This window comes from Pseudophryne corroboree, chromosome 6, assembly GCF_028390025.1.
Source record: "Pseudophryne corroboree isolate aPseCor3 chromosome 6, aPseCor3.hap2, whole genome shotgun sequence".
Taxonomy (NCBI): Eukaryota; Metazoa; Chordata; class Amphibia; order Anura; family Myobatrachidae; genus Pseudophryne; species Pseudophryne corroboree.
Genome location: NC_086449.1, coordinates 759,637,277 through 759,781,455, shown reverse-complemented (window position 1 = coordinate 759,781,455; position 144,179 = coordinate 759,637,277).

Below are 144,179 nucleotides of genomic sequence, written 5' to 3'. Positions count from 1 at the left end.
GGACTCCAAAACCTAAAATAAAATTGTCGGAGGAGAAGCGTAAACTTGCCAATATGCCATTTACCACACGGAGTGGCAAGGAACGGCTGAGGCCCTGGCCTATGTTCATGGCTAGTGGTTCAGCTTCACATGAGGATGGAAGCACTCAGCCTCTCGCTAGAAAACTGAAAAGACTCAAGCTGGCAAAAGCACCGCAAAGAACTGTGCGTTCTTTGAAATCCCAAATCCACAAGGAGAGTCCAATTGTGTCGTTTGCGATGCCTGACCTTCCCAACACTGGACGTGAAGAGCATGCGCCTTCCACTATTTGCATGCCCCCTGCAAGTGCTGGAAGGAGCACCCGCAGTCCAGTTCCTGATAGTCAGATTGAAGATGTCAGTGTTGAAGTACACCAGGATGAGGAGGATATGGGTGTTGCTGGCGCTGGGGAGGAAATTGACCAGGAGGATTCTGATGGTGAGGTGGTTTGTTTAAGTCAGGCACCCGGGGAGACACCTGTTGTCCGTGGGAGGAATATGGCCGTTGACATGCCAGGTGAAAATACCAAAAAAATCAGCTCTTCGGTGTGGAGGTATTTCACCAGAAATGCGGACAACAGGTGTCAAGCCGTGTGTTCCCTTTGTCAAGCTGTAATAAGTAGGGGTAAGGACGTTAACCACCTCGGAACATCCTCCCTTATACGTCACCTGCAGCGCATTCATAATAAGTCAGTGACAAGTTCAAAAACTTTGGGTGACAGCGGAAGCAGTCCACTGACCAGTAAATCCCTTCCTCTTGTAACCAAGCTCACGCAAACCACCCCACCAACTCCCTCAGTGTCAATTTCCTCCTTCCCCAGGAATGCCAATAGTCCTGCAGGCCATGTCACTGGCAAGTCTGACGAGTCCTTTCCTGCCTGGGATTCCTCCGATGCATCCTTGCGTGTAACGCCTACTGCTGCTGGCGCTGCTGTTGTTGCCGCTGGGAGTCGATGGTCATCCCAGAGGGGAAGTCGTAAGCCCACTTGTACTACTTCCAGTAAGCAATTGACTGTTCAACAGTCCTTTGCGAGGAAGATGAAATATCACAGCAGTCATCCTACTGCAAAGCGGATAACTGAGTCCTTGACAACTATGTTGGTGTTAGACGTGCGTCCGGTATCCGCCGTTAGTTCACAGGGAACTAGACAATTTATTGAGGCAGTGTGCCCCCGTTACCAAATACCATCTAGGTTCCACTTCTCTAGGCAGGCGATACCGAGAATGTACACGGACGTCAGAAAAAGACTCACCAGTGTCCTAAAAAATGCAGTTGTACCCAATGTCCACTTAACCACGGACATGTGGACAAGTGGAGCAGGGCAGGGTCAGGACTATATGACTGTGACAGCCCACTGGGTAGATGTATGGACTCCCGCCGCAAGAACAGCAGCGGCGGCACCAGTAGCAGCATCTCGCAAACGCCAACTCTTTCCTAGGCAGGCTACGCTTTGTATCACCGCTTTCCAGAATACGCACACAGCTGAAAACCTCTTACGGCAACTGAGGAAGATCATCGCGGAATGGCTTACCCCAATTGGACTCTCCTGTGGATTTGTGGCATCGGACAACGCCAGCAATATTGTGTGTGCATTAAATATGGGCAAATTCCAGCACGTCCCATGTTTTGCACATACCTTGAATTTGGTGGTGCAGAATTTTTTAAAAAACGACAGGGGCGTGCAAGAGATGCTGTCGGTGGCCAGAAAAATTGCGGGACACTTTCGGCGTACAGGCACCACGTACAGAAGACTGGAGCACCACCAAAAACTACTGAACCTGCCCTGCCATCATCTGAAGCAAGAAGTGGTAACGAGGTGGAATTCAACCCTCTATATGCTTCAGAGGTTGGAGGAGCAGCAAAAGGCCATTCAAGCCTATACAATTGAGCACGATATAGGAGATGGAATGCACCTGTCTCAAGTGCAGTGGAGAATGATTTCAACGTTGTGCAAGGTTCTGATGCCCTTTGAACTTGCCACACGTGAAGTCAGTTCAGACACTGCCAGCCTGAGTCAGGTCATTCCCCTCATCAGGCTTTTGCAGAAGAAGCTGGAGGCATTGAAGAAGGAGCTAACACGGAGCGATTCCGCTAGGCATGTGGGACTTGTGGATGCAGCCCTTAATTCGCTTAACAAGGATTCACGGGTGGTCAATCTGTTGAAATCAGAGCACTACATTTTGGCCACCGTGCTCGATCCTAGATTTAAAGCCTACCTTGGATCTCTCTTTCCGGCAGACACAGGTCTGCTGGGGTTGAAAGACCTGCTGGTGACAAAATTGTCAAGTCAAGCGGAACGCGACCTGTCAACATCTCCTCCTTCACATTCTCCCGCAACTGGGGGTGCGAGGAAAAGGCTCAGAATTCCGAGCCCACCCGCTGGCGGTGATGCAGGGCAGTCTGGAGCGACTGCTGATGCTGACATCTGGTCCGGACTGAAGGACCTGACAACGATTACGGACATGTCGTCTACTGTCACTGCATATGATTCTCTCAACATTGATAGAATGGTGGAGGATTATATGAGTGACCGCATCCAAGTAGGCACGTCACACAGTCCGTACTTATACTGGCAGGAAAAAGAGGCAATTTGGAGGCCCTTGCACAAACTGGCTTTATTCTACCTAAGTTGCCCTCCCACAAGTGTGTACTCCGAAAGAGTGTTTAGTGCCGCCGCTCACCTTGTCAGCAATCGGCGTACGAGGTTACATCCAGAAAATGTGGAGAAGATGATGTTCATTAAAATGAATTATAATCAATTCCTCCGCGGAGACATTGACCAGCAGCAATTGCCTCCACAAAGTACACAGGGAGCTGAGATGGTGGATTCCAGTGGGGACGAATTGATAATCTGTGAGGAGGGGGATGTACACGGTGATATATCGGAGGGTGAAGATGAGGTGGACATCTTGCCTCTGTAGAGCCAGTTTGTGCAAGGAGAGATTAATTGCTTCTTTTTTGGGGGGGGTCCAAACCAACCCGTCATATCAGTCACAGTCGTGTGGCAGACCCTGTCACTGAAATGATGGGTTGGTTAAAGTGTGCATGTCCTGTTTTGTTTATACAACATAAGGGTGGGTGGGAGGGCCCAAGGATAATTCCATCTTGCACCTCTTTTTTCTTTTCTTTTTCTTTGCATCATGTGCTGATTGGGGAGGGTTTTTTGGAAGGGACATCCTGCGTGACACTGCAGTGCCACTCCTAGATGGGCCCGGTGTTTGTGTCGGCCACTAGGGTCGCTAATCTTACTCACACAGCTACCTCATTGCGCCTCTTTTTTTCTTTGCGTCATGTGCTGTTTGGGGAGGGTTTTTTGGAAGGGACATCCTGCGTGACACTGCAGTGCCACTCCTAGATGTGCCCGGTGTTTGTGTCGGCCACTAGGGTCGCTAATCTTACTCACACAGTCAGCTACCTCATTGCGCCTCTTTTTTTCTTTGCGTCATGTGCTGTTTGGGGAGGGTTTTTTGGAAGGGCCATCCTGCGTGACACTGCAGTGCCACTCCTAGATGGGCCCGGTGTTTGTGTCGGCCACTAGGGTCGCTAATCTTACTCACACAGCTACCTCATTGCGCCTCTTTTTTTCTTTGCGTCATGTGCTGTTTGGGGAGGGTTTTTTGGAAGGGCCATCCTGCGTGACACTGCAGTGCCACTCCTAGATGGGCCCGGTGTTTGTGTCGGCCACTAGGGTCGCTAATCTTACTCACACAGCTACCTCATTGCGCCTCTTTTTTTCTTTGCGTCATGTGCTGTTTGGGGAGGGTTTTTTGGAAGGGACATCCTGCGTGACACTGCAGTGCCACTCCTAGATGGGCCCGGTGTTTGTGTCGGCCACTAGGGTCGCTTATCTTACTCACACAGCGACCTCGGTGCAAATTTTAGGACTAAAAATAATATTGTGAGGTGTGATGTGTTCAGAATAGGCTGAAAATGAGTGTAAATTATGTTTTTTGAGGTTAATAATACTTTGGGATCAAAATTACCCCCAAATTCTATGATTTAAGCTGTTTTTTAGGGTTTTTTGAAAAAAACACCCGAATCCAAAACACACCCGAATCCGACAAAAATAATTCGGTGAGGTTTTGCCAAAACGCGTTCGAACCCAAAACACGGCCGCGGAACCGAACCCAAAACCAAAACACAAAACCCGAAAAATTTCAGGCGCTCATCTCTAGTCGGAACTCGGCAGGCAGTCCGTCCATCCATAATTGTATTATAATATATACCACCTAACCGTGGTTTTTTTTTCGTTCTTTATACCGTCGTCATACTAGTTGTTACGAGTATACTACTATCTCTTTATCAACCAGTGTACAGTGCGGTAGTTCACGGCTGTGGCTACCTCTGTGTCGGAACTCGGCAGGCAGTCCGTCCATCCATAATTGTATTATAATATATACCACCTAACCGTGGTTTTTTTTTCGTTCTTTATACCGTCGTCATACTAGTTGTTACGAGTATACTACTATCTCTTTATCAACCAGTGTACAGTGCGGTAGTTCACGGCTGTGGCTACCTCTGTGTCGGCACTCGGCAGGCAGTCCGTCCAACCATAATTGTATTATATACCACCTAACCGTGGTTTTTTTTTCATTCTTTATACCGTCGTCATACTAGTTGTTACGAGTATACTACTATCTCTTTATCAACCAGTGTACAGTGCGGTAGTTCACGGCTGTGGCTACCTCTGTGTCGGCACTCGGCAGGCAGTCCGTCCAACCATAATTGTATTATATACCACCTAACCGTGGTTTTTTTTTCATTCTTTATACCGTCGTCATACTAGTTGTTACGAGTATACTACTATCTCTTTATCAACCAGTGTACAGTGCGGTAGTTCACGGCTGTGGCTACCTCTGTGTCGGCACTCGGCAGCCCGTCCATAATTGTATATACCAGTGACCTAACCGTGGTTTTTTTTTCTTTCTTTATACATACATACTAGTTACGAGTATACTATCTCTTTATCAACCAGTCTATATATTAGCAGCAGACACAGTACAGTGCGGTAGTTCACGGCTGTGGCTACCTCTGTGTCGGCACTCGGCAGCCCGTCCATAATTGTATATACCACCTAACCGTGGTTTTTTTTTCTTTCTTTATACATACATACTAGTTACGAGTATACTATCTCTTTATCAACCAGTCTATATATTAGCAGCAGACACAGTACAGTGCGGTAGTTCACGGCTGTGGCTACCTCTGTGTCGGCACTCCGCAGCCCGTCCATAATTGTATATACCAGTGACCTAACCGTGGTTTTTTTTTCTTTCTTTATACATACATACTAGTTACGAGTATACTATCTCTTTATCAACCAGTCTATATATTAGCAGCAGACACAGTACAGTGCGGTAGTTCACGGCTGTGGCTACCTCTGTGTCGGCACTCGGCAGCCCGTCCATAATTGTATATACCAGTGTCCTAACCGTGGTTTTTTTTTCTTTCTTTATACATACATACTAGTTACGAGTATACTATCTCTTTATCAACCAGTCTATATATTAGCAGCAGACACAGTACAGTGCGGTAGTTCACGGCTGTGGCTACCTCTGTGTCGGCACTCGGCAGCCCGTCCATAATTGTATATACCAGTGACCTAACCGTGTTTTTTTTTTCTTTCTTTATACATACATACTAGTTACGAGTATACTATCTCTTTATCAACCAGTCTATATATTAGCAGCAGACACAGTACAGTGCGGTAGTTCACGGCTGTGGCTACCTCTGTGTCGGCACTCGGCAGCCCGTCCATAATTGTATATACCACCTAACCGTGTTTTTTTTTTCTTTCTTTATACATACATACTAGTTACGAGTATACTATCTCTTTATCAACCAGTCTATATATTAGCAGCAGACACAGTACAGTGCGGTAGTTCACGGCTGTGGCTACCTCTGTGTCGGCACTCGGCAGCCCGTCCATAATTGTATACTAGTATCCAATCCATCCATCTCCATTGTTTACCTGAGGTGCCTTTTAGTTGTGCCTATTAAAATATGGAGAACAAAAATGTTGAGGTTCCAAAATTAGGGAAAGATCAAGATCCACTTCCACCTCGTTCTGAAGCTGCTGCCACTAGTCATGGCCGAGACGATGAAATGCCAGCAACGTCGTCTGCCAAGGCCGATGCCCAATGTCATAGTACAGAGCATGTCAAATCCAAAACACCAAATATCAGTAAAAAGCCTCTTTTTTTCTTTGCGTCATGTGCTGTTTGGGGAGGGTTTTTTGGAAGGGACATCCTGCGTGACACTGCAGTGCCACTCCTAGATGGGCCCGGTGTTTGTGTCGGCCACTAGGGTCGCTAATCTTACTCACACAGCTACCTCATTGCGCCTCTTTTTTTCTTTGCGTCATGTGCTGTTTGGGGAGGGTTTTTTGGAAGGGCCATCCTGCGTGACACTGCAGTGCCACTCCTAGATGGGCCCGGTGTTTGTGTCGGCCACTAGGGTCGCTAATCTTACTCACACAGCTACCTCATTGCGCCTCTTTTTTTCTTTGCGTCATGTGCTGTTTGGGGAGGGTTTTTTGGAAGGGACATCCTGCGTGACACTGCAGTGCCACTCCTAGATGGGCCCGGTGTTTGTGTCGGCCACTAGGGTCGCTAATCTTACTCACACAGCTACCTCATTGCGCCTCTTTTTTTCTTTGCGTCATGTGCTGTTTGGGGAGGGTTTTTTGGAAGGGCCATCCTGCGTGACACTGCAGTGCCACTCCTAGATGGGCCCGGTGTTTGTGTCGGCCACTAGGGTCGCTAATCTTACTCACACAGCTACCTCATTGCGCCTCTTTTTTTCTTTGCGTCATGTGCTGTTTGGGGAGGGTTTTTTGGAAGGGACATCCTGCGTGACACTGCAGTGCCACTCCTAGATGGGCCCGGTGTTTGTGTCGGCCACTAGGGTCGCTTATCTTACTCACACAGCGACCTCGGTGCAAATTTTAGGACTAAAAATAATATTGTGAGGTGTGAGGTATTCAGAATAGACTGAAAATGAGTGTAAATTATGGTTTTTGAGGTTAATAATACTTTGGGATCAAAATGACCCCCAAATTCTATGATTTAAGCTGTTTTTTTAGTGTTTTTTGAAAAAAACACCCGAATCCAAAACACACCCGAATCCGACAAAAAAAATTCGGTGAGGTTTTGCCAAAACGCGTTCGAACCCAAAACACGGCCGCGGAACCGAACCCAAAACCAAAACACAAAACCCGAAAAATTTCAGGCGCTCATCTCTACTGTCAACATCTCCTCCTTCACATTCTCCCGCAACTGGGGGTGCGAGGAAAAGGCTCAGAATTCCGAGCCCACCCGCTGGCGGTGATGCAGGGCAGTCTGGAGCGACTGCTGATGCTGACATCTGGTCCAGACTGAAGGACCTGACAACGATTACGGACATGTCGTCTACTGTCACTGCATATGATTCTCTCACCATTGAAAGAATGGTGGAGGATTATATGAGTGACCGCATCCAAGTAGGCACGTCAGACAGTCCGTACTTATACTGGCAGGAAAAAGAGGCAATTTGGAGGCCCTTGCACAAACTGGCTTTATTCTACCTAAGTTGCCCTCCCACAAGTGTGTACTCCGAAAGAGTGTTTAGTGCCGCCGCTCACCTTGTCAGCAATCTGCGTACGAGGTTACTTCCAGAAAATGTGGAGAAGATGATGTTCATTAAAATGAATTATAATCAATTCCTCCGTGGAGACATTGACCAGCAGCAATTGCCTCCACAAAGTACACAGGGAGCTGAGATGGTGGATTCCAGTGGGGACGAATTGATAATCTGTGAGGAGCGGGATGTACACGGTGATATATCGGAGGATGATGATGAGGTGGACATCTTGCCTCTGTAGAGCCAGTTTGTGCAAGGAGAGATTAATTGCTTCTTTTTCGGTGGGGGTCCAAACCAACCCGTCATTTCAGTCACAGTCGTGTGGCAGACCCTGTCACTGAAATGATGGGTTGGTTAAAGTGTGCATGTCCTGTTTATACAACATAAGGGTGGGTGGGAGGGCCCAAGGACAATTCCATCTTGCACCTCTTTTTTCTTTCATTTTTATTTGCGTCATGTGCTGTTTGGGGAGTGTTTTTTGGAAGGGCCATCCTGCGTGACACTGCAGTGCCACTCCTAGATGGGCCAGGTGTTTGTGTCGGCCACTAGGGTCGCTTAGCTTACTCACACAGCTACCTCATTGCGCCTCTTTTTTTCTTCTTTGCGTCATGTGCTGTTTGGGGAGTGTTTTTTGGAAGGGACATCCTGCGTGACACTGCAGTGCCACTCCTAGATGGGCCAGGTGTTTGTGTCGGCCACTAGGGTCGCTTATCTTACTCACACAGCTACCTCATTGCGCCTCTTTTTTTCTTCTTTGCGTCATGTGCTGTTTGGGGAGTGTTTTTTGGAAGGGCCATCCTGCGTGACACTGCAGTGCCACTCCTAGATGGGCCAGGTGTTTGTGTCGGCCACTAGGGTCGCTTAGCTTACTCACACAGCTACCTCATTGCGCCTCTTTTTTTCTTCTTTGCGTCATGTGCTGTTTGGGGAGTGTTTTTTGGAAGGGCCATCCTGCGTGACACTGCAGTGCCACTCCTAGATGGGCCAGGTGTTTGTGTCGGCCACTAGGGTCGCTTAGCTTACTCACACAGCTACCTCATTGCGCCTCTTTTTTTCTTCTTTGCATCATGTGCTGTTTGGGGAGTGTTTTTTGGAAGGGCCATCCTGCGTGACACTGCAGTGCCACTCCTAGATGGGCCAGGTGTTTGTGTCGGCCACTAGGGTAGCTTAGCTTAGTCATTCAGCGACCTCGGTGCAAATTTAAGGACTAAAAATAATATTGTGAGGTGTGAGGTATTCAGAATAGACTGAAAATGAGTGGAAATTATGGTTTTTGAGGTTAATAATACTTTGGGATCAAAATGACCCCCACATTCTATGATTTAAGCTGTTTTTTAGGGTTTTTTGAAAAAAACACCCGAATCCAAAACACACCCGAATCCGACAAAAAAAATTCGGTGAGGTTTTGCCAAAACGCGGTCGAACCCAAAACACGGCCGCGGAACCGAACACAAAACCAAAACACAAAACCCGAAAAATTTCAAGTGCACATCCCTAGTTTTGTGTTTTGGTTTTGGGTTCGGTTCCGTGGCCGTGTTTTGGGTTCGAACGCGTTTTGGCAAAATCTCACCGAATTTTTTTTGTCGGATTCGGGTGTGTTTTGGATTCGGGTGTTTTTTTTCAAAAAACCCTAAAAAACAGCTTAAATCATAGAATTTGGGGGTCATTTTGATCCCATAGTATTATTAACCTCAATAACCATAATTTCCACTCATTTTCAGTCTATTCTGAACACCTCACACCTCACAATATTATTTTTAGTCCTAAAATTTGCACCGAGGTCGCTGGATGGCTAAGCTAAGCAACACAAGTGGCCGACACAAACACCTGGCCCATCTAGGAGTGGCACTGCAGTGTCACGCAGGATGGCCCTTCCAAAAAATACTCCCCAAACAGCACATGACGCAAAGAAAAAAAGAGGCGCAATGAGGTAGCTGTGTGATGACTAAGCTAAGCGACCCAAGTGGCCGACACAAACAACTGGCCCATCTAGGAGTGGCACTGCAGTGTCACGCAGGATGGCCCTTCCAAAAAATACTCCCCAAACAGCACATGACGCAAAGAAAAAAAGAGGCGCAATGAGGTAGCTGTGTGACGACTAAGCTAAGCGACCCTAGTGGCCGACACAAACACCTGGCCCATCTAGGAGTGTCACTGCAGTGTCACGCAGGATGGCCTTTCCAAAAAATACTCCCCAAACAGCACATGACGCAAAGAAAAAAAGAGGCGCAATGAGGTAGCTGTGTGACGACTAAGCTAAGCGACCCTAGTGGCCGACACAAACACCTGGCCCATCTAGGAGTGGCACTGCAGTGTCAGACAGGATGGCACTTAAAAAAATAGTCCCCAAACAGCACATGATGCAAAGAAAAAAAGAACTGCACCAAAGTCGTTGTGTGACTAAGCTAAGCGACCCAAGTGGCCGACACAAACACCTGGCCCATCTAGGAGTGGCACTGCAGTGTCACTCATGATGGCCCTTCCAAAAAATACTCCCCAAACAGCACATGACGCAAAGAAAAAAAGAGGCGCAATGAGGTAGCTGTGTGACGACTAAGCTAAGCGACCCTAGTGGCCGACACAAACACCTGGCCCATCTAGGAGTGGCACTGCAGTGTCAGACAGGATGGCACTTAAAAAAATACTCCCCAAACAGCACATGACGCAAAGAAAAATGAAAGAAAAAAGAGGTGCAAGATGGAATTGTCCTTGGGCCCTCCCACCCACCCTTATGTTGTAAAAACAGGACATGCACACTTTAACGAATCCATCATTTCAGCGACAGGGTCTGCCACACGACTGTGACTGAAATGACTGGTTGGTTTGGGCCCCCACCAAAAAAGAAGCAATCAATCTCTCCTTGCACAAACTGGCTCTACAGAGGCAAGATGTCCACCTCATCATCATCGTCCGATTCATCACCCCTTGTACTGTGTACATCCCCCTCCTCACAGATTATTAATTCGTCCCCACTGGAATCCACCATCTCAGGTCCCCATGTACTTTCTGGAGGCAATTGCTGCTGGTGAATGTCTCCATGGAGGAATTGATTATAATTCATTTTAATGAACATCATCTTCTCCACATTTTCTGGAAGTAACGTCGTACGCCGATTGCTGACAAGGTGAGCGGCGGCACTAAACACTCTTTCGGAGTACACACTGGAGGGAGGGCAACTTAGGTAGAATAAAGCCAGTTTGTGCAAGGGCCTCCATATTGCCTCTTTTTCCTGCCAGTATACGTACGGACTGTCTGACGTGCCTACTTGGATGCGGTCACTCATATAATCCTCCACCATTCTTTCAATGGTGAGAGAATCATATGCAGTGACAGTAGACGACATGTCAGTAATCGTTGGCAGGTCCTTCAGTCCGGACCAGATGTCAGCATCAGCAGTCGCTCCAGACTGCCCTGCATCACCGCCAGCGGGTGGGCTCGGAATTCGTAGCCTTTTCCTCGCACCCCCAGTTGCGGGAGAATGTGAAGGAGGAGATGTTGACGGGTCGCGTTCCGCTTGACTTGACAATTTTCTCACCAGCAGTTCTTTGAACCTTTGCAGACTTGTGTCTGCCGGAAAGAGAGATCCAACGTAGGTTTTAAATCTAGGATCGAGCACGGTGGCCAAAATGTAGTGCTCTGATTTCAACAGATTGACCACCCGTGAATCCTGGTTAAGCGAATGAAGGGCTCCATCCACAAGTCCCACATGCCTAGCGGAATCGCTCTGTTTTAGCTCCTCCTTCAATGCCTCCAGCTTCTTCTGCAAAAGCCTGATGAGGGGAATGACCTGACTCAGGCTGGCAGTGTCTGAACTGACTTCACGTGTGGCAAGTTCAAAAGGTTGCAGAACCTTGCACAACGTTGAAATCATTCTCCACTGCGCTTGAGACAGGTGCATTCCACGTCCTTTGCCTATATCGTGGCCAGATGTATAGGCTTTAATGGCCTTTTGCTGCTCCTCCATCCTCTGAAGCATATAGAGGGTTGAATTCCACCTTGTTACCACCTCTTGCTTCAGATGATGGCAGGGCAGGTTCAGGTGTTTTTGGTGGTGCTCCAGTCTTCTGTACGCGGTGCCTGTACGCCGAAAGTGGCCCGCAATTCTTCTGGCCACCGACAGCATCTCTTGCACGCCCCTGTCGTTTTTTAAATAATTCTGCACCACCAAATTCAAGGTATGTGCAAAACATGGGACGTGCTGGAATTTGCCCAGATGTAATGCACGCACAATATTGCTGGCGTTGTCCAATGCCACAAATCCACAGGAGAGTCCAATTGGGTAAGCCATTCTGCGATGATCTTCCTCAGTTGCCGTAAGAGGTTTTCAGCTGTGTGCGTATTCTGGAAAGCGGTGATACAAAGCGTAGCCTGCCTAGGAACGAGTTGGCGTTTGCGAGATGCTGCTACTGGTGCCGCCGCTGCTGTTCTTGCAACAGGAGGCAATACATCTACCCAGTGGGCTGTCACAGTCATGTAGTCCTGAGTCTGCCCTGCTCCACTTGTCCACATGTCCGTGGTTAAGTGGACATTGGGTACAACTGCATTTTTTAGGACACTGGTGAGTCTTTTTCTGACGTCCGTGTACATTCTCGGTATCGCCTGCCTAGAGAAGTGGAACCTAGATGGTATTTGGTAACGGGGGCACACTACCTCAAGCAATTGTCTAGTTCCCTGTGAACTAACGGCGGATACTGGACGCACGTCTAATACCAACATAGTTGTCAAGGCCTCAGTTATCCGCTTTGCAACAGGATGACTGCTGTGATATTTCATCTTCCTCGCAAAGGACTGCTGGACAGTCAATTGCTTACTGGAAGTAGTACAAGTGGTCTTCCGACTTCCCCTCTGGGATGACGATCGACTCCCAGCAGCAACAACAGCAGCGCCAGCAGCAGTAGGCGTTACACTCAAGGATGCATCGGAGGAATCCCAGGCAGGAGAGGACTCGTCAGACTTGCCAGTGACATGGCCTGCAGGACTATTGGCTTTCCTGGGTAAGGAGGAAATTGACACTGAGGGAGTTGGTGGTGTGGTTTGCAGGAGCTTGGTTACAAGAGGAAGGGATTTAGTGGTCAGTGGACTGCTTCCGCTGTCGCCCAAAGTTTTTGAACTTGTCACTGACTTTTGATGAATGCGCTGCAGGTGACGTATAAGGGAGGATGTTCCGAGGTGGTTAACGTCCTTACCCCTACTTATTACAGCTTGACAAAGGCAACACACGGCTTGACACCTGTTGTCCGCATTTCTGTTGAAATAATTCCACACCGAAGAGCTGTTTTTTTTTGTATTCTGACCAGGCATGTCAATGGCCATATTCGTCCCACGGACAACAGGTGTCTCCCCGGGTGCCTGACTTAAACAAACCACCTCACCATCAGAATCCTCCTTGTCAATTTCCTCCCCAGCGCCAGCAACACCCATATCCTCATCCTGGTGTACTTCAACAGTGACATCTTCAATTTGACTATCAGGAACTGGACTGCAGGTGCTCCTTCCAGCACTTGCAGGGGGCGTGCAAATGGTGGAAGGCGCAAGCTCTTCCCGTCCAGTGTTGGGAAGGTCAGGCATCGCAACCGACACAATTGGACTCTCCTTTGGGATGTGGGATTTCGAATAACGCACAGTTCTTTGCTGTGCTTTTGCCGCAAGTCTTTTCTTTTTTCTAGCGAGAGGATGAGTGCTTCCATCCTCATGTGAAGCTGAACCACTAGCCACGAACATAGGCCAGGGCCTCAGCCGTTTCTTGCCACTCCGTGTCGTAAATGACATATTGGCAAGTTTACGCTTCTCCTCAGACGCTTTTAATTTTGATTTTTGGGTAATTTTTTTACTGATCTTTTGTGTTTTGGATTTGACATGCTCTGTACTATGACATTGGGCATCGGCCTTGGCAGACGACGTTGATGGCATTTCATCATCTTGGCCATGACTAGTGGCAGCAGCTTCAGCACGAGGTGGAAGTGGATCTTGATCTTTCCCTATTTTTTTAACCTCCACATTTTTGTTCTCCATATTTTAATGCGCACAACTAAAAGCCACCACAGGTATACAATGTAGATGGATGGATAGTATAGTATTATATTACTTATGGACGACGAGTGCACTGACGACACAGAGCTAGGTACAGCCGTGGCCTACCGTACTGCTTATATATATATAATATACTGTATATAACGGACCTGGTGGACACTGTCAGCAGACTGCTAAACTAGTATGAAGAAAAAAAAAACCCACCACAGGTAGGTAGGTATACAATACAATGTAGATGGATGGATAGTAAGTATAGTATTATATTACTTATGGACGACGAGTGCACTGACGACACAGAGGTAGGTACAGCCGTGGCCTACCATACTGCTTATATATATAATATACTGTATATAACGGACCTGGTGGACACTGTCAGCAGACTGCTAAACTAGTATGAAGAAAAAAAAAACCACCACGGTTAGGTATACAATACAATGTAGATGGATGGATAGTAAGTATAGTATTATATTACTTATGGACAACGAGTGCACTGACGACACAGAGGTAGGTACAGCCGTGGCCTACCATACTGCTTATATATATTATATACTGTATATAACGGACCTGGTGGACACTGTCAGCAGACTGCTAAACTAGTATGAAGGAAAAAAAACCCACCACAGGTAGGTATACAATACAATGTAGATGGATGGATAGTAAGTATAGTATTATATTACTTATGGACGACGAGTGCACTGACGACACAGAGGTAGGTACAGCCGTGGCCTACCGTACTGCTTATATATATAATATACTGTATATAACGGACCTAGTGGACACTGTCAGCAGACTGCTAAACTAGTATGAAGAAAAAAAAAACCACCACAGGTAGGTATACAATACAATGTAGATGGATGAATAGTAAGTATAGTATTATATTACTTATGGACGACGAGTGCACTGACGACGCAGAGGTAGGTACAGCCGTGGCCTACCGTACTGCTTATATATATAATATACTGTATATAACGGACCTGGTGGACACTGTCAGCAGACTGCTAAACTAGTATGAAGGGAAAAAAAAACCACCACAGGTAGGTATACAATAATGTAGATGGATGGATAGTAAGTATAGTATTATATTACTTATGGACGACGAGTGCACTGACGACACAGAGGTAGGTACAGCCGTGGCCTACCGTACTGCTTATATATATTATATACTGTATATAACGGACCTGGTGGACACTGTCAGCAGACTGCTAAACTGGTATGAAGAAAAAAAAACCCACCACAGGTAGGTAGGTATACAATACAATGTAGATGGATGGATAGTAAGTATAGTATTATATTACTTATGGACGACGAGTGCACTGACGAAACAGAGGTAGGTACAGCCGTGGCCTACCGTACTGCTTATATATATAATATACTGTATATAACGGACCTGGTGGATACTGTCAGCAGACTGCTAAACTAGTATGAAGAAAAAAAAAAAAACACCACAGGTAGGTATACAATACAATGTAGATGGATGGATAGTAAGTATAGTATTATATTACTTATGGACGACGAGTGCACTGACGACACAGAGGTAGGTACAGCCGTGGCCTACAGTACTGCTTATATATATAATATACTGTATATAACGGACCTGGTGGACACTGTCAGCAGACTGCTAAACTAGTATGAAGAAGAAAAAAAAACACCACAGGAGTGTTTTTCAGGCAGACAAACGTATACTGGACTGGTGGTCACTGTCAGCAAAACTGTGCACTGTACTCCTGCTATAACTGCTCCCCAGTCCCCACAATTAGGCAGTGTGAGCAGTGCACTCAGCACAGATATATCATGCAGCAGTGCAGCACACTAAGCACAGATATGGTGGAGCGTTTTTTTTTAAGGCAGAGAAACAAAGGATTAAACTAACTCACTGGTGGTAAACCCTGCACTGTACTCCCTAACAGCTGCTCCCCGTCCCCAATCCTCCCCACATAACTAAGTCACTCAGTTTACTCTGTTCTTTTCTAATATAACGGAGAGGACGCCAGCCACGTCCTCTCCCTATCAATCTCAATGCACGTGTGAAAATGGCGGCGACGCGCGGCTCCTTATATAGAATCCGAATCTCGCGAGAATCCGACAGCGGGATGATGACGTTCGGGCGCGCTCGGGTTAACCGAGCAAGGCGGGAGGATCCGAGTCGCTCGGACCCGTGTAAAAAAAAGGTGAAGTTCGGGCGGGTCGGATCCCGAGGATCCGAACCCGCTCATCACTAGCTTGCTATTGTGATGTTTTTTATTAGTACAATTCATACTCAATACTAATCCATAAAGAATGTGGGAATTACTCTTTGAGTTAATAATACCCAACATTTAAGTATATGATGCTTTGGTGTCAGGTTTTATTAAATGATAAGCTTATAAAGGATATATTTTCTATGTTAATTAGCCTATATAATAGGATGTAGAATGTCCCTCTTCATTGTGTCTTTTCCATAACTCTTTTTTCATTGTATCCCTAAAACACATCAGCTAATATGTTTTTGAAAGCGTTACACACAAGGCCGGATTTAAGGGGGGAGCAGCAGGGGTGGTCTCCCCAGGTAACCCACACAGTACCCACAAATAGTATATTTATGAAGGATAGAACAGCATTTCAGTGCCTGCACTCCAGTTCTCCTCCACAGTCCCTGCCCCTTCCCAGCAGCAGCTGAAATGCCAAGGCACAGAATCATATATAAGCAGCACTGCACACGGAAGAAGTCAGCATGTTCACTTCCTTCAAAAACTTGTTATGGAGCTCAACAGAGGTCACTGGAGAATCATGATCTTCTATGACTACAAGAGTGGTCTGCAACAGCAGGAGATTTCTGACTGACTGCAAGATGCTTTTGGGGAAGAAGCACCATCCCAAACTATTGTGTTGGAGTGGTTTGCAGAATTTTGGCACAGGACATGGTCCCTGGAAGACAAGGAGCGCTGTGGTTGACCTGTGTCCGATATCGCAGAGTACAACATTGCTACCATGTGGGCCACAGCCGAGTTAGACAACAGGGTGATCATGGCCCAGTTAGAGAAGGAGAAAGGCATCTCAGTGGGATACATCCACTTTATTCTCCATGAAAAGCTTGGCCGGAGCAAGTTTCTGCATGCTAGGTTCCCCATCAGCTGACTCAAGAGCAGAAGTAGGAACAGTTGCCCAGAAACCCCCCTCCTCTTGGCCAGCGGCTCATATTTTGACAACAATAGCAATAGCATATAATATTAGTACTAGATCTGCTGCCACAACATGCTGCACATGCCCAATGGTAGCAGCTTCTTCTACCAAGTTTGCTGTGTGTGGATCAGAGCATTCAATCAATGCTCTGGAACAGAGAGTAGCTGCCATGAAGAGACAGGAGCCTTACCATGAGGTGGGAGAATGTGTGCTTACAAAGTGCAGTTCCATCACCTACTAATTCTATCATTTGTATATTTATTAAGTAACTGAATACCCGTGCTTTGCTACGGAATTTCAAGTATTTCCGTGCAAATAAATTTAATTTTGAAGGACTTCCTGATAAACTAATTAGACTTACAACAGGACATGCTCCGCCCACTGCTGCCAATCTTTGTCAGGCCGCACCTACGGGCGGGCCTTCCTCGAATTGATACTGTCAAAAGGCTGGCTCTGAGGGGAATAATTTGCCTCCTTCACTGCCCCGTCCCGCCTCTGATGCTGCCCTGCTCAGTGCTGGAAATGCTGGGATGACAGGACAAGCTCTGTCCGCTGTATGTTAAATATGCAAGGTTTGCAGGGATAGGCTGACTCTATTCCAAAGGGCCCTAGGTCTCCTTGCTTAGCTTCTCACTCTCCTGAGGGCTCCTCCTTTGAGGTAAAAAGGTAATATATTTTGCACATCACTTAAGATCACTGGGAGAGCTGTCTGTACCCTTTACACAGAAGATAAGCAGTTGCTGGCTATCAAGCTTTCCTTTAATGCATTTAAGAGTCAAAATATTTATCCTTTTCTCCTATTGCTCTCTGAGAGGTTTGGCAATGTTTAGTTCAAGTGACAGGTTAATACTATTCTCTCTTGACTGGAAATAGGGTGGTTACAGTAAGTACTGAAACGACATCGGGAGTGTCACTATTCATCTCCGTGACCCAGAAAACTAAAGATTTTTATGTCACCTACTTCCCACCCCCACCCCTTGGTGGTGCTAGGGGTGTCTTACCCCCACAGTATTATTTTCCAGTCTGTAAGCCATATGTTTACCAAGTTTGGTGTAAATTGCTCCAGGCATTCCAGAGTTCTGCTGGAACACACACACACACACACACACACACACACGCACGCACACGCACGCACGCACACACACACATTACATACATACATTTTTATATATAGAGATTTATTTTTGGATGTTTAACCTTTTCCTGACAACTTATTTGATTTATATTTGTTACATTTGTTTGTTACAGCCTATAATATAGACAACATCTATAGTGTTAAATAATAATACTATAGAATGCAGTATTATTAAAGTATAGTATTACAGACCAGGGGCGGATCCAGAAGAAAATGATATAGGGGGCACCATGGAAGGGGCAAGTACATTTGCGTGCGGCTTCGGTGCATGTGAGGTGGCGCTTCTTATACAATGCCCACAGTTGTAGCGCTCATTATGCAATGTACACTGTACTGGTAGTGCCCTTATATAGACCCCATAGTAGTGGTGCCCCTTTTGCAATGCCCGTATATCCCCCAGTAGCAATGTTGCCTGTAGTAATGCCCACAGTCATTATGCCCCCAGTGGTAATTCCCCTGCAGTTATGACCCAGTAGTTTACCCCCCCCCCTTTAGTTTAGCCTCCCAGTGGTAATGCCCCCAGTAGTTTAGCCACCAGTAGTAATGCCCCCCTGTAGTTATGCCCCATTGTAGTTTAGCCCCTGTAGTTATGCCCCCTTGTAGCTTAGCATTCAGTAGTAATGCCCCCAGTAGTTTGGCCCCTGTAGTTATCCCCCAGTAGTTTGGCCCCTGTAGTTAAGCCCCCAGAAGTGTGGCCCTCAAGTAGTAATGCCCCTGTAGTTCAGCCGCCAGTAGTAATGCCCCTGTAGTTACGCCGTCAGTAGTTAGCACCTTTGTAGTTGGCCCCCAGTAATAGTCCCCCAGTAGTTTGCCCCCAGTAGATGCCACCCAGTAATAATGTCCCCCAGCAGTTTGCCCTCAGTAGATGCCCCCCAGTAATAATGTCCTCCAGTAGTTTGCCCCCAGTAGTAACGCCCCCTAGGAGTTTGCCCCCAATAGATGACCCCCCAGTAGTAATGCCCCCAGTAGATGCCCCCTAGTAATAATGCCCCCAGTAGATGGCCCCCAGTCAAAATGTCCCCCAGTAGCTGCCCCCAATAGATGACCCCCCAGTAGTAATGCCCCCAGTAGATGCCTCCCAGTAATAATGCCCCCAGTAGCTGCCCCAATAGATGACCCCCCAGTAATAATGCCCCCTACGAGTTTGCCCCAATAGATGACCCCCCCAGTAGTAATGCCGCCAGTAGATGGCCCCCAGTAAAAATGTCCACCAGTAGCTGCCCCCAATAGATGACCCCTCAGTAGTGATGCCCCCAGTAGATGCCCCCCAGTTATAATGCCCCCAGTAGTTTGCCCCCCCAGTAGTAATGCCCCTTGTTGATGCCCCCCCAGCAGTAATGTCCCCCGTAGTTTGCCCCCAGTAGATGCCCCCGCTGCATTAAGGAAGAAAAAAAACATACTTACCGAGCCCCGTTCCCGCTTCCAGGCCGCTGCAGTCCTCCTCCTCCCTGGGCGTCCGCTCCTCAGTCAGCACTATGAGAGAGACGTCATGACTGACGTCTCTCCCATAGCGCACGGCGCACAGTGACAGCGCCGGAAGCTGGAGCTCAGTACTGAGCTCCTGCCTCCGGCTGCCGCTGTGCAGGGAGACGGGCGCCCGCTGGTAACACAATCTCAGCGGGCGCCCGTCATCTCCCTGTGCGGCGCCGGCGCCGGGGGGGGGGGGGAAGAAGGCCACAAATGACAGGGGGGACACGGGCCCGAGTGCCCCCCCCCCCCAGGATCCGCCACTGTTACAGACTATATATAGAATACAGTATGATTAAATAATAATGCTGTATTCTATATAGTATCCAGTGTATAAAAACACCAAAGTGTACCTAAATGCCCAGGATCAGTACTAGGTTCTTTTACCGCTCCCCCAGACTCGCGCTTGCTCCAATGTTCCGCAGAGGATTGGGAGATTGTGGGTTGTATACCCCCATCAAGAAATCCTACGTTTGCCCCTGGAGAACTAGTGATGTCAGTGTGCTCTGGCTGGGGGGACCCCTGACAGTAGGGGGGCCCAAGGTACAGTATCCCCTGCATCCCCCCTTTAATCTGGCTATGCCAGGGGCCCCTACAAACCTTAATCCGGCCCTGATATGAAACATTTTATTAAACATCTTTTAAATTCTTCAGGGCTTTGAAGAAGCTCAATCTTACATGTTTCTGAACGCATTGCCCAATATATCTCACCTTCCATCTTGTATAAAGGGATTAGAAAGTTTTTTTCCCCCAAAGTTCTACCAAAAGCTCTGCCAAACATGCTTACTTTTTCATCATGATCAAGGACTTGGGGAAACCCCACACAACATTTTTGGTGGTGAGTTGGTGAACCTTGGGTGAAACACTTGATACTATCTTGCTATAGGGGACCCTCATATATGAAAGAGTTTCACCATGTGTCTGTTTAAAGGTTGTGCATGTTTAAATAACAGAATGAGAGTAACTACTGTATTGTTTGCAAAGTACTGTAGCTACAGTAGTAGCAACGTGTGAGTTTTGGTCCTCACACATTATGTCTATAACTTATGCTTATCACTGTCAAATTATCTTGCAGACTTTTCTTTTCGGAGCAGACTTCTGATTCAGTTATATTTATCATCAATATATTTTGGTGTCTGCCTGCACTGTGCAGAATTTTTAAAAACAAGAGAGAAGACAGTGACAAGCGTGAATGTTTGGTGAGTCAAATTCATATTTAAATCATAAGGATTTTTTTTAACCTTACGGAATATAGTAACTTCGGCTCTGCTTATTAAAAGTGTAAATGATGCCTCATAGAATTCTCGAACTTTCTTATAAAAATTATATGGACGTATAGAATGATATAATATGAAGGGATATTATAATAATGTACAGTTCCAAAAATTGTAAAGTAAAGAAAAAAAAGAAAACTTTCTCTGTGCTGAATTGTGATGTCATATTCATACATGTTATCATCATCAAGTGATATAGGGGTCTATTTACTAAGTCTTGGACGGAGATAAAGTACCAACCAATCAGCTGCTAACTGCCATGTTACAGGCTGTCGGACAGATGTATTATTAAGCCTAGAGAAGTGATAAAGCAGTGCAGTGGCATAACTAGAAAATTTTCTCCCCCAAGCCAAAAAATTATCTGGCGCCCCCCCCCTCAATAATTGGCACTAGTAAAGCGACGTATATGCGTGCGCCGCAAAAATGGGTGTGGTTTTGTTGGAATGGGCGTGGTTTTGCATAAAGGGGTGTGGCATTGCAGGAAAAGACTACCTTATACCCCAGTTTTTCAACCTGCACGCCCAGACGTTGGCCACCACAGGAAAGAAAAAGAATCCTGATTCATGCCCCTTACTTTATTTGTCATTTTTCCTCCTTATAGTAATGCCCAGTATACATTATGCCACATACTGCAATGGCCCTTTGACATTATGCCACATACAATAATGCCCATGACACAATATGCACACACCATATTGCCCCCGACACATTATGCCACACACCGTAATGCCTGTGACACATTATGACAGGAATCGCAATGCCCATTATACATTATGCTACACACTGCAATGCCCCTATACATTATAGCACATACAATGCCTGTGACACATTATGACACACCCCGCAATGACCCTGAGACATTATACCACACACTGCAATGACCCTGAGACATTATACCACATACCACAATGCCCATGATATAGTATACCACACACCGTAATGCCTGACACATTATGACACACACCGCAATGTCCGTGATACATTGTGCCACACACTGCAATGACCCTGAGACATTATACCACATACCACAATGCCAGTGATATAGTATACCACACACCGTAATGCCTGTGACACATACCGCAATGCCCGTTGTACCCTATGACACACACCACAATGCCCGCTATACATTATGCCACACTGCAATGCCCCTGAGACATTATACCACATACCACAATGCCCGTGATATAGTATGCCACACACCGTAATGCCTGTGACACATTATGACACACACCGCAATGTCCGTGATACATTATGCCACACACCGCAATGCCCATTATACATTAAGTCCTACAGTAAGGCTTCTAATTACTTTTAAATGACCTGCTCATTGCCAGGGGTCTCATGCTCTTGGTTCCATGCACGGTGCCAGCGGTTTTCATGCTCAGGGTGTCATGCTCGTTGCCAGGGGTTTCATGCACTGGGTGTCATGCTCGTTGCCAGGGGTTTCATGCACTGGGTGTCATGCTCGTTGCCAGGGGTTTCATGCTCTTGGTTCCATGCACGGTGCCAGGATTTTCATACTCAGGGTGTCATGCTCGTTGCCAGGGGTTTCATGCACTGGGTGTCATGCTCGTTGCCAGGAGTTTCATGCACTGGGTGTCATGCTCGTTGCTAGGGGGTAGTGCTTGTTGCTAGGGCTGTGCTCCCAGTGCCACATATGCCCCCAGTGCCAGATATTCCCCCACAGTGCCAGGTACTCACATGCCCCCAGTGCCAAATATAGCCCCCCCATGTGCCAGGTACACATATACCCCCCCCCCAGTGCCACATATGCCCCCAGTGCCAGATATTCCCCCACAGTGCCAGGTACTCACATGCTCCCAGTGCCAAATATAGTCGCCCCCCCATGTGCCAGGTACACATATACTCCCCCAGTGCCACATATGCCCCCAGTGCCAGATATTCCCCCACAGTGCCAGGTACTCATATGCCCCCAGTGCCAAATATAGCCCCCCATGTGCCAGTGCCACATATGCCCCCTCAGTGCCACATATGCCCCCTGAGGTGCAAAATATGCTCCCCCTCCCCCTGTGCCGAATATGCTCCCCCAGTGCCAGTTAAACTCCCCCCTCCCCCCCGCTGTTTTGTGATGGAGGGCACAGCGCGCACCTCTCCTGTGTCCCTCCTGCGTCTCCGGCGGGTCTGTTAAATGAAGTGCCGGTTCGTGAGCCAATCAGAGCTCACGAACGGCACTTAATTTAATAGACCCGCCGGAAACGCAGGAGGGACACAGGAGAGGCGCGCTGTGCCCTCCCTGCGCCTCCAAGCCACCACGAGGGCTGCGGGGGTAGTAGTTACGCCACTGAAGCAGTGATAGGGGAAGGTGATAACACAGCAGTTTGAAAAATGACAGTTAGGAGCTGATAGGCGAAGGTGATAATGCATCAGCTAATCAGCTCCTAACTGTCATTTTTCAAACTGCTGCGTTATCACCTTCCCCTATCACTGCTTTATCACTTCTCCAGGCTTAGTACATCTGCCTCAACGTTTGAAATATGACATTTAGGAGCTGGTTGGCTGGGACTTGGATCCACTCTGGAGAAATAAAAGTTGATTGTGAGTTGCATATAAAATGAAATATTCTGTTTAATTGTATTTTTCTATAATTATTATATGAAATGCATCAATCAACTCAATTCCACAGAAACAATTGTCTATTTTCCCTTTTACGAGCCTCTCACTACCTGGTGGCAGTGAATCATTCCTGCACAAATCATTCGGTTTGTGTGATTAAAGAGTTAATGGCATAATTCATGTTTGTACGTCAATGCATTAGCAGGTGCGATGGTCTAAGCTACGGGACTGCTAATGTTAGCAAGCGAAGCTGCCGCCCACCGGAGCCATCAGAAACTCATTCGCAGTTGCATACACATGCACAAATTAAACACAAAAATGAGGAACATTGGAGCTAAGGGTAGGTCTATGGCTACGCAGATTGGACACAGCAGTAGCAACTCAGACGCCATGTTTTTGCACGTACGAGTTTGCAGATGTCAGCAGGTACACGCACCGTAAACAGCCATGACACGCCGCCATTTTCCCAACCACTACCCATAAACTTCCCATTAGCACCTCCAAATATTCACTTCCTGTCAATCACTATGTGACTAAGGGTGTATTTACTAAGCCTCGGATGGAGATAAAGTGGCCGGAGATAAAATACCAGCCAATCAGCTCCCAACTGTCATTTTTCAAACCCAGCCTGTGACATGGCAGTTAGACGCTGATTGGCTAATACTTTATCTCCATCCAGTTTATTTCCATCCAAAGCTCAGCAAACAGACCCCTTAATCCTTATTGCGAGTGACATTGCAGCAGTACCTTTGCGCACTGCAACCGCAGCACATGCGCGCCCTACCAATATTCGCTCCTTTGCGTGATAATCGGTCATAGCATACAAACATAAATTAGGCCCTAAATACAGGGGAGGTGCAGAGAAGGACCCAAATACGGGGAAATACAGAATTTCTATTACTAACTAAAATAATTCAATATCTCTATGCACAATGGGCATGTTGGGTTAACATACAGTAGCTGATGACTCACTTTGGCCAACATGTAAAGTTACCTACCCAAACTTCTATCCAAAACCTGGGGGTCGTTCAGATTTGTTAGCAAACCAAAAAAGCAAGCAACTGGGTAAAACCATGTGCACTGCAGGTGGGGCAGATGTAACATGTGCAGAGAGAGTTAGATTTGGGTGGGTCATATTGTTTCTGTGCAGGGTAAATACTGCCTGCTTAATTATTACACTGCAATTTAGATTTCAGTTGGAACACACCCCACCCAAATCTAACTTTCTGCACCTGTTACATCTGCCCCACCTGCAGCGCAGCATGGTTTTGCCAAGTTGTTTGCTTTTTTGGTTTGCTAACAAACCTGAATAAGGCCCCCAGTTTATAACTGGATGTGACAATGTAGAAATATAAATCAGTAAATTCTGTATGAAGTCAAAGTGTTCAACCACTGAAACACTGTACTGCCAGGTGAACAAAATAAGCGACAGTATGAGCTGTATTCAGTGGACGTACAAAGCCGTCTACCAGGACTGATAAGTATACTTGAAATGCTCTCACGGACAGACTGAAGAACTCTTAATGATGCCCTCCGTCACCCAAAAAAGGAGATCACAGCTTGTAACTAAAATAGAACAGGAAGTGATAGTTATAGTGCACTATTGCACATACAAAAGGAGATCTTGGCTCTTTAATCACGATGGGCATGGCTATTATCACGAAAGGATGAAGACTTTAATACATGGCATCGTTTGAAGAATTCTATTGTACAGCTGGATGAACATTTAAAGATTTTAAAGAGTTAAGTGCACCAAGTGCGTACAAAGGTACGGGAGGGAGAGGATGGTGAAAGCAACGGAGAGATGGACGAGAGCTAAACACAAGAGGAAATGTAATTTATTTAAGAACAATAACTGAGTAGCAGACACAGCTCTGAACACGATAAGGAGGTAAAGCTAGAAAACCCATTGTGCATCCAAAGATAACAAACTATTTACTCTGTCCAGCAGGGGAATGTTCGGCGTAAAAGAAGACTTATTCTGTAACATTCTGAAGCTGATAAAGCCTGGAGAGCCCCCAAACTTGTATTATTATTATTATTATTATTACTATTATTATTATTATTATTATTATTATTATTATTCTGATTACTATTACAATAGCTATTTATATTATTATTGCCATTCATACCATTGAAATTCACAGTCTGTACTGCAATATGCAGACGCACAGCTGTAATCACTGTCTTTTCAGAGGAAGCACAGTACATCTCAACCTGCTGATTCATTTGTGAGGGATCCAGCCAGTAGTCATTTTAATATCTTGTATCCTGCTTTAAGTATAGAGAATATTCTTCAGCCCCCTCCAATGCGTAATAGGTCAGAGACAATTTTGCACGTGCACACACACAAATGCACCTTTGTTGGTACGCTGCTGTAAGAGGACTAACGTGAAGTTAGTTTCAGCAGCAAACACAGTGGAGTGTATATATCAAGCAGGTTTTAATAATGAGATACCACATGTGAATCAAAACAAAAATGTAAGAAGGAGCTCATAGTGTGCATCTGAAATGGGAAACAAATTGTGATGCGATACAAAAACAGAATTTGATGTTGCAGACGCTCATTATTTATAATATATATTTTACCTGTAAGAAGTTGCACTTTCTGGGAATCACGCAGAGTTGGACAGAGTTTGCATCTAAATCACAAATGTAAAATGTGTTCTTGAAAAAAAGGAAAGAGTATCACATGTGCCTGCTTCGGTCCTGGAGAGAACAGTAGTACATATGTGCCTGGTTTGTTCCAGACTTAGGACGGGATGTACTAAAGGGAAAATGCGGTAAAACCCCCATTTCCAGGGGGTTTTACTGCATTTTCATATGTACTAAGACCCGCCTGCTGGGTTTTCACCTCCATGGTTATCGCCATCTTTTGATGGCGATACCCTATAGAAGCCTATGGGCTTCTTTCGCACCCGCCGCAACCGAGCGCTGCACCCACCGACCCCCCGTCACCTGTGTCCAGGCAGCAGGCACCAATCCCCCAGCTCCTTCTCCCCCGCAGCACAGCCATTTCTCCTTCCGGCTGCAGGGAGGAGGAGGAGGATCCCGGGGACTCCCAACACATGTCACCTCCCGGGGCTGGGAGGTGACGGACCCCACAGAGACCCCCCTGCAATCCTTCTCACAGGTATCCAAGGGGGCCTCTGTCACTGAATTGCGATGCTAATCGTATATGTTAGTACATATGCGATTAGCATCGCTGCGGCGTGCGGCGAGGGGTGGCGATGTATTTTAATACATCCCGCCCTTTGTGTTAGTACTGAAGTATACATGTATGGATACAGTGTCGGACTGGGGTATGTAGGGCCCACCGGGGGAATGCAGTGGTAGGGGCACAATTTTAGGGATGTGGCCAGTCTGCAGAGGGGGTGTGGCCTGCCACCTCATTGGTTTGATTAGCCATTACAGAATGCAATGTCTGGGCCCCTTCATAAATATATACAGTAAATTCGGCTGCTGCATGCATGATAATGTACCAGATTAATAACAGATTAATAACAGCAATGCACTGTAGAAAATACACCATAGTCCAGTATAAGGTAACATATGTATGATGTATAATTCAAGTGCACAGTCTAGAGCCTGATCCTTAGAGCAGGAGGTGGGCCCCCAGGCAGTGGGGCCCACCGGTGGTTTCCCCTGTACCCCTGAGGGCCAGTCCAAGCCTGTATGGATAACATTATTTATATCTAATAAAGTTGCATTTACTATGTAAAAGGCAATCAGAATAGGGTGTATAAAACAAAAGTATTTATTAAGTTTATATTAATACAAACACACTCATTGCCTAAACCTTGAACAGATCAAACGGGAATTTGCTTTATTGTGGCGGTCTGATAGCAAATATCACTTTAATAATGCAAATATATTATAGTATTCACATTAAAATCACAGTAGTAAAAGGGCTAGGGATTCAGACAGATTCAGCCAATCAGAATTAAGCATCACAAGTTTGCATTATATACCAGGGGACTTGTGGTCAGCTTTGGATGCATTTTAAGTGAACATACTGTAATACCCCTTTTACACCACTGCAATAACCAGGGATTTTATGTGTTAACCCGGATCGTGGCTTGGTGTAAAAGGGTTCTCATAAATAACCCACGTCCAACCTGGGTAGCGAGCAGGATTGGACCCATGAAGGACCCGTGTCCCGTTACAAGCCTATGGAGAGCTGGGTAACCAGTGCTTAGAGATGATGTAATCTCCAAGCGCCAACAGAGGTACGCACAGGACAGGGTCAAACGGGTCCACTGGTACACCATGGGGGGTATATAGGAAATTCCCGGTGGGCTCCACTGCCTGAAGGCCCCACCCCCTACTCTGTGGGTCAATATCATGCATGAACTTGAGTTATTGATTTTTCTCTATGGAAACTACACCAAGATTAACTCTTCTGCCAATAAAAATGGGTGGTCCTGCACACTCTGTTCCCTCCTTTATAAAGGGCCCCTGTTCGTTGTATGTCCTCTCTAATGGTTGGCCAAGACCCACTGCGATGGCTGTACCATACTCTCGGGTGGCTGGCCACACCCCACTGCATTCCCTGGTGGGCCCTTCATGCCCTAGTCAGACACTTGCTCCAGCAATAACCACTCTGCCTTCCTAAGTGGCGTAGGTTCGTCCCAGTTGCCCAGAGGCAAGATAAATATTGGTGCCCCCCTATATATAGATAAATATACTGTATGTATGTATGTATGTATGTATGTATGTATATACATACATATACACGACCTGTTACACTGGAAACAGGCCCCTGTTTGAGCTATTTGCTCCTGCATAGGAAGCATGCGAATTCTACATGAACTATATGAAGTTACTGCTAATTGTCAGAGAAGTAACTTTATCAGTAAGGTGTCTGCTTGTAATAGGTCATGGGTTGTAATTAGAGATGGGTGGGTTCGGTTCCCTGAGAACTGAACCCTACCGGACTTCACTACCCGAGCCCAGATCCGAGTCTGGCTCGGGTTTTCCCGCCTGACTCGGAAACCAGAACGAGGCAAAACGTCATCATGTATATATCCAGTGGTACTGGTGTATAAATCCAGTCCAGTGATACTGCCGTATATGTTCAGCGATTCTGCCGTATAAATCCAGTGACACTGCCGTATATACGTTCAGTGATACTGCCTTATATGTCCAGCGGTACTGGAGTATAAATCCAGTGATACTGCCGTATATGTCCAGTGGTACTGCCGTATAAATCCAGTGATACTGCCGAATATGTCCAGTGATACTGCCATATATGTCCAGCGGTACTGCCATATAAATCCAGTGATACTGCCGTATATGTCGAGTGGTACTGCCGTATAAGTCCAGTCCAGTGGTGCTGCCATATAAGTTCAGCGGTGCTTTCCTGTGCTGTATATTATTTACTCCAAATAAAGGGGTTATTAATATTTAATCCAAATATTTTTTACAGGGTTTGCCCTGTGTGGTGTAGAGGTACGCTGTCCTGTGCTGCATTTTGTTATATAACTCCAGAAAAATGATGGAGAACAAAAATTTTGAGGTTAAAATAGTGAAAGATCAAGAACCACTTCCTCCTACTGCTGCTGATGCTGCTACTGTTGTTGCTGCTGGGAGTCAATCGTCATCCCAGAGGGGAAGTCGGAAGACCACTTGTACTACTTCAACTAAGCAATTGACTGTTCAAAAGTCCTTTGCGAGGAAGATGAAATATGACAGCAGTCACCCTGTTGCAAAGTGGATAACTGAGGCCGTAACAACTATGCTGGTGTTAGACGTGCATCCGGTATCCGCCATGTTTGTGCCGCACACTTGTGTCGCTTAGCTTAGTCATACAGCTACCTCATTGCACCTCTTTTACTTCTTTGCATCATGTGCTGTTTGGGGCCTAGTTTTTAAATCTACCATCCTGTCTGACACTGCAGTGCCACTCCTAGATGGGCCAGGTGTTTGTGCCGCACACTTGTGTCGCTTAGCTTAGTGATCCAGCCACCTCGGTGCAACCTTTTGGCCTATAAACAATATTGTGAGGTGTGAGGTGTTCAGAATACACTGGAAATTAGTGGAAATTAATGTTATTGAGGTTAATAATACCATAAAATCAAATTACTCCCAAATTCTGTGATTTTAGCTGTTTTTATGTTTTTTTCAAAAATCATCCAGATCCAAAACCAAAACCAAAACACGAAAGGGTGGTTTTGGCATAACCAATCCAGATCCAAAACACGAGCATGGAACCAGAGCCAAAACCAAAACACAAAACACGAAAAGTGCCCACCGCACATCTCTAGTTGTAATCCTGGGTATTGTAAGATGTAGGGAGGAAGAGATAGCGGTGGTTATCAATTAACTTAATTGAATGGTGACGCTGAACACATGGAACTACAGGAGAGGTGCCCCATATAGAGCATGAGCCCGGTGGCAGCCAACTCCATTGCCTCCCACAAATACGCCTCTGCTAAGCGCAAGGGGTCATAAATGCAAAATGCCAGACTAAGTCACGCAAGCACTCAACTTTAGCACTGCTAGGACTTGCCTGTAGGTTTGTAGCTGTGACTCCAGAGCATGTGCAGTGTGAAAGCAAGTCTGCATGAGCACCTTTATGGGGATACTGTAACTCAGAAGTGGACGCAGCAGTATTGCACAATTATTCTAATGATGTAGCCGATGGGCTGTCTATTGAGATGCCCACCAATTGCAGCTTTCATCCACCGTGGTGCGCACAAAGGTGCACCATTAAGTGGACTTTGGTTGCTAAGACTGTCCAAAGGCGTTTGGCTGCCAGGGTCAGTGGAGCTGCTTCTTCTAATGCTGTCCCTGACACTGACACACCCGCCGTCACCTGCCACAACCGCCCCAAAACCCATCACCGCCAAGGAATTCTTAGCATTTGCCGAGAAAAAACATTGCGCTCGCATACACTTTAAGAATTTTTGGTGCAGAAGCCCAAAGAGGGACCTAAAGGTAGGAGCTATGGGGGACATTTACTAAGCAGTGATAAGAGCGGAGAAGTGAGCCAGTGGAGAAGTGCCCATGGCAACCAATCAGCACTGAAGTAACATTTATAACTTGCATTCTATAAAATGATACAGAGCTGATTATTGGTTGATGGGGCAACTTCTCCACTGGCTCACTTCTCCGCTTTTATCACTGCCTAGTAAATGTCCCCCTTTATCTTATAAGACTGAGCTTAGGTTCTACAATAGAATAAAGCAATGTCTAATATTGATAGGGCCTCCAAGAGTGGTTTTGGTGGTGGGGGATGCTAAATACCCAGGTTCGGGTTTGATGGAAGGGCATGGGTCCGGTACTCCCCCCCCCCTTCCTGCTTACCGGGCCCCCTGCAGTGCTGGGCTCTACAGACTTTCGTTTTCCTAAGGGGCCATGACTACACATTCCGCGATTAGACCACCGCCCCAAAATGTTACCCGGGCCCGGCAGACCTCTCAGCGGCACTGCATATTGAACATATTTTAATTTGCTGGCAAAGATATTTCTTAATGTTCTCATGTGAGCAAGATATCATCCTGTGGAATTTGCAACAGCAACTGACAATATTTTCATCATCAATCGTCTTCCTATTTTTACTTAAACAGGTACAAATGAAGCGCTGCGTGCATTCAAAGCTTTATACATTTCAAGACTGAAGAGAAAATTATACATTGCTTCCTGCTTGTAGCATGCTCAATATATGTTGCCAAGAGGCACTTTGCTCCTGTTTTCAAAATTGCTAGAATTCCCAGAAACCAACACTTGTTTCATATATTTAATCTGTTGGCTGAGTTTTCTGTAGTACATAAAGAGGAATTTGGCCTTGTGGCAAGGGAATATGAGCTGTATTCACAAGGTCCTCTTGATTCTTGCCTAAAGCAATAAAAAAAAGAAAAAAATCTAGACCTGTATGTGAAAGAGAGAGTTCCTGCCCTTAATTATTTTTGCTGAAAGCAAGAATCAAACACTGTGACTTTGTGTTCTCCATAGCTATAAAATAATGCACTATACACACTAAAAATCCCAAACTATTTTAACCTACTCTGCAGATATATTTAGAACCCACAAGCAGCTGAAGGATCTTCTGCTTTGTATTTATTGGACAGTTGCAATTAGAGGCTAAATCTCGCTGCCTCTTATTATGTTTAGAATTAGGGTGTGCAGTCCAATTCCCTCCATATATTCTATATTGGGGATGTGCTTATGTTACCGGCAATCGGGATCCCGGCGGTAGGGACCCTGATGCCAGAATTCCGACTGCTTAAAATGCAGACACGCATGAGCCCGACAAACAGGGTCTATTCCCACTCGTGGGTGTCCAGCACAGCGAGCCACTGTGTCACCGTGCCCACAGCATGCGAGTGTAGCGAGCCCACAAGGTGCCCCGTTGTGCTCGCCACCTTGTCGGCATTCCAGCGGCAGGGATACCGGCATTGGTATGCTGACCGCCTGGATCCCTACCGCCGGTCACGCATACCCAAACCCTATATTGTGTATGTACTCCTTCAGCTTGGACTAGCACCCCTCCCACCTCCCTTTGGATGTTTTTAATTAGTATAGGTTCCTTGCATTTGAAGACTGCATATTGGAATAGGCACTATGAATGATAAGTCCTGGATAAATGTATAGAATATGTCAGTATTAGGACTGGAATCAGGGCATAGTGGCCCACTGGGTTGGTGTGGCCAAGCTGATTCAGGCATCACTATTGGGCCACTTAATCTAACAATTGTTAGAACCTAAACTTTTCACTAATGTAACACTTTTTTACACCCTAATTACTACTTCTCACCCATGTAACACTTTTAGCACTGAGCTGCTACTTCTTATTAATGTAACAACTTTTAACACTTAGGGGTATATGCAATTGCGGTCGAATTCCCGAAAATGTCGAAAAACGGGACATTTTCGCCAAAAATTTTTTTGACAATGCAATACAGTACTTTTCGCCAAATAAACGGCCATTCCAAATTCGACTTTTTGAAATTCGACATTTGTCAAATTCGACATTTCTGCAATGGTACAAATGCGGCAATTCGACAAAAGTATATTCAATTGAAGATTGTAAATTCGACAACAGTGCTTTTAGACCGTAAATTCGTCATTTTCAATCCGCCACACTTTGCTGGCGGAATCTAATAAAAAAAAATTAAAACATGTTTCTCTTACGTCCTAGAGGATGCTGGGGACTCCGTAAGGACCATGGGGTATAGACGGGCTCCGCAGGAGATAGGGCACCTAAAAAATAAGAATTTACTCACCGGTAATTCTATTTCTCGTAGTCCGTAGTGGATGCTGGGTACTCCGTAAGGACCATGGGGAATAGACGGGCTCCGCAGGAGACTGGGCACCAGTGGCGTAAGTTCGTCCTAGATGCCCAGAGGCAAGATAAACATAGGTGCCCCCCTATATAGAGGCAAATATATATATATATATATATACACACACACACACACACATAGGGGCACCATTATTGATCCTGCAGGCTATATATATTTATATATATCCTGCCATTCTTTGCAAGCATAATGGCATATGCATGAAGACATTTCCAAAGGACAGCTCTTGCGGTGAGAGCTATTCTTTGCCATGATACAGTAGGACTTCGCGGTGTATGACCCGGAGCCCTATCTGTGCATGCGTGGGCTGACGTTCCCCGCTGGGGGCTCCTGGGAGGGGTCCAATGGGAAATGTGATAGAAGCCCATCTAAAGATGGTGTTGCCCACAGCATCCAAGCCCTAGGGTCTAGGCTTGGTGGGTAAGTAGTAAGCCGCCAAACCTATGAAAACTGCATTTTTGGAGGTTTGGCTGCATTTTTAACCTTGTGCTAATGATACATCCCAGCAGGTGCAGCAAACCAGTGCCAGTTTAGGGTCCACATGGGCCTGGAGCTGACAGTGATGTAGGGTCTATTATGTAACCGATACTGCGGCATCCCGTCTGTCGGTAAAACATATGTATTCCCTGCGGGAGGACAAGTTATTATGGGAGGGAGCTGGGGAGGGATGGTCGCAGGCGGGCAGAAGGACTTAGCAAATGGGGGGGGGGGGGCGGATGGAGCAACAGAGGTCTGGAGGATGGGATGAGGTAGAATGGGGGTCATTGTGACTGGTTTTATATATATATATATATATATATATTATATATATATACAAACATACATACAGTATACTGGCAGTGCACTCACAGAGGGAGAAAGGGTGCATAGATGGATACCTTGTGTAGTGAAAGAAGGCTCTTCTCTCATCCCAAATTACCGGAGGCAGAGCGCAATTAGGGAGTGGAATCCAAGGCAAGCGTGGTACCAGCTCTTGAACACCGCCTCGCACGTGTGTCCATCCGTCCCGTCCCCCCCTTCCCTACAGCAGCGGAGCAGCAGCTCCTCTCCTAACTTCCACAGCAGGCACGCACCAGCCTACTCTTCCGGGGTTAGCACTGGAGTGGCCTCTTTACAGCCCGCGGCTTACAGGAATGAGTCAGTTTGACTCATTGCGGGCTGCACAGAAGAACTCACATGGAGGCGAGGCGCCCTCTTCAGGGCAGGAGCCCGGCGGCAGCCGACTCCGCTGCCTCCCGGAGTTCCGCCTCTGCTGGGCACTCTTTAAAGAAAGATTAGGTACTATATCTGGTGTGCACTGGCTCCTCCCTCTATGCCCCTCCTCCAGACCTCAGTTAGGGAAACTGTGCCCGGAAGAGCTGACATTACTAGGAAAGGATTTGGAATCCAGGGTAAGACTCATACCAGCCACACCAATCACACCTTACAACTTGTGATAACTATACCCAGTGAACAGTATGAACAACAGCTGAGCCTCATTCAACAGATGGCTCAGAACAATAACCCTATAGTTAAGCAATAACTATATACAAGTATTGCAGAAGTCCGCACTTGGGACGGGCTCCCAGCATCCACTACGAACTACGAGAAATAGAATTGCCGGTGAGTAAATTCTTATTTTCTCTGACGTCCTAGTGGATGCTGGGTACTCCGTAAGGACCATGGGGATTATACCAAAGCTCCCAAATGGGCGGGATAGTGCGGATGACTCTGCAGCACCGAATGAGCAAACTCAAGGTCCTCTTCAGCCAGGGTATCAAACTTGTAGAATTTTGCAAACGTGTTTGATCCCAACCAGGTAGCAGCTCGGCAAAGTTGTAAAGCCGAGACCCCTCGGGCAGCCGCCCAAGAAGAGCCCACCTTCCTCGTGGAATGGGCTTTTACTGATTTAGGATGCGGCAGTCCAGCCGCAGAATGTGCAAGTTGAATCGTGCTACAGATCCAGCGAGCAATAGTCTGCTTAGAAGCAGGAGCACACAGCTTGTTGGGTGCATGCAGGATAAACAGCGAGTCAGTTTTTCTGACTCTAGCCGTCCTGGAAACATAGATTTTCAGGGCCCGGACTACGTCCAGCAACTTGGAATCCTCCAAGTCCCGAGTAGCCGCAGGCACCACAATAGGTTGGTTCAAATGAAACGCTGATACCACCTTAGGGAGAAATTGGGGACGAGTCCTCAATTCTGCCCTGTCCATATGGAAGATCAGATAAGGGCTTTTACATGACAAAGCCGCCAATTCTGACACACGCCTAGCCGAAGCCAAGGCCAAAAGCATGACCACTTTCCACGTGAGATACTTTACTCCACGGTCTGAAGTGGCTCAAACCAATGTGATTTTAGGAAATCCAACACTACGTTGAGATCCCAAGGTGCCACTGGAGGCACAAAAGGGGGCTGAATATGCAGCACTCCCTTAACAAACGTCTGAACTTCAGGCAGTGAAGCCAGTTCTTTTTGAAAGAAAATAGACAGGGCCGAAATCTGGACTTTTATGGATCCCAATTTTAGGCCCATAGTCACTCCTGACTGTAGGAAGTGCAGAAATCGACCCAGCTGAAATTCCTCTGTTGGGGCCTTCATAGCCTCACACCAAGCAACATATTTTCGCCATATGCGGTGATAATGTTTTGCTGTCACATCCTTCCTAGCTTTTATCAGCGTAGGAATGACTTCAACCGGAATGCCCTTTTCCATCAGGATCCGGCGTTCAACCGCCATGCCGTCAAACGCAGCCGTGGTAAGTCTTGGAACAGACAGGGCCCCTGCTGTAGCAGGTCCTGTCGGAGCGGCAGAGGCCAAGGGTCCTCTGAGATCATTTCTTGTAGTTCCGGGTACCAAGTTCTTCTTGGCCAATCCGGAACGATGAGTATAGTTCTTATTCCTCTCTTTCTTATTATCCTCAGTACCTTTGGTATGAGAGGAAGAGGAGGGAACACATAAACCAACTGGTACACCCACGGTGTAACTAGAGCGTCCACAGCTATCGCCTGAGGGTCCCTTGACCTGGCGCAATATCTTTTTAGCTTTTTGTTGAGGTGGGACGCCATCATGTCCACCTGTGGCCTTTCCCAACGATTTACAATCAGCTGGAAGACTTCAGGATGAAGTCCCCACTCTCCCGGGTGGAGGTCGTGCCTGCTGAGGAAGTCTGCTTCCCAGTTGTCCACTCCCGGAATGAACACTGCTGACAGTGCTATCACGTGATTCTCCGCCCATCGGAGAATCCTTGTGGCTTCTGCCATGGCCATCCTGCTTCTTGTGCCGCCCTGTCGGTTTACATGGGCGACTGCCGTGATGTTGTCTGACTGAATCAGCACCGGCTGGTTTTGAAGCAGGGGTTTTGCTTGACTTAGGGCATTGTAAATTAGAGATGAGCGCCTGAAATTTTTCGGGTTTTGTGTTTTGGTTTTGGGTTCGGTTCCGCGGCCATGTTTTGGGTTCGAACGCGTTTTGGCAAAACCTCACCGAATTATTTTTGTCGGATTCGGGTGTGTTTTGGATTCGGGTGTTTTTTTCAAAAAACCCTAAAAAACAGCTTAAATCATAGAATTTGGGGGTAATTTTGATCCCAAAGTATTATTAACCTCAAAAAACATAATTTACACTCATTTTCAGCCTATTCTGAACACATCACACCTCACAATATTATTTTTAGTCCTAAAATTTGCACCGAGGTCGCTGTGTGAGTAAGATAAGCGACCCTAGTGGCCGACACAAACACCGGGCCCATCTAGGAGTGGCACTGCAGTGTCACGCAGGATGTCCCTTCCAAAAAACCCTCCCCAAACAGCACATGACGCAAAGAAAAAAAGAGGCGCAATGAGGTAGCTGTGTGAGTAAGATTAGCGACCCTAGTGGCCGACACAAACACCGGGCCCATCTAGGAGTGGCACTGCAGTGTCACGCAGGATGGCCCTTCCAAAAAACCCTCCCCAAACAGCACATGACGCAAAGAAAAAAAGAGGCGCAATGAGGTAGCTGTGTGAGTAAGATTAGCGACCCTAGTGGCCGACACAAACACCGGGCCCATCTAGGAGTGGCACTGCAGTGTCACGCAGGATGGCCCTTCCAAAAAACCCTCCCCAAACAGCACATGACGCAAAGAAAAAAAGAGGCGCAATGAGGTAGCTGACTGTGTGAGTAAGATTAGCGACCCTAGTGGCCGACACAAACACCGGGCACATCTAGGAGTGGCACTGCAGTGTCACGCAGGATGTCCCTTCCAAAAAACCCTCCCCAAACAGCACATGACGCAAAGAAAAAAAGAGGCGCAATGAGGTAGCTGTGTGAGTAAGATTAGCGACCCTAGTGGCCGACACAAACACCGGGCCCATCTAGGAGTGGCACTGCAGTGTCACGCAGGATGTCCCTTCCAAAAAACCCTCCCCAATCAGCACATGATGCAAAGAAAAAGAAAAGAAAAAAGAGGTGCAAGATGGAATTATCCTTGGGCCCTCCCACCCACCCTTATGTTGTATAAACAAAACAGGACATGCACACTTTAACCAACCCATCATTTCAGTGACAGGGTCTGCCACACGACTGTGACTGATATGACGGGTTGGTTTGGACCCCCCCCAAAAAAGAAGCAATTAATCTCTCCTTGCACAAACTGGCTCTACAGAGGCAAGATGTCCACCTCATCTTCACCCTCCGATATATCACCGTGTACATCCCCCTCCTCACAGATTATCAATTCGTCCCCACTGGAATCCACCATCTCAGCTCCCTGTGTACTTTGTGGAGGCAATTGCTGCTGGTCAATGTCTCCGCGGAGGAATTGATTATAATTCATTTTAATGAACATCATCTTCTCCACATTTTCTGGATGTAACCTCGTACGCCGATTGCTGACAAGGTGAGCGGCGGCACTAAACACTCTTTCGGAGTACACACTTGTGGGAGGGCAACTTAGGTAGAATAAAGCCAGTTTGTGCAAGGGCCTCCAAATTGCCTCTTTTTCCTGCCAGTATAAGTACGGACTGTGTGACGTGCCTACTTGGATGCGGTCACTCATATAATCCTCCACCATTCTATCAATGTTGAGAGAATCATATGCAGTGACAGTAGACGACATGTCCGTAATCGTTGTCAGGTCCTTCAGTCCGGACCAGATGTCAGCATCAGCAGTCGCTCCAGACTGCCCTGCATCACCGCCAGCGGGTGGGCTCGGAATTCTGAGCCTTTTCCTCGCACCCCCAGTTGCGGGAGAATGTGAAGGAGGAGATGTTGACAGGTCGCGTTCCGCTTGACTTGACAATTTTGTCACCAGCAGGTCTTTCAACCCCAGCAGACCTGTGTCTGCCGGAAAGAGAGATCCAAGGTAGGCTTTAAATCTAGGATCGAGCACGGTGGCCAAAATGTAGTGCTCTGATTTCAACAGATTGACCACCCGTGAATCCTTGTTAAGCGAATTAAGGGCTGCATCCACAAGTCCCACATGCCTAGCGGAATCGCTCCGTGTTAGCTCCTTCTTCAATGCCTCCAGCTTCTTCTGCAAAAGCCTGATGAGGGGAATGACCTGACTCAGGCTGGCAGTGTCTGAACTGACTTCACGTGTGGCAAGTTCAAAGGGCATCAGAACCTTGCACAACGTTGAAATCATTCTCCACTGCACTTGAGACAGGTGCATTCCATCTCCTATATCGTGCTCAATTGTATAGGCTTGAATGGCCTTTTGCTGCTCCTCCAACCTCTGAAGCATATAGAGGGTTGAATTCCACCTCGTTACCACTTCTTGCTTCAGATGATGGCAGGGCAGGTTCAGTAGTTTTTGGTGGTGCTCCAGTCTTCTGTACGTGGTGCCTGTACGCCGAAAGTGTCCCGCAATTTTTCTGGCCACCGACAGCATCTCTTGCACGCCCCTGTCGTTTTTTAAAAAATTCTGCACCACCAAATTCAAGGTATGTGCAAAACATGGGACGTGCTGGAATTTGCCCATATTTAATGCACACACAATATTGCTGGCGTTGTCCGATGCCACAAATCCACAGGAGAGTCCAATTGGGGTAAGCCATTCCGCGATGATCTTCCTCAGTTGCCGTAAGAGGTTTTCAGCTGTGTGCGTATTCTGGAAAGCGGTGATACAAAGCGTAGCCTGCCTAGGAAAGAGTTGGCGTTTGCGAGATGCTGCTACTGGTGCCGCCGCTGCTGTTCTTGCGGCGGGAGTCCATACATCTACCCAGTGGGCTGTCACAGTCATATAGTCCTGACCCTGCCCTGCTCCACTTGTCCACATGTCCGTGGTTAAGTGGACATTGGGTACAACTGCATTTTTTAGGACACTGGTGAGTCTTTTTCTGACGTCCGTGTACATTCTCGGTATCGCCTGCCTAGAGAAGTGGAACCTAGATGGTATTTGGTAACGGGGGCACACTGCCTCAATAAATTGTCTAGTTCCCTGTGAACTAACGGCGGATACCGGACGCACGTCTAACACCAACATAGTTGTCAAGGACTCAGTTATCCGCTTTGCAGTAGGATGACTGCTGTGATATTTCATCTTCCTCGCAAAGGACTGTTGAACAGTCAATTGCTTACTGGAAGTAGTACAAGTGGGCTTACGACTTCCCCTCTGGGATGACCATCGACTCCCAGCGGCAACAACAGCAGCGCCAGCAGCAGTAGGCGTTACACGCAAGGATGCATCGGAGGAATCCCAGGCAGGAAAGGACTCGTCAGACTTGCCAGTGACATGGCCTGCAGGACTATTGGCATTCCTGGGGAAGGAGGAAATTGACACTGAGGGAGTTGGTGGGGTGGTTTGCGTGAGCTTGGTTACAAGAGGAAGGGATTTACTGGTCAGTGGACTGCTTCCGCTGTCACCCAAAGTTTTTGAACTTGTCACTGACTTATTATGAATGCGCTGCAGGTGACGTATAAGGGAGGATGTTCCGAGGTGGTTAACGTCCTTACCCCTACTTATTACAGCTTGACAAAGGGAACACACGGCTTGACACCTGTTGTCCGCATTTCTGGTGAAATACCTCCACACCGAAGAGCTGATTTTTTTGGTATTTTCACCTGGCATGTCAACGGCCATATTCCTCCCACGGACAACAGGTGTCTCCCCGGGTGCCTGACTTAAACAAACCACCTCACCATCAGAATCCTCCTGGTCAATTTCCTCCCCAGCGCCAGCAACACCCATATCCTCCTCATCCTGGTGTACTTCAACACTGACATCTTCAATCTGACCATCAGGAACTGGACTGCGGGTGCTCCTTCCAGAACTTGCAGGGGGCATGCAAATAGTGGAAGGCGCATGCTCTTCACGTCCAGTGTTGGGAAGGTCAGGCATCGCAAACGACACAATTGGACTCTCCTTGTGGATTTGGGATTTCAAAGAACGCACAGTTCTTTGCGGTGCTTTTGCCAGCTTGAGTCTTTTCAGTTTTCTAGCGAGAGGCTGAGTGCTTCCATCCTCATGTGAAGCTGAACCACTAGACATGAACATAGGCCAGGGCCTCAGCCGTTCCTTGCCACTCCGTGTGGTAAATGGCATATTGGCAAGTTTACGCTTCTCCTCCGACAATTTTATTTTAGGTTTTGGAGTCCTTTTTTTTCTGATATTTGGTGTTTTGGATTTGACATGCTCTGTACTATGACATTGGGCATCGGCCTTGGCAGACGACGTTGCTGGCATTTCATCGTCTCGGCCATGACTAGTGGCAGCAGCTTCAGCACGAGGTGGAAGTGGATCTTGATCTTTCCCTAATTTTGGAACCTCAACTTTTTTGTTCTCCATATTTTATAGGCAGAACTAAAAGGCACCTCAGGTAAACAATGGAGATGGATGGATTGGATAGTTTACTAGTATACAATTATGGACGGACTGCCACGGTTAGGTGGTATAAAAAAACCACGGTTAGGTGGTATATATTATAATAATAATACAATTATGGATGGACGGACTGCCTGCCGACTGCCGACACAGAGGTAGCCACAGCCGTGAACTACCGCACTGTACACTGGTTGATAAAGAGATAGTAGTATACTCGTAACAACTAGTATGACACTATGACGACGGTATAAAGAATGGAAAAAAAACCACGGTTAGGTGGTATATATTATAATAATAATACAATTATGGATGGACGGACTGCCTGCCGACTGCCGACACAGAGGTAGCCACAGCCGTGAACTACCGCACTGTACACTGGTTGATAAAGAGATAGTAGTATACTCGTAACAACTAGTATGACACTATGACGACGGTATAAAGAATGGAAAAAAAACCACGGTTAGGTGGTATATATTATAATAATAATACAATTATGGATGGACGGACTGCCTGCCGACTGCCGACACAGAGGTAGCCACAGCCGTGAACTACCGCACTGTACACTGGTTGATAAAGAGATAGTAGTATACTCGTAACAACTAGTATGACACTATGACGACGGTATAAAGAATGGAAAAAAAACCACGGTTAGGTGGTATATATTATAATAATAATACAATTATGGATGGACGGACTGCCTGCCGACTGCCGACACAGAGGTAGCCACAGCCGTGAACTACCGCACTGTACACTGGTTGATAAAGAGATAGTAGTATACTCGTAACAACTAGTATGACACTATGACGACGGTATAAAGAATGGAAAAAAAACCACGGTTAGGTGGTATATATTATAATAATAATACAATTATGGATGGACGGACTGCCTGCCGACTGCCGACACAGAGGTAGCCACAGCCGTGAACTACCGCACTGTACACTGGTTGATAAAGAGATAGTAGTATACTCGTAACAACTAGTATGACACTATGACGACGGTATAAAGAATGGAAAAAAAACCACGGTTAGGTGGTATATATTATAATAATAATACAATTATGGATGGACGGACTGCCTGCCGACTGCCGACACAGAGGTAGCCACAGCCGTGAACTACCGCACTGTACACTGGTTGATAAAGAGATAGTAGTATACTCGTAACAACTAGTATGACACTATGACGACGGTATAAAGAATGGAAAAAAAACCACGGTTAGGTGGTATATATTATAATAATAATACAATTATGGATGGACGGACTGCCTGCCGACTGCCGACACAGAGGTAGCCACAGCCGTGAACTACCGCACTGTACACTGGTTGATAAAGAGATAGTAGTATACTCGTAACAACTAGTATGACACTATGACGACGGTATAAAGAATGGAAAAAAAACCACGGTTAGGTGGTATATATTATAATAATAATACAATTATGGATGGACGGACTGCCTGCCGACTGCCGACACAGAGGTAGCCACAGCCGTGAACTACCGCACTGTACACTGGTTGATAAAGAGATAGTAGTATACTCGTAACAACTAGTATGACACTATGACGACGGTATAAAGAATGGAAAAAAAACCACGGTTAGGTGGTATATATTATAATAATAATACAATTATGGATGGACGGACTGCCTGCCGACTGCCGACACAGAGGTAGCCACAGCCGTGAACTACCGCACTGTACACTGGTTGATAAAGAGATAGTAGTATACTCGTAACAACTAGTATGACACTATGACGACGGTATAAAGAATGGAAAAAAAACCACGGTTAGGTGGTATATATTATAATAATAATACAATTATGGATGGACGGACTGCCTGCCGACTGCCGACACAGAGGTAGCCACAGCCGTGAACTACCGCACTGTACACTGGTTGATAATGAGATAGTAGTATACTCGTAACAACTAGTATGACACTATGACGACGGTATAAAGAATGGAAAAAAAACCACGGTTAGGTGGTATATATTATAATAATAATACAATTATGGATGGACGGACTGCCTGCCGACTGCCGACACAGAGGTAGCCACAGCCGTGAACTACCGCACTGTACACTGGTTGATAAAGAGATAGTAGTATACTCGTAACAACTAGTATGACACTATGACGACGGTATAAAGAATGGAAAAAAAACCACGGTTAGGTGGTATATATTATAATAATAATACAATTATGGATGGACGGACTGCCTGCCGACTGCCGACACAGAGGTAGCCACAGCCGTGAACTACCGCACTGTACACTGGTTGATAAAGAGATAGTAGTATACTCGTAACAACTAGTATGACACTATGACGACGGTATAAAGAATGGAAAAAAAACCACGGTTAGGTGGTATATATTATAATAATAATACAATTATGGATGGACGGACTGCCTGCCGACTGCCGACACAGAGGTAGCCACAGCCGTGAACTACCGCACTGTACACTGGTTGATAAAGAGATAGTAGTATACTCGTAACAACTAGTATGACACTATGACGACGGTATAAAGAATGGAAAAAAAACCACGGTTAGGTGGTATATATTATAATAATAATACAATTATGGATGGACGGACTGCCTGCCGACTGCCGACACAGAGGTAGCCACAGCCGTGAACTACCGCACTGTACACTGGTTGATAAAGAGATAGTAGTATACTCGTAACAACTAGTATGACACTATGACGACGGTATAAAGAATGGAAAAAAAACCACGGTTAGGTGGTATATATTATAATAATAATACAATTATGGATGGACGGACTGCCTGCCGACTGCCGACACAGAGGTAGCCACAGCCGTGAACTACCGCACTGTACACTGGTTGATAAAGAGATAGTAGTATACTCGTAACAACTAGTATGACACTATGACGACGGTATAAAGAATGGAAAAAAAACCACGGTTAGGTGGTATATATTATAATAATAATACAATTATGGATGGACGGACTGCCTGCCGACTGCCGACACAGAGGTAGCCACAGCCGTGAACTACCGCACTGTACACTGGTTGATAAAGAGATAGTAGTATACTCGTAACAACTAGTATGACACTATGACGACGGTATAAAGAATGGAAAAAAAACCACGGTTAGGTGGTATATATTATAATAATAATACAATTATGGATGGACGGACTGCCTGCCGACTGCCGACACAGAGGTAGCCACAGCCGTGAACTACCGCACTGTACACTGGTTGATAAAGAGATAGTAGTATACTCGTAACAACTAGTATGACACTATGACGACGGTATAAAGAATGGAAAAAAAACCACGGTTAGGTGGTATATATTATAATAATAATACAATTATGGATGGACGGACTGCCTGCCGACTGCCGACACAGAGGTAGCCACAGCCGTGAACTACCGCACTGTACACTGGTTGATAAAGAGATAGTAGTATACTCGTAACAACTAGTATGACACTATGACGACGGTATAAAGAATGGAAAAAAAACCACGGTTAGGTGGTATATATTATAATAATAATACAATTATGGATGGACGGACTGCCTGCCGACTGCCGACACAGAGGTAGCCACAGCCGTGAACTACCGCACTGTACACTGGTTGATAAAGAGATAGTAGTATACTCGTAACAACTAGTATGACACTATGACGACGGTATAAAGAATGGAAAAAAAACCACGGTTAGGTGGTATATATTATAATAATAATACAATTATGGATGGACGGACTGCCTGCCGACTGCCGACACAGAGGTAGCCACAGCCGTGAACTACCGCACTGTACACTGGTTGATAATGAGATAGTAGTATACTCGTAACAACTAGTATGACACTATGACGACGGTATAAAGAATGGAAAAAAAACCACGGTTAGGTGGTATATATTATAATAATAATACAATTATGGATGGACGGACTGCCTGCCGACTGCCGACACAGAGGTAGCCACAGCCGTGAACTACCGCACTGTACACTGGTTGATAAAGAGATAGTAGTATACTCGTAACAACTAGTATGACACTATGACGACGGTATAAAGAATGGAAAAAAAACCACGGTTAGGTGGTATATATTATAATAATAATACAATTATGGATGGACGGACTGCCTGCCGACTGCCGACACAGAGGTAGCCACAGCCGTGAACTACCGCACTGTACACTGGTTGATAAAGAGATAGTAGTATACTCGTAACAACTAGTATGACACTATGACGACGGTATAAAGAATGGAAAAAAAACCACGGTTAGGTGGTATATATTATAATAATAATACAATTATGGATGGACGGACTGCCTGCCGACTGCCGACACAGAGGTAGCCACAGCCGTGAACTACCGCACTGTACACTGGTTGATAAAGAGATAGTAGTATACTCGTAACAACTAGTATGACACTATGACGACGGTATAAAGAATGGAAAAAAAACCACGGTTAGGTGGTATATATTATAATAATAATACAATTATGGATGGACGGACTGCCTGCCGACTGCCGACACAGAGGTAGCCACAGCCGTGAACTACCGCACTGTACACTGGTTGATAAAGAGATAGTAGTATACTCGTAACAACTAGTATGACACTATGACGACGGTATAAAGAATGGAAAAAAAACCACGGTTAGGTGGTATATATTATAATAATAATACAATTATGGATGGACGGACTGCCTGCCGACTGCCGACACAGAGGTAGCCACAGCCGTGAACTACCGCACTGTACACTGGTTGATAAAGAGATAGTAGTATACTCGTAACAACTAGTATGACACTATGACGACGGTATAAAGAATGGAAAAAAAACCACGGTTAGGTGGTATATATTATAATAATAATACAATTATGGATGGACGGACTGCCTGCCGACTGCCGACACAGAGGTAGCCACAGCCGTGAACTACCGCACTGTACACTGGTTGATAATGAGATAGTAGTATACTCGTAACAACTAGTATGACACTATGACGACGGTATAAAGAATGGAAAAAAAACCACGGTTAGGTGGTATATATTATAATAATAATACAATTATGGATGGACGGACTGCCTGCCGACTGCCGACACAGAGGTAGCCACAGCCGTGAACTACCGCACTGTACACTGGTTGATAAAGAGATAGTAGTATACTCGTAACAACTAGTATGACACTATGACGACGGTATAAAGAATGGAAAAAAAACCACGGTTAGGTGGTATATATTATAATAATAATACAATTATGGATGGACGGACTGCCTGCCGACTGCCGACACAGAGGTAGCCACAGCCGTGAACTACCGCACTGTACACTGGTTGATAAAGAGATAGTAGTATACTCGTAACAACTAGTATGACACTATGACGACGGTATAAAGAATGGAAAAAAAACCACGGTTAGGTGGTATATATTATAATAATAATACAATTATGGATGGACGGACTGCCTGCCGACTGCCGACACAGAGGTAGCCACAGCCGTGAACTACCGCACTGTACACTGGTTGATAAAGAGATAGTAGTATACTCGTAACAACTAGTATGACACTATGACGACGGTATAAAGAATGGAAAAAAAACCACGGTTAGGTGGTATATATTATAATAATAATACAATTATGGATGGACGGACTGCCTGCCGACTGCCGACACAGAGGTAGCCACAGCCGTGAACTACCGCACTGTACACTGGTTGATAAAGAGATAGTAGTATACTCGTAACAACTAGTATGACACTATGACGACGGTATAAAGAATGGAAAAAAAACCACGGTTAGGTGGTATATATTATAATAATAATACAATTATGGATGGACGGACTGCCTGCCGACTGCCGACACAGAGGTAGCCACAGCCGTGAACTACCGCACTGTACACTGGTTGATAAAGAGATAGTAGTATACTCGTAACAACTAGTATGACACTATGACGACGGTATAAAGAATGGAAAAAAAACCACGGTTAGGTGGTATATATTATAATAATAATACAATTATGGATGGACGGACTGCCTGCCGACTGCCGACACAGAGGTAGCCACAGCCGTGAACTACCGCACTGTACACTGGTTGATAAAGAGATAGTAGTATACTCGTAACAACTAGTATGACACTATGACGACGGTATAAAGAATGGAAAAAAAACCACGGTTAGGTGGTATATATTATAATAATAATACAATTATGGATGGACGGACTGCCTGCCGACTGCCGACACAGAGGTAGCCACAGCCGTGAACTACCGCACTGTACACTGGTTGATAAAGAGATAGTAGTATACTCGTAACAACTAGTATGACACTATGACGACGGTATAAAGAATGGAAAAAAAACCACGGTTAGGTGGTATATATTATAATAATAATACAATTATGGATGGACGGACTGCCTGCCGACTGCCGACACAGAGGTAGCCACAGCCGTGAACTACCGCACTGTACACTGGTTGATAATGAGATAGTAGTATACTCGTAACAACTAGTATGACACTATGACGACGGTATAAAGAATGGAAAAAAAACCACGGTTAGGTGGTATATATTATAATAATAATACAATTATGGATGGACGGACTGCCTGCCGACTGCCGACACAGAGGTAGCCACAGCCGTGAACTACCGCACTGTACACTGGTTGATAAAGAGATAGTAGTATACTCGTAACAACTAGTATGACACTATGACGACGGTATAAAGAATGGAAAAAAAACCACGGTTAGGTGGTATATATTATAATAATAATACAATTATGGATGGACGGACTGCCTGCCGACTGCCGACACAGAGGTAGCCACAGCCGTGAACTACCGCACTGTACACTGGTTGATAAAGAGATAGTAGTATACTCGTAACAACTAGTATGACACTATGACGACGGTATAAAGAATGGAAAAAAAACCACGGTTAGGTGGTATATATTATAATAATAATACAATTATGGATGGACGGACTGCCTGCCGACTGCCGACACAGAGGTAGCCACAGCCGTGAACTACCGCACTGTACACTGGTTGATAAAGAGATAGTAGTATACTCGTAACAACTAGTATGACACTATGACGACGGTATAAAGAATGGAAAAAAAACCACGGTTAGGTGGTATATATTATAATAATAATACAATTATGGATGGACGGACTGCCTGCCGACTGCCGACACAGAGGTAGCCACAGCCGTGAACTACCGCACTGTACACTGGTTGATAAAGAGATAGTAGTATACTCGTAACAACTAGTATGACACTATGACGGTATAAAGAAAGAAAAAAAAATACCACGGTTAGGTGGTATATATTGTAATACAATTATGGATGGACGGACTGCCTGCCGAGTTCCGACTGCCGACACAGAGGTAGCCACAGCCGTGAACTACCGCACTGTACTGTGTCTGCTGCTAATATAGACTGGTTGATAAAGAGATAGTATACAATACATACAACAATGAATATACTACTATACTGGTGGTCAGGCACTGGTCACCACTAGTCACACTGGCAGTGGCACTCCTGCAGCAAAAGTGTGCACTGTTTAATTTTAAATTAATATAATATTATGTACTCCTGGGGGCTCCTGCTATAACAACCTGCAGTGCTCCCCAGTCTCCCCCACAATTATTATAAGCTTTGCCTTTTATACATTGATGTGCAGCACACTGGGCTGAGCTGAGTGCACACAGACTGAGTCACACTGTGTGACTGGCTGCTGCTGTGTATCGTTTTTTTTCAGGCAGAGAACGGATATAGCAGAGAACGGATATATATTAAAATAAATAAAAGTTAACTAACAACAACTGCACTGGTCACTGTGGTAAACTCTGTCTGACTCTGCACAATCTCTCTCTCTCTTCTAATCTAATTTCTAATGGAGAGGACGCCAGCCACGTCCTCTCCCTATCAATCTCAATGCACGTGTGAAAATGGCGGCGACGCGCGGCTCCTTATATAGAATCCGAGTCTCGCGAGAATCCGACAGCGTCATGATGACGTTCGGGCGCGCTCGGGTTAACCGAGCAAGGCGGGAGGATCCGAGTCTGCTCGGACCCGTGAAAAAAACATGAAGTTCGTGCGGGTTCGGTTTCAGAGAAACCGAACCCGCTCATCTCTATTGTAAATGGCCCTTAGTTCCAGAATATTTATGTGTAGGGAAGTCTCCTGACTCGACCATTGTCCTTGGAAGTTTCTTCCCTGAGTGACTGCCCCCCAACCTAGGAGGCTTGCATCCGTGGTCACCAGGACCCAGTCCTGAATGCCGAATCTGCGGCCCTCGAGAAGATGAGCACTCTGCAGCCACCACAGCAGAGACACCCTGGCCCTCGAGGACAGGGTGATCAACCGATGCATCTGAAGATGCGATCCGGACCACTTGTCTAACAGATCCCACTGAAAGATCCTTGCATGGAACCTGCCGAAGGGAATTGCTTCGTAAGAAGCTACCATCTTTCCCAGGACTCGCGTGCAGTGATGCACCGACACCTGTTTTGGTTTCAGGAGGTCTCTGACCAGAGATGACAACTCCTTGGCCTTCTCCGGGAGAAACACCTTCTTCTGTTCTGTGTCCAGAATCATACCCAAGAACAGCAGACGCGTCGTAGGAACCAGCTGCGACTTTGGGATATTCAGAATCCAGCCGTGCTGTTGTAGCACTTCCTGAGATAGTGCTACTCCGACCAACAACTGCTCCATGGACCTCGCCTTTATAAGGAGATCGTCCAAGTACGGGATAATTATAACTCCCTTCTTTCGAAGGAGTATCATCATTTCGGCCATTACCTTGGTAAATACCCTCGGTGCTGTGGACAGAACAAACGGCAACGTCTGGAATTGGTAATGGCAGTCCTGTACCACAAATCGGAGGTACTCCTGGTGAGGTGGGTAAATGGAGACATGTAGGTAAGCATCCTTGATGTCCAGTGATACCATAAAATCCCCCTCTTCCAGGCTTGCAATAACCGCCCTGAGCGATTCCATTTTGAACTTGAACTTCCTTATATAAGTGTTCAAGGATTTAAAATTTAGAATGGGTCTCACCGAACCGTCTGGTTTCGGTACCACAAACATTGTGGAATAGTAACCCCGTCCCTGTTGAAGGAGGGGAACTTTGATTATCACCTGCTGGAGGTACAGCTTGTGAATTGCCGCCAGTACTACCTCCCTTTCCTTGGGAGTAGCTGGCAAGGCTGATTTGAGGTAACGGCGAGGGGGAGACGTCTCGAACTCCAGCTTGTATCCCTGAGATACCACTTGTAGAACCCAGAGATCCACCTGTGAGCGAACCCACTGGTCGCTGAAGTTCCGGAGACGGGCCCCCACCGCACCTGGCTCCACCTGTGGAGCCCCAGCGTCATGCGGTGGACTTAGTGGAAGCAGGGGAGGATTTTTGTTCCTGGGAACTGGCTGTCTGGTGCAGCTTTTTCCCTCTACCCCTGCCTCTGGGCAGAAAGGACGCGCCTCTGACCCGCTTGCCTTTCTGGGGCCGAAAGGACTGTACTTGATAATACGGTGCTTTCTTCGGCTGTGAGGGAACCTGAGGTAAAAAAGTCGACTTCCCAGCTGTTGCTGTGGACACGAGGTCCGAGAGACCGTCCCCAAACAATTCCTCACCCTTATAAGGCAAAACTTCCATGTGCCTTTTAGAATCAGCATCACCTGTCCACTGCCGAGTCCATAATACTCTTCTGGCAGAAATGGACATTGCATTAATTCTAGATGCCAGCCGGCAAATGTCCCTCTGTGCATCCCTCATATATAAGACTACGTCTTTAATATGCTCTATGGTTAGCAAAATAGTATCCCTGTCAAGGGAATCAATGTTATCTGACAGGGAATCAGACCATGCTGCTGCAGCACTACACATCCATGCTGAAGCAATAGCAGGTCTCAGTATAGTACCTGAGTGTGTATACACAGACTTCAGGATAGCCTCCTGCTTTCTATCTGCAGGCTCCTTTAAGGCGGCCGTATCCTGAGACGGCAGTGCCACCTTTTTTGATAAGCGTGTGAGCGCCTTGTCCACCCTAGGGGATGTCTCCCAGCGTAACCTATCCGTTGGCGGGAAAGGGTACGCCATTAGTAACCGCTTAGAAATCACTAGTTTCTTATCTGGGGAACCCCACGCTTCTTCACACAATTCATTTAACTCATCAGATGGGGGAAAAGTCACTGGCTGCTTTTTCTCCCCAAACATAATACCCTTTTTTGTGGTAACCGGGTTAATGTCAGAAATGTGCAACACATTTTTCATTGCCGTAATCATGCATCGGATGGCCCTTGTGGATTGTACATTTGTCTCATACACGTCGACACTGGAGTCAGACTCCGTGTCGACATCTGTGTCTGCCATCTGAGGTAGCGGGCGTTTTTGAGCCCCTGATGGCCTCTGAGACGCTTGGGCAGGCGCGGGCTGAGATGCCAGCTGTCCCAACGCTGTTACGTCATCGAACCTTTTATGCAAGGAGTTAACACTGTCGGTTAATACCTTCCACATATCCATCCACTCTGGTGTCGGCCCCGCAGGGGGCGACATCACACTTACCGGCTCCTGCTCCGCCTCCACGTAAGCGTCCTCATCAAACATGTCGACACAGCCGTACCGACACACCGCACACACACACAGGGAATGCTCTGACTGAGGACAGGACCCCACAAAGTCCTTTGGGGAGACAGAGAGAGAGTATGCCAGCACACACCAGAGCGCTATATAACAGAGGGATTTACACTAATACAAAGTGAATTTTCCCCTCAATAGCTGCTTATTATCACAATTTGCGCCTAAATTTATGTGCCCCCTCTCTTTTTTACCCTTTCCGTAGTGTATACTGCAGGGGAGAGCCTGGGGAGCGTCCTTCCAGCGGAGCTGTGAAGAGAAAATGGCGCAGGCTGTGCTGAGGAAGATAGCCCCGCCCCTTCAGCGGCGGGCTTCTCACGCTTTTTTAATAATATTTATGGCGGGGGATTAGGCACATATACAGTTTAGAACTGTATTATGTGCATTTTGCCAAGTAAGGTATACAAATTGCAGCCCAGGGCGCCCCCCCCCCCCTCCCCCAGCGCCCTGCACCCACCAGTGACCGGAGCGTGTGGTGTGCTGTGGGAGCAATGGCGCACAGCTGCAGTGCTGTGCGCTACCTTATTGAAGACCGGAGTCTTCAGCCGCCGATTTTCTCTGGAATCTTCCGTCTTCTGGCTCTGCAAGGGGGACGGCGGCGCGGCTCCGGGAACGGACGGTCGAGGTCGGGTCCTGTGTTCGATCCCTCTGGAGCTAATGGTGTCCAGTAGCCTTAGAAGCACAAGCTAGCTGCAAGCAGGTAGGTTTGCTTCTCTCCCCTAAGTCCCTCGTAGCAGTGAGTCTGTTGCCAGCAGATCTCACTGAAAATAAAAAACCTAACAAATACTTTCTTTTCTAGTAAGCTCAGGAGAGCCCACTAGGTGCATCCAGCTCTGGCCGGGCACAGATACTAACTGAGGTCTGGAGGAGGGGCAAAGAGGGAGGAGCCAGTGCACACCAGATATAGTACCTAATCTTTCTTTTAAGAGTGCCCAGTCTCCTGCGGAGCCCGTCTATTCCCCATGGTCCTTACGGAGTACCCAGCATCCACTAGGACGTCAGAGAAAGAACTTTGACTATGGGTGTGCACTGGCTCCTCCCTCTATGCCCCTCCTCCAGACCTCAGTTAGATCTTGTGCCCAGAGGAGAAAGGGTACAAATTATGCAGAGAGCTTTCCAGAGTTTTCTGTTTTAAAGAATTTTGTTAGGTTTTTTATTTTCAGGGAGTCCTGTTGGCAACAGGACTTGCCAACAGGACTCCCAGTACACACACACAAGCAGGCACTGAAAGGTGCAGGGCGCAGGGGGGGGCGCCCTGGGCAGCAATATTCCTCATTTTGTGGCAATATAAGCAGGATTAGGCTGTGGCACAGTAAATCCACAAATCCCCCGCCATTTTTTTCTATAAGTTTACTGGGACCGAAGCCCGCCATCGGGTGGGCGGGGCTTGATCCTCAGCACTAACCAGCGTCATTTTCTCCACAGAAACTGCACGAGGAAAAGCTGGCTCCCTGATCTCTCCCCTGCTGAACTTCACAGGCTGAAAAAAAGAGGAGGGGGCACTTTGGAGACTCAGTGAGTGGGAATTTAAGGCTATATATATAAAAAGCGCTATCTGGTATATATATTCCAGTGTTTTTTAACGCTGGTGTGTGCTGGCATACTCTCTCTCTGTCTCTCCTAAGGGCCTGGTTGGGGTTTTGTCCCCTTATAGGTTAATCCCTGTGTGTGTGGGGTGTCGGTACGTGTGTGTCGACATGTCTGAGGCGGAAGGCTTCTCCAAGGAGGCGGTGGAGCAAATGAGTGGTGTGTCCCCGTCGGTTGTGCCGACTCCGGATTGGATGGACATGTGGCATATGTTGAATGCAAGTGTGGCATCTCTACATAAAAGGCTTGATAAGGCTGAATTAGGGGGGACATCAGGGGGTCAATCCTCGGGTTGGACCGACTCACAGGGCCCGTCGGGGTCTCAAAAGCATCCCTTAACACAAGACACTACTACCGACACAGATTCTGACTCCAGTGTCGACTACGACGAAGTAAAATTGCACCCTAGGGTGACTAAAACCATTCAGTGTATGATTGTGGCAATAAGGGATGTGTTACATATTGAGGATGAACCCTTGGTCCCCGACACAAGGGTACACATGTTTAAGGAAAAGAAACAGATTATTAATTTTCCCACATCTCATGAAATAAATGATTTCTTTGGAAAAGCTTGGGAGACTCCGGAAAAGAGACCGCAGATCCCCAAAAGAATTTATATGACATACCCCTTCCCTAAGCAGGACAGGGAGATTTGGGAATCATCCCCCACTGTGGACAAGGCCCTGACGCGCTTGTCCAAGAAAGTGGCGCTACCGTCTCCTGACACAGTGGCCCTTAAGGACCCTGCAGATCGCAGGCAAGAAACTACCTTAAAGTGTATTTATTCTCATACGGGGGCTGTGCTAAGACCGACAATTGCGTCGGCATGGGTGTGTAGCGCAATTGCAGCTTGGACAGATGAGCTGACAGATCAATTTGATAATATGGATAAGGATACTATATTCTTAACTCTAGCCCATATAAAAGACGCAGTCTTATTTATGAGGGATGCTCAAAGGGACATTGGATTGCTAGCTTCTAGGGCCAATGCCATGTCTATCTCAGCGAGAAGATCCATATGGACTCGCCAATGGACGGGTGATGCAGATTCCAAAAAACATATGGGAGTACTACCCTATAAGGGTGATGTATTGTTTGGGGATGGGCTGACGGACCTGGTTTCCACAGCTACAGCAGGTAAATCAAATTTTTTACCACATATTCACCAACAGCAAAAGAAAGTAACACCCTATCAGATGCAGTCCTTTCGGTTGCACAAGTCCAAAAGAGGTCGGGGATCCTCTTTCCTTGCCAGAGGTAAGGGCAGAGGCAAGAGAGCACCTGCTTTGGCAGGTGCCCAGGAACAAAAGTCCTCCCCGGCTGCTCCAAAACCCACAGCATGACGCTGGGGCTCCCCTGAGGGAGTCCGCACCGGTGGGGGCACGTCTTCGACTTTTCAGTCAGGCCTGGGTCAGTTTGGACCTGAATCCCTGGGTGTTGGAAATAGTTTCCCAGGGGTACAAATTGGAATTCGAGGAGGTGCCCCCGCGCCGGTTTTTCAAATCGGCCCTACCAGCTTCCACATCGGAAAGGGATATAGTGTTAGCTGCAATTCAAACGCTGTGTATACAGCAATGATAATCAAGGTTCCCCTGCACCAGCAGGGAAGAGGTTACTACTCAACCCTATTTGTGGTCCCGAAACCGGACGGTTCGGTCAGACCTATTTTGAATCTGAAATCCCTAAACCTGTACATAAAAAGATTCAAATTCAAAATGGAATCTCTCAGAGCGATAATACCCAACATGGAGGAGGGGGAGTTTATGGTGTCTCTGGACATAAAGGATGCGTACCTTCATGTCCCCATATATGCCCCCCATCAGGAATACCTGAGATTCGCTGTACAGGATTGTCATTACCAATTTCAGACGTTGCCGTTTGGACTCTCCACGGCCCCGAGGATTTTCACCAAGATAATGGCGGAAATGATGGTGGTCCTGCGCAAGCAAGGAGTCACAATTATCCCATACTCGGACGATCTCCTGATAAAAGCGAGATCAAGGGAGAAATTGCTGAGCAGTGTGGCGCTCTCGCTGAGAGTGCTCCAGCAACACAGTTGGATTCTAAATCTACCAAAGTCACAGTTGATTCCGACAACTCGACTACCGTTCCTAGGTATGATACTGGATACGGAACAAATGAAGGTCTTCCTCCCAATAGAGAAAGCCCAAGACATACAGAACATGGTCAGAGACCTGCTAAAACCGAAAAGGGTGTCAGTTCACCAATGCACTCGAGTTCTGGGGGAAATGGTGGCGGCCTACGAGGCCATTCCCTTCGGAAGGTTCCATGCAAGGACTTTTCAATGGGACCTTCTGGACAAGTGGTCCGGGTCCCATCTGCACTTACATCGGAAAATAACTCTGTCCCCAGGGACCAGAGTGTCCCTCCTGTGGTGGTTGCAAAGTGCTCACCTCCTGGAGGGTCGCAGGTTCGGAATTCAGGATTGGATCCTGGTTACCACGGACGCGAGCCTCCGAGGATGTGGAGCGGTCACACAGGGAAAAAAATTTCAGGGTCTTTGGTCAGACCAGGAGTCCAGTCTACACATCAATGTGTTGGAACTAAGGGCCATTTACAACGGCCTTCGACAAGCGGAGAGTTTTCTTCGAAACCTACCGGTTCTGATTCAGTCAGACAATGTCACAGCAGTGGCTCATGTGAACTGCCAAGGCGGGACAAAAAGCAGAGTCGCGATGGCGGAAGCCACAAGGATCCTTCGCTGGGCGGAAAATCATGTAAGCGCTCTGTCAGCTGTCTTCATTCCGGGAGTGGAGGGGAACTCCTCAAATAGACATGATGGCGTCACGCCTCACAAAAAGCTTCGGAGGTACTGCGCCAGGTCTCGGGACCCTCAGGCAATAGCAGTAGACGCTCTGGTAACACCGTGGGTGTTCAAATCGGTCTACGTGTTTCCTCCTCTTCCTCTCATCACAAAAGTGTTGAGGATCATAAGACGAAGAAGAGTACGAACGATACTCATTGTCCCAGACTGGCCTCGAAGGGCCTGGTACTCGGATCTACAAGAGATGCTCACAGGAGATCCCTGGCCTCTTCCTCTGAGGGAAGACCTGTTGCAGCAGGGGCCCTGTGTATTTCAAGACTTACCGCGGTTACGTTTGACGGCATGGCGGTTGAACGCCGAATCCTAGCTAAAAAGGGGATTCCGGATGAGGTCATCCCTACATAGAAACATAGAATTTGTCGGCAGATAAGAACCACTTGGCCCATCTAGTCTGCCCCCTTTTTTTTTTTTACATTATTTTTTATCTCTAACCTTATTTGATCCTTATTTCTTTGTAAGGATATCCTTATGTCTATCCCATGCATGTTTAAATTGCTCTACTGTCTTAGCCTCTACCACCTCTGATGGGAGGCTATTCCACTTGTCCACTACCCTTTCTGTAAAATAATTTTTCCGCAAATTTCCCCTGAACCTCCTCCCCTCCAGCCTCAGTACATGTCCTCGTGTCCTATTGCTTATCTTCATTTGGAGAATGTTTCCCTCCTGGACTTTGTTAAAACCCTTGATATATTTGAAAGTTTCTATCATGTCCCCCCTTTCCCTTCTCTGCTCCAAACTATACATATTGAGATTTCTTAGTCTTTCTGGGTATGTTTTGTGATGTAGGCCATGCACCATTTTAGTTGCCCTCCTTTGTACAGTTGATAATGTATTAATATCCTTTTGAAGATATGGCCTCCAGAACTGAATACAGTATTCTAGATGAGGCCGTACCAATGACCTATACAGTGGCATTATTACTTATTTCTTTATGCTGCTGATTCCTCTCCCAATGCAGCCCCCGCCTTCCTCATTGCCTTGTTACATTGCTTACCTGCCTTTAAGTCATCTGAAATAGTGACTCCTAGATCCCTTTCCTCCTCAGTAGTTTCCAGTATAGTGCCATTAATACTATATTTAGCTTTAGGATTTTTGAGACCCAAGTGCATGATTTTGCATTTTTTGGCATTAAACTGTAATTGCCAAACTCTTGACCATTCCTCTAGTCTACCTAGATCCTCAATCATTTGTTTTACCCCACCTGGTGTGTCTACTCTGTTGCATACCTTTGTGTCATCTGCAAAAAGGCATGCTTTCCCTTTAATGCCATTTGCAATGTCACCAATAAAGATATTAAAAAGCACTGGTCCAAGTACAGATCCCTGGGGTACTCCACTGGTAACATTTCCCTCCTGTGAATGCACTCCATTTACCACAACTCTCTGTTTTCTATCCTTCAACCAAGATCTTATCCATTCAATAATCCTAATATCCAATCCCAAACTTTCAAGTTTATTTAGCAGTCTGCGATGTTGAACAGTGTCAAAAGCCTTACTAAAGTCTAGATAAGCTATATCCATGGCTCCACCTTTATCCATCACTTTAGTCACACAATCAAAAAAGTCAATAAGATTTGTTTGACATGATCTCCCCCCAGTGAATCCATGCTGTTTGGGATCCAGTAAATTGCCGGATTTGAGATAATCTACAACTCTTTCTTTTAAGAGAGTTTCCATCAATTTCCCTACTACTGATGTAAGACTCACTGGTCTGTAGTTGTTTGCCTCTTCCTTGCTTCCACTTTTGTGCAGTGGGACTACGTTTGCTCTTTTCCAGTCCTCTGGAATTACTCCTGTAGCTAATGACTGGTTGAATAATTCTGTGAATGGTGCTACCAGCACCTCTTTAAGTTCTTTTATGTCCTTGGATGTATCTTATCTGGCCCCATAGATTTGTCCACTTTCAGCTTTGAGAGTTCTGTTAGGACCTTCTCCTCTGTAAATGTACTTGTTTCATTTTCCTGAATATCCCTGCAACTTAACTGTGGCCCCTTCCCCTCTCTTTCAGTAGTAAATACTGAGCAAAAATAATCATTAAGATGATCTGCTATTAAATTGTCTCCTTCAACAAAACTCCCAGTGTCCGTCTTTAGTTTTATAATTCCGCCTTTTGTTTTTCTCCTTTCGCTTATATACCTAAAAAAAGTTTTGCCTCCTTTACCCACTGACTGGGCCATTTTCTCCTCAGCTTGTGCCTTTGCACATCTGATTACCTTCTTAGTCTCCTTCTGTCTAACAAGATATATCTCTTTGTCTTCATTTTTTTGTGTCTGCTTATATTTCCTAAAAGCCATCTTTTTTGCTCTCACAATATTTGCTACTTCTTTTGCAAACCACACTGGCTTCCTTTTCCTTGTGTTTTTCCTAACAGTTTTGATACAAAGGTCTGTTGCCTTCAATATTGCACATTTTAATGTTTCCCACCTCTCCTGCACTGCTTCCAAGTTCCTCCACTCTGCCAAAGAATCGCTTACACATTTTCCCATCCCTGCAAAATCAGCCTTCCTAAAATCCAACACCTTTGTTTTTGTATGGGACGAGTCAGTCTCTGTCTTAATGCTGAACCATACTGCTTGATGATCACTGGATCCCAGGTTTTCACCCACTTTTACGTCCGATAATCTGTCTCCATTTGTAAGTATTAAGTCTAATATTGCGTCTTTCCGAGTGGGCTCCCTTACCAATTGGTGGAGGGATGCTCCCTGAAGGGAATTTAAAATGTTCCTACTTCTAGTGGAACTAGCAACAGACTCCTCCCAGTTTACATCAGGAAGATTAAAGTCTCCCATGATTATTACCTCTCCTTTTAATGCCATTTTAGTTATGTCCTGCAATGGGTTCTTGTCGAGTTCCTCTTCCTGACCTGGTGGCCTGTATATCACGCCAATACGAATAATCAACTTTTCCCCTGTTTCTATGGTCACCCAAAGGGCCTCAGTTTTTTCTTCAATACTTTGTATTAATGTAGTATTTATGGTATTTTTTACATACATTGCTACCCCTCCTCCGATTTTTCCAATTCTGTCCTTCCTAAATAAAGTATATCCCGGTATAGCTATGTCCCAGTCATGATTTTCATTGTACCATGATTTTCATTGTAACATGACTCTGTAATAAAGGCTAGGAAGGAGGTGACGGTTAAGCATTATCACCGTATCTGGCGAAAGTATGTGTCTTGGTGTGAAACCAAGAATGCACCTACGGAAGATTTTCATCTGGGTCGTTTTCTTCACTTCCTACAGACAGGAGTGGATATGGGCTTGAAATTAGGCTCTGTTAAGGTACATATTTCGTCCCTCTCGATTTTCTTTCAGAAGGAATTGGCTTCTCTTCCAGAAGTCCAGACGTTTGTAAAGGGAGTGCTGCACATCCAGCCCCCTTTTGTGTCTCCAGTTGCACCATGGGACCTGAACGTGGTGTTGCAGTTCCTAAAATCACACTGGTTTGAACCGCTTAACAAGGTTGAGTTGAAATTTCTTACCTGGAAAGTGGTCATGTTGTTGGCCTTAGCATAAGCAAGGCGAGTGTCACAATTGGCGGCTTTATCACACAAGAACCCCTACTTGATTTTTCATGTGGATCGAGCTGAATTGAGGACATGTCCGCAATTTTTGCCTAAAGTGGTTTCTTCATTCCATATGAATCAACCTATTGTGGTGCCTGTGGCTTCAAGTGACCTGGAGGATTCCAGATCCCTGGACGTAGTCAGGGTCTTAAAAATTTATGTAGCCAGGACGGCTAGAATTAGGAAAACAGAGGCTCTGTTTGTCCTGTATGCGGCCAATAAGATTGGCGCTCCTGCTTCGAAGCAGACTATTGCTCGCTGGATCTGTAATACGATTCAGCAGGCTCACTCTACGGCTGGATTGCCGGTACCAAATTCGGTTAAGGCCCATTCCACTAGGAAGGTGGGCTCTTCTTGGGCGGCTGCCTGAGGCGTCTCGGCATTGCAACTTTGCCGAGCGGCGACTTGGTCGGGGTCAAACACTTTTGCTAAATTCTACAAGTTTGATACCCTGGCTGATGAGGACCTAGCGTTTGCTCAGTCGGTGTTGCAGAGTCATACGCACTCTCCCGCCCGATTGAATGCTTTGGTATAAACCCAATGGTCCTTATGGAGTCCCCAGCATCCTCTAGGATGTAAGAGAAAATAAGATTTTAAACCTACCGGTAAATCTATTTCTCCTAGTCCGTAGAGGATGCTGGGCGCCCGTCCCAGTGCGGAAACTCTGCAAGAATTGTATATAGTTGTTGCTTACTTAAGGGTTATGTTACAGTTGACATCGGTCTTGGACCGTTACTGTCGTTTATTCATACTGTTAACTGGTTATGTACAGTACGTTCCAGGTTACATGGTATGATTGGTGTGGGCTGGTATGAATCTTGCCCTTGGATTGCTAAATCCTGCATTGTATTGTCCATCTCCTCTGGGCACAGTTCTCTAACTGAGGTCTGGAGGAGGGGCATAGAGGGAGGAGCCAGTGCACACCCATAGTCAAAGTTCTTTTTAGGTGCCCTATCTCCTGCGGAGCCCGTCTATACCCCATGGTCCTTACGGAGTCCCCAGCATCCTCTACGGACTAGGAGAAATAGATTTACCATTAGGTTTAAAATCTTATTTTTTGACCATATATTCCCCAACAGCAAAAGAAAGTAACACCCTATCAGATGCAGTCCTTTCGGTCACACAAGTCCAAAAGAGGTCGGGGATCCTCTTTCCTCGTCAGAGGTAAGGACAGAGGCAAAAGAGCACCTGCTTCGGCAGGTGCCCAGGAACAAAAGTCCTCCCCGGCTGCTCCAAAACCCACAGCATGACGCTGGGGCTCCCCTGAGGGAGTCCGCACCGGTGGGGGCACGTCTTCGACTTTTCAGTCAGGCCTGGGTCAGATCAGACCTGAATCCCTGGGTGTTGGAAATAGTTTCACAGGGGTACAAACTGGAATTCGAGGAGGTGCCCCCGCGCCGATTTTTCAAATCGGCCCTACCAGCTTCCACATCGGAAAGGGATGTAGTGTTAGCAGGGACGTGCAGTCAGGGGAGGCAGTAGAGGCAGTGCCTACCCTGATATTAATGATTAAAATAATACAAAGAAGATACTTTTGACACATATTCTGTGTCATAAGTAAATGCTTTGGCCTTTATATTATTTTAATCATTGTTAAATTTGCAAAAACGCACTTTAAAAGTGTTTCGGAGGCACCGCTCTCGGTGCCTCCAGCTGTCAGTGTGAAGGGGCCGGAAGCGGGGGGCGGGGCCAGGCATTGGGCAGCAAAAACCCATTGATAAAATCCCTATAAGCGGCACCTAGCTGAAGTGCCGCTTTGACAGGGGCGTGCTTTCAGCTCATATGGAAATCACGCCCCTGTCACTGAGGAAGCTATAATTGGGCAGTGGTCGATTTGGGGAGGGGGCACCAGAGAACGTACCCGCCTGTCATCTAGTAAGTTTTTTATACTAAATTTACATTACTATCTGCGGCCGTCCACGTCCGCCTGTTCCCCAGCCCATCTCGTAGCCTGTCTCCCTGCACAGTGTCAGCCCCAGCAGAGGGGGCCAGGGGCATATCTATTTGGTGGTGGTGCTACTCGTGTATCTACGTCCCGGACTCGCAGGGGCGGATTGGTACGCAGGGACTTCAGGTCGGTCCCCGTTTGGCCCGTCCCGACTCCCCTCCATGGCCACTCACTTCTTTGCCTGGCTGGTTGCCGCGATCGGGGCTCAGCTCCGATCGGGCAACGTGGGGAAATAGCATCTGCGCATGCGCAGAAGCTGAATTGTTTCAGTTGCACTGCTTTTCCTCCCTCTCTCCTCACGGGACAGGGGTCCCCACCGCTGCCGTCTGCCGCTACCTCTGTGTCCTAAGACTGGGCTGCGTCGCACACTACACAAGGGAGAGTAGTGCAGCCAGTGCCTGTCTGAGCGCACCCACCACGCTGAACATGCTCATGGCCTCAGCTGTTCCTGACTCCTTCCATCTTCTTCTCCCTGTCGGCTCTGCCTCCTGCACTTTTGTTGGCCCTGGAGAAATAACTTTCAGAAGGATGTGGAACCTGCCAACCTGGAAGAACTGCCCCCAGCCACAGCCAACCAAAGGTAAATAAAAGCAGTGTGTGGCAGCATATAAAATGTATAAGTGGCAGAGCCAGATTAAGACCCCACAGGAAATATACCGCCCCGGGTCCCCATATTACTGTATGATATAAATACTTACACACACCTCTGTCCTGTCACACAGACCGACCCCCCCCCCCCATAGATCCACGAGTAGCACCACCACCAGTAAGATACGCCCCTGTCCCCCTCTGCCGGGCTGACACGGTGCAGGGAAACAGGCTGCGGGATGGGCTGGGGAACAGGCGGACGGGGACGGCGCAAATAGTATAATGTAAATTTAGTATAAAAAACTTACTAGATGACAAGCGGGCAAGTTCTGTGGTGCCCGCTCCCCAAATCGACCACTGCCCAATTATAGCTTCCTCAGTGACAGGGGTGTGCTTTCCATATGAGCTGAAAGCACGCCCCTGTAAAAGCGGCACTTCAGCTAGGTGCCGCTTATAGGGATTTTATCAATGGGTTTTTGCTGCCCAATGCCTGGCCCCGCCCCCCGCTTCCGGCCCCTTCACACTGACAGCTGAAGGCACCGAGAGCGGTGCCTCCGAAACACTTGTAAAGTGCGTATATATATATATATATATATATATATATAATCTGCTTCGGCCTACGGTGCGAGTGCGGGACTCTGGAGGACTATCTCTCTCTCTCTCTATATATATATATAGATACTTACAGATGTAGCCACACTCATGGCTATATCTGCGGTGGATGGGCACACACACATACTGTATGTTACACACATCTGTTATCTGGCACTCACTGATATTTTATGTATATATGCATTTTGATTGTTTATCATTCTCTTTTTTCCCATCTGCCTGATTTTCCCCATTTTCCTCTGGTCTCCGCCTTTTGTTCCCCCTATGTTCATCTCATCCCCCTGTGGTCTCCTCATGTTTTTCCCCGTTCCAGACGGATATTATATATATTTTTTTATGTGACACTTACACCCTTTTCAGATAGAAATCCCGGTAATTACCCGGCATTTTAGTGCCGGGTTGTTTTGCCGGGCTCTGTCTGACCTCCCCCCCTTTCACACAGAAGAGCAAATGACCGGGTCAAGAATTTCGACCCGGTAATTGCAGACCAAAACTGGTATTTTGTCTGTGTGAAATGGTCAATCTGGGTCGAAATTCCAGTGTCTCCGACCCTGGTGAACTCCTGGGTCGAAGTCCCGGTAATTTCAACCTGGGTTGGGGTCGTCGGCAGGACTTGGCGGACATTATGGCTGCAGTGCCTCACCAGCCACTGACCTCACCGCATGCCACTGAGTGTTAGCTGCAATTCAAACGCTGTGTATACAGCAAGTGATAATCAAGGTTCCCCTGCACCAGCAGGGAAGAGGTTACTACTCAACCCTATTTGTGGTCCCGAAATCGGACGGTTTGGTCAGACCTATTTTGAATCTGAAATCCCTAAACCTGTACATAAAAAAATTCAAATTCAAAATGGAATCACTCAGAGCGATAATAGCCAACATGGAGGAGGGGGAGTTTATGGTGTCTCTGGACATAAAGGATGCGTATCTTCATGTCACCATTTATGCCCCCCATCAGGAATACCTGAGATTCGCTGTACAGGATTGTCATTACCAATTTCAGACGTTGCCGTTTGGACTCTCCACGGCCCCGAGGATTTTCACCAAGATAATGGCGGAAATTATGGTGGTCCTGCGCAAGCATGGAGTCACAATTATCCCATACTTGGACGATCTCCTGATAAAAGCGAGATCAAGGGAGAAATTGCTGAGCAGTGTGGCGCTCTCTCTGAGAGTGCTCCAGCAACACGGTTGGATTCTAAATCTACCGAAGTCACAGTTGATTCCGACAACTCGACTACCGTTCCTAGGTATGATACTGGATACGAAACAAATTAAGGTCTTCCTCCCAATAGAGAAAGCCCAGGACATCCAGAATATGGTCAGAGACCTGCTAAAACCGAAAAGGGTGTCAGTTCACCAATGCACGCGAGTTCTGGGAAAAATGGTGGCGGCCTATGAGGCCATTCCCTTCAGAAGGTTCCATGCAAGGACTTTTCAATGGGACCATTTGGACAAGTGGTCTGAGTCCCATCTGCACTTACATCGGAAAATAACTCTGTCCCCAGGGGCCAGAGTGTCTCTCCTGTGGTGGTTACTAAGTGCTCACCTGCTGGAGGGTCGCAGGTTCGGAATTCAGGATTGGATCCTGGTTACCACGGACGCGAGCCTCCGAGGATGGGGAGCAGTCACACAGGGAAAAAAAATTCAGGGTCTTTGGTCAGACCAGGAGTCCTGTCTACACATCAATGTGTTGGAACTCAGGGCCATTTACAACGGTCTTCGACAAGCGGAGAGTCTTCTTCGAAACTTACCGGTTCTGATTCAATCAGACAATGTCACAGCAGTGGCTCATGTGAACCGCCAAGGCGGGACAAGAAGCAGAGTCGCGATGGCGGAAGCCACAAGGATTCTTCGCTGGGCGGAAAATCATGTAAGCTCTCTGTCGACTGTCTTCATTCCGGGAGTGGACAACTGGGAAGTAGACTTCCTCAGCAGACACGATCTCCATCCAGGAGAGTGGGGTCTTCATCAAGAAGTCTTTGCAGACATAACACGTCTTTGGGGAACTCCTCAAATAGACATGATGGCGTCACGCCTCAACAAAAAGCTTCGGAGGTACTGTGCCAGGTCTCGGGACCCTCAGGCAGTGGCAGTAGATGCTCTGATAACACCGTGGCTGTTCAAATCGGTCTACGTGTTTCCTCCTCTTCCTCTCATCACATGGGGATCATAAGGCAAAGAAACGTACAGACAATACTCGTTGTCCCAGACTGGCCTTGAAGGGCCTGGTACTCAGATCTACAAGAGATGCTCACAGGAGATCCCTGGCCTCTTCCTCTGAGGGAAGACCTGTTGCAACAGGGGCCCTGTGTATTTCAAGACTTACCGCGGCTACGTCTGACGGCATGGCGGTTGAACGCCGAATCCTAGCGAAAAAGGGGATTCCGGAAGAGGTCATCCCTACTTTAATAAAGGCTAGGAAGGAGGTGATGGTTAAGCATTATCACCGTATCTGGCGAAAGTATGTATCTTGGTGTGAGACCAAGAATGCACCTATGGAAGATTTTCATCTGGGTCGTTTTCTCCACTTCCTACAGACAGGAGTGGATATGGGCCTGAAATTAGGCTCTGTTAAGGTACAGATTTCGGCCCTCTCGATTTTCTTTCAGAAGGAATTGGCTTCTCTTCCAGAAGTCCAGACGTTTGTAAAGGGAGTGCTGCATATCCAGCCTCCTTTTGTGCCTCCAGTGGCACCATGGGACCTGAACGAGGTGTTGCAGTTCCTAAAATTACACTGGTTTGAACCGCTTAACAAGGTTGAGTTGAAATTTCTTACCTGGAAGGTGGTCATGCTGTTGGCCTTGGCATCAGCAAGGCGAGTGTCTGAATTGGCGGCTTTGTCACACAAGAGCCCCTACTTGATTTTTCATGTTGATCGAGCTGAATTGAGGACACAGCCGCAATTTTTGCCTAAAGTGGTTTCTTCGTTCCATATGAATCAACCCATTGTGGTGCCTGTGGCTACAAGTGACCTGGAGGATTCCAGATCCCTGGATGTAGTCAGGGCCTTAAAGATTTATGTAGCCAGAACGGCTAAAATTAGGAAAACAGAGGCTCTGTTTGTCCTGTATGCTGCTAATAAGATTGGCGCACCTGCTTCGAAGCAGACTATTGCTCGCTGGATCTGTAATACGATTCAGCAGGCTCATTCTACGGCTGGATTGCCGGTACCAAATTCGGTTAAAGTCCATTCCACTAGGAAGGTGGGCTCTTCTTGGGCGGCTGCCCGAGGCGTCTCGGCATTACAGCTTTGCCGAGCGGCGACTTGGTCGGGGTCAAACACTTTTGCTAAATTCTACAAGTTTGATACCCTGGCTGATGAGGACCTAGCGTTTGCTCAGTCGGTGCTGCAGAGTCATACGCACTCTCCCGCCCGATTGGATGCTTTGGTATAAACCCCATGGTCTTTACGGAGTCCCCAGCATCCTCTAGGACATAAGAGAAAATAAGATTTTAAACCTACCGGTAAATCTATTTCTCCTAGTCCGTAGAGGATGCTGGGCGCCCGTCCCAGTGCGGAAACTCTGCAAGACTTGTATATAGTTGTTGCTTACATAAGGGTTATGTTACAGTTGGAATAGGTCTTGGACCGTTACTGTCGTTTGTTCATACTGTTAACTGGTTATGTATGTTCCAGGTTACATGGTATGATTGGTGTGGGCTGGTATGAATCTTGCCCTTGGATTGCTAAATCCTGCCTTGTATTGTCCATCTTGTCTGGGCACAGTTCTCTAACTGAGGTCTGGAGGAGGGGCATAGAGGGAGGAGCCAGTGCACACCCATAGTCAAAGTTATTTTTAGGTGCCCTATCTCCTGCGGAGACCTTCTATACCCCATGGTCCTTACGGAGTCCCCAGCATCCTCTACGGACTAGGAGAAATAGATTTACCGTTAGTAAGTTTATTTTTGTGTTTTTTTTATTGGTAATAGCATATCTATTTATATTAGAAGGGATTAGGTCCTTGGTTTGTCTATTTTGGAGGCACGAGTATTATTTATATATTTGTAAAAATATTATTATTATTATTTTTTTATTTTTTTTATGGAATGGTAAAAATCTGAAAAAAAAATGCGTGGGGTCCCCCCTCCTAAGCATAACCAGCCTCGGGCTCTTTGAGCCGGTCCTGGTTGCCAAAATAAAAGTCACCCCAAACAAGCCAAAAAGCATCCCTGCACATGCTGGAGGTACACCAGTGCTAAAATAGGATCCAAAAAACATGTTTGGCAAACAAACGACATCACATGTCAACCACATTGATACCGAAACTTGCTCCAAGTCACCCCAAACAAGCCAAAAAGCATCCCTGCACATGCTGGAGGTACACCAGTGCTAAAATAGGAGCAAAAAAACATGTTTGGCAAACAAATGACATGACATGTCGACCGCATGGCCGACACAAACTTGCTCCAAGTCACCCCAAACAAGCCAAAAAGCATCCCTGCACATGCTGGAGGTACAACAGTGCTAAAATAGGATCCCAAAAACATGTTTTAGCAAACAAACGACATCACATGTCAACCACATTGATACCGACACGCACTAAAATAACCCCAAACAAGACAAAAAGCATCCCTGGACATGCTGGAGGTACACCAATGCAAAAGCATGACCCAAAAAGTCATTTAAGAAGAAAAAAAAAACGTGAAAAACTACCCCAAAACACAAAACTCCCCCAAAAAATGCAGCAATACAAGCAGGAGCTGTACACATACCTGCACACATATATATACTAGGGCTGGGCAAGTTAACGCATTAATATCGCGTTAACGCATTAACTAATTAACGCCGATAATTATTTTAATGCCGACAATCAACCTCTGAAGAAACGACGGGGCTTTGTGGTCGAGAACCGCGTCAGGATACGGGGACGCCATTCCCCTTTCAGTCACCACACTGTTTGGATCTACCAGCTACCACCGAGTGGTTTGAATAATCCATCCCAGAGCCGCCTGCACCGACCGGTAAGACGGAGATTGCGGTACTGCAGAATACTCATCACCGCAAAGCAGTCACAGCACGTCCACCCGAGCCGCTTGCCTTGGCTCTCCTGTTTCACAGAGCCGCTTGCACCGGCTTCATAAAACGGCTTACGGAAATTAGGATCCTTACTCATCGGGAGGCTGTTACAGCACCTCCATCTGAGCCACCTGCACTGGTTCTCCTGCTATAGGGGACGTTTGTGCTAATCATTGTTCTACCACTCGGAGGACGTACGCAGCTGCACTATAGGTATCTATGTGGCACCATTTAAAGCACTGTGAGCCTATGTGTCATCTCCCCATTAAGGGAGTCTATATTGCTGGCCAGCATTTGTGAACATTATATTTATTTTTTACCTGGAACAGTATATATCAAATATATTTGTTTAGATCAATTATATTGGCATCATTGGGTATATATCAATTCACAGTATATATCACTACACAAACACATACATGCAACACCTGACCCACATGTGGTACTTACCTAAAAATGTAGAAATCGCTCCAAGAACGACTCTCCTCCGGGGTAACAGGTATCCTCCTGTCTGTCCTGGATTAAAGCCTGCTGTGTGTCCAAACGATACCACAGCAAACAACCAATTTGCTAGCTCTGCACCTCCACACACCTCTCTGCAGGTTCACAAAATGGCTGCTGAGCACGCAGCAAACAAGCCCTAATAAAGGGCTGCAAACGGCGGGAAGTCGAATTCAGGACGCCCACTACTCGACGATTGGTCCGTTATTCGACAAGGGGAATGTCGAATGAGTTTTGTATTGCATATGGTGAATTCATGGTCCCGGCGGGAGGGCTGCGGCTGTCGAGTACAGTCGAATTTTAAAACGGACGAAAAAAAGGCGCAATTCGTCCGGAATTGCATATACCCCATAAACCGCTACTTTTCACTACTGTGATGCCTTGAGGCGGTTAGGTTATGCTGGCTCGGGGTGGATCCCATGCTCTGGACTTGAACCTTAGGAATAGGGACCCACCTGATGAGGTCACCTGGCCATGGTAGGTGTTTTTTTTTTTTTGGTACAAAAAATATGCGAAGAACCTAAATTTTCCCCCATGTTAAATTGCAAAGTTTAATATAATTATTCTGATTGGCAGTGACCTTAGTGTTTAGGGTGTGCACCTGCATTTTCTCTTTTTTTCTGTGTGGCACTACATGGTAGCACCTCTAATTATGCTTAGAATTAGGTGTGCTGACCAGCCCTACACCCCTCCCATATAGGGGCTACAGATGGGTCCTCTTGTGTGGTTGCATTATACTTCGGGAAGCTGCTATCATTTGCACCCCATGAAAATCCCATTATGCACATGCACCCGTAAATCTCGGGTCAGCAATGCGACTGTCAACATTCAGTGAATGCCGACTAATTGTCCATGAATGCTGTGAATTGTCAACAATGTGAATGGTAACATATCATACCGAACCGCACATGGGCCCTCATTCCGAGTCGTTCGCTCGGTAATTTTCATCGCATCGCAGTGAAATTCCGCTTAGTACGCATGCGCAATAATCGCACTGCGACTGCGCCAAGTAATTTTACAATGAAGATAGTATTTTTACTCACGGCTTTTTCTTCGCTCCGGCGATCGTAGTGTGATTGACAGGAAATGGGTGTTACTGGGCGGAAACACGGCGTTTTCGGGGCGTGTGGATAAAAACGCTACCGTTTCCGGAAAAAACGCAGCAGTGGCCGGAGAAACGGGGGAGTGTCTGGGCGAACGCAGGGTGTGTTTATGACGTCAAACCAGGAACGACAAGCACTGAACTGATCGCAGATGCCGAGTAAGTCTGAAGCTACTCTGAAACTGCTAAGTAGTTTGTAATCGCAATATTGCGAATACATCGGTCGCAATTTTAAGAAGCTAAGATACACTCCCAGTAGGCGTAGGCTTAGCCTGAGCAACTCTGCTAAATTCGCCTTGCGAGCGATCAACTCGGAATGAGGGCCCTGGATTGTAACCATTGTAACAACATTACTATACATGAAGTGTTTGTATATTGTTACACTAAATACCTGACATTGTCTCAGGAACTTAGAATATATGATATGCAGTGCTGGAGTTACCACTAGGCACATGAGGCATGTGCTCAGGGGCACTACTGGCTGGGGGAGGGTGCTACCTACCACTTGTCCCCCTCCAAATGCTGCATCATGCTGCGGCTGACAGGAGACTGCAAGCCAAATCGTGAGACCCATTCTGCACATGGGCAGAGCAAGACTTGCGCCTGCGCAAACCCCACACCATCAAAGTTGTAAGTAAACCATTGGATTTATGTAAAAGTCTGAATTAGGCCCCTTCTGTATTGGAAATAATGTGTGTACCAGTGCAGTGGTATGGCAGAAAGTACACACCAGTGGAATGTCCTGACTCTTCACCAGTAGGATGGTCTATTGAAGGTAATAGGTACAGCCGCACTCACTGTGATACACTGGTTGGATCCATAACTATACTTTTTGGTGCCCTGTGCCAGAGAGAGCATTGACGCCCCCCCTCGTTTTCTTCAATAGGGACATAAGGCGCATGCCCCGTGGGTACAGTGTCGGACTGGGGCATGTCGGGGCCCACCGGGGGGAATGCTGTTGTAGAGGCCCATGCTTAAGGGTGTGGCCAGGCTCAAGTAGGGGCATGGCCAGCCACAACAGACGTTTGGCTAACCATTAAAGAGTACATTTGCTGTGCCCAATGGTAAATATATAATAAATCATATTCTTGTGAAGTATAATGTAACATATGTATAATGCTTAAGTGCACCTGGATAAAGTCTGGAACCATAATCGCTAGAGGAGGAGGGCCCACGAGAAGTGGGGCCCACCGGTGGTTTCCCCTGTTCCCCTGTGGGCCAGTCCGAACCTGCATGGGTAAGAGGCATGACAAGGTTGATCCCAGAGAAACCTATAATAATATGTATTAATAATAATAATAATAATATGCAATATGAGGTGCATTTAGGATCCTGAATGCACCTCACCTCAAAAAGATAAGCATTTTCCATGGTTACTCTCCAAAATACTTTTTAACTACTCAGTTTTAAATATGGTATTTGACTTTTTAAATTTAGGCAGTTTTTTTCAACTGTTTCAATTTTTTTAATTTTTTGGGTCTGTTTTATATGATCCTGTGTGACATATTTTAAATCTTTTAATTTTTTTTATATACTAAATAATTACCTTTTTACTACACATACTGGTTTAGATTGTGTGTATATATAATCACTGACACTAGTAGTCACCCTAACCTCCCCATCCTTACTGCATATATATATATATATATATATATATATATATATATATAAATATCTTGAATTCTGAGCAGGGAAGCACTCACCAGACTTGCTTGCAGAAAAAGAAACTTTTAATAGTCACTTACATATCCAAAGATAATGGTCGATGTTTCGGTCCTGGCATGGACCTTTTCCAAGACCAGGTCAGACAGCTACTGGGATGCAACCAAGGTGATCTTCAAATGGAATTCTCTAGCTAGAATTATCTAGCTTTCAATGCAAGAGCAGATAGCTCAGTGAATAGATTGTCTGACTGCAATGCCAAAGGCAATGGGTTCGAATCCTGGGTATGTCAGCATGTTGAAAAGGAATAATGGACAGTGTGACTGAATAACAAAGAATTATCAAGTTGAGTTCATGAATATTATACAGGTATTAGGGACAGAAGGGGTCAGGGTAGGAGACAGCAGTGGTCAGGAGATGCTGGGCTTCAAAGAGGAGAAAAGCTGCAAGTGAAAGTAAGTAAAACAGAAAATTGAGAAGTGCCACCAACAGCGCCCCCTAGCCTGCAGTACTGTGTGCGGTGCCCCCTCCGCACACACCTAGTTACGGCCCTGACAAGCACTAGTGTAGCGGTTCAGGGATACTGGAACATCAGTAATGCCAGGTACTCACAGGATCTCACTGAAGCTGATGGCCATCTCCCACCATGACACCCTTACACAATGGCAAGATGGTTCCACGCATGTACAGTCAGGGCCATAGAGAGTGGGGTCGGTCCATGCACAAGGAATGTGGCCTAATGTAAGAATAAAATAGCCGTGTGCTCCATACAGGGGCGCATTTGTGCCCCTCAGCCACAAGTAAATGAAGGAGGGGGGCACAAACAGTACGAACAGCAGTCTCTGCTCTGCCTAGCAGAGCAGCGGTGAATAGACGGGAGACAGGGGGCATGCCAGCAGCTCAATGAGTGCTGGTTATGCCCCAGCAGTGACGAAAAATCGGGTGCTCCCGCAAAGCCAAGCCCCCTTTTATATAGGCCGTGCCAAAGTGTCCCTCCTCCATATCTCCCAATGTTGGGAGGTATGCATAAAGACACCCTTCATGTCCCCTTCATTATTTTTAAATTAGATTATTTTTTAATGAAAGATGTGGCACTAGTGGATTAGTAGATTGGACTTTGATATGAAGTCTGCATATTTTCAAAGTGCAACTCAAGAGACTTTTCCATTGCTTCAAACATAGCAGAGACTGAGAATGCTGCGCACTGAGCAGAGCACAAAGGCATACTGTTACTGTATATAAAATTTAGAGATGTGCAGCGGGCATTTTTCGTGTTTTGTGTTTTGGTTTTGGTTCTAATTCCACTTTCGTGTTTTGGTTTTGGCTTGGTTTTGCCAAAACCACCCTTTCGTGTTTTGGTTTTGGATCTGGATGATTTTTGAAAACAAACAAACAAACATAAAAACAGCTAAAATCACAGAATTTGGGGGTAATTTTGCTCCTACGGTATTATTAACCTCATTAACAATCATTTCCACTCATTTCCAGTCTATTCTGAACACCTCACAATATTGCTTTTAGGCCAAAAGGTTGCACCGAGGTTTCTGGATGACTAAGCTAAGCGACACAAGTGGACAACACAAACACCTGGCACATCTAGGGGTGGCACTTCAGTGTCAGTCAGGAGGGTAGATATAAAAAAAAAGGCCCCAAACAGCACATCATGCAAAGAAGAAAAAGAATTGCAATGAGGTAGTTGTATGATTAAGCCAAGCGACACAAACAATTGGCCCATCTAGGCGTGGCACTGCAATGGCAGACAGGAGGAATTCTGATTCCACACAAGAACACTGCATTTTCAAGGAGATATAATAATCAAACCAAACATAAAGAAATCAACAAGGATTATTTCCTTTATAATTCTTAATATTGGTGGTGCGCCCTGAGCCAGTAAATAACATGTGAACACAAGAAGGACAAGAGAAAAAGAAGGCTCTTGTTTGGGCACACTCTTTAACAACTACATAAGTAGCATAGAATTATAAGCAGATAAAACTCAAATTTATTAGTATTCTTAAAATCAAATTTGCAACAAGCCGACAGAGAATAATGAGAAAATGTTCTGGTCATCGCACAAGACATTAAAAATTAAAAACGGATATGGATATGGACACTGAGAGTACCACATCCAATCACCCTTGACCAGTACAGATAATTCTGTATTAATCAGACCTTATTAGGTCAAAAATAAGACTTAAATAAGTCAAAAGTAACACCTAGGATACCTGATAGCAATTTTTGTAAGAGGATCCCGTGTGTGAGTACCTTAAAGTATGTGGTTATTTGGTAATTGGTCTTCCTGTTACCAAGTGTAGATACCGATATATAGTAGGTTATTGTTAAAGGGTTCAGGAGTAATAAGAAATGAAAGAAGAAAAGGTGGTGATACTGCTGTCAGTGTCGCAACACGTCTCTGCTTACAGATTCCTTCACATATTTCTACAGCACTGAGTCTTCCTATGAGGTTTCCCTTCAACAGAGCCGGCCCTAACCAATATGATGCCCTAGGCAAGATTTGGCTGGTGCCCCCTAGCACCGCCGCTAGTTCTGCAGGACATGCCTGGCATGAGTCAGCTGGCAGCTCTGCTAACGTTGGGGCACCTTTTGTTTATGAAAATGCGTCTTATTTGCATTACTATGTGGCTAGGATGCACAAGCAGCTTTTGCTGATTAAAATGATATGCCTATATTCTGTGTGTGACTGTGGCTGTATCTGCATACAAAATGCTACATTACAGTGATTTCCAGGAATACACTGCAACGTAGCATTTCGTATGCACATACAGCCTCAGTTACACACAGAATATAGGCATGCCGCATATCATTTTAATCAGCAGAAGCTGCTGGTGCCCCATAGCATACCAAATGCCCTAGGCATTTGCCTAGTTTGCCTATGCCCAGGGCCGGCTTTGCCCTTCAAAGTACTGACCCAGCTCACCACAGTTTAGCTTCCAAGATCAGATGAGATCGGGCGTGTTCCGTGGGGTATGAGCGTAGATATAATGTATGTTGCTGCAACACTGATGAGAGTGCACCTGAAAAAGGAAGCTAAAGAATTCCAGTATGTGTAAATACAAATTGCTGGGATGAACGAGGTATTTATAAGTACCCAAGGAAAGAATAAAGTGTGGATCTGCTTTGCAACATTAGACAGGGAGCTGACACTGTGGGTGTCAGGTACTCCGAATCGTGGATGAGAGTCCACTAAATAATCACAGTAAGTGATTTAAGTGGGAGTGTCTTGGTACATTTATAGGTTCTGAGTGATCTCACAACTTTTAGGATGCTAGTACATAATAATTCATACCATAATCACCAAATTAATAAATGTGTCAATGTGACATATAGCCAAAAAGCGTCACTTGTAAAGAAAATGAATCAGTTATAGCAAATATAAGGGGTTAATCCTGAACCTATTGATTGCTAAAGGCACAGAATCTTTGTTAAAGTAGGAAGCTGCAACAGTATGAATCCTATCCGTCTCAATATAGCAGCTGCTGACGATGAACTGTGGTTAGATGTTATTCTAGGAGACTGTATTGAAACAATGTTGCTAATGACGTCTCAATTCAAGCAGGAAAAGAATGCTGATACTGTTGCAGATGACACCGATACAAAAACCCTTATGTTGCGTGGCACTGCAGTGGCAGACAAGAGGGCAGATATAAAAAAAAAAAGGCCCCAAACAGCACATCATGCAAAGATGTAGAAGAGGTGCAATGAGGTAGCTGTATGACTAAGCCAACCAACACAAACAATTGGCCCATCTAGGAGTGGCACTGCAGTGGCAGACAGGAGGGCAGATATAAAAAAAAGGCCCCTAACAGCACATGATGCAAAGAAGAAATAAAGGTGCACCGAGGTTTCTGTATGACTAAGCTAAGCGACACAACCACCTGGCTCATCTAGTAGTGTCACGCAGTGGCTGAATGTCGAGAGTGGGCCGCAATTGTTTGGTCCACTGACAGCATCTCCAGCACGCTCCAGTCATTTTAAAAAAAATCTGCAATTGGTGGACTTATATGGCTGTATCCCAGGACTAATACAGCAGTACCCCTGGACTCATATGGCAGTGTCAGACAGAATGGCACTTTTCAAAAACTAGGCCCTAAACAGCACCTTATGCAAAGATGTCAAAAAGGTGCAATGAGGTAGCTGTATGACTAAGCCAAGCGACACAAACAATTCCCACTGGAATTATATGTCCAAATCACTGGAATTATACATCCAACTCACTGGAAAAAATTGGCAAAATCACTGGAATCATACGTCCAAATCACTGGAATTAATTGGCAAAATAACTGGAATCATACGTCCAAATCACTGGAATTAATTGGCAAAATCACTGGAATCATATGTCCAAATCACTGGAATTAATAGGCAAAATCACTGGAATTATACATCCAAATCACTGGAATTAATTGGCAAAATCACTGTAATTAATAATTATACGTCCAAATCACTGGAATTAAATGGCAACATTTCGGTATCGCCTGCCTAGTGAAGTGGAATCTAGATGGGATTTGGTACCGGGGACACAATACCTCCATCAATTGTCTAAATCCCACTGCACTAATGGCGGATACCGGACGCACGTCTAGCACCAACATAAGTGTCAAGGCTTCAGTTATGAGGGCTTCCATCGTCATGTGAAGCTGAACCACTAGTCATGAACATAGGCCAGAGCCTCAGCCTTTCCTTGCCACTCCGTGTCGTAAATAGCATATTGGCAAGTTTAAATGTCTTTTTTGTGTCTTTTTACTGAACTTTGGCTTTTTGGATTTTACATGCCCTCTACTATCACATTGGGCATCCGCCTTGGCAGACGACGATGGCATTTCATGGTCTATGTCAGGGCTAGTGGCAGCAGCTTCAGCACTAGGAGGAAGTGGTTCTTGATCTTTCCCTATTTTATCCTCAAATTTTTGTTCTCCACTATGTTTCTGGAGTTATATAACACAATATGCGGCACAGGAATGACTGATGGCTGATGGCCAGGACACTACCACTGGTCTGATGCAACACAACACAGCTACACTGTGAGGGACTTGCTGTTGTTATTATTATTATTATTATAATACTGTAGCAGTGGACATATAGCAGCAGCGTATACCACTGTGACTGCCTGGTCACTGGAATGACTGATGGCCAGGACACTACCACTGGTCTGATGCAGGACAACACAGCAACATTGTAAGGGACTTATTATACAGCAGCACTGGACATATGGCAGCAGAGGACACCACCACTGTGAATGGTCACTGGACTGACTGATGCACAGGACACTAGCACTGGTCTGATGCAGGACAACACAGATAATTATACAGCAGCACTGGGCATATGGCAGCAGATGACACCACCACTGTGAATGGTCACTGGACTGACTGATGCCCAGGACACTACCACTGTATGATGCAGGATAACACAGCAACACTGTAAGGGACTTATTATGCAGCAGTACTGGACATGGGTTCAGTATGGTATGCCGGCGGTCGGGCTCCCGGCGACTAGCATACCGGCGCTGGGAGCCTGACTGCCGGCTTACCGACAGTGTGGCGAGCGCAAATGAGCCCCTTGCGGGCTCGCTGCGCTCGCCATGCTGCGAGCACGGTGGCGTGCTACGCGTGCCACTCTATTTTATTCTCCCTCCAGGGGGGTCGTGGACCCCCACGAGGGAGAATAAGTGTCGGTATGCCGGCTGTCGGGATTCCGGCACCGGTATACTGTGCGCCGGGATCCCGTCAGTCGGCATACTGGAGACCACCCCTGGACATATGGCAGCAAAGGACACCACCACTGTGACTGATGCAGCACAACACACCACCACTGGACAGCACCGGACATGTGGCAGCAGAGGACACCACCACTGTGTCTGATGCAGCACAACACACCACCACTGAACTGATGCAGCACAACACAGCACCACTGGACAGCACTGGACATATGGCAGCAGAGGACACAAGCACTGTGACTGGACACATTCAGCACAAGCCATGGACACTGAGGACACTGAGAGAACGAAAATACGTCCTCTCTACACTCTCCAATGCCGGAGTGAAAATGGCGGGGACGCGCGGCTCCTTATATGGAATCCAAATCCCGCGAGAATCCGACAGCGGGATGATGACGTTTTGCCTCGTTCTGGTTTCCGAGTCAGGTGGGAAAACCTGAGCCTGGCTCGGAACCGGACTCGAATGGTGAAGTTCGGTACCGTTCGGTTCTCTGAGAACCGAACCCGCTCATCTCTAATAAAATTACTGTCTTTGCTGTGCAGATTCCATCAGGGGCAGATTGGGAGGGAAAACCAGCCTTATTGAAGCACCCCAATAGGGGTGCAGTCTGATAAGGGAGTGGGGTCTATTGCAGTGGCGCACCCAGGGGGGGGTTTCCGAGCACCCAGAAACCCCCCTCCACTAAAAAAAAAAAAAAAAAAAAATTTTTTTTTTTTTTTTAGCTACATGAGTATTATTAATGGCTGTCTAGCGTCCTCTGCAGCCTGCTGTCTTCCTGGTGGCACTTGTAAGTGCAATAAAAGTTTACTTTATTTTAATTATAGTACATATATATCCATGTGCATACATATATACACATGTACATACATACATACATACATATAAACACACACACATATGATAGATAGATAGATAGATAGATATATATATGTGTGTATATATATATATATATATGTGTACTGTATGTGTGTGTACATATATATATATATATATATATATATGCATGTTTAATATGCTATGTGTATATGTGTGTGTGTGTGTGTGTGTGTGTGTGTGTGTGTATATGTATATATATATATATATGTGTGTGTGTGTGTGTGTGTGTGTAGATATATGTATATGTATATATATATATATATATATATATATATACACACACACAGACACACTAGTTTTACGGACCCAGCATATACTGGGTCACCTCAGTCCCCACCCCCGTGATTGGCTCCGCCCAGTTCTGGAAACCCCCCCATGCAAATCCTGCGTTTGCCACTGTATTGAGGGGGCGGAAACCCTTCTCATAGAGACTGACTGTATGCAATTATGGCCTTCCTTGCATGTTTTGCTGCAGTTGTGTCTGAGACCATGGGGGGATTAGGAACTCAAAGAGGCCCTGTAAAATTTTATAGAAGTGGCCCGACATGGGCATCACAAGAGGTATAACATACCATGTAGCCATGGCAGCGTCACTGGATGGCAGAGTTGCTGTACTGCAGAGATGGAATAACAGAATGAATGGGGACAATGCAGTGTACTGAGTGCGGTGGACTGCCTGTCATGTGGGGTGTGTGGCCACATGACAAAACACAAAACAGGCCCCACAGACACGTCGGCATACTAGGAATCTCCCTGGTGAACCCTATGGCCAATCCGCCCCTACATACCATGTACTATATTTTGTAAATGACACCATGCGGACAGAGAATACTTTACAGTACAAATCTTGCACATTCTCAGGATAATAATAATAATAATAATAATAATAATTTTATTTATATAGCGCTCTTTCTCCAACAGGACTCAAGGCGCTTTACAGACATCAAAAACAATGCACATGATACAGAGGATTTGAGTAATACAACAATTGACAAGCAACAGACATAAAAGAAAACCTTAAGCCCACAGAAAGCATAACGCAGGATTGGTGCAGGCATTTTGGGTAATAACTTCCAAGGGTTGTGTATTCCACCCTCACAAGGTACCAGGTGCAGCAGCCATCTTAGGCGCTCGGCGTAGGATTGAAAGAGACAATGGTACCACCTGCGATCCTTGCTAGTAAACTGGCTGCTGGAACTTTTAAGTGACTGCACCAATCACAAAAGAACAATACAAAAAAAGGGGAAAAAGTTCCTGCGCACTGGAAAGGGTATATGGCACACCTTATTTGGTGTGATTAGAACCGTAACATCCGTCTTATTTATCGCAGAAAATGCACAACAAAAGAAAAAGTCTCGTGACAATATCATGAAAAATGTGTAAAGTCCAATCAAAGTCCAATAATCCGGATCAAAGAAAAAGCAATAAGTCTCTTATCTGGTATCCTTCTTAATATTTGTAGTAAGTCGTCCCCACCGTATATGATTCTTTGTTTAGCTCCTCAGTTTAGGTACATGCAAAACAAATAATGGAGAATCATGGTGCAGACTTCTACAAATTTATTCAAAAAACAATATTTTACACTTAAAATGCGTACCACAAATGACCTTCCAGGAAGGCACAGTAAATAGCGTACAAGGGTTTTTGTAAAGCTCCCCCTACAGAGCTGTACCTTCACCAGGTCCTGGGCAGCTCGGCGTTGGATTACCCAGGGTGGGATAGTCCACCCCTAGAAGTGATGACACAAAATGGGGGTGATTTCAGAGTCCTACAGTTCAGAGTAGGGTTCCATCAAAACCATCAGGCCTATGTATTTTTCATCCCATCCACAAGTGTACCATATGGGGCAGCCATGTTGGGCGCACTTTGGAAATTACACTGTGGGAGGTGAGCCATACAAGGGCCAAGGTCATATATGGGAAAACTGATGCTTATGTAGTAGTATGATGTACCCTGCATGTAGGGCACAATGGAAAGGTGTGCAATCAGTGGAGGTAAACATTACAGGAAAAACACATGGTGGGGTGGAAGCGAGCAATGGAGGAAAAAAAAAAAAATAGCAGGTAACTAGTGGCAGAGTAGGATTGGGCTAACATTTTGATCAGATCTTAGTACGGGTGGGTAGAAGAATGTGGGGGACATACTCAATACTCAGAAGCAATGGGGATGTCCCTGCTGAACCTGGTCCTGTGCCCCACAGTTCCCTGTTCATCTTGGGGGTTAGGCCCGGGGGCAGGCTTGATGTTCTCAGCCAGAGAGGTGGTAAGCCTGGTCTTGGTGTTCTCATGTTTGATGCGAGGAGAGGCCACATAAAGTTCCAGCATTTTGTGGTTGTGATGCAGTCCTTCTGTTATCTTGTTAGTTTGTTTGCCTTCTGTTTTCCTTCGGTTTAACACAGGTATAACACTGCTGTTTTGAGCTGCCACTTTATAACTAGCCACTTCATAAAATAGCCACTGCAGCGTCCTATGCTTTACTGACTAAATAGGTCTACAAACATATGTCCTGATTACAACCCCCTCCCCCACACAGCAACCCTCCCACCAAAAGGTGTTAATCAGCTAACAAATGTGAGGTTTGAAAACCCCAGTCAATCACTATAAGTTTTTGCACACTACAGATATTAAACCACTTAAAACAATTTTATAAACATACAATGTAATGTGCAATGTTCTGCAAATAATATGCTTGCTACATACTGGAACTACTGTATACACCATCTGAGACTATATATTACACACCATGATCCATCCTGGTCTCACCCGCTCTTGCCAACAACAAGTCGCATTGCCAGGAATACTTACATAAATTATTAGACCACAATTATCACAGGGCTCGATGCAGTATTTAAAAAAATTTTTTTTGAAATTTGGTCAGATCGCATTTCCCAAAATTATAATGGTATATGCGATCTGGGTTACTAAAAAATAAAAAAGTGAATTAAAGGGTTTGGAGCAGTTTTTCACGAAAACTACCAAAAAAAAAACTGGTGGGAATCCCGCACTGATCTATGCTCTTTTCATATTTTCAATCATATATCAGACAATAGGTGAACCAACATAACCATAATATAACTGCTGATAGTTTCAGACGGAATACTATTGTTGGTGGTGCTCCCTGAGAGTTAGAATATGTAGTTAAACAGTAGACTCTCAAAGAGTGCCCCAACAAAAAGAGTTTACTTTTTTGTCTACTGTTTCGCCAAAACTATTCCAAAATCCCTGTAATACATTCAGGTGATACTAAAATAATGCGAAATGGGTATAAAACACCCTTTTTCACATTATTTTAGTAAAAAAAAAGGTGATAAATCTGCCCCTAAAGCTTAGGTACACACTATACAATTATCTGGCAGATTATCTGCCAGAACTAGCTGGTTGGAATGAAAATCTGGTAATGGATGAGAGCAAATGACAATCGACCATTTGCTCCAAACACTGTAAACCGGACAAAACCTCTCGTTCATACAAATTGGTTAAACACAAATTTAACCAACTTGTGTCAACCACTGTTTTTGTCCATTTGCAGTTTTTGGGAGCAAAAGGTCGACTGCCATTTGCTCTCATCCATTACCAAATTTTCATTCCCACCAGCTAAATCTGTCAGATTAATTGTATAGTATGTACCTAGGCTAAGACCTCACACCATGCACAAATAACATACAGTACTTTTCTATCCTATCCCTTGCTTCTCATGTCTTGCAGTGCATGGGGTACGCTAAATATAAAGGTTCTGTACATTGTCATTAATCACTTAACTGACGATTTTTCCCTTAAAAACTGTTCATATCATTTTGTTTAATTTTTTTTAATTTCATATAGCTTAAAAAGTATGTTTCAAAATATTGAAATATTTTATTATGCACATCTGCAGAATGGATAGCTTCATCAAACACTGAGGAACACAGTGGGGTGGCGCGGTCGCATGTGACCTGACCATGCCAATTAAGTGGTTGAGGGCACAGGGTGAGACAAGAGGCAACTTTATTTTCCAAAGTGCCAGAATCAGTGACATAAACCCACAGTTTATATAACTAGCCCCCCACTGGCTCCTGATTAAACGGCTACAGCCCTTGAAGTATCAGAGCCAGTGTTATGCTGCAGTGTTTAATCACAGGCACAGGGATTAACACTTACCCTTCTCTACGTGGCATTTAAAATAAAATAGCATTTCATAGCCTTTCCTCCTATGTGCCAAGGCTGTTACCCATACTCTCCACCTCCAGAACACTGGTACGGCCCTGGTACTTGGCAATCAGTCCTTAATACCCATGAAACCAGGGAGCACCCCAGGCTACCGCACCAGCAGTTTGCACAACACAAAAAAAAAAATAACCCATCTCCGCCAATCGATGTGTATGACACATCCAAACCACTGCGCCTTCCAGCTTGTGCCGCAGCTCAACAAGCAGACCAGCTGCACAATGAAGTACTGGGAATACTATGAGTTGCTATGTTTTTATCTTTAATAGTTTTCTTTTATAGCATTCTTTGGTTCTTTCAGCACAGTTCCTAATGTCGAAAATCAAATGAAAGCACTCAGCCATATAATGCTTTCATAAATGGTTGTACTCTCTTCTCGTTTCCCAATTTGCTTTCAAGCTGGTGATTTGGACTCCCATTGACAGCTCTTTGTCACCTTTGGTTAAATACATTCTTCCCAGTGTTTCAGTCAGAGAAAAATAGATTGTATTCTCTGCAGGGTGTGGATGTATGTCTGTGGAAGTGTTTGCTGCCTGCTCTGTTCTGCTGTCCTGGGAAAACATACTGAGTGACGTGCTCAATAGGACGGTACAATAACTTAACTTTAGAACTAATAGATGTACAGCAAGCTTGTGTCATGGGGAATATTAAGTATGTGCCAATTGTACTTTTAATATGTGTTTCAGGATTTCCCTAGCCAATTAGAAGGTATATTATACTTTTCCTGAGAGGGACAACCCCTGTGTAGGAAATGGGGATCACACATCCTCACTCTCCTTTCATGTATTGTGCAGTTGGGATATAGTCATGTGACCGGGGGTCAGGAGACTACCGGTCACAACACCTCCCCCTACATCCTGCCCCCTGACAATCCCGACAGTCGGCATGACGACCAACAGGGACTATTCCCACTCGTCCACGACACCCATGGAGTGATAATAGAACTTGTAATAGAAGAAGGGGCTTGTTTGCTCCCCCCTCTGCCAGCATTCCACTGCCGGGATACCGGTGGAGGTATGCTAACCGGTGGTCTCCTGACTGGTGGTCACGCATACCCAACCCTACATAGGACAAAATATACCTACGTATCACAAGCTTTATCCCATTGCAGAGCCGTAAATAGACATTGTAGGGAACTGGGAGTAGCAGAACACTGGTGCCATCCCATATCTTGGTGGGAGTGACATTAGATGCCACCAGGGCTGGCCCAAGGCCAAATTATTTGGTAAGCGAATAAATACTTTGGCGCCCACTTAAGCACTTTTGCTTAAAAAATTAGCCTGAAAAAATTAAGGAGGTGTGGTCTCATTATAAAAGCCCAGTTGTAGTGCCCCTTACACATTTGCCCACTGTATAAGTGCTCATTACACATTTGCCCACTGTATAAGTGCCCCTGACACATTTGCCCACTGTTGAAGTTCCCCTTACATATTTTGCCAACTTTAATACTTCCACTTGCATATTAACTAATCAATGTACTGTATTACCTGATATGCCCCCTGTGCCCGGAGACTCGCAAAGCAGTCAGTGGTGTTGGCGCCTCCGCCATGCCCAGCACCGCACTATAGTACTAGAAGAAGAAGAATCTCAAAATAAACTACCGCTCCTAGTAGCCGGACAGCAAGGGCTTCTGGGCGCGGTAGTTTATTTTGCATGTAAAGTAATGAGAAAAATCTTAAAATAAACTACCGCTCCCAGCAGCCCTTGTCTTACACATATCACTGGCGCAGCTGAGTAGGGCGCCCTCCTCTATGCAGCGCCTTAGCTGTGTAACCAGCGTATGCGTAAAACCGGCCCTGGATGCCACATTAAACTGGCATGGTCAACCTACTCATCCTCGTCACTCACTGAAATCTATTCCACTCCCATTTCTTCCCAGATACTTATACTTTTCCTCAAAGTTGTTTCTTATTCAGCTTTGTGTCAGCATGAAGAAATGACAGTCTCCCTCTGTCTGTGTTAGACCAACTCCCACACTACAATAATCTTCCACTTTTCTTTGAAACACACATAAAAAAATGAGTGTACACTTCTGTTAGGTGCAAAACTTTCCCTCCTATTGAGCAGAGCAGAATGAACTGTGATGACATTATGACAGCCATGTATTTGCCACCGGAAACAGGACAGTTAGCAGACAGTGATGCTCCCTCCTAGTGTATTTGTGACACCCCTAGTTGTGGGGGTTCATGTTGCAGTGTGGATAATACCTGCTGTCCCTTGAGGCTTTTCTTTCTATCACAGCAAGGCAGAGAGACAGAGAACCCCCAAATCCCCAACACAATGGTTACACAGTAGTAAAGTGACGGTTGTTTTATTAAATGGGATCACATTGTCACTTTGAATCTGTTCAAGCAAAAAGCAGTAATACATGCCGGGTAATACAAACTTTCAATGACTGGACCCAATAAAATGTCACTCTAAACAGTTAACCTTGGCCGTTGCTACTGGCAACACTATAAGGTCTTAACGTCGGTAAAAACTGTGCAAAAGTTATTACTCTAAGTATGTTAGATAAATGTCACATGACCAAAGTTCCAACAGTGATCTGCACTGTGACTTGTACACTATGATTGGAGTATATACTTAATAAAATGCAAGTACCTGAGGATACTGTATCAATAGATATTCACAATATGTACATATGTAACATTCAATTTTAGCCATGCAATTTAAAGTAAACAAAACAACAATGAATATAAAGGTGAATGAGTCCCTTATCATAAAAATAACTTTGGAGGAAAAAGTACTGTTTCAGAACTGGTTCATCTTCCCTGGCCAGGCTTGTGTCGGTGCACATAATTGGCTGGGAGTGGGGATTAGGATGCACTTGTACCCTATGAAGCTCAGTGCTTCCGTACAGTATAAGAACCAAGGAAGAGCAGTGCACTGTCCCAGATACAATAGTAATACTATACTATTAACTGTCAGTGATGCAGACACTTTGCATTGACACAATCTCTGTAGACTAAAGCTATAATGGTACTGTTCCTTTAATTAAATGCATTTTGTTTCCCCCAGCACCCTGAATGATAACAGTAACCAGATTTAATTCCCACACAATATTAGAATTCAGAGATCTTGGTTACATATATTTGCGCAAATGTATGAATAAGCCCCAAAGTTGCATTAAGGCGTCTCTGTATATTTGGGGTCCCTAGCGCTATATCTAGGTGCAGGGTGTGGCACCCCAAAGCACCAGCATAAGCCAGAAAGCCCAGGGCAGCCTACCAGTGAAAAAACTATAGTGTTAATAAATTAGTGTTAGGAGGCCGAAGCTATAAAGGTGATACAAAAATGAGATGCAATTAAAATGGAGAAATAGTGTTAAAGATATTAGTATGTGAAAAGTGTTAATAGAATGTAAAGGTATGCCACAGTAAATCCATCCAGCTCAGCCAGTCCAGAGGCACCACACACCTCACCTCCATTACCCCAATCTGGGTCTATGATTAACCAGCAAGTAGCCACATGATAATGGCTCCTTACTTGAATATATCTAAGCTAAGAGCTACCTACCTTGGAGCAACCCCATAATGCTCCATGTGGCATGTCAGGGCCTGCACCTCCTCCTAATGCAGGAACCTCTCTGCCTCTCACAACAGACATATATAATATAGTGGCAGATACTCAATTAGCTTAGTGATATCATTCAGGTGCTTGAAAGGGAGGGGTATTTCTAAGGTAAGAAAAAAAAAGGCATTTTGGTTACCCCCAGCAACTGAATGATAACAGTAAGTAAGTAGCCGTTATCATGTTGCTCCTTGCTGCTTAATCATAGACCCAGATTGGGGTAATGGAGGTGTGGGGTGTGGTGCCTCTGGACTGGCATACCTTTACATTCTATTAACACTTTTCACATACTAATTTCTTTAACACTATTTCTCCATTTTAATTACATCTCATTTTTGTATCACCCTCTTCATAGCTTCAGCTTCCTAACACTAATTTATTAACACTATATTTTTTTCACTGGCATGCGGCCCTGGGCTTTCTGGCTTATGCAGGTGCTTTGGGGTGCCACACCCTGCACCTAGATATAGCGCTAGGGACCCCAAATATACAGAGACGCCTTGATGCAGCTTTGGGGCTTATTCATACATTTGCGCAAATATATGTAACCGAGATCTCTGAATTCTAATATTGTGTGGGATTTAAATCAGTTTACTGTAATCATTCAGTTGCTGGTAGAAACAAAATGCCTTTTTCTTCTTGCTTAGAAATACCCATCCCTTTCAATCACCTGAATGATATCACTAAGCTAACTGAGCATCTGCCACTATATATATGTCTGTTGTGAGAGGCAGAGAGGTTCCTGCATTAGGAGGAGGTGTAGGTCCTGACATGCCATATGGAGCATTATGGGGTTGCTCTGAGGTAGGTAGCTCTTAGCTTATATATATTCAAGTAAGGAGCCATTATCATGTGGATCCTTGCTGGTTAATCATAGAACCAGATTGGGGTAATGGTGGTGTGAGGTGTGGTGCCTCTGGACTGGCTGATCTGGATAGCTTTAGTGTGGCATACCTTTACATTCTTTTAACACTTTTCACATACTAATTTCTTTAACACTATTTCTCCATTTTAATTACATCTCATTTTTGTATCACCTTTATAGCTTCATCTTCCTAACACTAATTTATTAACACTATAGTTTTTTCACTGGCATGCTGCCCTGGGCTTTCTGGCTTATGCAGGTGCTTTGGGGTGCCACACCCAGCACCTAGATATAGCACTAGGGACCCCAAATATACAGAGACGCCTTGATGCGGCTTTGGGACTTATTCATACATTTGCGCAAATATAAGTAACCGAGATCTCTGAATTCCAGTATTGTGTGGGATTTAAATCTGGTTACTGTTATCATTCAGGGTTCTGGGGGAAACAAAATTCCTTTTTTTTCTTGCTTAGAAATACCCCTCCCTTTCAAGAACCTGAATGATATCACTAAGGTAATTGAGCATCTGCCACTATATATGCCTCAATTGAATGTCCAGTATGATGTGGACTGGAGTGTGCTTTGCACAATAAGCAGGTTAAGACAGCCTCTGCCTGTCAATCAGGAGGAGGGGGGCGGCAACGCTCTGTTTCCTAGGTGGAGACAGAGCAATGCAGGGACGGCGTCAGGGAATCGGGGGCTCCGGCAGTCAAATGGGGGGTGTGGTGTGGGCGTGATCAGGGCAGCCACTCTGTTCAAAAAGATGGAGTAGCCCTCCTGCTGTCACAGCCAGGCTGTGCTGGCAGGAGGCTTCCCTACTTTCTGCGATCACGCGGAAATTGCAGTACGACCGCAATTTCAGCATGGTCACAGAGGGGGTGCGACGGCCAGCATGCTCGGCGGTCTTGCCCTGTGATGGGCGGCCCCCAGCATGTGAGCAAAAGGATTGCATTCTGCTAAAAAGCAATCCTTACTGAATAGGGTCCTAAGTCTGCTCCCTTCAGTTGACTCACTGCACTGTCAACGTCTCTCCTGCAGACCCGCTCTAAGTGTGTTTCTCTTTGCAGCCCATTCTCAGCGTGTCTCTCTCTGCATCCTACTCTCAGTGTGTCATCCTGCAGACCACTCTCAATGTGTCTCTCTCTATGTTGCCCACTCTGAGTGTGTTTCAGTTGCCTGGCTCCCCTCATCTCAGCCGACCACCCAAACTCCTTCAGCATCCCCTGCAGCAGTGCCCGCACTCCACAAGCTCTTCCCCCAGCAGCATCTCCAGTTTCCTGCATCGGGTCGGCAAGACCATCTGCAGAGTGTCTGAAGGGTCCTAGAGACTGGCCATTAACTCAGCAAATGCTGGATTATCACGTATCAGCTCTAGCTGGACTTACTATTAAGTGCTGTTGTTGGTGACTTTGACTTCTGGAATCAGTATTAAATAGTGTTTAGGTCTAAAAAGTAGGCCTCCAGCCTACTAGCCCAGACATTAAATTGCAGGCACTTCCATTGAATATATTTTCAACATGAGATTTTTCCCCACTCCATTTGAGTGACCCTTATCTCTCTAAAAAGCAAAGGTGACATGACTGTCACCATGGTTAAAGGTTCCTGGTATCTTATATTATGCTCAGGTTTCCTGGCTTCACATTTTTTACTCACCTAACAAGATAACTCAACAGTTTGGACTTGACGTCCTATTAGCTCTTGATGTAACTGACGACTTTACAATTCCTCATGTCTCTTACTAGTCTTCCACTTGGTACTCTGCGATTGAATCTACTGACGGCAGTTATCTATCTGTCTCTACTTGTGCTCAGCTCAGCATATTATGCAGCCAATGGACTTGAACCTGAACTCAACTTATACTCTAGCAATGCTCAGAGAGACTCTGCAGAGGTCACTTATGGTGGGACCTCTCACTGCTCAAGTCCCCATGGGGTTTGATAGGGTATCATCAAGTCTTCCGGTCCCGTCTTACTCCTAACTCCCCCCCTCCCGCTTCCATCAGGGCAGATGTACTAAGCCTTAGAAAGTGATAAAGTGGAGAGAGATAAACTAAGAACCAATCATCTCCTAACTGCCATTTTTTAAATACAGCCTGTAATATGGCAGTTAGGTGCTGATTGCCCGTTAGCTGTATGTCCTATTTATAGTATGGCTATTAACCCAGAGCACATGTAAGCCTCACTTAAGTGGATCATCTGTAACACGAACATCACTATATTCTACCTCTGAGTTATTACATGGACTCTTCCTCATGGTTCAGTCATGTAGATACGTAAGGCTGAAACTGTGTGGATTTGCACGCTTTTATTGAGGTTAAATGCACTTGGCAGGAGTCCGCCTGTAAAATAATAGTATAAAAACTGTTGCTGGCATGTACAGTTCAAAGCCCACCAGCCCACCTCTTTAACAGATGTTAAATGCACTAAACATTTAACATAAACAATGATCAACCAGCAAAATGTACCATTAGGCAAGAAACACAAAAATAGAACTAAAACGTACAGTAACTGTAAAACAATAGAGCAATTAACACTGCCGCTGGCCTGTAGAGTTCAGAGGTCACCAGCCGCCTGCCTACATTATAACAGACATTTATTCCAAACACATCCCTAATAATGTTCTACAGGTACCAACAGATTCAATAATACAGTGTGTAAATATAACATGCTGAACAGTAACATTATAATATTTTAATACCATTTAAGAGTGTGGTGATCAAAACAGTCAGATTGTTGCTAAGGGCACTTTTTTGTTCTTTGGGGGGTTTTTTCTGCCGAGTCATCTTTGCGTTGTTTATATTTATTTTCATATGTTGTTCTTCTTTACTAGATGTTTGTCATGTATTTTCTGTATGTATGTTATACTCTGTCACCCAAAAAAATATGCACTTCTCTCTTTCAAGCCATTTCAATAGATGGGCAACAAAGATTGCCATCATTTTATGATTATTTAACTACATCTTTCATTGACCTTTTGTGCACAGATTGGCCAATCTAGAAAAATATACTGGGGGGTGGGGTGGGGGTGGGAGGGGGTATTTAATGCAGTCTTGCTGTCTGTCTATAATATTGGTATGTTTTGTTCTATGGAATTTAACCATTTTGGGGCAGATGTATAAAGATTGGAGAAGTGATGAAGTGGAAGGTGGTAATGCCCCATTATGCCCCAGTCAATCTTTTCAAACCCAGCCTGCAAAGCTGGGCATACACTATACAATCATCTGTCAGATCTAGCTGGTTGGAATGAAAATCTGGCAATGGATGAGAGCAAATGACAATCGACCATTAGCTCCCAAACACTAGAAACGTACAAAACCTGTCGTTCAGACAAATTGGTTAAATCACATTTTCCAGTGTTTGGGAACAAATGGTCAATTGTCATTTGCTTTCATCCACTGCCAGATTTTCATTCCAACCAGCCAGATCTGCCAGATAATTGTATAATGTATTCCCTTCTTAACTTGACAGTTAGGAGCTGATTGGCTGGTGCATTATCATATCACCTTCCACTTTATCACTTTTACAGGCATAATACATCTGCCCCCTTGTTCCACAATTACTATAAACTGATTTAGACTAGAGATGAGCGGGTTCGGGTTTACTCGGATTTACCCGAATCTCCCTATTGGCTATCAGACGTCACGTGTTTTGGTTAACCAATAAGGAAAATCCAGAAAATAAGAAATGTCAATAATTCTGGCGTAAAGAACCGAGTAAATCCGAACCCGCTCATCTCTAATTTAGACATAGTAAATGCTATTGAAATAGGACGTTTCTGGACTCTTCACCACTGCTGAAAATTTCGGTGAGGTCCAGAATTCTATAATGAGGATGTCACCATCTTGAAAATATTTGGTGGAAATGTAATCCTCAGAAATGCACTGTGCTACAACAAATAAGCGTTACGGCAAAATAATGCATCAAATCCCAGTGACCATATAGTCAGTCCTTTGTATGTAGGGGCTCATTCCGAGTTGATCGCTCGCTAGCTAGTTTTAGCAGTCGTGCAAACGCTATGCCGCCGCCCACTGGGGAGGGTATTTTAGCTTAGCAGAAGTGCGAATGTTTGTGCAGCCGAGCTCTGCAAAAACAGTTTGTGCAGTTTCAGAGTAGCTCTGAACCTACTCAGCGCTTGCGATCACTTCAGCCTATTCGTGTCCAGATTTGACATCATACACCCACCCAGCGAACGCCCAGCCACGCCTGTGTTTTTTCAGACACGCCTGCGTTTTTGCAAACACTCCCTGAAAACAGTCAGTTGACACACTGAAACGCCCCCTTCCTGTCAATCTTCTTGCGGCCGTCAGTGCGACTGAAAACTCTGCTACAACCTGTGCACAACCACAACGGGCTTTGTACCCGTACGACGTGCGTGCGCATTGCAGCCCATACGCATGCGCTGAAGTGCCGATTTTTAGTCTGATCGCTGCACTGCGAACAATGGCAACTAGCGATTAACTCGGAATGACCCCCGTAATCTGTCTATAATCCCAAATATCTGTAGATGAACATGTAAAATGGTACATTTCGTTAATATTGGAGATGTACGTGGAGTCTCGTGTTTAGGATTTGGTTCTAATTTCATCACCATGTTTTAGCTTTGGTTATGCAAAACCACCCTCATTTGTTTGGTTCAAGATTCCGATTTAAAATCCGAATCTTGGTATTTGGATTTCTTGAACATGAATTAAAACAGATAAATCCACTACATTTTTGCAGTCCGAAAACCGGTTCGGTTTAGATCCGCAAAATTTGGGTGGGTTTGGATTTTTAAGGAAACGAACCGCACATCTCTATTTAATAATACGTCTAAAAACTAGTGATGTGCACTGGAAATTTTTCGGGTTTTGTGTTTTGGTTTTGGGTTCGGTTCCGCAGCCGTGTTTTGGATTCGGACGCATTTTGGCAAAACCTTACCGAAAATTTTTTGTCGGATTCGGGTGTGTTTTGGATTCGGGTGTTTTTTTCAAAAAACCCTCAAAAACAGCTTAAATCATAGAATTTGGGGGTCATTTTGATCCCATAGTATTATTAACCTCAATAACCATAATTTCCACTCATTTTCAGTCTATTCTGAACACCTCACACCTCACAATATTATTTTTAGTCCTAAAATTTGCACCGAGGTCGCTGGATGGCTAAGCTAAGCGACCCAAGTGGCCGACACAAACACCTGGCCCATCTAGGAGTGGCACTGCAGTGTCAGGCAGGATGGCACTTCCAAAAATTTTTCCCCAAACAGCACATGATGCAAAGAAAAAAAGAGGCGCACCAAGGTCGCTGTGTGACTAAGCTAAGCGACCCAAGTGGCCGACACAAACACCTGGCCCATCTAGGAGTGGCACTGCAGTGTCAGACAGGATGGCACTTCAAAAAAATAGTCCCCAAACAGCACATAATGCAAAGAAAAAAAAGAGGCGTACCAAGGTCGCTGTGTGACTAAGCTAAGCGACCCAAGTGGCCGACACAAACACCTGGCCCATCTAGGAGTGGCACTGCAGTGTCAGACAGGATGGCACTTCAAAAAAATAGTCCCCAAACAGCACATGATGCAAAGAAAAAAAGAGGTGCAATGAGGTAGCTGTGTGACTAAGCTAAGCGACCCAAGTGGCCGACACAAACACCTGGCCCATCTAGGAGTGGCACTGCAGTGTCAGACAGGATGGCACTTCAAAAAAATAGTCCTCAAACAGCACATGATGCAAAGAAAAAAAGAGGCGCACCAAGGTGGCTGTGTGACTAAGCTAAGCGACACAAGTGGCCGACACAAACACCTGGCCCATCTAGGAGTGGCACTGCAATGTCAGGCAGGATGGCCCTTCAAAAAAATACTCCCCAAACAGCACATGATGCAAAGAAAAAAAGAGGCGCTCCAAGGTCGCTGTGTGACTAAGCTAAGCGACCCAAGTGGCCGACACAAACACCTGGCCCATCTAGGAGTGGCACTGCAGTGTCAGACAGGATGGCACTTCAAAAAAATTGTCCCCAAACAGCACATAATGCAAAGAAAAAAAAGAGGCGCACCAAGGTCGCTGTGTGACTAAGCTAAGCGACCCAAGTGGCCGACACAAACACCTGGCCCATCTAGGAGTGGCACTGCAGTGTCAGACAGGATGGCACTTCAAAAAAATAGTCCCCAAACAGCACATGATGCAAAGAAAAAAAGAGGCGCAATGAGGTAGCTGTGTGACTAAGCTAAGCGACCCAAGTGGCCGACACAAACACCTGGCCCATCTAGGAGTGGCACTGCAGTGTCAGACAGGATGGCACTTCAAAAAAATAGTCCCCAAACAGCACATGATGCAAAGAAAAAAAGAGGCGCACCAAGGTGGCTGTGTGACTAAGCTAAGCGACCCAAGTGGCCGACACAAACACCGGGCCCATCTAGGAGTGGCACTGCAATGTCAGGCAGGATGGCCCTTCAAAAAAATACTCCCCAAACAGCACATGATGCAAAGAAAAAAAGAGGCGCACCAAAGTCGCTGTGTGACTAAGCTAAGCGACACAAGTGGCCGACACAAACACCTGGCCCATCTAGGAGTGGCACTGCAGTGTCAATCAAGACAGGATGGCCCTTCCAAAAAATTGTCCCCAAACAGCACATGATGCAAAGAAAAATGAAAGAAAAAAGAGGTGCAAGATGGAATTGTCCTTGGGCCCTCCCACCCACCCTTATGTTGTATAAACAGGACATGCACACTTTAACGAACCCATCATTTCAGCGACAGGGTCTGCCACACGACTGTGACTGAAATGACTGGTTGGTTTGGGCCCCCACCAAAAAAGAAGCAATCAATCTCTCCTTGCACAAACTGGCTCTACAGAGGCAAGATGTCCACCTCATCATCCTCCAATTCCTCACCCCTTTCACTGTGTACATCCCCCCCCTCACAGATTATTGATTCGTCCCCACTGGAATCCACCATCTCAGGTCCCCGTGTACTTTCTGGAGGCAATTGCTGCTGGTGAATGTCTCCACGGAGGAATTGATTATAATGCATTTTAATGAACATCATCTTCTCCACATTTTCTGGAAGTAACCTCGTACGCCGATTGCTGACAAGGTGAGCGGCTGCACTAAACACTCTTTCGGAGTACACACTGGAGGGAGGGCAACTTAGGTAGAATAAAGCCAGTTTCTGCAAGGGCCTCCAAATTGCCTCTTTTTCCTGCCAGTATACGTACGGACTGTCTGACGTGCCTATTTGGATGCGGTCACTCATTTAATCCTCCACCATTCTTTCAATGGTGAGAGAATCATATGCAGTGACAGTAGACGACATGTCAGTAATCGTTGCCAGGTCCTTCAGTCCGGACCAGATGTCAGCACTCGCTCCAGACTGCCCTGCATCACCGCCAGCGGGTGGGCTCGGAATTATTAGCCTTTTCCTCGCACTCCCAGTTGTGGGAGAATGTGAAGGAGGAGATGGTGACGGGTCACGTTCCGCTTGACTTGACAGTTTTCTCACCAGCAGGTCTTTGAACCTCTGCAGACTTGTGTCTGCCGGAAAGAGAGATACAGCGTAGGTTTTAAATCTAGGATCGAGCACGGTGGCCAAAATGTAGTGCTCTGATTTCAACAGATTGACCACCCGTGAATCCTGGTTTAGCGAATTTAGGGCTCCATCCACAAGTCCCACATGCCTAGCGGAATCGCTCTGTTTTAGCTCCTCCTTCAATGTCTCCAGCTTCTTCTGCAAAAGCCTGATGAGGGGAATGACCTGACTCAGGCTGGCAGTGTCTGAACTGACTTCACGTGTGGCAAGTTCAAAGGGTTGCAGAACCTTGCACAACGTTGAAATCATTCTCCACTGCGCTTGAGTCAGGTGCATTCCACCTCCTTTGCCTATATCGTGGCAAGATGTATAGGCTTGAATGGCCTTTTGCTGCTCCTCCTTCCTCTGAAGCATATAGAGGGTTGAATTCCACCTCGTTACAACCTCTTGCTTCAGATGATGGCAGGGCAGGTTCAGGAATGTTTGGTGGTGCTCCAGTCTTCGGTACGCGGTGCCTGAACGCCGAAAGTGGACCACAATTCTTCGGGCCACCGACAGCATCTCTTGCACGCCCCTGTCATTATTTAAATAATTCTGCACCACCAAATTCAAGGTATGTGCAAAACATGGGACGTGATGGAATTTGCCCAGATGTAATGCACGCACAATATTGCTGGCGTTGTCCGATGTCACAAATCCCCAGGAGAGTCCAATTGGGGTAAGCCATTCTGCGATTATCTTCCTCCGTTGCCGTAAGAGGTTTTCAGCTGTGTGGCTTTTCTGGAAAGCGGTGATACAAAGCGTAGCCTACCTAGGAACGAGTTGGCGTTTGCGAGATGCTGCTACTGGTGCCGCCGCTGCTGTTCTTGCTGCGGGAGGCAATACATCTACCCAGTGGGCTGTCACAATCATATAGTCCTCAGTCTGCCCTGCTCTACTTGTCCACATGTCCGTGGTTAAGTGGACATTGGGTACACATGCATTTTTTACGACACTGGTGAGTCTTTCTCTGTGGTCTGTGTACATTTTCGGTATCGCCTGCCTAGAGAAATGGAACCTAGATGGTATTTGGTACCGGGGACACAGTACCTCAATCAAGTCTCTAGTTGGCTCTGAATTAACGATGGATACTGGAACCACGTTTCTCACCGCCCAGGCTGCCAAGGCCTCAGTTATCCGCTTTGCAGCAGGATGACTGCTGTGATATTTCATCTTCCTCGCAAAGGACTGTTGGACAGTCAATTGCTTACTGGAAGTAGTACAAGTGGTCTTCCGACTTCCCCTATGGGATGACGATCGACTCCCAGCAGCAACAACAGCAGCGCCAGCAGCAGTAGGCGTTACACTCAAGGATGCATCGGAGAAATCCCAGGCAGGAGAGGACTCGTCAGACTTGCCAGTGACATGGCCTGCAGGACTATTGACTTTCCTGGGTAAGGAGGAAATTTACACTGAGGGAGTTGGTGGTGTGGTTTGCAGGAGCTTGGTTACAAGAGGAAGGGATTTAGTGGTCAGTGGACTGCTTCCGCTGTCACCCAAAGTTTTTGAACTTGTCACTGACTTATGATGAATGCGCTGCAGGTGACATATAAGGGAGGATGTTCCGAGGTGGTTAACGTCCTTACCCCTACAGCTTGACAAAGGCAACACACGGCTTGACACCTGTTGTCCGCATTTGTGTTGAAATAATTCCACACCGAAGAGCTGATTTTTTTAGTATTTTGACCAGGCATGTCAATGGCCATATTCCTCCCACGGACAACAGGTGTCTCCCCGGGTGCCTGACTTAAACAAACCACCTCACCATCAGAATCCTCCTTGTCAATTTCCTCCCCAGCGCCAGCAACACCCATATCCTCATCCTGGTGTACTTCAACAGTGACATCTTCAATTTGACTATCAGGAACTGGACTGCAGGTGCTCCTTCCAGCACTTGCAGGGGGCGTGCAAATGGTGGAAGGCGCAAGCTCTTCCCATCCAGTGTTGGGAAGGTCAGGCATCGCAACCGACACAATTGGACTCTCCTTGGGGATTTATGATTTTGAAGAACGCACAGTTCTTTGATGTGCTTTTGCCAGCTTAAGTCTTTTCTTTTTTCTAGCGAGAGGATGAGTGCTTCCATCCTCATTTGAAGCTGAACCACTAGCCATGAACATAGGCCAGGGCCTCAGCCGTTCCTTGCCACTCCGTGTCGTAAATGGCATATTGGCAAGTTTACGCTTCTCCTCAGACGCTTTTAATTTTGATTTTTGGGTCATTTTACTGAACTTTTGTGTTTTGGATTTTACATGCTCTCTACTATGACATTGGGCATTGGCCTTGGCAGACGACGTTGATGGCATTTCATCGTCTCGGCCATGACTAGTGGCAGCAGCTTCAGCACAAGGTGGAAGTGGATCTTGATCTTTCCCTTTAACCTACACATTTTTGTTCTCCATTTTTTAATGTGTGGAATTATATGCCAGTATCAATAGCAATGGCCTACTACTATATTTACTGCGCACAACTAAAATGCACCACAGGTATAGAATGTAGATGGATAGTATACTTAATGGATGATGAGTGACGACACAGAGGTAGGTACACAGCAGTGGCCTACCGTACTGCTATATATAGTATACTGGTGGACACTGTCAGCAAACTGCTTAACTAGTCTAAAATGCACCACAGGTATAGAATGTAGATGAATAATATACTTAATGGATGACGAGTGACGACACAGAGGTAGGTACACAGCAGTGGCCTACCGTACTGCTATATATAGTATACTGGTGGACACTGTCAGCAAACTGCTAAACTAGTCTAAAATGCACCACAGGTATAGAATGTAGATGGATAGTATACTTAATGGATGACGAGTGACGACACAGAGGTAGGTACACAGCAGTGGCCTACTGTACTGCTATATACAGTATACTGGACCTGGTGGACACTGTCAGCAAACTGCTAAACTAGTCTAAAAAAAAGGCACCACAGGTATACAATGTAGATGGATGGATAGTATACTTAATGGATGACGAGTGACGACACAGAGGTAGGTACAGCAGTGGCCTACCGTACTGCTATATACAGTATACTGGACCTGGTGGACACTGTCAGCAAACTGCTAAACTAGTCTAAAAAAAAGGCACCACAGGTAAACAATGTAGATGGATGGATAGTATACTTAATGGATGATGAGTGACGACACAGAGGTAGGTACAGCAGTGGCCTACCGTACAGCTATATACAGTATACTGGACCTGGTGGACACTGTCAGCAAACTGCTAAACTAGTCTAAAAAAAAGGCACCACAGGTATACAATGTAGATGGATGGATAGTATACTTAATGGATGATGAGTGACGACACAGAGGTAGGTACAGCAGTGGCCTACCGGTCTGCTATATACAGTATACTGGACATTGTGGACACTGTCAGCAAACTGCTAAACTAGTCTAAAAAAAAGGCACCACAGGTATACAATGTAGATGGATGGATAGTATACTTAATGGATGACGAGTGACGACACAGAGGTAGGTACAGCAGTGGCCTACCGTACTGCTATATACAGTATACTGGACCTGGTGGACACTGTCAGCAAACTGCTAAACTAGTCTAAAAAAAAAGGCACCACAGGTATACAATGTAGATGGATGGATAGTATAGTTAATGGATGACGAGTGACGACACAGAGGTAGGTAGAGCAGTGGCCTACCGGTCTGCTATATACAATATACTGGACCTGGTGGACACTGTCAGCAAACTGCTAAACTAGTCTAAAAAAAGGCACCACAGGTATACAATGTAGATGAATGGATAGTATACTTAATGGATGACGAGTGACGACACAGAGGTAGGTACAGCAGTGGCCTACCGTACTGCTATATACAGTATACTGGACCTGGTGGACACTGTTAGCAAACTGCTAAACTAGTCTAAAAAAAAGGCACCACAGGTATACAATGTAGATGGATGGATAGTATACTTAATGGATGACGAGTGACGACACAGAGGTAGGTACAGCAGTGGCCAACCGGTCTGCTATATACAGTATACTGGACCTGGTGGACACTGTCAGCAAACTGCTAAACTAGTCTAAAAAAAAGGCACCACAGGTATACAATGTAGATGGATGGATAGTATACTTAATGGATGGCGAGTGACGACACAGAGGTAGGTACAGCAGTGGCCTACCGTACTGCTATATACAGTATACTGGACCTGGTGGACACTGTCAGCAAACTGCTAAACTAGTCTAAAAAAAGGCACCACAGGTATACAATGTAGATGGATGGATAGTATACTTAATGGATGACGAGTGACGACACAGAGGTAGGTACAGCAGTGGCCTACCGTACTGCTATATACAGTATACTGGACCTGGTGGACACAGTCAGCAAACTGCTAAACTAGTCTAAAAAAAAAGGCACCACAGGTATACAATGTAGATGGATGGATAGTATACTTAATGGATGACGAGTGACGACACAGAGGTAGGTACAGCAGTGGCCTACCGGTCTGCTATATACAGTATACTGGACCTGGTGGACACTGTCAGCAAACTGCTAAACTAGTCTAAAAAAAAGGCACCACAGGTATACAATGTAGATGGATGGATAGTATACTTAATGGATGACGAGTGACGACACAGAGGTAGGTACAGCAGTGGCCTACTGTACTGCTATATACAGTATACTGGACCTGGTGGACACTGTCAGCAAACTGCTAAACTAGTCTAAAAAAAAAGGCACCACAGGTATACAATGTAGATGGATGGATAGTATACTTAATGGATGACGAGTGACGACACAGAGGTAGGTACAGCAGTGGCCTACTGGTCTGCTATATACAGTATACTGGACCTGGTGGACACTGTCAGCAAACTGCTAAACTAGTCTAAAAAAAAGGCACCACAGGTATACAATGTAGATGGATGGATAGTATACTTAATGGATGACGAGTGACGACACAGAGGTAGGTACAGCAGTGGCCTACCGTACTGCTATATATAGTATACTGGACCTGGTGGACACTGTCAGCAAACTGCTAAACTAAAATGCACCACAGATATAGGAATGTAGATGGATAGTATACTTAATGGATGACGACACAGAGGTAGGTACAGCAGTGCACTCTGCACTGTACTCCTCCTATATAATATTAATTATACTGGTGGTCCCCAGTCCCCACAATAAAGCAGCACACTGTGAGCACAGATATGGAGTATTTTTCAGGCAGACAAACGTATACTGGTGGTCACTGTCAGCAAAACTCTGCACTGTACTCCTGCTATAGCTGCTCCCCAGTCCCCACAATTAAGCAGTGTGAGCACTCAGCACAGATATATCATGCAGCACACTGAGCACAGATATGGTATGGAGCGTTTTTTTCAGGCAGAGAACGGATAAAAACTAAACTATGCACTGTACTCCTCCTAACAGCTGCTCCCCAATCCTCCCCACAATTATAGTAATAAACAAGCACAAGCAATCAAATCAACTGTCTTCTGACTTCTACTAAACGGAGAGGACGCCATCCACGTCCTCTCCCTATCATCTCCAATGCACGTGTGAAAATGGCGGCGACGCGCGGCTGCTTACAGAATCCGAATCTTGCGAGAATCCGACAGCGGGATGATGACGTTCGGGCGCGCTCGGGTTAACCGAGCCATACGGGAGAATCCAAGTATGGCTCGGACCCGTGTAAAGAAGGTAAAGCTCGGGGGGGTTCGATTTCTCGGAAACCGAACCCGCTCATCACTACTAAAAACTAGAATAATACAGCTAGAGATGAAGTGCAAACAATTTTACATATTCTGTGTGTAAGTAAATATTAGGGATGTCTTTCTCAATAACAGGAGCACTCTATCAGCACAGTAGAGAAGAAAAGCGCTGAGTCTCACTCAATAATCTGTTTATGCACCATACTGACATGTAAATGCAGTACATCGATCTTCTGTGAATCTTAGTTTTTCATTGATACATTTTGTATAATTTTTATTTTAGCATTTGGATTAACTTTTTTTTTTTTTAACAGACTATGTAAATGTTTTGTCTGCAGTTTTCAGATCTGTGTGATCCTTGCTTAGTGCTGGAGAAAGTAGAGGAATTCAGCAACTTTTCTATTTACAAGTAACTTTCACTTAAATCAGATGATAGGTTGAAGGTGAGTTTTTGCACACAGTGGGGGTCATTCCGAGTTGATCGCTAGCTGCCGTTGTTCGCAGCGCAGCGATCAGGATAAAAATCGGCATTTCTGCGCATGCGTATGGCCCGCAGTGCGCACGCGTGACGTGCTTTCACAAAAAACTATGCAGTTTCACACAAGGCCGAGCGACTCTTTTCAGTCGCTCTGCTGATCGGTGAGTGATTGACATGAATGGGGCGTTTCTGGGAGGTAACTGACCGTTTTCCGGGAGTGTGCTAAATAACACAGGCATGTCAGATGAAAACGCAGGCATGCTTGGGGAAATGGGTGAGTGGCTGTCCGGACGCAGGGCGTGTATGTGACGTCAAAACAGGAACTAAATAGACTGAAGTGATCGCAAGGTAGGAGTAGGTCTGCAGCTACTCAGAAACTGCATGCAATTATTTTGGAGCAGTTCTGCGAACCTTTCGGTCGCACTTCTGCTAAGCTAAGATACACTCCCAGAGGGTGGCGGCTTAGAGTTTGCACTGCTGCTAAAAGCAGCTAGCGAGCGATCAACTCGGAATGAGGGCCAGTGTACAGTATGGGCAAATGTGAATTTACGCATGTCCTATTGGGTATAGGACTCAGGGTTGACAGTGTCTAGGTCGACATTCATTAGGTCAATACCTATTGGTTGACAGTGGCTAGGTCGACACTAGAAATATGTCGACATAGTCATTAGGTCAACGTGAACAGGGTCGACATGTAAAAAGGTCGACATGTGTTTTTCATGTTTTTTGGTGTTGTGTTCTTCGTAAAGTGAACCCCAATTAGTGCACCGTGTTCTCTCGCATGGCTCGCTTCACTCGCTATGCGAGGGCAAGGTTACCGTACCCAGTCGTAGTCCACGAGGATCGTAAAGTATGAAGAAGTTTTAAAAAATTTTGAAAAACGTATGTCGACCTTTTTCATGTCGACCTTGTTCATGTTTACCTAATGGTTATCTAGTGTCGACCTATTCACTGTCGACCAAAAGGTGTCGACCCAGAGTCTGGATACCGGCCTATTGTAGGTCAAATGAAACTACAACACATCTGTCTATCCGTGAGATAAGGCATTTCAGGGCATGAACTGGGCAGTGACAATGCGATTGCACATAACCGCCCTGATTTGCAGAAGTGTCACCCATTGATTTTTCCATCGGACACTGCAACTGTCATCATTAGTAACTGCACTAGCACCACCCCCAAGCTAGATGCAAGGCAAGCATGGGTTTTTGCTTTCCGATGCATTACTCCCCGCATTAACTTATTGCATACTAGCATTTACATAAGATAGTAAATCAGGATTCTCGCAGCTACAGCCACTTTGCGTGTGACTCTGAATGAGCCCCTTAGGGGGTGTTCTATGACTGTGCAGCAACCTTGACATTTATGAGTGTTTAGGAAGTCCTGCTAATCAAGTATAGGCTTGTACTGTACCTTACATTTGGTGCCTTTGTACCATAGAGGTATGCTTTATACAGGAAAGTGTATGCCTTCCTTGTACTTTTTATTTGGAATCAACATATGATGAAGAATGCATAGACAAGTTGGCAATCGTAGATAGTCATAGTCATTGTCAATTAAATATCCAAAGGTATTTGAAAGAAATAAGTAAGAAATGGATGTGGTAGAATTTTGTTATGCATGTGAGCTTATGTTTGTGCATTGTATGTTGGCAGTTAGATGTAACTTGCTTTATTACTCTTCACACAGTGAATACAGGTTGAGTCTCCCTTATCCAAAATGCTTGGTACCAGAAGTATTTTGGATTTTTCTGTATGTTGGTATATTTGCACACCATAATGAGATAACTTGGGGATGGGACCCAAGCATTGGTGTATCTTACAGTGAATGTAGGGTATGCGGTGCACATGGGGCCCTGGGTTCAGGGGGCCCCACACCGCACACCCTGCACCCATATAATTATACTTACCCCTCATCGCTGCAGACATAAATCACCTGGAAAATGTCCGCCACGGGCATTTTCCCAGTGATTTGTACTACAGCCCTGCAGCCGCTGCCAGAGAGGATGGGGCCGCAAGGAGCCTGCACAGGGGCCCTCTGCTTTCTTAATCCACCCGTAGACCCAAGTCTAAACAAGACGTGCATTTATGTGTCACATACACCTTATACACATAGCCTGAAAGTAATTGTATACAATATTTTTAATCATTTTGGGCATGAAATTAAGTTTGTGTACATTGAACCAAAGCAGAGAGCAAATGTGATTTTCGGATATGGAAGACAACCTGAACACGGGTGGGTATTGCGTGACGGCGGTACATCCAGGGCTGGATTAAAGCAGGGGCAACAGGAGCGGTCGTCTCGGGGCCCCCACACACAGCGGTTTGAATTGGAGGAGTCTCCGGCGGCTCAGCTGTCCATTAACAGCCGCCGCAGAGAGCTCCTTCGTGTATAGCAGGCATGTCCAAACCGCGGCCCTCCAGCTGTTGTGAAACTACACATCTCATCATGCCCTGACACAGCTTTAGCATTCTCTGACAGCAAAACTGTGTCAGGGCATGCTGGGATATGTAGTTTCACAACAGCTGGAGGGCCGCAGTTTGGACATGCCTGGTGCATAGTGAGTCGAGTGTGTATGCCGTCCAGTGGAGTCCTGGTCATGTATGAGCGCTGGGTCTCCGGGAGGCTCTGAACCGCATGTGGGGGAAGGAAGGAGAAAGAAGCAGAGGGCCATCCTGGGAGCAGAAGTTCCGCCCTCTCTCCGCCTGTCAGTTTAGTTTCTCCGCCTATCAGGTCACTCGCTTTGTCATGATGAGGAGAGCGACCTGCGATGGGAGCAGAGCCAGCAGAGCAGCAGCACCCGGGACAACAGGGAAGGAGGCAGAGCTGCAGGTCAGTAAGGAGTAAGGACACAGAGAACACTGCCTTGTGGGAGGTTTATGGAAGAAGGGGGAAATGATGGAGGTAGATAGAGGACTGTGGGGGTAATTACAGGAGGGGGTAGAAAAAGGACTGTGGGGGTAAGTACAGGATGGGGTGGAGTGAGAGGATTGTTGGGGTAAGTACAGGAAAAGGCTGAAAGAGGACTGTGGGGTAAGTGCAGGAGGCGGTAGAGAGAGGACTGTGGGGGTAAGTACAGGTGGGGGTGGGTAGAGGACTATGGGGAAGGGGAAGAGGACTGTAGAGGTAAATAGAGGATGGTAGGGGGTAGAAAGAAGAAGTTGAGACTAGATAGAGTTGGTAGGGGGTACATGGAAGGAGGAGGTGTGTGTGTGTTGGGAGTGCACTCTGGCATAGTTGTGGGGGACCCCACAACTTTGTTCCCCTACGCCCCCACAACCCTTAGTCCGGCCCTTGGTATATCCCCCTGAACACAGTTATTTTACAGTATGTACTGTATCTAACCCTACGTAAGACAGCCTATGTAAGCTGAAGCTTAATCAGGCTGGACATCTGATCCAGACACCTAGGACCTGGAAATCTGCATCTGACGAAACAGAACCATCATACCTTCAAAATGGGGGCGACCCCCACCCCATTCACTCCCCGCTTCCACTACCGCTCCTTCCCTCCAAACAATGCAGCATGTCAATCATACTGCGGCTGACGGGTGGCTTCGAGCAATAGAGCAATACCCGTTGGGTAGAAGCGCAGGACCCCAAACATCGCACTTGAATGTAAATTTGCATACAAATATGAATTAGGTCCAAAGTGTGTAAAGAACCATAACATGAATTTGTAGCAAGATGTAATATTTCATTTTTTTTCTTATGTTTATGCTATTGGAATCTCACATATACTGTACTAGCTTTCTGTACCACCGAATTTACATATTCATTCAAATATAAGCTGCACTCACGACTTAAAAGTATAGACTTGATTTTCTTCTGTAGAAGGTATTACGTTTCATTGTATATAATACTGCATAAATGTTTTGCTTACACAAGTGCCTGCTTTTACAGAAGTGAAGCTACTTTCTTTAGCCCATGTGCTAAGCCACACAGCTACCATACATAAGCAATTGCATCCTATTAGGAATAAATTATAGGTTTCATATTAACTTAGTAAGAAAATTGTACAGTGGAGTTCCATTACTGAGCAATCAGCAGTGAGAGTCACAAGCGGCAAACATGTAATAATGCTTTCAGAATCTGTGAAGACCACTCTAGATCTATCTGGCTATTTAAGAGTTTATTCTTTTAAAATCATGACGGTTCCTAAACAAGGATGTTTTACGCTTGCCACACTCCCAAAAACAAAAAGTGAGGAAGAAAGTAATCTTCATAGGCTTTTTACAAGACAATCATGTGATCGTGTAGATCAGGCATGTACAAACTGCGGCCTTCCAGCAGTTGAGAAACTACACATCCCAGCATGCCCTGACAAAACTTTAGCATTCTCTGACAACAAAACTGTGTCAGGGCATGCTGGGATATGTAGTTTCACAACAGCTGGTGGGCCGCAGTTTGGACATGCCTGGTGTAGATACTGTCCATTTGGACATTTGATTAAGCTGACATGGTCTAGCATAATTGGTTATTACGAGAGATGAGCGGGTTCGGATTTAACGCCATTTTCGGTTTTATCCGGATTTTTCCTATTGGCTATCCAAAACACTTGACATGCGTGAGCCAATAAGATGCCATTTTGACAACCGAGAAAATCCGAGTAAAACCGAACCCGCTCATCTCTATTTATTAGCTGCTATTGGTGCAGTGGTCCTGTCAAGTAAGTGTCATATACTTAGTGCTCCTCACCCAGCTTGTTTGTGGACCTTTTTTGACTCTACCTGCCCTGACTCTGACTGAATTTCACCATTGCAATTTATCTTCCTGCCCTGACCTTTGTCTGTATTGCTCACATGCCTTTATTGTTGATTGCCACATGCCCTCATCATTGCTTTGATTTATCATTATAGTTTGCCCCTGTCCTGATCTATTGTATGCCTAGATTCAAACTCTGCAGTTTTTGCCGCCTGCACTGACATATGCCAAAATGTGATCTTTGAAGTTGTGATGACTGCCATGACATTCCCTGTCTCTATGTCACTTGATTTGCAGACGTTTTCCTAGTGCTGATCTCAGAACAGTGTTCTACATCCACCTCAATACTGTGAGCGAACCTGTGCATTATTTTCTCAGTTATACTAACATTAGAGTTAGTTTCAATTGATACTATAACTCCTGCCTGGGTCCCAGTACTTGATTTTTTACTATTCCTGTCTGTGTCCCTATCTCTTTTTTGACCATGCATGAAACCTGTGGATAAAATCCATGGGCCCCCATTTATCAAGCTTTGGAGAGTGATAACTAGCACGTGATAAAGTACCAACCAATCAGCACTGTTAAAGGCTGTGTTTAAAAAATGACAGTTAGAGTTGATTGGTTGGTACTTTATCACCGTGCTATTTATCACTCTCCAAGACTTGATAAATCTTGGCCTAAAACTGTGTGCTGAAGATCTGGTGGCAACTAAGTAATGGTAAGAGCTGTCAGATTATAGAGAACTTCTATGGGTGAAGGACAAGAGTATCCTGGGTTTTGGCATTAGCCTAATAACCACTTTTTTGAATGCCATACACTCACTGAAACAGCTATTAATAAATAACTTGTAATTGCTTGTAATTACTTGTATTAGTAATTTCTCACTGTTAATTCCAAATCTATCCAGTGTCACATGTGAAATGAAGCGCCCACCATGGGAATGCAATGGTTGGGGCCTGCTGAATAGCAGTGTGCCATCTGCCTGAGGGGGCAAAGTCTACTGCCAAAGAGGGAAGAAACTCTGACCTGGTACCCTCTCCTGAGAGATTTTTCTTTCCTTCACTGTGTAAGTGGAGTGGATGGATGCTCTAGGCCTCCCTCTCCCAAAAAAGTCCACTGTTAAATCAATAGCAGCCATGTGTAATAAATAGAACTCCCGATCTACAACAGAAAAAAATATTTCATGAACATCTGTGCACTCAACTTAACAGAATGCATTATTTTGATTAAAACTACACAATGTATTTTCACGTTCCTGACTTGCTACTCTCACTCTCCTCTCCAACTGATGGGTGCCGCCATCTTGGGTCCAGCCTGCTAACCACATGCTAGCCAATCAGGAATCAGATTCTGAGCAGCTGACTGCATCCTCCAATCATTGGTAAGAAAGAAAACTAAAAGTAAAATCAAGAGACTCAGTATTTGCCAGAACAATGTTGCTTATCCAGCCACGTCCTTAGCTCCCTGATCTCTGGTGGTCAGGTGTATTTCTACAGTTTCTCTAGTGTCTCCAGTGTTCCAGTGACTGCCTGTACAGCTTGCCACTTGCGCAGAGCTATAAACATTACTACTGCCTCGTGGAACTACTGGTCCCAGACAGCTTTCAACATTACTTGTGCGTCTCCTGCCTTGAGCCTGCTGTTGCTACATTGCAGGACTCTACCAGCTTTTAGAGTACCCAGGCAATCCAAGCCCAGCCTCCTATGCTACTCCCTGTGTTAGCTGGTCTCAGTCCAGCACTTATCTTAAGTTATATCTCCAGTGCCATTCCAGTATAATCCAGTTCCAGTCTGTACTATATCTCCAGAGTATTCCAATTCCAGTCACCTGTGTTATACTTTCAGAGTGGACTAATCAGAACCTGGGGGTGAGGCTTTGTGGGTGTTGGGGGTGGATCTATGCTCCATGTCTCGACACCTTGTAGAAAAAAGCAAACAAACCATCGGGTGGTTCTGTACCATCGATAGAGGAAAACCATCTGCTTCTCCCCCAAGTATTCACCATCCTCTATAAACCATAGATGATTTGGAATCATCAATGATCAATGGCCATTCCTAGATAAGGCAAGGATGTGTTATTTGCTTTTTTGGTTAGGCACACAGGAAAGCCAACATTACAGCTAAAAAAACAACTTATTTTGACTGCACATGAGAAAAAAATAAATAGCCCTTGACAAGTACAGCCAATGACCATTTATTTTTACTGCCGCAACTTGTCATTCTCATGTCCGAACAGGAATGAAATGAGATCCGACTGCCATTAGCTACCTTTGTATCTGGTCTTCCACCATGTAACGGGTGTGAGATGTTGTCAGTGACACACTTATTTTTACCCAACAATAACAATAATAATATTAAATCTTAAAGGATTTGACAGCACTTCATTTGCTGATAAATGCGGTAAGCTGTCCTACAGCTGGAATGTTTTTTAGCCGGCTCTTGTTGATAGGAGTGAGTGCATTTGGAAGCAGATAAGTATTTTAAGCTGAATAAATAGTCAGGCACATAGCAGCCAAGTATGAAAAGGAGAGAGAGGTGAAAAACCCAATTTTAAGAGATTCTATTTTGCTGAAATATTTATGTGGAGAAGGAAGCAGAAAGAAATTTACAATCTTCCTAGCGAAAATGAGTAAGAATGTAACAGAATCATCTCATCTTATATCTGCCTGGCACAGGAAGAATGAGGAGGAAGTCACCTGCGGAGTAGCAAGGAGCCTTGACTATATAATATGAACACTTGGGTCAAGATTCTCAAGGGTTTATAAAGTATAACACTCCTTATCTCTCCTTACTGGTAATGGAAGTTAAGGATACCAGAATGTTACCCCTTGATATTTCTACTCCATGCTGTGTTCTCGCTTGCAGACCATGACAATGTATACAACCAGGAGAAATGTAATCTAAGTACTTAATCCACTTGAATCTGATCTGTCTTTGAAAAGAAAAAAAGCAGGATGGTCTGCATATGTGCACGCTGTCAGAACGATAGTGTGGATGTATTTGTGATTACTCATGAAACTCAACAGCTACTGGTCTGTTTATTCGGATAGAATGTGTTCATAGGCAAGACGGGGATGGCACTGGTACCTAAAGTGCAGGAAGGGCTAATCGACTTATAATGTATGGTCAGTGGTGCTAAGAGGGGGGGCAGGTACTATTTACTCGGGCCCTGGCCTGATGGAGGGGTCCAGAGGCGGCCCAAGTCCCCCTCCCCCCCCCCCCTTACCTGGCAACAGCACTTGCAGCCCTGCTCCTAATCCCAGCATACGTTGCTGTGTGCTGGGCTGCATGCAGTGTGATCAATGAGGCACTTGGGGCCTAATTCAGACTTGATCGCAGCAGCAAAATTGTTCTCTAATGGGCAAAACCATGTGCACTGCAGGGGGGGCAGATATAACATGTGCAGAGAGAGTTAGATTTGGGTGGGGGGTGTTCGAACTGAAATCTAAATTGCAGTTACCCTGCACAGAAACAATATAACCCACCCAAATCTGACTCTCTCTGCACATGTTTTATCTTCTACACCTGCAGTGCACATGGTTTTGTCAATTAGAGAAAGATTTTGCTGTTGCGATCAGGTCTGAATTAGGCCCTTAAAGTACTATTTTTTCTCTAAGAGTGCAAGGTCACGCCTTCCACGATTAGGCCTCGCCCCCTGAAAAGTACCTGGGCCGGCCAGGCTCTCTACTGCCCTGTGTGTGGTCTTTTTCTAACACAGATTCACATTACTTACAGGAACCCTGCTTTACTGTGTGTGCTGCCATCTACTCAGTAGTGATATGCAAGTAACTGGCATCCATATAATTGGCTGTGGTCTCCGTCATGCTTGCCACTTGTACTGCAGCGACATGGAAGACCAGCAGAAGGAGAGGACCACTGCACTGGCAATGCAGGGACCGAGTGTGACAGATGGTGGGACAGGGGTGGAAGCACATGACAGGTCTATATTACTAATATTAGTATATTAGTATTTGAACTAGTTATTTAGCCAGTATAGGCGGCATGGCTTACAGTCTTCTGCACCAAAGAGAGTGAGGGAAGGGTCACCATAGATGGTGCAAGAAGACTGGATAGTATTTTGACTACAATGAGACCCATTTGCAATTTTGTACTCTCTCAGCCTTACTGGGTTCTCCTTCTACAAGAGGAAGTTACCTTGGTGAGATTGCACACCGCATTATTACAATTATTCATTGAACAAATCTACTAATATACTATGACAATTACTTTACAAATATTGAATTGAATACTACTTGATAAACACATTTTCGCTTACTATTTAGATTTAGATTTAGCTTATATGTCTATGTTGGACAACATGTGTTTTTTTTATATAATAATCTTAATTAAACTAATTAAAAGTTTATCTATCTATCTATCTATCTATCTATCTATCTATCTATCTATCTCATACGTCCTAGAGGATGCTGGGGTCACATCAAGAACCATGGGGTATAGACGGGATCCGCAGAAGACATAGGCACGTTAAGACTTTCAAAGAGTGTGAACTGGCTCCTCCCTCTATGCCCCTCCTCCAGACTCCAGTTTAGAATCTGTGCCCAGTGAGACTGGATGCACTCGGAGGAGCTCTACTGAGTTTCTCTAAAAAAGACTTATGTTAGGTTTTTTATTTTCAGGGAGACTGCTGGCAACAGGCTCCCTGCATCGTGGGACTGAGGGGAGAGAAGCAGACCTACTTCTGTGAGTTTAAAGGCTCTGCTTCTTTGGCTACAGGACACCATTAGCTCCTGAGGGTCTGATCGTTAGGTACGCCTAGATGCTCGTTCCCAGAGCCCGCCGTCACCCCCCTTACAGAGCCAGAAGTCAGAAGAATCGGTGAGTAGAAGAAGAAAAGAAGACTTCAGTGACAGGTTCTGAGGTACCGCAGCGCTTGCACGCTGCGCGCCATGCTCCCACACACAGCGGCATTACAGGGTGCAGGGCGCGCGGGGGGGGGCGCCCTGGGCAGCATATATGACCTCTATAAGTAACTGCAAGAGCAGACATAGTGCCAGGGGGCACTGTCCGGACTCCCGCCAGTATAAAAATGTATTTGAAAAGAGCGGGTCTGAAGCGCGCCATTACGGTGGCGGAGCTTAGCCCTCACAGCACACAACCCGGCGCCATTTTCTCTACACAAAGCTGCAGAGACACTGGTCCTTCCCCACACTGCTGCATAAGTATCAGGGTGAAAAATGGGGGGGTGGGGGGCACAGTTATTTTGGTGCATTATATGTTAATTATAAAAGCGCTGCAGGTCTGGGACATTTTCTGTGGTGTTTCAGACCGGGATTGAGCGCTGGGGTGTAAGCTGGCAATAACTCCCTCTGTGTCCTTCTGACAGGCTTTACTGTGGGTCTGTCCCCTATAGGCCCAGTGTGTCTGGGTGTGTTGGGTGCACGTGTGTCGGCATGTCTGAGGTGGAGTGCTCTTCCCAGGAGGAGACTATGTTAGGGACACAAACAGCTGTGGGACTGGCCCTGTCGGCACCGCCGACACCTGATTGGTTGAATGTTTTGAGTGCTTTGAATGCAAATGTGGCTCTGATAAATAAGAGATTGGATAAATCTGAGTCTCAGAACCAGGCATGGAAGAAATCCGTAGAGGATATGTTGTTACAAGTCCAGACCCCCTCGGGGTCACAAAAACGTTAATTTGCCCAGTTGGCAGACATGGATACCGACACGGACACTGACTCAAGTGTCGACTATAGTGATGCCAGATTAAATCCAAAACTGGCAAAGAGCATTCAGTACATGATTGTGGCAATAAAAGACGTATTACATATCACTGAGGACCCTACTGTTCCTGATACTAGGGTCTGTATGTATAAAGGAAAGAAATCTGAGCTAATGTTTCCTCCCTCTCATGAACTGAAAACGCTTTGTGAAAAGGTTTGGGAAAATCCTGACAAAAAGTTTCAGATTCCCAAAAGGATTCCAGTGGCGTATCCGTTTCCCTCTGGGGATAGGGAAAAATGGGAGTCACCCCCCATTGTGGACAAAGCTCTATCACGGCTGTCCAAAAAGGTGGCTCTTCCGTCCCCTGACACGGCAGCCCTAAAGGATCCTGCGGATCGTAGGCAGGAAAATACATTAAAATCCATTTATGTCACCACGGGTACGCTACGCAGACCAGCCATTGCATCTGCGTGGGTGAGTAGTGCTATCGAAAAATGGGCAGATAACCCTGGATAGGAATAGCGTTCTTTTGACACTAGGTTATATCAGGGACGCTGCAGTCTACCTAAAGGGAACTGCGAGGGATATTGGCCTCTTGGGATCAAGGGCCAATGCCATGGCAGTCTCAGCTAGGAGAGCATTGTGGATTCATCAATGGAATGCTGATGCTGACTCTAAGAAAGCTATGGAGTCTCTACTGTATAAAGGTTGTGTATTGTTTGGTGACGGCCTCGCTGACTTGGTATCTACGGCTACCGCGGGTAAGTCATCATTTTTACCTTATGTGCCTGCACCACAAAAGAAAGCACACCACTATCAGTTGCAGTCCTTTCAGCCCAATAAATACAGAAAAGGCCGAGGGTCTTCCTTCCTTGCTTCTAGAGGAAAGGGAAAAGGTAAACGATCACCGGCCGTGGCCGGTTCCCAGGAGCAGAAGTCCTCCCCGGCTTCTGCCAAATCCACAGCATGACGCTGGGGCTCCTCTGCCGGAGTCCGCACCGGTGGGGGCACGTCTCAGGCTCTTCAGTCAGTTCTGGGCTCATTCGGCCCTGGACCCATGGGTTTTAGAAATAGTGTCCCAGGGGTACAAACTGGAGTTTCAAGACGTTCCCCCTCGCCGATTTTTCAAATCGGCCTTGACAGCTTCTATTCCGGACAGGGAGGTGGTATGTGCCGCAATACAAAAATTGTGTCACAATCAAGTCATTGTCAGGGTTCCCCCGTCGCAACAGGGAGAAGGCCTTTATTCGAGCCAGTTCGTGGTCCCGAAGCCAGACGGCTCAGTCAGACCAATCCTGAACCTCAAATCCCTCAATTTCTACCTGAGAAAATTCAAATTCAAGATGGAATCTCTCCGGGCAGTGATCTCCAGTCTGGAGGAGGGGGATTTTATGGTGTCGGTAGACATAAAGGATGCCTACTTACAAGGTTCCCATTTATCCTCCACATCAGGCTTACCTGAGGTTTGCAGTTCAGGATTATCATTACCAATTTCAGACGTTGCCGTTTGGTCTGTCCACGGCTCCGAGGGTTTTCACCAAAGTAATGGCCGAAATGATGGTTCTCCTGCGCAAACAAGGAGTGGCATAAACAGAAAAGTTTAAAGTAGGCGCAAACACCGTAAATGAATCCTTACATAAGTGTCCTTATGAAAAGACAGGAGTGAAATCTTGATTTTGTATATTCAGTGTTCTGAAATCCCTTGTCAACACAAACTCAATGATGTAGAATACTTCTTTCTCTCAATAAAGAAGAAGAGGTCATAGTGCAGATCAATTTCACAGGGACAACGAATATATTTAACACAGAACACTCACAATATTCATAAAAAAACAAGCATGTCACCACTACAAGTGGATAGAAAGGGGTGCTGGTATTGGATATCTTCTAGTTACCCTCCCAAGATGGCACAAGGGCAAGCACCGGAGGTCCCGGACACCACAGCAGTACAAGGGAAGTCGAAGCACCAAGGTCAGTCCACCCACAGTCCAGAAAGAGGCTAGCACCACCTGCTTAACGCGTTTCGGACACTTTTGGTCCTTCCTCAGAAGCATGGTGGTGGGTGGCACTAGCAGACATATTTATACCTATAACATAATCACATAATTAGGCCTATATGTGGGTCATCCTCCCGCCGAAAACGCCGATCTCCACCGTGACCGGAAGTCACATGATTGGAACCGGAAGTCAGGTGCGTCCCAGCGTCAATTTCCGGAAGTTCCTCATGCGTTCCACGGGCTGAATCCGCATGAGGAACTTCCGGAAATTGACGCTGGAACGCACCTGACTTCCGGTTCCGGTCATGTGACTTCCGGTCACGGCGGAGATCGGCGTTTTCGGTGGGAGGATGGCCCGCATATGGGCCTAATTATGTGATTATGTTATAGGCATAAATATGTCTGCTAGTGCCACCCACCACCATGCTTCTGAGGAAGGACCAAAAGTGTCCAAAACGCGTTAAGCAGGTGGTGCTAGCCTCTTTCTGGACTGTGGGTGGACTGACCTTGGTGCTTCGACTTCCCTTGTACTGCTGTGGTGTCCGGGACCTCCGGTGCTTCCCCTTGTGCCATCTTGGGAGGGTAACTAGAAGATATCCAATACCAGCACCCCTTTCTATCCACTTGTAGTGGTTACATGCTTGTTTTTTTATGAATATTGTGAGTGTTCTGTGTTAAATAAATTCGTTGTCCCTGTGAAATTGATCTGCACTATGACCTCTTCTTCTTTATTGAGAGAAAGAAGAATTCTACATCATTGAGTTTGTGTGGACAAGGGATTTCAGAACACTGAATATACAAAATCAAGATTTCACTCCTGTCTTTTCATAAGGACACTTATGTAAGGATTCATTTACGGTGTTTGCGCCTACTTTAAACTTTTCTGTTTATGCCATTTCTATTTTTGGAATTTTGTGTGAAGGTTCCTCTGTTTATTAGTGGGCTGCATTTGCATCAGAGGCAGCGCATTTGTACAATAATTTCTCTGTAACTGCAAACAAGGAGTCACAATTATCCCGTACTTGGACGATCTCCTGATAAAGGCGAGATCCAGGGACCAATTACTGCAGAACATTACGCTCTCCCTGACAATTCTGCAGCAACATGGTTGGCTCCTAAACTTTCCAAAATCACAGTTGGTTACGACCAGACGGCTGTCGTTTTTGGGAATTATTCTAGACACAGAATTACAGAGAGTTTTTCTTCCAGTGGAAAAGGCTCTGGAAATTCAGATCCTGATCAAACAAATCCTGAAACCAGCAAGAGTATCGATCCATCAATGCACTTGGTTGCTGGGGAAGATGGTGGCGGCCTACAAGGCCATTCAGTTTGACAGATTCCATGCCAGAGTGTTTCAGTGGGACCTGTTGGACAAGTGGTCCGGGTCCCATCTGCACATGCATCGAAGGATAATCCTGTCTTCCAAGACCTAAATCTCACTCCTGTGGTGGCTGCACAGCTCTTACCTCCTAGAGGGATGCAGGTTCGGGATCCAGGACTGGATCCTAGTGACCACGGATGCGAGTGTCCGAGGCTGGGGAGCAGTCACACAGGGGGAAAGCTTCCAGGGAAGATAGTCAAGCCAGGAAATTTGTCTACACATAAACATTCTGGAGTTAAGGGCCATTTACAATGGCCTTCTGCAAGCGGAACATCTTCTTCGCAATCGGCTGTCTTGAATCAGTCGGACAACATAACAGCAGTAGCGTACATAAACCGCCAGGGCGGAACAAAGAGCAGAACGGCAATGGCAGAGGCCACAAAGGTTGTCCGCTGAGCGGAAAGGCATACAAGCGCTCTGTCAGCGATCTTCATTCCAGGAGTGGACAACTGGGAAGCAGACTTCCTCAACAGACACGATCTCCATCCAGGAGAGTGGGGTCTTCATCAAGAGGTCTTTGCAGAAGTGACAAGTCTTTGGGGAATTCCTCAAATAGACATGATGGCGTCTCGCCTCAACAAGAAACTTCAGAGATATTGTTCCAGGTTGAGAGACCCTCAAGCAATAGCAGTGGACGCCCCAGTGACACTGTGGGTGTTTCAGTCGGTGTATGTGTTTCCTCCGCTTCCACTCGTTCCAAAAGTGATAAAGATCATAAGACGAACAAAGGTTCAAGCGATCCTCATTGTTCCAGACTGTGCTTTATTGCGTAATTGTGGGGAGGAGCTGTATAATATAGGAGGAGTACAGTGCAGAGTTTTGCTGATCAGTGACCACCAGTTTTATCCGTTCTCTGCCTGAAAAAAATGCTCCTTATCTGTGCTCAGTGTACTGCATATATCTGTGCTCACACTGCCTTAATTGTGGGGACTGGGGAGCAGCTGTATTATATAGGAGGAGTACAGTGCAGAGTTTTGCTGACAGTGACCACCAGTATACGTTGTCTGCCTGAAAAAAACGCTCCTTATCTGTGCTCAGTGTGCTGCATATATCTGTGCTCACACTGCTTAATTGTGGGGACAGGGGAGCAGCTGTATTATATAGGAGGAGTACAGTGCAGAGTTTTGCTGACAGTGACCACCAGTATACGTTGTCTGCCTGAAAAACACTACATATCTGTGCTCAGTGTGCTGCATATATCTGTGCTCACTCTGCTTTATTGTGGGCACTGGGGACCACCAGTATATTATATAGGAGGAGTACAGTGCAGAGTTTTGCTGACCAGTGACCACCAGTATACGTTGTCTGCCTGAAAAACACTCCATATCTGAGCTGCATTGTAGTATATAGTAGGAGTACAGTGCATAATTTTGATGACCACCAGTATATAATATATAGGAGTACGGTACAGAAGGCCACTTCTGTACCTACCTCTGTATCGTCAAGTATACTATCCATCCATACCTGTGGTGCATTTCAGTTTTGCACAGTTTGCTGACCACCAGTATATAATATATATAGCAGTACGGTCCAGTAGGCCACTGCTGTACCTACCTCTGTGTTGTCAAGTATACTATCCATCCATACCTGTGGTGCATTTCAGTTTTGCACAGTTTGCTGACTACCAGTATATAATATATATAGCAGTACGGTACAGTAGGCCACTGCTGTACCTACCTCTGTGTCGTCAAGTATACTATCCATCCATACCTGTGGTGCATTTCAGTTTTCCACAGTTTGCTGACCACCAGTATATAATATATATAGTAGTACGGTACAGTAGGCCACTGCTATACCTACCTCTGTGTCGTCAAGTATACTATCCATCCATACCTGTGGTGCATTTCAGTTTTGCACAGTTTGCTGACCACCAGTATATAATATATATAGCAGTACGGTACAGTAGGCCACTGCTGTACCTACCTTTGTGTCGTCAAGTATACTATCCATCCATACCTGTGGTGCATTTCAGTTTCGCACAGTTTGCTGACCACCAGTATATAATATATATAGCAGTACGGTACAGTAGGCCACTGCTGTACCTACCTCTGTGTCATCAAGTATACTATCTATCCATACCTGTGGTGCATTTCAGTTGTGCGCAGTATATATAGTAGTAGGCCATTGCTATTGATACTGGCATATAATTCCACACATTAAAAAATGGAGAACTAAAATGTGGAGGTTAACATAGGGAAAGATCAAGATCCACTTCCACCTCGTGCTGAAGCTGCTGCCACTAGTCATGCCGAGACGATGAAATGCCATCAACGTCGTCTGCCAAGGCCGATGCCCAATGTCATAGTAGAGAGCATGTAAATCCAAAAAACAAAAGTTCAGTAAAATGACCCAAAAATCAAAATTGAAAGCGTGTGATGAGAAGCGTAAACAAATCCCCAAGGAGAGTCCAATTGTGTCGGTTGCGATGCCTGACCTTCCCAACACTGGACGGGAAGAGCTTGCGCCTTCCACCATTTGCACGCCCCCTGCAAGTGCTGGAAGGAGCACCCGCAGTCCAGTTCCTGATAGTCAAATTGAAGATGTCACTGTTGAAGTACACCAGGATGAGGATATGGGTGTTGCTGGCGCTGGGGAGGAAATTGACAAGGAGGATTTTGATGGTGAGGTGGTTTGTTTAAGTCAGGCACCCGGGGAGACACCTGTTGTCCGTGGGACGAATATGGCCATTGACATGCCTGGTCAAAATACAAAAAAAATCAGCTCTTCGGTGTGGAATTATTCCAACAAAAATGCGGACAACAGGTGTCAAGCCGTGTGTTGCCTTTGTCAAGCTGTAATAAGTAGGGGTAAGGACGTTAACCACCTAGGAACATCCTCCCTTATACGTCACCTGGACCGCATTCATCAGAAGTCAGTGACAAGTTCAAAAACTTTGGGTGACAGCGGAAGGAGTCCACTGACAACTAAATCCCTTCCTCTTGTAACCAAGCTCCTGCAAACCACACCACCAACTCCCTCAGTGTCAATGTCCTCCTTACCCAGGAAAGCCAATAGTCCTGCAGGCCATGTCACTGTCAAGTCTGACGAGTCCTCTCCTGCCTGGGATTCCTCCAATGCATCCTTGAGTGTAACGCCTACTGCTGCTGGTGCTGCTGTTGTTGCTGCTGGGAGTCGATCGTCATCCCAGAGGGGAAGTCGGTAGACCACTTGTACTACTTCCAGTAAGCAATTGACTGTCCAACAGTCCTTTGCGAGGAAGATGAAATATCACAGCAGTCATCCTGCTGTAAAGCAGATAACTTAGGCCTTGGCAGCCTGGGCGGTGAGAAACGTGGTTCCGGTATCCGCTGTTAATTCACAGGCAACTAGAGACTTGATTGAGGTACTGTGTCCCCGGTACCAAATACCATCTAGGTTCCATTTCTCTAGGCAGGCGATACCGAAAATGTACACAGACCTCAGAAAAAGAGTCACCAGTGTCCTAAAAAATGCAGTTGTACCCAATGTCCACTTAACCACGGACATGTGGACAAGTGGAGCAGGGCAGACTCAGGACTATATGACTGTGACAGCCCACTGGGTAGATGTATTGCCTCCCGCAGCAAGAACAGCAGCGGTGGCACCAGTAGCAGCATCTCGCAAACGCCAACTCGTTCCTAGGCAGGCTACGCTTTGTATCACCGCTTTCCAGAAGAGGCACACAGCTGACAACCTCTTACGGAAACTGAGGAAGATCATCGCAGAATGGCTTACCCCAATTGGACTCTCCTGGGGATTTGTGACATCGGACAACGCCAGCAATATTGTGCGTGCATTACATCTGGGCAAATTCCAGCACGTCCCATGTTTTGCACATACCTTGAATTTGGTGGTGCAGAATTATTTAAAAAACGACAGGGGCGTGCAAGAGATGCGGTCGGTGGCCCGAAGAATTGCGGGCTACTTTCGGCATTCAGCCACCGCGTGCCGAAGACTGGAGCACCACCAAACATTCCTGAACCTGCCCTGCCATCATCTGTAGCAAGAGGTGGTAACGAGGTGGAATTCAACCCTCTATATGCTTCAGAGGATGGAGGAGCAGCAAAAGGCCATTCAAGCCTATACATCTGCCCACGATATAGGCAAAGGAGGGGGAATGCACCTGACTCAAGCGCAGTGGAGAATGATTTCAACGTTGTGCAAGGTTCTGCAACCCTTTGAACTTCCCACACGTGAAGTCAGTTCAGACACTGCCAGCCTGAGTCAGGTCATTCCCCTCATCAGGCTTTTGCAGAAGAAGCTGGAGACATTGAAGGAGGAGCTAAAACAGAGTGATTCCGCTAGGCATGTGGGACTTGTGGATGGAGCCCTTAATTCGCTTAACCAGGATTCACGGGTGGTCAATCTGTTGAAATCAGAGCACTACATTTTGGCCACCGTGCTCGATCCTAGATTTAAAACCTACGTTGTATCTCTCTTTCCGGCAGACACAAGTCTGCAGAGGTTCAAAGACCTGCTGGTGAGAAAATTGTCAAGTCAAGCGGAACGTGACCCGTCAACATCTCCTCCTTCACATTCTCCCGCAACTGGGGGTGCGAGGAAAAGGCTAAGAATTCCGAGCCCACCCGCTGGCGGTGATGCAGGGCAGTCTGGAGCGAGTGCTGACATCTGGTCCGGACTGAAGGACCTGCCAACGATTACTGACATGTCGTCTACTGTCACTGCATATGATTCTCTCACCATTGAAAGAATGGTGGAGGATTATATGAGTGACCGCATCCAAGTAGTCAGACAGTCCGTACGTATACTGGCAGGAAAAAGAGGCAATTTGGAGGCCCTTGCACAAACTGGCTTTATTCTACCTAAGTTGCCCTCCCTCCAGTGTGTACTCCGAAAGAGTGTTTAGTGCAGCCGCTCACCTTGTCAGCAATCGGCGTACGAGGTTACTTCCAGAAAATGTGGAGAAGATGATGTTCATCAAAATGAATTATAATCAATTCCTCCGTGGAGACATACACCAGCAGCAATTGCCTCCAGAAAGTACACAGGGACCTGAGATGGTGGATTCCAGTGGGGACGAATTAATAATCTGTGAGGAGGGGGATGTACTCAGTGAAAGGGGTGAGGAATCGGAGGATGATGATGAGGTGGACATCTTGCCTCTGTAGAGCCAGTTTGTGCAAGGAGAGATTGATTGCTTCTTGTTTTGGTTTGGGCCCAAACCAACCAGTCATTTCAGTCACAGTTGTGTGGCAGACCCTGTCACTGAAATGATGGGTTCGTTAAAGTGTGCATGTCCTGTTTATACAACTTAAGGGTGGGTGGGAGGGCCCAAGGACAATTCCATCTTGCACCTCTTTTTTCTTTCATTTTTCTTTGCATCATGTGCTGTTTGGGGACAGTTTTTTTGAAGTGCCTTCCTGCCTGACACTGCAGTGCCACTCCTAGATGGGCCAGGTGTTTGTGTCGGCCACTTGTGTCGCTTAGCTTAGTCACACAGCGACCTTGGTGCGCCTCTATTATTTTTCTTTGCATCATGTGCTGTTTGTGGACAATTTTTTTGAAGTGCCATCCTGCCTGACACTGCAGTGCCACTCCTAGATGGGCCAGGTGTTTGTGTCGGCCACTTGTGTCGCTTAGCTTAGTCACACAGCGACCTTGGTGTGCCTCTTTTTTTCTTTGCATCATGTGCTGTTTGGGGACAATTTTTTTGAAGGGCCATCCTGCCTGACACTGCAGTGCCACTCCTAGATGGGCCAGGTGTTTGTGTCGGCCACTTGTATCGCTTAGCTTAGCCATCCAGCGACCTTGGTGCAAATTTTGGGACTAAAAATAATATTGTGAGGTGTGAGGTGTTCAGAATAGACTGAAAATGAGTGGAAATTATGGTTATTGAGGTTAATAATACTATGGGATCAAAATGACCCCCAAATTCTATGATTTAAGCTGTTTTTGAGGGTTTTTTGTAAAAAAAAAAAGAATCCACACACACCCGAATCCGACAAAAAATTTTCAGGGAGGTTTTGCCAAAACGCGTCCGAATCCAAAACACGGCCGCGGCACCGAATCCAAAACCAAAACACAAAACCCGAAAAATGTCCGGTGCACATCACTACTTTGTGCCCCCAGTGGCACCGTGGGATCTTAACGTAGTGTTGCAATTCCTTCAATCTCATTAGTTTGAACCTTTACAGAAGGTAGAGTTGAAATTCCTCACTTGGAAAGTGGTCATGCTGTTGGCCTTGGCATCTGCAAGGCGGGTGTCTGAATTAGCGGCCTTGTCTCACAAGAGACCTTATTTGATCTTCCATGAAGATAGAGCAGAGTTGAGGACTCGTCAGCAATTTCTGCCGAAAGTAGTTTTGTCGTTTCACTTGAACCAACCTATTGTGGTGCCAGTGGCTACTGACGCCTTGCTGGATTCGAAGTTTCTCGATGTAGTCAGAGCTTTGAAAATTTATGTCGCCAGAATGGCTCAGTTTAGGAAAACGGAGGCTCTGTTTGTCCTGTGTGCTCACAACAAGATTTAGGCTCCTGCTTCCAAGCAGACTATTGCGCGCTGGATCTGTCATACAATTCAGTGTGCTCATTCTACGGCTGGATTGCCGTTTCCGAAATCGGTGAAGGCCCATTCTACCAGAAAGGTGGGCTCGTCCTGGGCGGCTGCCCGGGAGGTCTCGGCATTACAACTTTGCCGAGCGGCTACTTGGTCGGGTTCAAACACCTTTGCGAAATTCTACAAGTTTGATACCCTGGCTGATGAGGAGCTCATGTTTGGTCAATCAGTGCTGCAGAGTCATCCGCACTCTCCCGCCTGTTCTAGAGCTTTGCATAACCCCATGGTTCTTGATGTGACCCCAGCATCCTCTAGGACGTATGAGAAAATAGGATTTTAATACCTACCGGTAAATCCTTTTCTCTTAGTCCGTATAGGATGCTGGGCGCCCGTCCCAGTGCGTATTGTATCTGCAGATTTTTGTTACGTTTCAACACATGTTGTGTTACGTTTTTAGTAAGCCTGTTGCTGACGTTGTTCATGCTGTTGACTTGCGTTATGTTAAATGCCATGTTGTACGGCGTGTTTGAGGTGTGAGCTGGTACGTATCTCACCTTGGTTTAACAATACAGGTTGAGTCTCCCTTATCCAAAATGCTCGGGACCAGGGGTATTTTGGATATGGGATTTTTCCGTATTTTGGAATATTTGCATACCATAATGAGATATCATGGTGATGGGACCTAAATCTAAGCACAGAATGCATTTATGTTTCATATACACCTTATACACACAGCCTGAAGGTAATTTTAGCCAATATTTTTTTATAACTTTGTGCATTAAACAAAGTGTGTGTACATTCACACAATTCATTTATGTTTCATATACACCTTATACACACAGCCTGAAGGTCATTTAATACAATATTTTTAATAACTTTGTGTATTAAACAAAGTTTGTGTACATTGAGCCATCAAAAAACAAAGGTTTCACTATCTCACTCTCACTCAAAAAAGTCAGTATTTCGGAATATTCCGTATTTCGGAATATTTGGATATGGGATACTCAACCTGTAAATCCTTTTCCTCGAAATGTCCGTCTCCCTGGGCACTGTTCCTATAACTGGAGTCTGGAGGAGGGGCATAGAGGGAGGAGCCAGTTCACACCCTTTGAAAGTATTAAAGTGCCCATGTCTCCTGCGGATCCCGTCTATACCCCATGGTTCTTGATGTGACCCCAGCATCCTCTACAGACTAAGAGAAAAGGATTTACCGGTAGGTATTAAAATCCTATTATCTATCTCTATGTATATATACATTTATATATATATATATATATATATATATATAGAAAGTGTAGCTGCTCCGGCACTCCACAAAGCCCAATGCTGGACTGAAGCTGCTCTGGTGCCCTCCCCAACCGAGAACCGTTGGTATGCAATGGAAAAAACGAGGCGGCACTCAGAGGCTTTCACTTCTGAAATATAATTGTGCAAATAGTGCAAAAGGTCACATCAACATTTCGGGGACCTGGTCCCCTTCTTCAGGATAACAGTGGTGCAAAAATAAGTGTTTAAATAAGGTTAGAAACACTTACCCCCTGACCCCATTCAGTCACATGCTGCAACGTTGGCCGCCGCCCGCCCGCACAGGACTTCCGCCCGGCTCACTGACGCCTCAGCGGCGCCGGAAGTGACGTCGCGGGAGCGAGCCGCGTCACCGTGGCAACTGCTCGAGACATGTACACTGCTCGAGCGTCTCCTTCCGGCCGCGTGTCTCATTTCCGCCCAAACCTCCACAAGTCCCGCGAGCTTTGGAGCCAAATCACTAATGTTATTGTATTGTATTGTATTATATTTTGTTTATTCACAGCAGACAGCGTTGCCTCGGTAACGCAGCTGGCTTCCGCGATTTGGCTCCAAAGCTCGCGGGACTTGTGGAGGTTTATATATAGTGTCGGACTGGGGCATAAAGGGCCCACCGGGGAATGCAGTGGTAGGGGCCCATGTTTAAGGGTGTGGCTAGTATATGCATGATAATGTACCAGACTAATAACAGCAATGCACTAAAGAAAATACAACACAGTTCTATGCAGTATAAGGTAACATATGTATCTATATAATTCAAGTGCACAGGCTGGAACTTGATCCCTAGAGGAGGGGGCGGGGCCCCAGGCAGTGGGGCCTACCGGGGTTTTCCCCTGTACCCATGTAGGCCAGTCCAACCCTATATATATATATGCATATATATATATATATATATACATACACTGCTCAAAAAAATAAAGGGAACACTTAAACAACACAATGTAACTCCAAGTCAATCACACTTCTGTGAAATCAAACTGTCCACTTAGGAAGCAACACTGATTGACAATCAGTTTCACATGCTGTTGTGCAAATGGAATAGACAACAGGTGGAAATTATAGGCAATTAGCAAGACACCCCCAATAAAGGGGTTGTTCTGCAGGTGGTGACCACAGACCACTTCTCAGCTCCTATGCTCTCTGGCTGATGTTTTGGTCACTTTTGAAAGCTGGTGGTGCTTTCACTTTAGAGGTAGCATGAGACGGAGTTTACAACCCACACAAGTGGCTCAGGTAGTGCAGCTCATCCTGGATGGCACATCAATGCTAGTGATGAGCGAGGTTCGGTTTTACTCGGTTTTACTCGGTTTTACTCGGTTCCCAAAACGGCATCTTATTGGCTATCCAAAACACGTGACATCCGTGAGCCAATAAGATGCCGTTTTGAGAACCGAGTAAAACCGAGTAAAACCGAGTAAAACCGAATCCGCTCATCACTAATCAATGCGAGCTGTGACAAGAAGGTTTGCTGTGTCTGTTAGCGAAGTGTCCAGAACATGGAGGCGCTACCAGGAGACAGGCCAGTACATCAGGAGACGTGGAGGAGGCCGTAGGAGGGCAACAACCCAGCAGCAGGACCGCTACCTCCGCCTTTGTGCAAGGAGGAAGAGGAGGAGCACTGCCAGAGCCCTGCAAAATGACCTGCAGCAAGCCACAAATGTGCATGTGTCTACTCTACGATCAGAAACAGACTCCATGAGGGTGGTATGAGGGCCCGACGTCCACAGGTGGTGGTTGTGCTTACAGCCCAACACCGTGCAGGATGTAGATGTAGATGCGTTCCACGGGCCGGAAGTCCCGCGGACGCCGCTCAGCCGGGCCACAAGAGAAACAAATTAAGTTTAAACGCCAGGCAAAACTCAAAAACAAACACCAGGGAACATCACAGCACATGGGCAAAAGCCAAAACACCAATGCAACTGGCCACACTCGGTCGATGGTCAAATCGACCCGACCGGAAGTGACAGCACCATCTAATTAGCATTAATGGGAGGGGAATACGCTAGTCAACCAACGGGATAGATTAAAGTGCATAATATAAAACAAGAAAATACTAATTGAGAAAATAGAGACAATTATTCAATGTCAGTGAAACCCAATAGCAGAAAATCTCTCATAGTGTATATCAGCATAGTGGATATTCATGATTTCTTTTCAATGGGGCATTAAAGCGAAACACCTATTAATAAGGTTAACCTGTCAATAAGCTGTCACTATGGGGGATAGAAAGCAATGGATCACACTGAAGTTCTGCCAAGGACCTGGGTGGCTCCAGAAGAATAAACAAAATAAAATCAAAAGAAAACAAAAATAACAGCACATAAACGATATAAAAAACATTATAGAGAAAACTGTATGAACAGATATTCATTTAATATGACAACTATAATATATACAGGTACACTAGTACCCTGAAGATAACCACCTTATAACCACAGACCGGGGCCCTGTTCAAAAAAGACATTGTGGGTTTATTATAAAGATACATTTGGACATTAAAGACTTATTATAAGAATACATTTAAGGGATTAGCCTCATTGAGGCCCCTTGGGGCTACCGTGTCAAGCTTATGTATCCAAAAACTTTCTTTCTGTTTAAGCATCCGGGTTCTATCTCCACCTAAAAATGGCGCGCTACAGGCTTATCAGTATGGCCAGAAAGCAAGGCCATGTGGATGGAGGACCGGTGGTTGGCCATTCGATCCCGAAACTGACGGGTAGTCAATCTAACGTAACAGAGCCGTCACGGGCATTTTAAGATGTAGATGACATAATCTAATCTACAATGAAGGTGATATTTTAAAAATATCTTCTTCTCAGTATGTGGATGATGAAAATAGGGGCCAGTGAGCATGGATCGGCATGTGGTGCATCCTCCACAGGAGAAGCTACCTGGTTTGGCTTGCATTAGTTGGAAATTAGATTTTTTTTTTGTTCAGGGAACATCGTGGGCCTCATTAACAGCTGTCTTAAATTGGCCCCACGCCAGTAGGCCATCATCAGTGTAGGAGCTCTTGCAAAGGGGAGATTTCCATCAGATGCCACAATAGGCCAATGTTTTCGTAATGCCTTCCTCATACTATCTGAGGTGCCATCGAACTGGGTGGGAAAAATCATAAGCTTCTCACTTACTTTTTTAGGAAGTTGTCCAAGAAAAATACTATTGGCTTTCTCTAAACATCGTGCCAATACTTTTTTAGAATAACCACGTTCCAGAAAGCGCTTGGTTATTTCGGCACATTGTTGATCCTTTAGGGCAGGGATCGAATTGATCCTCATTGCTCTAAGGAATTGTGAGATAGGGAGGCCTTCTTTCAAGGCAGGAGGGTGATGGCTCGTTGCATGTAGAGTTAAATTACGATCAGTTGCTTTACGGAACATCGTAGTATTTAACTGTTTCCCAGTTTTAGTAACATTAACGTCCAAAAAATGAATGGATGTTGCAGAAACCGAATATGTGAACTTGATGGGACTACCAAGAGAATTAAGTTGGTTCACCATATCGATAAACTCTGATTCAGTGCCATCCCAAAGTAAAAAAATATCGTCGATAAAGCGTTTAAAGAAAATAGTTTTCTGCCCATAAACTGGTAATACATGAGTATTCTCATAGCTGGCCATAAACAAGTTGGCGTACGATGGGGCTAAATTCGACCCCATCGCCGTACCTGCAACCTGTAAAAAATAATCATTTTTATACTTGAAATGATTGCAGGTCAATACCAATGTCGTTAACTCCAGCAAAAACTCAGTTGGATAATCTCTACATGGGGATTTAGAAAACATGGTCCGTCAAATTTCTATACCTTGTTGGTGCGGTATAACGGTGTACAAAGAGCACACATCCATGGTGGCTAGTAGGGTGTGTTCGCCCATCTGATCAAATTGTTGGAGATGTGAAAGAAAATCTCCAGTATCCCTTAGATAGCTTTCGGTTCCTAAAACCAAAGGCTGTAGAAGACTATCGATAAAGATGGCTATGGGTTGCAATAAAGAACCCTCTGCTGCGATGATGGGTCTACCGGGTGGGTGTACCAATGTTTTGTGCACCTTAGGGAGGGTGTACAGAATGGGACATTTGGGTGAATCGACCGTTAAATACCTGAATAGATCATCACAAATATGGCCTTGTTCAAGTTCCTGTTTTAAGCATACATCAATTCTGGATTTGATATTAGGTATGGGATTTGAAGTCAACCTACTGTAAGTCAAATCATCAGCTAATTGCCTATTAATTTCACGATCGTAGTCAGTCCAATTTTGGACGATGACGGCTCCACCCTTATCCGCCGGGCGGATTACTATCTCAGTGGAATCCCTCAGGGATTTAATCGCTTTCCATTCTGCAGGCGACAGGTTATCAAACATCCATTTAGGGGGAGGAATTTCAGAATCCTTCTGTACAAGACGTAAAAACGTCTTGATACTGGGGTTCGTGGAGGGAGGATCGAAGGCGGATTTGGGCCTGAAAACAGATGTGTTTACGTTAGTGGGTTTATTGGTTGGCAAAGAATTCATGAAGGCGGAGAGTACGGCCAAATTTATACTGGTCGATGGCCCTATTAAACGTATTGGTCCTACAGGTGGGAACAAACGAAAGACCCCGCGAAAGAAGCTTAACTTCAGCTTCACCGAGCTCAATATCTGACAAGTTAAACACAGTACTCAATGCCGCCTCCTCCGGCCTCTTCTCTTGATACCCCCCTCTCCGCGGGTGCGGTCTGTGCCGCTTCTTAAAACCCTGGAGTGTGTAGAGGTTATTTCCCCTCCTGTTCCTAAAAAACGGGTGGACTCACATGCACCTTCATAGTAATCAGTATCAGAGGTTGAAGCAGAAGATACAAATTCTTGAGCAAAGGGTGGAGCTCTTCGTCTTAAGGGTTGCCTAGTAGAACGATCGATGGTATTACTACATAGCAACCATCTGTATACTGTATGTGTTTGATAATCATTGGTTACTGTTGATAGTTTTTTCTGTTTAAATGAGATCAAATCCCTTTTTTTAGGTATCGATTTGAGACTGCAATTTCTCCGTCCAATTTTGGGTCTTGTCATTCTGCAGCACGGTGGTGTGTGTTTTAATGGTAGAATAAACTTCAATGGATAGTTTTTTCAATTCAATGCCCACTTCTTCTACCACAAGGGTCATAAGATCTAAGGAGCATTTATTCAATACTCCACACCACCGGCTGCAGAAGACCGGATTGTTTCTGCCCAACGTGGGCACATTAGAAATGCGAAAACCTCACAGGATTTGTTTACGTCTCAAATACTCGTAAAGGAATTGCCCATGTAAAGTAAGGTCAACTTCTCTTTGTTTATGCTTTAACACTTTATAAAACAGGTCAATTGGCGTTTCGGCTGGCAACGCTTCGAATTCGAGTTTGTCAAACAGAAGCTTTTCAGTGTCTTCGTCTGTAAAAGAGACAGTGCCAGTTTCGGCTTGGGCCAATAGCCCATCATCCAATAGGTACACCCCACTTTGTGACATAACACTTGGTACATACAAACAATACAAAAGCAAGACAAGCATACAAAAAAATAAAAATAAAATACAATAACACTTTTCTGGATACAGTAGTGGAAACAGATGTAGTAATATGATACGAACAGGGGGATGGGTGCCAGGAAGAAAGAACTGCTCTTATTAGCAGTTCAAACCGAACATACCCACAGAATATCCTGCACTCTCATCAGTTCATAGAGATAAATAGGCGGGTGCTCCCAATGACCTTGTCAGGCCACAAATATACCGCATCTACCACCCGTGTGGTGGGTGCACTCTCGCAGAAATCAATCACTTTGAGGAATTTGATGTGTCAGTCGGTTTATTCAGGTTAATCAGGTTCAATAACGTTGCCTTTAACAATCAACGTTTCGGTCCTATTATAGGACCTTTATCAAGACCGGCAATTCAAAACATCTAAATGATCAAAAAGATAAATACAATATGTATAAAATCAAACTAAAGGTATCAGATCATACACTCACCACCACCACCAGTGCCTCCCAGGCCCTTATAGCATAAAATAGTGGTATCATGTTAATAAATTAATGGAATGACACTCTATATAGGAACAAGGATAAAGATCAGCATACACCAAATCTACTCCCACAGGACAAGCATAGCACCTCAAACTGGAGTGAACTTCACAGATTTACCTGGGGCAATATTAGACACAATGAATCAAAGATAGCTCCTGAAGCTCAGGACTACTAAAAAAGAAGATTAAAAAACTTATTAAGACACTGACCCTCACCAGTGTATAATTAGACCCAACATACCATATAGAAATCATACCTGGATAATTTAAAAAGCAACATTAGTCAGCTACAGATCAATCAGCAGAAACCAAAATGTATTCAGCAGAGACCAAAGTGTATTCAGCAGCAAGGTCTGCAATTTTAAACAAAAACAAGATGTATGAGATAGTCCAAACATGCTAAGATATTCCTACCATTGGAGTCCACACAGGCCAGTACACTCACCACTCTGCTGCTTAATGTCTAATGATAGCTGCATGCTGCACATCAGCAGCTGCAAGCTATTTAACAAGATGGGACAGGAAGTGCCACTTAACCAAGAGTAGTAAAGTAACTATATACGTGCTAAGTGCTACTCACATGAGATAAATGAATATTACTTAAATGTCACCCCATTAGGTGTACCCAGCGCTGCTAGTTCAGGAGCCAAACTAGTCCAATATAGCTCAAGAAAACAATGCTGATAGCGTTCACGGCCGCTGGCAATGCCACTTCCGCGTTCCAGCGACCGCAAGTAGATGCGTTCCACGGGCCGGAAGTCCCGCGGACGTCGCTCAGCCGGGCCACAAGAGAAACAAATTAAGTTTAAACGCCAGGCAAAACTCAAAAACAAACACCAGGGAACATCACAGCACATGGGCAAAAGCCAAAACACCAATGCAACTGGCCACACTCGGTCGATGGTCAAATCGACCCAGCCGGAAGTGACAGCACCATCTAATTAGCATTAATGGGAGGGGAATACGCTAGTCAACCAACGGGATAGATTAAAGTGCATAATATAAAACAAGAAAATACTAATAGAGAAAATAGAGACAATTATTCAATGTCAGTGAAACCCAATAGCAGAAAATCTCTCATAGTGTATATCAGCATAGTGGATATTCATGATTTCTTTTCAATGGGGCATAAATGCGAAACACCTATTAATAAGGTTAACCTGTCAATAAGCTGTCACTATGGGGGATAGAAAGCAATGGATCACACTGAAGTTCTGCCAAGGACCTGGGTGGCTCCGGAAGAATAAACAAAATAAAATCAAAAGAAAACAAAAATAACAGCACATAAACAATATAAAAAACATTATACAGAAAACTGTATGAACAGATATTCATTTAATATGACAACTATAATATATACAGGTACACTAGTACCCTGAAGATAACCACCTTATAACCACAGACCGGGGGCCCTGTTCAAAAAAGACATTGTGGGTTTATTATAAAGATACATTTGGACATTAAAGATATATTATAAGAATACATTTAAGGGATTAGCCTCATTGAGGCCCCTTGGGGCTACCGTGTCAAGCTTATGTATCCAAAAACTTTCTTTCTGTTTAAGCATCCGGGTTCTATCTCCACCTAATGGAGGTGGTGGAACCCAATCAATAAGCTTGCATTTCAATGTCGCAACTTGATATCTAGCGGACAGAAAATGGCGCGCTACAGGCTTATCAGTATGGCCAGAAAGCAAGGCCATGTGGATGGAGGACCGGTGGTTGGCCATTCGATCCCGAAACTGACGGGTAGTCAATCCAACGTAACAGAGCCCACACGGGCATTTTAAGATGTAGATGACATAATCTAATCTACAATGAAGGTGATATTTTAAAAAATATCTTCTTCCCAGTATGTGGATGATGAAAATAGGGGCCAGTGAGCATGGATCGGCATGTGGTGCATCCTCCACAGGAGAAGCTACCTGGTTTGGCATGTATTAGTTGGAAATTAGATTTTTTTTTGTTCAGGGAACATCGTGGGCCTTGTAAAAGCCTAATATATATCCTATATTAAACACGCTAATAGGTTAATGAACACAGTACACAATTGGCGTATGGAATACCGTAAGAGTACGCACGTAGCGTACAAACGCTTAGCCGTGGACGAGATGTACGAGCGGCACGTTCGCTCACGGCTGACGGCGTAAAGGCAAGCACGCTATTGGCTGCCGACTAACGTAATGATATGCTAGCAGCGTAGCGGACGCTCGAGACCACGAGGAGATCGCGAGCGGCGCTGACGCTCACAGAGTTAAACCTTTGTAACAATATCCTAAACAATGTACTTAAATTGTAAACCTTTGTGCAGTGATATGGTGTAAATGCAACACAGTATGACCTTGTTAGTTTAAAAGCTGTATGAGCGATTCTTACGCTCTGAGAATCCCTTTAGCAATATAATAAACACTCAAATACCGGTCTAAGGGTCTAACACCTTTTAAGGGAATGAATGAACGTTCAATCGCAAAAGAATACACAATACAAGTTATACACTACCAAACTAACATAAAAATACCTAACCGAGTTACTACACGTTAAAATACAACAAAGACACAATTACATTTAAGGGGGAAGGAGAGAGAGAATGGCTTACATTAAAATAGGAGATAAATATGGTTGCAGAGAACTTACGCACAAGGGGAACAATCGCAAGCGCCTTTCTGGATATCCAGCTCCCGATTATCAGTGATGAGAACCGTTAAAAAGAGTAGAGAGCTGGCCCAGATCGGCTTGTCTTTATATACACTTACACACAGTACAGTACAATGGTCCCTACATTCTTATTGTTCATTGGACACAGGAATTCGTCTCTGCATTATAACAAAAGGTCATAGGTTGGTTCATACAGGTGGGCTGTGACTATTTCAAACTGCTCAGGTGGGAGGGAAACTGGGTTTCCCGCCGCATGGGTAATAAAGTGCAAATATAGTAAATGTCCATAAACTTCTTATGTCCATAACTATACGCACGAGCGAGTAATCCGCTTCAAACCAACACCGGAATATTGCTAATTATATTCTCTTCCGATGGATACTAAACACCACTGTGTAACCCCTGTCTGACCCTTCGTATCAAACAAAGAGGAATCTCTCTGTCCCCGAACATGCTATATTAACTGAACTTTCAGATTCTATCAAAGGGACCATAATCTACAAAATACATTATATGACTAAAATATGCTACGATTGAGTCGCCCGCTAGATGAACACAAACTCTACCATAAATGCGCATACCGCGCGCCCGCGAGTGCACGCGACCGCGAGTATACGCACGCACGGGAGGGCTCATGCACGTGCAGCGGGCACACGCATGAGGTGCATATATGGCAATGTGCAGCGTGATATTTTTCTGACTTTGACAGTCCACCCTTTGGCAGTCACCAATAACTGCCACTTCCTAAAAACAGTTCAAAAAGAGAAAAATATATATCATGTATAATACATTTCTATGATTGGGTAGAGGAGGAGAGGAGAAGGTAGGAAAAGGGTATTACCTAGTGAGATAGCAGAAGCATGTGTGTATGAATCCATGTTTGGGGGGTCATGTATCATCGTGCCGTACGTGTTTTAAATCAAGCTTCGAGGTATTGCGAAGTATACATTTGAATTCCTTCTTATCCCGTGGTACGGGTCTGTGGATGGGCTGTCAAACTTTACCGAGCTCTTTTCGGCTTTTGGTTGCAACAAAATGGGGGAGCACATTTTAGTTGATGATATATGAATAGGGGGATATGTGAGTGCTGATATCTGTGCCTATATTCCCTATCGACTATGTGTGTTATTACCTGAAGGTTGTAGAGATGAAGATAAGGAGCAATTATGGTAAATGCAGTCATAAACTATGTGAGTTTGATATACATTTGCCGATTGAGGTCTTGTCTTGTGTCTTGTCTTGTCTTGTCTCGATGTACATGTTGACTGTAGTCTCCCGATGCTTTTGCTATAAACGGTGTGCAAAAACTTTTTCAATGTCCATAGACTTACAAAAAGTGTTGGGCTAGCGTAAAATTAAAGGTACTAGGGATATGGGGGTCTATGGCATAGTCCATCAGTTGTCTGTGTAAAAGGTTGTCAAATTCTTCTTCCAAGCGGATGTCTTTGTACCTTGGAGGAAAACAAAGGAGAAACGGGTGAAAGAAACGGACCGTGGAATCACATTTTTCATCACAACATTGTCTCTATCGTTGGGTCATAAACCAAATCAGTCGTTGTTATTACAGTATCTTCACTTCTTAAACTCATCACTCGGGCGCTACGTTTACACTTTGTTAAAACCCGAACGCATCTAAATATCAGACCGACCAATATGATGACACCCAGAATACACAAAAGAAATTTCCCTACATCCATGATAATTCCTTGAGTCCATTCTCCTAAACCAGAGAACCAATTTCGTGGGTTCAACCATGACACCCAACCGGTCAGCTCATTACCCACAGCGGCAAGGGTGAGATTGTGTTTCCTTCGGAACTCCCATTTTAATTGCAAAATGTCATCCATCTTTTGGTCTATGACCTCGGCCGGGTCCTCGGTGCTGTTTGTAATATACGTGCAGCACTTTATTCCATACTGAGTCGCTAGGGTAACACAATACCCGCCTGTCACAGCTGTGAGATAATTGAGAATCATCCTATGCTGAACCAGTCTGTCTTATAAGCTTGGAGCTCCCTTCCGGTATACCTGAATGTGTCATCATACATTTCAGTGATATTGTCTAATAAATTTGCAAGCGCAGATATATATTTATAATTTATCACTCCTCTGGCGGTACGAGTGATATCTAACGCGATTAGGAATTGAATCCCGGTGGATTCATGGATCAGGTCAGAGGCCGGATGCTCTGTTCTTTCTATCAGGTGCCGTTTAACGATGTGCTCGTAATGAGTGTGAGTATAAGGAGCTTGGGCACTGCGGTGAACATCTTTCATTTTAGTGTGGGATACGGTCATTACCTCAGGCAGTACTTTTCCAATATAACATAATCCTTCTGAGTTTGGGGCAAGCCACTTATACGCCTTCCTCCCGCATATGAAATATGCGTCATCGGGGAGAACATATGGGACGGAGTAGGACATTACCATATTACACATTTTCCATATGAAATCTCCTAACCCTAATTCTCCCATCTGTTTAGTACACGTATCAGTTTGTACGATATGTGCACAGTATCCTGGTGATACTTCTCCAACTCTCATGATCCTACTTCCTAGGGTATACCTATATCGGAAATATTTCCCACTACCGGCTATGTGGCGTATAAGTTCTGTATCTGTCGGCATTCTATCGGCTCTGTATGAAAAGGTCATGGTTTGGTTATTCCATGACACTTCCCAATTTCCCGGCTTTCGGGGATTGGAAATGTTAAAACATACTAGGGATCTATCCACATGATATTGGTGGAGCTTCAAACTAGGAGGACTGGAGATATTAAACCTCCTGTCCACCGGCCTCCCACCACTTAGCTCAAGTACCTCCCCTATAGTTAAAGGGAAGGGCACTAATCCTGATTTGCTATGGCCTTGAGGTACTTGAGAGCATACCCAACAATCTGTCTGATTTAACACTTTACCCACTAAGGAGTGATAGTCACTCAATGGATGCCGGTCCATGTGGATATTAAAACTGGATTGGCATTTCTTGATACACCCATCCTCAACTACACTGTCACAGAGTCTACAGATACAGTTCTCTTCAGCTAACAATCCTTCACAATTTCTCCTATTGTCAATGCTACCAGATCGTTTTCTGATACTAGCCTTTACTCAGTGATTATGTTGTTCTTGGAAATCTACGCCTCCATCTCTGTCATCAGAACCCATTCCAGAACCTCTCTCGACCTCCATGGTACTCTCGCCGGAACAGACTGCTCTGGTCAACATCATGGTCAACAGGAAAATCCGGATCACAGTCTCTTGGGGCAAGTCCATCTTATAGGAGGAAAATGGAGAAGAATGAGAAGGGGGAAAGAAACAATTGAGGGAGATGGGATGGGAAGTGGAGAAAAACAATAAAAGGGAACAGGGAATCGACAACTGCCTCCGATCTTATTATTCTCAATGCTCAGGTGCCGTCTCAGTCCTCCTGAAACAGACACTCCAGTGATACAACTTCCTCTACCATCTGTTCTTTATCACGGGACCTCTCTGGATCAACAACCTTCTTACAATGGGACGAATGAACCCAAGTCTCTCTCTCGGCAACCTTCAATGCTGTCGTGCTAATCAATAAGACTTGGTATGGTCCTTCCCATATGTCAATAAGGCAACCTGAGCGTAGAAAATTCTGTATCATTACATAATCCCCAGGTTCAATGTCATGACAATTACTATCTGGCAGATCAGGAATTACTAACTTCAAATTATCATTCTGATTCCTTAGCTGTTTACTCATCTTAACCAAATACTTTACAGTCACTTCATTGTTACACTTCAAATCATCCTGAGGGTTAATCATAACATGCGGTTGTCGACCGAACAGAATTTCAAAAGGGGACAGATTAAGAGGGGACCTGGGAGTGGTTCTGATGCTGTATAATACAATGGGCAAAGCTTCTGGCCATGTCAATCCTGTTTCTGCCATAACTTTGCTCAATTTATTTTTAATAGTGCTGTTCACTCTTTCTACCTTCGCACTTGCCTGGGGGCGGTACGGAGTGTGCAGCTTACTATCAATTCCCATCAGCTTACACATTCCTTGAAAGACATCACCTGTAAAATGGGTACCCCTATCACTTTCAATTATTCTAGGGATACCGTATCTACACACAAATTCCTGTACAATTTTCTTAGCAGTAAACATTGCGGTATTTGTGGCCGCAGGAAATGCTTCGACCCAATTTGAAAACACATCTATACAAACTAGTACATACTTCAAATTTCGACAAGGGGGTAATTGTATGAAATCAATTTGTATCACCTGAAAAGGGCCGCCTGTAGGTGGGACACGAGATGGTTCTGTTGGTATTGCCTTTCCGATATTCTTCCTCAAGCAGGTGAGGCATGTCATTGCCCTCTTTCCCGCATGGGAAGAAAATCCTGGGGCGCACCAATATACTCTTACCAACTTGCACATCCCTTCCTTGCCTAGATGAGTCAGCCCATGTGCTGCTTCCGCTAAACTTGGAAGGTATGCTCTGGGTGCCACTGGTTTACCCTGCCCATCTGTCCAGAGTCCTGAGGACTCCTGGCCATATACTTTTGCCCTCCAAACTGCCTTTTCCTGTGTGGAACACAAATTTTGCATTTCACACAATTTCTGTGTGTTGACGGTATTAAATACCATCAGTTGTGTGGTGGTGTCTGTCTGTCTGGGGGTACCAGCTGCTAACTTAGCAGCTTCGTCTGCTCGGCTGTTACCAAGTGATACCGGGTCTTGGCTGTATGTATGTGCTTTACACTTGATAACAGCCACTCTGTCAGGTTCCTGTATCGCTGTTAGAAGCCTTTTGATGTGAGCTGCATGCGCTACCGGTGTACCAGCTGCCGTCATGAAATTTCTGAGGCGCCATAGGGCTCCGAAATCATGGACTACCCCGAAGGCGTATCTAGAGTCGGTATAGATATTGGCTGTTTTGCCCTTAGCCAATTCACATGCTCTGGTTAGGGCAACCAGTTCAGCACCCTGGGCTGAGTGAGGTGGGCCTAGCGGTTCTGCTTCTATGGTGCCTTGGTCATCTACGACTGCGTATCCAGTACACAAGTCTCCCGAGTCCGTCTGTCTGTGACAACTACCGTCAGTGTAGAAAGTAAGATCTACATCTTCCAATGGGTTGTCACTGATGTCAGGCCTTGCCGTGAAATTTTGGGTCAAATATTCCATACAATCATGTGAGTCAGTGTCTGTACTAAATCCTCCTCCACCACTCTCATCCCCCACCCTTTGTGCCTGTCCAGGCACTCCTGGGAGATACGTTGCTGGATTTAGTGCACTGCATCTCTTTATGGTGATGTTTACAGGGGCCATTAGTGCTAATTCCCACCTTGTAAACCGTGCGGATGAGACATGTCTGGTTTGGGCAGAATTTAGTAAGGCTGACACTGCATGAGGTGTATGGATTGTGAGGTTGTTTCCTAGCACTACATCTTCGCTTTTCGTTACTAGCAATGCTATCGCAGCGGCACTTCGCAAGCATGTGGGGAGGGATCGCGCCACCGTATCTAACTGAGCGCTGTAGTATGCTACCGGCCTGCTGGCATCACCGTGTTTTTGGGTTAGGACGCCTGCCGCGCAACCAGCACTTTCTGTTCCGTACAGCTCAAAGGGTTTCCCATAGTCTGGCATACCTAATGCTGGTGCCTGCGTTAGGCACTGTTTAAGTCTCTCAAATGCCATCTCGGATTCGTCTGTATGCGAAATCCGATCAGGTTTGTTTGATGAGACCATCTCCTGCAAAGGTAATGCTAGAATGGAAAAACCTGGGATCCAGTTACGGCAATACCCACACATTCCTAGAAACGTTCTGATCTGTTGCTGGGTTTGTGGCAGAGTCATGTCTCGAATTGCTTGAATTCTATCAGCGGTCAGGTGTCTCAGTCCTTGTGTCAGACAGTGTCCCAGATATTTTACTTTAGTCTGGCATAATTGCAACTTGTCTTTGGAAACCTTGTGTCCTGTGTCTGAAAGATGAAACAGGAACTGTTTCGTATCTTTCAGGGACGCTTCCAGTGAATCTGAACATAGTAGTAAATCATCCACATATTGGATCAATACTGATCCACTCTCTGGTTGGAAAGACTGTAAACAATCATGCAAAGCCTGTGAAAATATACTTGGACTGTCTATGAAACCTTGTGGTAATCGAGTCCATGTGTATTGGACTTCTCTGTATGTGAATGCAAACAAATATTGGCTGTCAGGATGCAGAGGTACCGAGAAGAAGGCGGAGCATAGGTCAATAACAGTGAAAAATTTCGCAGTGGGAGGGATTTGCATAAGGATGACAGCTGGATTTGGCACTACGGGGAACTGACTCTCAACTATTTTGTTAATCCCCCTTAGATCCTGCACTAGCCTGTAACCCCTCCCCCCACTCTTTTTCACAGGAAGATGGGACTATTGGCAGTGCTGGATGTTCTTACCAGAATGCCCTGTTGTAGCAAGCGCTCTATTATGGGATATACTCCTAACTCCACCTCTGGCTTCAGAGGGTATTGTGGGATTTTTGGAGCTATCCTACCATCTTTTACTTGCACAACTACTGGAGCTACGTTTGCCATTAATCCAGTGTCTTGTCCATCTTTAGTCCAAAGTGACTTTGGTATTTGGGATGTCATTTCTTCTACCTGGGATGAACTCCTATTTATCATAATGGTATGTGACATTAATTTTGATGGGGAGTCTAGCATGTCTCGTACTTCCTGAGCGTGATTCTCAGGTATGTCTAAGAATACACCTTCAGGAGTACAATAAATGACACACCCCATTTTACACAATAAATCTCTTCCCAGGAGATTAGTCGGTGCCGATGCAGCCAGCAAAAAGGAATGCTTGGTATGCAAGGGCCCTATTGTAATCTCTGCTGGTTTGCTAACATGGTAGTGCTGTACTACTCCCGTTACTCCCATGGCTGGAATTGTTTTACCAGTGGTTCTCATGCCCACTGTCGAATTTATCACTGATTTGGCCGCCCCCGTATCTACAAGGAAATTTAATGATTTACCAGCTACATCAATTGTGATCTCGGGTTCACTTCCAAGACTTGCAATCAATTTCACTGGCTGCAGATTACAGGTGTGGCCACACCCCTATTGGGTATGGTGACCTCCCTGAATCGTGCTGGCAGCAATTACTTGTGGTGGGGGTAGATGGGAACTATCAGAGATTTGCCAGTCTCTTCTTAGGGGATACCTTTTTGTTTCCCCTGCATGTGGCTCATAGCTCCGCCCTTTCGGTCCTTGATCCCAATGTCTCGTATCAGGTCGGTGTCTAGGGAATTGATATGAATTTTGTATTTGTCTTGCTTTACAATCACGTGACATGTGTCCCTCTCTGTGACAACTATAACATTTTATACCTCTTGACTTACCCACAGGGGTCACAGTTCTGGGCTGAGGTGGCCGGGTAGTGAGGGCCTGTATACTCACAGCCATTAACTTATCACTCTGTGACTCCCTGTGTCTGATGATATTCCGATCATACAACACAGAAAGTGGGGTGGTTCACAAGCGCTACAAGTCACCAATCAATAACCATTAATTTCTCCCAATCTTAATGGTTATATTCAGACTTCTCAGGTCACAACGATTACCCGACTTCTTCTGCCACACGGTTATTCAAAGGTTCGCACCTTTTGACTAACCTCCTTAGGGCGGGGTATGTTCATCAAAAGGTTTCTTTAAATATTCTCCTCGTATGCATTTATTTCACAGGATCGAGATACATCACACCCCCGTCCCTCAAAAAGGGCACTCACCTTCCAAACACGCCCTATGTTCCTTGAAAGGTTTCTTTGCTGCTGGTGGGACCACAGGTTTCCACTGGTAGACACCAGTATTTATGCAGATATGTGGAAAATAAAAGCAGTGGATATCCAAAAAGTACACAAATTTATTGTATAATATATAGATTATCCATACAGCGTTAAAAAAGATCAAATATAAAACAAAACAGAAAAAATTCTAAAAACAATAAAAAGTCCCCTAGGTCTGCTGGGAGTAACTTACAACTCCAAGTACCTCAAGGTCCCAAACACTACCGCTCTGTGCAAAAAGGTTTTAAATGCATCCAAGTGTTGGTCCTCTTTGGCAGTAGGAGGTAAATGGAGGAGCCCTTGCAACCTGGGATATCCTAATACCACACCGACGCGTTTCGGATTCTAGATCCTTCCTCAAGGTGTTCTACAAAGCTCAGCAGTCAGATATTTATACCCCCTGCTTGCCACTCCCTGCTGTATTGGCCAATCCCCTTATTTTGGTACATACACTTACACCCTGGCCTCAAACTCTAAAATATTTTCCACATATCAAACATTCACCTTCAGTAGATGGGTTCATATACAATTATCATCCTCCCTAATAAAGAAAACAGTACTTAAAATGACTTTATATATTAATTGGTAAAAACAAAAACTAGAACTGGATCAGTAATTGGACATTATTCCATATATTGTCCATAGTTCAAATCCGGATTTAATGTCCTTCTTTTCAACTGGACTTTTTCCGCCCCACTTCCGTTACCCATAGGTCCATGCGGAGTTCAACAAGCTTTATCTGTAACTTTCTGGTCCGTACATGGACTCTTTGCTGGACGCGCTGCGAGATTTTCCTTCCTGTTAGGTGAGACGCAGCGTGTCTGTGAGCCGCATATCACGTGACTTCCGTTTCTCCCGGAAGTGCGGGTCACTTCGTCCATGTACGTGGAACGCAAATACCGGAAGCAATATTTCTTAATGTGAGATTCAGTGTTTCTCTGTTTCATTATATCTCCATAACAGCACAACGAATTCACATAGAGAATGGAAACAAAGTTAGTTAGTATTAAGACAGATGAAATCAAGATATATTTTCTGACATCAATATATATGTGAGATGTTCTAATGCAAAAACCATTTCATTTCGAAATCAACATTTAGACCTTTTGGGTCCAAAGTTTGCATTTCATATATAGTACGCATTTCTATCTTAGCCAGTTTGATTTCACCATCATTTGTTCTCCAACTTGGAACTACACTTTTTATTCCACAAAAATTAACTAAATGTTTGATGTTACACTCATGGGTTTTCTTAAAGTGTAAAGACACATTGTGGGTGTCCATCCCTTTTTTTATATTGCGTACATGCTCCGCCAAACGGGTTTTCAGCATTCGGGTTGTACGGCCCACATACTGACCCCCACATGAGCATTCGAGCAGATAAACACAATTTTTTGTATTGCAGGTAATGAAGTCATTTATGGTATACATTGCCCCAGTTTGATTTGATTTATACTGGACAATCTTATTTTGCTTGCTTGCACACGTGCGGCACATAATACATGTACCGCATCTAAAGAAACCCTTAGAAATGTTTCTAGCGAGCATCTTCGGAGGGACACTCACACTTCTTACCACATTTTCCTTCACGTTCTTAGCCCTTCTATACACAAATTTTGGAATATCAGACACATAATTTTTCAATGTAACATCCTTACTGAGGATGGACCAATGTCGTCTAATAATCTGTTCCACCTGTCTGTATTGACTATTGTATCCTGTTATAAATGGAACATTGGTCTCAAAAGCATTTATACCTCTAGGTGTCTGTTCAAGCATATCTGCCCGATTACTTTCACCACTCTTAGTCATAGCCACTTCTATTACTTCTTTGTTATACCCTTTTGCTTCAAACTGATCACCTAATATGCGTGCTTGTTCCCAATAAACCTCCACATCTGAACAATTTCTCCTTATTCTATGGAACTGGCTCATTGGGATACTCTTTAGCCAGTTCCTATGATGGTTACTGGAGAAATCAATAAATGAGTTACAATCAGTACTTTTTGTATAATTACTCGTTTTAATCCTATCTTCCTCAATATACACCCTTAGATCCAAAAAGTTTACTTCAACTTCACTAATATTGAACGTGAGCTCTATCTTGGATACATTATCATTAAGATGTTTACAAAAGGTATCCAGTGAAGTACGATCTCCACTCCAGACAAAAATTATGTCATCTATATACCGGTTCCAGGCTACCAGACTGGCTCCCAGCTCATGGCCATTCCATACTTGTTGTTCTTCCCAAAAGGCCATGAATAAATTTGCATAACTGGGAGCCAGTCTGGTACCCATTGCTGTACCGGTCTGTTGCATATAGAAGGAATCATCGTACCAAAAGAAATTATTATGGAGGATGAGTGATGTTCCCTCCAACACAAAATTCTTCTTTTCCTCTGACATTTTACTCTTCTCCATGAAGAATGATAAAGCCTCTAGTCCTAATTTATGATCTATAATAGTGTACAGAGACGTCACGTCTGCTGTCACCAATAAAAAAACAGGTTGTCAGTCAACCGTCATAAGTCTGTTAATGATGGATATAGTGTCCTTTAGGTAGGATTTGGTTCCCTTTACCAAAGGTTGGAGGATATGGTCAAGATAACAAGATAAGTTGGATAGGCAAGAATTTGTCCCCGCCACTATCGGGCGCCCTGGGGGGCATTTACTATTCTTATGTATCTTTGGCAAAGCATACAAAACAGGTATTGCAGGATATTCTATCATCATGTATAGGTGTTCCTCCTCTGTGATGATACCCTTCGTTAAGTATAATGCCAAAAACACTTCTAATTTCTTTATTATACTCATACTTGGATTCCCTCGCAATTTTTGGTAAGTTTCCTTATCCATTAATTGACGTAATATTTCTCTATTATAGTCCTCCAAGTTTAAGATCACAATGCTTCCCCCCTTATCCGCGGGTTTTATGACTATTTCTTTATTTCCGCGTAAGGTTTGGATGGCTTTCCTCTCATCTTTGGATAAATTATTTTTTCTATTAGGTTTGAACGTCACTTTTTCCAAATCTGCTTTAACTAGTTTCTCAAAAGACTCTATAAAGCTGCCCTTCTTATGTTTAGGGTAAAAGGTTGACTTTCTTTTAAATTTATGTCCTTCATTGGTCCCTATGCCGCTATCTTTTGGTTTTTCATCAAAAAGCCTTTTTAATGTGAGTCGTCTTATAAATTTCTCAACATCTATAAAGACTTCAAACTTGTCACACCTATTTGCCGGGGCAAACTTAAGGCCCTTTTCCAGTACAGATCTCTCATGTACATTCAATTCATATTTACTCAGATTGTGTATACTTGTAGTCTTCATACCTATCTCACAATCCTTATTACCTCTGTCTTCCTCCTCCTGACTTTCGTTATTGCCTTCAGTATTATTAACAAGGTTTTTAGTCCTACTTTTAGTCCTTCTTCTTTTATTTAAAGTGATACATTTCCCTCCTCTTTTTCCCCGTTTTTTATGTTTAGTTCTTATCTTTTGTTTAGTTTTTATCTCCACCTTGGGGATTGGTGGAGACCCCTCTCTAAAAAAGGAGATGAGGGAGAAGGAGGAAAATCCACACATGGGGGGGATCTTTCTCTCCTCCAATTTCTATTCAGATGCTGTCTTTCTCCATAGGTAGCCCCCCTTCCCTTATTCAAATTGTGGGGTCTCTCTCTTCCATAATTTTCCTCAGATCTAAATTTGTTATTCTCCCGCTCCCATCTTACCTCTTTTTGGGTTCTATTACCTCTATCCCTCCACTCTTCTTTATTCTCTCTCCTGGGTATATAGGGGTGATAATGATCATCACTTTCCTTTTTCCTAAAGTTATTTACTCCTAAATTACCTTTGCGTTTATTTCTCCCATAAAAACTCTGAGTTGTAGTTCTATTATATACGTTCCCATTAGGGCGGTGTGAGGATTGTGTTGGTGTTCCTGATGTATTAACTTCTTTCACCTTCTCTTTACAGATACCCATTTCCTCATCCTTATCCTTTTTGTCCCTAAAGTACTTTTTTTGTTTCTTTATTTTTATCTCTTTCTCATTTTTCTTAATCCTGGTGGTAATAGTTTCCTCTATCTCCTTATATTCTTTAGACCCTGAATAAGGTTCTGCTAGGGATTTAAATGTTGCGAGTTCTTCCTCTATTTCTACTAGATCTTTCCTCTTTTCCCTTACGATGAGTTCCATCAGGGAGAAAGAACAGGACTCCAGAATTCTATTCCATTCCTTCAAGAAGTCCCCCGATTCCCTCTCAAAGGATGGATTTTTATTCATCCTTAGACCTCTTGGGATAAGATTATCCCTCCTATACCTTTCCAGTGTCGCTATTTCCCACCATACTTTCCCCTCCCTAATCAACAATTTTTCTAATTTAAACATCACATTCTCTAAGTTAGTATCCATCAACTCTGTCTCTTTCTGATTCCTGAAGAGAGCCTCAATCTGGGCTTCCCTACATGTTCTATGGGAATACATTTTTACAGGCAGCAAGTCACTCTTTAAATAGTGCAACAACAATTCTCAACAAACAGAAAATAATAACTTGCGCCCTTGTTGCAGCTCAGTACCAACCCCCAAGAGCACTACTCCTTGAAACAATATACAACACAGAAAGTGGGGTGGTTCACAAGCGCTACAAGTCACCAATCAATAACCATTAATTTCTCCCAATCTTAATGGTTATATTCAGACTTCTCAGGTCTCAACGATTACCCGACTTCTTCTGCCACACAGTTATTCAAAGGTTCGCACCTTTTGACTAACCTCCTTAGGGCGGAAATTAGAAGTGTTTTTGGCATTATACTTAACGAAGGGTATCATCACAGAGGAGGAACACCTATACATGATGATAGAATATCCTGCAATACCTGTTTTGTATGCTTTGCCAAAGATACATAAGAATAGTAAATGCCCCCCAGGGCGCCCGATAGTGGCGGGGACAAATTCTTGCCTATCCAACTTATCTTGTTATCTTGACCATATCCTCCAACCTTTGGTAAAGGGAACCAAATCCTACCTAAAGGACACTATATCCATCATTAACAGACTTATGACGGTTGACTGGCAACCTGGTTTTTTATTGGTGACAGCAGACGTGACGTCTCTGTACACTATTATAGATCATAAATTAGGACTAGAGGCTTTATCATTCTTCATGGAGAAGAGTAAAATGTCAGAGGAAAAGAAGAATTTTGTGTTGGAGGGAACATCACTCATCCTCCATAATAATTTCTTTTGGTACGATGATTCCTTCTATATGCAACAGACCGGTACAGCAATGGGTACCAGACTGGCTCCCAGTTATGCAAATTTATTCATGGCCTTTTGGGAAGAACAACAAGTATGGAATGGCCATGAGCTGGGAGCCAGTCTGGTAGCCTGGAACCGGTATATAGATGACATAATTTTTGTCTGGAGTGGAGATCGTACTTCACTGGATACCTTTTGTAAACATCTTAATGATAATGTATCCAAGATAGAGCTCACGTTCAATATTAGTGAAGTTGAAGTAAACTTTTTGGATCTAAGGGTGTATATTGAGGAAGATAGGATTAAAACGAGTAATTATACAAAAAGTACTGATTGTAACTCATTTATTGATTTCTCCAGTAACCATCATAGGAACTGGCTAAAGAGTATCCCAATGAGCCAGTTCCATAGAATAAGGAGAAATTGTTCAGATGTGGAGGTTTATTGGGAACAAGCACGCATATTAGGTGATCAGTTTGAAGCAAAAGGGTATAACAAAGAAGTAATAGAAGTGGCTATGACTAAGAGTGGTGAAAGTAATCGGGCAGATATGCTTGAACAGACACCTAGAGGTATAAATGCTTTTGAGACCAATGTTCCATTTATAACAGGATACAATAGTCAATACAGACAGGTGGAACAGATTATTAGACGACATTGGTCCATCCTCAGTAAGGATGTTACATTGAAAAATTATGTGTCTGATATTCCAAAATTTGTGTATAGAAGGGCTAAGAACGTGAAGGAAAATGTGGTAAGGAGTGTGAGTGTCCCTCCGAAGATGCTCACTAGAAACATTTCTAAGGGTTTCTTTAGATGCGGTACATGTATTATGTGCCGCACGTGTGCAAGCAAGCAAAATAAGATTGTCCAGTATAAATCAAATCAAACTGGGGCAATGTTTACCATAAATGACTTCATTACCTGCAATACAAAAAATTGTGTTTATCTGCTCGAATGCTCATGTGGGGGTCAGTATGTGGGCCGTACAACCCGAATGCTGAAAACCCGTTTGGCGGAGCATGTACGCAATATAAAAAAAGGGATGGACACCCACAATGTGTCTTTACACTTTAAGAAAACCCATGAGTGTAACATCAAACATTTAGTTAATTTTTGTGGAATAAAAAGTGTAGTTCCAAGTTGGAGAACAAATGATGGTGAAATCAAACTGGCTAAGATAGAAATGCGTACTATATATGAAATGCAAACTTTGGACCCAAAAGGTCTAAATGTTGATTTCGAAATGAAATGGTTTTTGCATTAGAACATCTCACATATATATTGATGTCAGAAAATATATCTTGATTTCATCTGTCTTAATACTAACTAACTTTGTTTCCATTCTCTATGTGAATTCGTTGTGCTGTTATGGAGATATAATGAAACAGAGAAACACTGAATCTCACATTAAGAAATATTGCTTCCGGTATTTGCGTTCCACGTACATGGACGAAGTGACCCGCACTTCCGGGAGAAACGGAAGTCACGTGATATGCGGCTCACAGACACGCTGCGTCTCACCTAACAGGAAGGAAAATCTCGCAGCGCGTCCAGCAAAGAGTCCATGTACGGACCAGAAAGTTACAG